Consider the following 120,850-nt stretch of genomic DNA (forward strand, 5'->3'; position numbering starts at 1 on the left):
GAAAAAAAGTGCAGAGCACACCAGGTCACATTCTCAGCCTGAACCCTCAGCAGAGCCCCATTCCTCCTTTTTCCAGGCCGCCTTCCTTGAAGAGGGAGCTAGGTCTGGTCTGATGGATGGATGCAGGGGCAGGAACCCATGCTATGAAGATCCACAAGAGTGCCAAAGGGATGGTACTGTCACTCTTTCCCTGGGTTGTCCTGGCTTTTGTGTGTTTCCTGGGGTCAGTGACTCCCCAACCCATCCAATTACCTAAACACACTGATCTGTCTCTACATTTTAGAATCTCCACTTCAGACAGTGGAGCTGGAAACAAGCTTGCACAGTTTGCCTCACTCCCTAGCCCTTCCAGCTCCTCCATTTGTTACCTCCACCTCCACCTACTCAGAACACCTGTTCTAGATGTAGAACAGGCCGTGGGTGGGGGGTGGTCCCCGCTGAGATGCTCTGGGGCTACGCCAAGGGGTACATGCGTCAGAGGTTCTGCCCTGGAATCTCACCCAACAACTCCTCCGAGGACATAAGATGCAGAGATTTTTGTCAGTGAGTCTCCGTGACAGAATTGCCTCTGAAAGATTTCTTGTTCTGTCCCCTGCAGATCCCAGGTGAGTGTCACCCCAGCTCCTGCCTCTTATTGCTCTCTCCCGTCTTGCCTGTCATTGTTCCCACCCGGAACAGGAGTTTGAAGCTCCTGAGACCCCACAAGTCATCATATGACTTTCATATGGGAAAAGGGAAGCTGATGATGTGAGGACTGGGATGGGGCTGCTGCATGGACCCGTGGGAATTTATGGTGAAGGAATTCATGGTCAGAGAAAAAAATCTCCTGTTTCTTCCAAGAAAAGAAACCACCACCTTCACCCTTAACAGGGTTAGTGTTTGTATAAGACTTGCTTGTTCCCCTGGCTTCATGACAGTTTCCAGGGCACCATCCTCCATCCTGGCCTTCTTCTTCCTCACCCTTTGGGAAATCCCTGTGGAAGGGTCCTGGTGGTCCCCCAGAAAGCAGGCAGAGGCTGCTTTCTGCAGGACCATCTTTTCCATTACTGCTGCTGATTGCCACCTGAGGGACAACTCCTTTCAGGACGGCAGTCAGTACCCTGCAGGTGGCAGTGACCACTAGAGACTGAATCTGTCCTCCTCTCCTTGTTTCCTGGCTGCTGGGATGGGCTCCAGGGGCATCTGTTTCGTTGTCAAAGCTGTGATAAACGTGGATGGTGGGGAGATGCCCAGGGCACTGACTGGAAGGGGAACACCTGTTAGAGCAACTTTGTGTGAGTCCTTCCAACTCCCATCCCAGCATCTGGGAAGTCTCACCATTGCCTGTGTGTTCCTTCTCATTGCCTCAGACAGCCACAGTGCTCTTATGAAGACCTTTCTGGTCCAGAGAGCCACTGTATCAGGAGAGACCTTATTCCCTTTTTTCATTCTCTTTCTAATCCTAGAGAAGCTGAGGGGACTTAGTCTTTCAGGAGGGACTTCTGAGCTGAGCCAGAGAGGAAACCTGGTCAGAGGCTCACCAGCTGCCAAGGTCACACAGCTAGTTGGAAGCAGAGCTGGGCTTTGAAGTCATGTGTGTCTTGATTCAAAGTGTATCTCATTATAAGAATCTTCATTAGAAAAAGCCTCCTGTAATGTAAAATAGCCTGGGGGACCCAGGTCACAGGCTTCAGTAAGAAAAAGGGAACAATTTGGTTGTGAATCATGAAATGCAAAACTGGGATGCAAAGTGTCTAATGTGTGTGTGGGTGTGAGGATTGAGAAGGGAGTGGTGGGCAGAGGGAAACAGGGAGGAGTCGAGGACCACGAAAGTGAGGCTGGGAAAAGAATTGTTGTCCTTAAGGTTTTGTGTTGGAAATGCAATGGCATCGATAAGAAGCGTGTTAAGAGTACCAAAAGGAAACACTGGGATCTTAGTCAGTAACACTCACTGATGAAGGAGAACAGGAAAATCTTGAGAAGTCCATGCCAGAGAGTCTGGAGCCTCCATACCAACGAACTTGGTGCATGTTCTTAATTCCTCCTGTCTGATCATTAAACAGACCCTATTCACCACAACCTGTGTGTTTCTGTCCCCTACAAAGCTATGTGGCTGTACCTGGCTGTCCTCGTGGGCCTGTACTACCTCCTGCGCTGGTACCGGGAGAGGCAGGTGGTGAGCCACCTCCAGGACAAGTTCGTCTTCATCACAGGCTGTGACTCGGGCTTCGGGAACCAGCTGGCCAGGCAACTGGACCTGCGAGGCTTGAGGGTCCTGGCTGCGTGTCTGACGGAGCAAGGGGCAGAGCAGCTGAGGAACCAGACATCAGACAGGCTGCAGACGGTGATCCTGGATGTCACCAAGACAGACAGCGTTGCTGCGGCCACCGAGTGGGTGAAGGAGCGTGTGGGGGACAGAGGTACCACCCAGATTTCTTGTTTGTTTACTTCTTCTCTCTGCGTGAGAGGAAACCCGTTGTCAGCACCCTGGGGAAGAGTCCAAGGTGTTTTCCTGGATGTGAAGTCCCACCTGCCTTCTTCACCTCACCCAGCTGACCAGAGGAGCCTCACCCTTACCTCCTGACCTTGAGAGTTTGCGGTGTGGGGGAGAGATTTCCCTGATGAGACTGTGTCCTTACAGACTCCCTGTCTGGTATTCCCTCCTATCTCAGCAGAAAGTCTGTGTTTCTTGCTGCTTAGTGAGCAGGGTGATCAGGGTGGACTTTCTGGAGGAGGGATGGAGGTAGGGGTTCTGGTTGAAAGGCTGCAAAGGTGTCTGAGGGCAGCACTTGAGCTGGGTTGTGTTCTCAGCACTTGATCATGTCCTTGTTGGTGACCCATAGTCATTCTACTTGGCTTTAAATGTCACTTATTTAATCTTCAAATAACAATACTGAGTTCTCAGGGCTTGTCTAGGGGAAGTCAAGTAACTACTATGGAGTCACTTTCTCTCTCTGCTTTCTACTTTTCTTCTTTTCTCTACTGTTTTTTTTCTTCTTTTTAATTCCTACAAATCTGCTTATGTTTTGCAGGGGAAGGAGAGGACTTTAGTTTCTTTCACTAAGTGATGAAAGAATGATCATTGTGAAACTGAGAGATATGCCAAGCACTCTAAAAATCTCACCACCCAGAGATAAGGGTTATTAGTGTTTTGACATACATGATCTTATATCTGCACATATTTATCCTTTTCTTTCTACTATATGAAAATACATAGATTTAGAACATGATAAAAAATTTTTAAAAACATCATAAATTATGACTGACAAAATGCTACACATTAAAATAGCATCACTTACTAAAAAGTATTCATGGTACGATACATAATTATTTCCTATCATTATTCACCATACTCCACAGAAATGATATCTCTGCAAACTTGCTTCTACCTAAGTCCCTACACTATAACCATGTATGGTGATTGTGTCTTTGATAACAGATGGTTGCTCAGTATTCATCCTACAATTCAGGCATGTTGCCGAGCAGGGCAAGATCTCAGCTCTATGTGTGGAAATTCTGGTTCCCTTACCCCAGCAACCTTGAATGTCTGCTGCTGCTGCCATGAGACCTATGGTTGCTAAAGGTTTACTTTAAAACCTTGGGATTGTGTCTTGGATTCTTGAGAGTGGTTTCCTTTAAGCTGGGTGAATTTGCACCAAGGAGATGAAGCCAGGGTGGCCTCCTGTGTGTGGGGGAGGAGAAGGTGGAGTTTTCTGGGGTAGGGGGTGAACCCTGTGCTCTGGGTGTCAAGGATAAGGAGAGGCATCCCTGCCCTCCCCCTCCCAAATAGCCCTTGGAATGCTCCAGATTCCTGGGACACATTGCTCAGTATTGGCATGCGGGTGCTTCAAGCCCAGGCCCTAGAGGTCGATACCAGGTCTGCCGCCAAGTTCCCGGCATCCTGAGGTCTCAGGTCTGTTTGACCCAGCCAGTCTGCACCCAGTGACAGCCATCTTTTTCTGTTTCGCCTTCATCTCTCGATTCCTTTTCTCCTCTCTTCTCTGCCCATCCTCATTGTCTCTGTTTCCTCTCTTTTCCTCGTACTAACTGTTGAGCACTCAGTCCTGAAGCCATCAGAACATCGTGAAAGCTGGGGAACATTTATTAGTGTGCAAAGACACCACTGATAGCTCAGTTGGGAAAGAATCTGCCTGCAATGCAGGAGACCCTGGTTCGATCCCTGGGTCAGGAAGACCCACTGGAGAACGGATAGGCTACTCACTCCAGTCTTCTTGAGCTTCCCTGTTGGCTCAGCTGGTAAAGAATCTGCCTGTAATGCAGGAGACCTGGGTTCGATCCCTGGGTTGGGAAGATGCCCTGTAGAAAGGAAAGGCTACCCACTCAGTATTCTGGATTGGAGAATTCCGTGGACTCTATAGTCCCTGGGGTCACAAAGAGTAGGACACAACTGAGTGACTTTCACTTTCAAAGACACCATGGACTGTGAAAACCCAAAACTTCACTCTTGAGTTCTAGACAATAGACCCACTAGATTTTCTCAAGCTCAATACTTGTCTTCATGAACTCTGGGGTTCCTGTTCCTTGGTACCAGGCAGTGGGTGGGGTGTGAAGAATGGGTTGGGTGGAAGGCACACCTTCTGTGTGTGCCTACTACTCCTCACAGGCTCTGGCCTCCTCAAATCCCTACGAGCATGTTTGTCTCTGCTCCAGCTCCTCCCCTGCAGCCTCTCTCCTAAAGTTCTTCCAGGTTGGAGGGTGAATGGCACCATGGCTCAGTCCTCTCTCCTGGGCCCAGCACATGCTGCCCTCTCGTCCTCACTCTTCCCAGGACTCTGGGGTCTGGTGAATAATGCCGGCATTTGCACACCCATGGCACCCAATGAGTGGCTGACCAAACAGGACTTCGTGAAGATTCTGGAGGTGAACCTGTTGGGAGTGATAGATGTGACCCTGAGTCTGCTGCCCCTGGTGCGGAAGGCGAGGGGCCGTGTGGTCAATGTCTCCAGCATCATGGGCCGGGTGGCTCTCTTTGGTGGAGGCTACAGCATGTCCAAGTATGGTGTGGAGGCCTTCTCGGACTCCCTCAGGTAATGGTCTGGGAGGGAGGCCCTTCTTCTCTTCTCCTTCTCATATGCACGGAGGCGGAAAGGGGGCAAGGGGGGTGTGATACAGGGATTTTCATATGTCACAGGCCTAATGCCTCTTCCTTCTAGGTCCTTCTCACTTACTGTGTAGGTCTTTTGATGTGAAGCATGTTCGTGTCTTTTGCATCCCCAGTTGGTCCCAGACCTATAGAGTTTGATTCAACTTATTCCTGCCTTGCAGGAGGGCCCATGGTCAGCAATTATTGGAGGCACAATAACGGATATTTTTCCTGTGCAGGCCTTTCGTGTGCTCAGCTGCTGTGGTATTTAGGCTCTGGGAGCCCTGGGGGGAAGTGTACCCCCTGAAGCAATTGATCAAGGGAGCCACATAGTCAAATCAGTGGTAGAGAGCACAGGCTGCAGAGGGCAGGTGGCTCTTATGTGTGGGAGCTCTGTCCACAGGCAGGGGGATGCCCCTTAGAGGACACAGGGGTTACTGGGGTGAGAGAGGGGAGACAGGGGATGTGGACTATGGAAAGACAGAATGTGCAAACATGGTGACTGATTGGAGTGAGAGGAACAGGAGCAGGCAGCATTTAGACGATGCTCTGCAGCACAGTTTGTCAGATGTAGAGCTGATAAGCACAGGGCGTGAAATAATTGGGAAAATGGTCAAACTCTGTAGAGAAGCAGTAACATCACCATGAGCTTCTCTCCCTGGCTTCTGTGTGCTCAACTTCTGAGACCTCCCAGCCCATCTCACCCAGCCCTGTACTGGTGTCTGACTGTTCTTTCATGTTCTGCTTGTACAGTCTCTCGAGTCTTGCCCCTCATCCTGTCTACATTACAGGAGAGAGCTCTGCTACTTCGGAGTGAAGGTGGCTATGATTGAGCCTGGTTACTTTATGACTAATATGACCCAAGATGATGTGTTTAATAAAAACCTCCAGGCATCATGGGATCATGCCAGGCCAGAGATCCAGGAACTCTATGGAAACAACTTTATTGCTAACTGTGAGTAAGCTGTGGGCTTTGGGAAAATATTCAGAAATGCATCATTAGTACCTCCTTCAGTCTCAGTCCCATCCTCCAGGCTCTGAGTTACCCACACAGTGCAGATATGAGCTCATCCCCAAGGTCTCTGATTGGTCAACTGGTGACAGAAGTGAAGGATCGAGGCTTGGTAGATCTAGAGAACAGTTTCTCTTCAGAAACCCTTTTAATTTGGAAAGGAGACTGATGCCACAGAGGGATACACCCCTGGAATCATGGCAGGCTGGTGTTAGGACCACCTTTTTTCAGGGGCCTCAATTTCTAGGGTGGGTAGAGACCTCCAGTATGTAGCATACCTATTCCATGGAAAGGTATTAGAGGGCACTAACTTAGTGTGGAAGTGTATTTTTTGCTAAGTGCTAGGACATATTGCAGTGAAATCTACTGAAATGTAATGGACCATGATTTTGGAAGAGAACAGAATTTTTAGGAAGTCAAGTTGATGTGGAAGTGGGTGGGCTGGAAAATGAGAATAACTAGGATGGTGTCTCCTTTGGACAGTCTTGAAGTCATCGGGTTCTCTGAAGGCACCGTGGGCCGGAAATCTGTCCTTGGTGACCAACTGCATGGAGCACGCCCTGACCGCCTGCCATCCCCGCAGCAGATACTCAGCTGGCTGGGACGCCAAGTTCCTCTATCTCCCCATGAGCTACCTGCCCAGCTTCCTGGTGGATCTCATGATGTACTGGCATTACCCTTTGCCTGCTAAGGCCCTGTAACCCGAGAGTGGGGTGCGTTGTAGGCGGGAGTTGGGTCGTGGGTGGGGAGAGGACACATGGAGGGAGGGAAATGGAGTGGAGAGGGGGAATCTCACAGAGCCAGAGCACACAGTCCACCTCACTCCCCGCCCGCTCCCCAGGCTTTGCTTGGGTCATTGCTTAGGACTTGAGGAAAGTAGGAAGAAAGAGACAAATTGTGCCTGAGGCATCGGGGTCGGATGCTCATGCCCCCATTCTGTCCCTTGTGCGTTATGACCCACATCAGCTGTGAAAAGCCATACTGTGAGAAGGACATGAGACACTGGGGGTTTCAGTGCCCTGTGCTTTGGCTCTGTCCTCCTCTTCAGATGAATCTTTCCCATGTTCTGTCTCCCTCTTCCCAGGATGGAAATGATGGGCAGGGGGATAAAAGCCCCTCTTCCCTGAAGGTGTCTAGTGACAGTAGAGGGTGTCCACCAGCCTGATCCAATAGCCTGGGTGCCTATTCGGTGGCCTTGGCAGGTTTGGGCACAGAAATCAGGTTTTGAACCATCTTGGAAACAAGAATCTCTGTTGATTATTTTTTTCTCTAAAATTTCATTTGCAAAGTTCACCTACTAGAAATCATGCTGGGGCTTCATGGTTAAACTGAAGGCACTTGATTTTCAAATTATTATTTATGATACACACAAATAGTACCATTCTCAGCAAACCAAATGAAATCAAATAAAGCATCATTGATTCACATTATGCCTTGGGGGTGTGTGTTCAGAAGGTTGGAATCATCTCCTGGAATCCTTTCCAGAATATCAAGAGGACTTGTGAGGTTATAAAGCCCTGACCCTTGTTGCTGGTCCCACAAGGGGTTGGGGGACGCAGGGCTGCACTGAGATGGGTTCCATGGCCACCTGTTTGATCTGTGACACAAGGGCTCTAACAAGGCTGAACAACAAATGCATTGAAAAAGAAGTGCAGTGCACACCAGCTGAGTCCTCAGGCTGGACCCTCAGAGGATTCCCAGTTCTCCTCCTTCCAGGCTGCCTTCCTTGGGGAGGAGCCAGGTCTGGTCGGAAGGAGCCAGGTTTGGTCTGATGGACGTGAGCAGAGGCTGGAACCCATGCCAGAGTCCACACTGTAGCCACAAGGCAGTCTCCCACCTCCTCCCCTTAGCTGTGCTGGTCGTTTTGGAGAACAGGTTCAGTGGCTCCCAACCCTAATACCATCTCCTCCCAGAATCAGACCCTTATGACGTGAAGACAGGATTTGTCTGTCCATTTGGAGAGCTCACTCCTGTAGGCGGACAGCAGACAGGTAGGGCTGGAAACAAGGTTTCACCATTAGCCCTCACTCGTGGCCCCTTTCAGACCCAGGTTGTTTTCTAAGCCTCTCTCCTCAGAGGACTCATCCTGGGAAGAGATGAGGGGATGGGTGTGGAATGTCCTGTCTTGACTGTAGTCCTTTTGAGACCAGGAGAGTGCCACCAGAGGGGTGACACCCTTCTCCCAAGCATATAGGCTTGATAGTTGCTGCCATAGAATGTGGGCCAGCTGCAACTCCCAGGATCAAAGATGCAGAGATTTTAGTCAGTGAGTCTCCCTGACAGGGTGGGCCCTGAAAGATGCCTTCTTGTGGGCTCTGCAGCTCCCAGGTGAGTGAGAGTAACCCCAGCCTCCTGTCTTGGGTCTTTCCTGAGCTTCCTGGGATCTTCCCCACTTGGAATGTAGTGTGGAGCTCCTGACAGGCCCCAAACCCACACTGTAACTTTCAGGATTCACAAAACAGAGGCAGATGCCCTGAGGGCTGGCACCAGTCTGCTTCATGGCCCTGTGAGAATTTATGGTTGATGCTTTCGAGGTCACTGAGGAAAAAAAAAAAAAGTCTTGTTACTTTGAGTAAAGAGACCACAACCTTCTCTCTTAGCAGGGTTAGTGTTTGTATAAGACTTGCATGTTCCCCCAGCTTCCTGACAGTTTCCAGGGCACCATCCTCCATCCTGGCGTTCTTCCTCCTCAACTTTTGGGGAGTCCCTGTCAGAGGTTTACCCAGGAAGCAGGTAGAGACTGCTTTCTTTAGAACCATCTTTTCCATTACTGCTGCCAACTCCCCTGTGAGGGACAACTCCTTTCAGGATGACAATCATCTTCCTGCAGGTGAAGTGACCACTAAAGGCTGAATCTGGCTTCCTTTCTGTGTTTGTTGGCTGCTGGGGTGAGTTCCAGGAGCATCTGAGCCTCTGTGTCCTTGGGGAAGCCTCTCCTTCCACCCAGGACCTGTAGTCTTTCCTGACTCGGCAGTCAGAGCTATGATAAATGTGGATGGTGAGGAAATGCCCAGGGCACTGACCCCAGCTCCTTCTGTCCCTGCCCCTCTCACCAGCTCTGTGCCCCTGGTGGTCCAGCCTCATTCCTGGATGGTATCCTCCCCCTCCCCATGACCCCCCTCTATGCCCAGCCATTCTGTGGTCCAGTCTCTGGACCTTTCTTCAGTCTCCTGAGCAGTCAGCTCTCTTCTCCTCTCCACCCCCTCATACAAATGAACTAATTCTGTTCTGATTACTGTGGTTTACCGACCTCCCTACTAATGGGAAGACATACTCCATACCATGCATCCATGGGCACTAAGTTGCTTCAGTGTTTGGACTCTGTGCGATCCCATGGACTGTAGCCCACCAGGCTTCCCTGTCCCTGAGTTTCACCAGGCAAGAATACTGGAGTGGCTTGCTATGCCCTCCTCCAGGGGATCTCTCAAAATCAGGGTACAAAACCACGGCTCCTATGTTTCTTGCTTTGGCAGGCAGGTTCTTTACCACTAGGGCCACCTGGAAAGTCCACCCCATCCCATAAAAAATTTAAAACGTTGCTCAGTTGTGTTCAACTCTTTGTGACCCCTGGACTATACACTCCATGGAATTCTCCAGGCCAAAATACTGGAGTGAGTAGCCTTTCCCTTCTCCAGAGGATCTTCCTATCCCAGGGATCGAACCCAGGTTTCCTGCATTGCAGGCAGATTCTTTCCAGCTGAACCACAAGGGAAGCCCAACCTGTCCCATGGGCCCTGTGAAACCAGGCTTTTCCATCAGTCTTTTCTCCATGTCAGAGTGGTCTGCTTTCTGGGTGTGGTGCTTGGCAGGGCAGAGTTTATGCCGAGAATGTGCAGAGGGTGATGGAGCTGGGCACCCAAGCCTGTGAGCAGGGAATCCTCATGGAGTGAAAGGGGAGCAATTGTTAGAGCAGCTTTGTGTGAGTCCTTCCAACACCCATCCCAGCTCTGGGAGAAGTCTCACCATTGCCTGTGTCCCCTCATTCCCTTTGTGTCCCCTCTCTTTGCCTCAGACACCCGCACTGCTCTTCTGAACACCTTTTGGCTCCAGAGAACCATTGTATCAGGAGAGCCTTATTCTCTTTTGCCTTCTCCTTCTAATTATAGAGAGGCTGAGGGGACTTAGTCTTTCAGGAGGGAATTCTGTGAGCTGAGCCAGAGGAGGCAACCAGGTCAGAGGCTGAGCCAGCTGCCCAAGATCACACAGCTAGTTGTCAGGAGAACTGGGCTTTGAAGCCACATGTGTCTTGATTCCAGGTGTATCCCCTTTGTAAGAAACTCCACTAGATCTGGGAGACCCAGGTCTGAGACTTAACCGGGAAAAAGGACAAAGATAATTGTGAACCATGAACCCTGGGATGCAAGGGTTCTAATGTGTGCATGTGTATGGGGGAGGGGGGAGTGAGAGGGGAGAGGTGGGCAGAGGGAAGCAGGGAGGCGTGGGAGGATCAGGAAAGTGAGTTTGGGAAAGTACTGTCATGCAATGGTATCGATGGGAAGTGGGTTAAATGTACCAAAAACAAGCAGTGGGATCAGAGTCAGTCATACTCATTGAAGAAGGTGAATAGGAAAATCTTGAGAACTCCATGCCAGAGAGTCTGGAGGTTGACTGGCCAACCATCTTGGTGCATGTTCTTAATTCCTCCTGTCTGGTCAATAGCCAGATTCTGTTTCACCCCAGCCTGTGTGTGTCTGTCCCCTGCAAAGCCATGTGGCTGTACCTGGTGGTCCTTATGGGCCTTTACTAACTCCTGCCATGGTACCAGGAGAGGCAGATGGTCAGCCACCTCCAGGAAAACTTCATCTTCAATATGGGGTATGACTCGGGCTTCAGGAACCTGCTGGCAGGGCAGCTGGATCTGTAAGGCTTGAGGGTCCTGACTGCGTGTCTGATGGAGCAGGGGGCTGAGCAGCTGAGGAACCAGACATTAGACAGGCTACAGATGGTGATCCTGGACGTCACCAAGACTGAAAGTGTCGCTGCGGCCCTCAAGTGGGTGAAGGAGTGTGTGGGGGACAGAGGTACCACCCACATTTCTTTTTTGCTTACTTCTTCTCTCTGCGCGAGAAGAGACCCGTTTTCAGCTCCCTGGGGAAGAGTCCAAGGTGTTTTCCTGAACGTGAAGTCCCATCTGCCCTCTTCATCTCACTCAGCTGACCAGATTAGCCTCTTCCGTTCCCCATCCCCACCTCCTGATCTTGAAGCTCTGCAGTTTAGGGGAGAAATTTTCCTGATAAAACTGTGTCCTTGCAGACTATCTGTCTGGTGTCCCTCTTCTCTCAACAGAAAGTCTGGATTTCTTGCTGCTGAGTGAGCAGGGTGATCAGGGTGGACTTTCTAGAGGAGGGGTAGAGGTGGGGGCTCTGGCTGAAAGTCTGCAAGCTGCAAGGTATCTGGGGGCAGCACAGGAGCTAGGCTGTGTTCTCAGCACTTGATTGGGTTCTTACTGGTTACCCATAGACATCCCTCTTGGGTATAAATGTCATTCACTTTCAGATGACGATATTGAGTTCTCAGGACTTATCTAAAGAAACTCAGTTAACTACCATGGAGTGATTTTCCTTCTCTCTTTGGTTTCTGTTTTTCTTCTATTCTCTGTGGTTAAAATATATATATATATATATAACATATATATATATATATTTTTTATTGAAGTATAGTTGACTTAAAATTTTTCAAATACACAAAATGTGATTCAGTTGTACACATACACATGTGTGATTTTTGAAATAATTTTTCATTATAGAGTATTACAAGATATTAACTATAGTTCCCTGTGCTATTCAGTAAACCTTTGGTTCTTATTGTATATCTCATTTTTAAAATTAGAAATTAGCATTCTATTCATACTAAGTCATACAAGTGGAATCAAAATGTCACAAATTTTTTAATTAGGCAAGATTCATGAGTTTTATGGCAGAAAGCAAAGAAGTAAAGAGTCTCTTGATGATAGTGAAAGAGGAGAGTGAAAAAGCTGGCTTAAAGCAAAACATTCAAAAAACGAAGGTCATGGCATCCGGTCCCATCACTTCATGGCAAATAGATGGGGAAACAATGGAAACAATGAGAGACTTTATTTTTTTGGCTCCAAAATCACTACAGATGGTGACTGCAGCCATGAAATTAAATTAAAGGAGCTTTGCTCCTTCAGAGAAAAACTATGACAAAACTAGACAGCATATTAAAAAGCAGAGACATTTCTTTACCCACAAAGGTCCATCTAGTCAAAGCTATGGTTTTTCCAGTAGTCATGTATGGACATGAGAGTTGGACTGTAAGGAAAGCTGAGCACTGAAGAATTGATGCTTTTGAACTGTGGTGTTGGAGAAGACTCTTGAGAGTCCCTTGGACTGCAAGGAGATCAAACCAGTCAATCCTAAAGGAAATCAGTCCTGAATATTCATTGGAAGGACTGAAGCTGAAGCTGAAACTCCAACACTTGAGGTGAAGAACTGACTCCTTGGAAAAGACCCTGATGCTGGAAAAGACTGAAGGCAGGAGGAGAAGGGGATGACAGAGGGTGAGATGGTTGGATGGCAACACCGACTCAATGCACTTGAGTGTGAAGAAGCTCCAGAAGCTGGTGGTGGACAGGGAAGCCTGATGTGCTGCAGTCCATGGGGTGGCAGAGTTGGGCACAACTGAGTGACTGAACTGAACCGAACTGACTGATATTTATGTACACAAAATGTTTTCTACTACTCTTGATAAAGGCTCTAGAAAGAACATCAAAAAAAGAAAGAAGAGATGGAAAAATTGAAAAACATAAACTAAATGAGATGGGAGCACTGAATATAAAATAGAAAAAATCAAACAAACTAGATAAAAGTTAAAGATCATCATCTAACCCAGTTGGTTTTAAACAGAGCTGTTGATCAGATATATATCTGGAGATTTGAAGGAAAAAAAAGCAATACCTGGGCATTTGTATTTTTCAAAAACTTCTAAAATAATTCTGATATGCATCTGGATTTTAAAGTGTTTACAGGTTTTTCTATTAAGTGGTAGTTTTGAGGATACAGAATCTATTATTTTTCTGTTGACCAATCATGATACAACCGTATTGAGTAATAGTTACATTATCAAAATAGTAAAAGATATTTATCACTTTTCACAATCAACAGCCAGATAAATAAAAGATAATTACAATTGCAAGGTATAATGGGAACATGATTAACCTAGCAATATAAAATAATTAAATACAATTTGGGGGGGGGTCAAGCAGAGTGATGTGATAAGTGAAAGTGTGTACATGCACATGTTTTCATCCACCCACCCAGTCTATGTCTTTTGGTTGGGGCATTTAACTCATTTACATTTAAGGTAATTATTGATATGCTGTGCTGTGCTTAGTCACTCAGTCATGTCTGACTCTTTGCGACAGCGTGAACTGTAGCCCACTAGGCTTCCCTGTCCATGGGTATTCCTCAGGCAAGAATACTGGAGTGGGTTGCCATGCCCTCCTCCAGGGGATCTTCCCAACCCAAGGATCGAACCCAGGTCTCCCACACTGCAGGCAGATTCTTTACTGTCTAAGCCCCCAGGGAAGCCCAATTATTGACATGTATGATCCCATTTTCTTAATTATTTGGGTTTATTTTCTGTTAGGTCTTTTCCTTCTCTTATGCTTCCTGCCTAGAGACGTTCCTTGCACTTGTCATACAGCTGGTTTGGTGGTGCAAAGTTCTGTTAACTTTTGCTTGTCTGGAAAGCTTTTGATTTCTCCATCAAATCTGAAGGAGAGTCTTTCTGGGTAGAGTATTCTTGGTTGTAGTTTCTTCCCTTTCATCATTTCAAATATATTGTGCCATTCCTTTCTGCCTTGAAGCATTTCTGTTGAGAAATTAGCTGATAACCTGATAGGAGTTCCCTTGTATGTTATTTGTCATTTTTCCCTTATTGCTTTTAATATTTCATCTTTGTCTTTAGTTCTTGTCAGTTTGATTACTATGTGTTTTGGTATGTTCCTCTTTGGATTTATCCTGATTCTCTGTGCTTCCTGGACTTGGTTGATATTTCTTTTCCCATGTGAGGGAAGCTTTCAGCTATTATCTCTTCAAATATTTTCTCAGGTCCTTTCTTTCTCTCTTCTCCTTCTGGGACCCCTGTAATGCAAATGTTAATGTGTTTAATGTTGTCCCAGAGGTCTCATAGGCTGTTTTTGTTTGTTTTTTTAATATTTTGTTCTGCAGCAATGATTTCCACCATTCGGTCCTTCAGGTCATTTATCTGTTCTTCTGCTTCAGTTATTCTGCTACGGATTCCTTCTAGAATATTATTATCTGTTTGTTTGCTTTTAGCTCTTCTAGATGCTTGGTAAACATTTCTTGCATCTTCTCCATTGTTTCCCCAAGATCCTGGATCATCTTCACTATCATTGTTCTGAATTCTTTTTCTGGAAGGTTGCCTATCTCCACTTATTTAATTGTTTTCCTGGGGTTTTATTTTGTCATCTCATCTGGAACATAACTTTCTGCTCTTTTCTTCCTGATTACTTTCTGTAATGTGGTTTTGCTCTACTTGCTGTGGGATTGTGGTTCTTCATGCTTCTTCTGTCTGCTCTCTGATGGAGGATGCTGAGAGACCTGTTGTGTAAGCTTCCTGATGGGAGAGACTGGGTCAGTTTTTCCTTTCTCAGTTCAGTTCAGTCACCCAGTCGTGTCTGATTCTTAGTGACCCCATGAATCACAGCATGCCAGGCCTCCCTGTCCATCACCAACTCCTGGAGTTCACTCAAACTCATGTCCATCGAGTCAGTGATGCCATCCAGCCATCTCATTCTCTGTCATCCCCTTCTCCTCCTGCCCCCAATCCCTCCCAGCATCAGAGTCTTTTCTCAGTAAAGCTTTAATCCAATTATCTGCTGATGGGTGATGGATGAGGTTGTGCTCCCTCCCAGTTTGTTGTTTGGCCTGAGGCCACCCAGCCCTGGGGCCTGCAGGCTCTATGGCAGGGTTAGTGGTGATCTCCAAGAGGGCTTATGCCAAGGGGGGCCTTCCAGGACTGCGGCTGCTGTGTCCCCATCCCTTTAGTGAGCCCCTGCAACCCAAGCCTCCACAGGAGACCCTCCAACATCATCAGATAGGTTTGGTTCAGTCTCCTGTGGGGTCACTTCTCCTTTCCTCTGGGTCTTGCTGCACGCAAGATTTTGTTTGTGCCCCCATGACTGGAGTCTATCTTTCCCCCAGTCCTGTGGAAGTCCTGTAATCAAATCCCGATGGTCTTCAAGGTCAGGTTCCCTGGGCATTCCCAGTCCCTTTGTCCCAGATCTCCAGGCTGGGAAGCCTGACGTGGGGCTCAGAACCTTCACAACACTGGGAGAACTTCTTTGGTATTTTTGTTCTCCTGTTTGTGGGTCATCCACCAGGTGGTTATGGGATTTGTTGTGACTGCATCCCTCCTCCGGTCTCACTGCGGCTTCTTCTTCGTCTTTGGACCTGGGGTATCTTTTTTTGGTTGGTTCCAGCATCCTCCTGTGGATGGTTGTTGTGATTTTGGTGTTCTCATTGGAGGACATGAGCACAAATCCTTGTACTCTGCCATCTTGAACTGGAAGCCTCTACTGCTTTTTATTTTTATTTATTTTTTTACTACAAATCCGCTGTTGTTTAGCAGGGAATAGAGAGAACTTTAGTTTTTTTCTTTTTCTTTTTAATAACTGATTATTGATTTATTAAAAAGGTTGATTTAGGCATCGGCAATGGTGAATTCCACCTCAACTCCTGGCTCAATACTGATGGAAGTGATCTGCTTGACAATCGCAGAAGGGCTGTGCAGGTCAATGAGTTGCTTGTGGATCCTCATTTGGAATCGATCCCAAGTCTTAGAACCTTCACCACAAGGAGTTTTCCTTGTAGTTATTCTCAGAGTCTTGGTAGGCATCCGAACTGGTCCTTTCACTTTGAGATTCTTTTCCTTCGTGCTTCTGATCAGGTCAGCACACACCTTATCCAGAGACTTCACGTTGCGGCTGGTGAGGGTGATCCTAATCCGGTGAATGGCCACCTGTGGCTCCACGGGAGTCTTACCGGTGTCTTTGAAGGCCATGGCTGCGGTGCGGCTTCCTGACCGACTTGTTCCTCGGCGAAAGCGAACAGCGGTGAGTCAGGAGCAGGAATGGGCGGCACGGAGCTCCGCAACAGCGGCGACCGCGTCTTCCTCAAAGAGCTAGTTTTTTTTCTTCCAAGTATAAATGTAAAGCATAATCATTGTGGAAACTGAGAGACATGCAGGGATTAAAACCAAACACTCTCAAAATCTCACCACCCAGATAAGTGTTGTTAATATTTTGGTGTATATGGTCTTATATTTTGCAGATATTTATCTTTTTTTCTACTATATTAAAATATATAGATTTAGAACATAATAAAAATTTCTTCAAAAGCCTCATAAATTACGATTGAGAAAATGCTACATGTTAAAATAGCATTACTTATTAAAAAGTGCTTCATGGTTTGAGACATAATACTTCCGACCTTTTAATCAACATATTGAACATAAATGATATCTAGTAAACTTCTTTCTACCCAAGTCCTTACACTATAACCATGTATGTTTGATTGTATCTTTTTGTAAAAGAAGATATGTTGTTTGTTTGTTTTTTTATTTATTTTTGGCTGTGCTGGGTCTTTCTTTACTTGTGGAGAGCAGAGGCTATTCTCTATTTGAGGTGTGCGGCCTTCTCTTGTTTCAGATCACTGGTTTTATGATGCTCGGGCTTCAGTAGCTAGAGCTTGTGGGCTCTAGAGCACAGGCTTGGTAATTGTGGCACACGGGTTTATTTGCCCAATGGCATCTGTGATCTTCCCAGAGGAGGGGTCTAACTGGTGTCCCCTGCACTGCAAGGCAGATTCTAACCACTGAAACAGCAGGGAAGCCCTTGATCGTTTCCTTATAACAAATGGTTGGACTGTATTCATCCTACAAGTCAGGCATGTTGCCAAGCAGGGGAGGGACTCAGCTCTCCCTGTGGAACTTCTGGTTCCCTTATTACAGCAACCTTGAGTGAATGCCTGCTGCCGCTGCCCTGAAGCCTAGGGTTGCTAAAGGTTTACTTTAAAACCTTGGGATTGTGTCTTGGATTCTTACAGAAGTTTTCTTTAAGCTGGGTGAATTTGCACCAAGGAGATGAAGCCAGGGTGGCCTTCAGTGTGAGTGGGAGGAGAAGGTGGAGTTTTCTGGGTTAGGGGGTGGACTATCTGCCCTGGGTGTCAAGGGTAAGGAGAGGCATCCTTGCCCATCCCCCAAAAAATACCCCTTGAAATTTTCCAGATAGCTGCAGATACATTGTTTAGTATTGAAGCACTAGGGTTTCAAGCCAAGCCCATGCCTGAACTACCAAGTCTGTCAACAAGTTCTGCCAAACCTGGGATTTCAGGTCTGTTTCACCCAACCAATCTGCATCCAGATATAGTCATCTTTATATTTTGTCTTTAATCTACTGATTCCTTTTTCCCTCTCTTCCCCTCCCTTCCTCATTGTCTTTTTATGTTTCCCATTCTTCTCCTCATGCTAGCTGTTGAGATCTAGATCCTAAAGGTATCAGAAAATCTGAAAATGTAGGGGAATGATTATCATGTCTGCAAAGACAACGTGAACTATGAAAACCCAAAACTTCACCCTTCGATGCCCAGATTATGGACCCGCTCAATTTCTTTGTCATCATTCCCCACTTCCACCCTATTTGGGGTTCTTGCTCTTTGTCACCAGGCAGTGGGCTGGGCCGTAAAGACAAGAGTCAGGAGGGAGGCACACCTCCTGTCCTCCCACTGCCCACAGGGTCCGCTCTCCCCAAATCCTCAGGAGCATGGCGGTCTCTGCTCCATCCTCTCCCCCTGCAGCCTCTCTCCTAAAGTCCTCCCCGTGTTGGAAGGTGACCTGGCACCACGGCTGAGTCCTCACTCCTGTGCCCAGCACAGTGTTGCCCTCTACCCCTGATGCTTCCCAAGACTCTGAAGTCTGCTGAATAACACTGACATCTCCATGCCCGTCTCAACAACTGAGTGGCTGATACCTCATGAAGATGCTGGACGAGACCTGTTGGGGGTGATGGAGGTGACCCTGATTCTACTGCCCCTGGTGCAGAAGGTGAGGGGCCCTGTGGTCCGTGTCTCCAGTGTCATGGGTTGGGTGTCCTTTGGAAGCTGCTGCATGTCCAAGAATGGCATGGTGACCTTCTCAGACTCTCTCAGGTTACAGCCTGAATGGTTTTCCTCTCTCTTCCTGCTTCTGTGCTTGCAGGCAGTGTTTTTCAGGGGTTTCCTCTTTCTCAAGTTTTAGAGACCGTTCCTTCCAAGTCCCTCTCTCTTGCTCTGTGTAAGTCTTTCACTGGGAAGAATCTTTTTATCTATTTGGTGTCCAGCTGGGTCTGAGGACTAAAGTGTTTGATTGAACATATTACTGCCTGCATGAGGGCTCACAGTCACCCAGTTTTGGAGGCAGAATTGGAACTGAAATGATTTGACTGTGCCGTCCTTCCATGTGCTTAACTGCTACATATATAGGTTTCAGGAGCCCTGTGGGGAGGGTACCCATGAAGTAAGTAATCAAGGGAGCTACTGCACCTCAACTGTGGGTGTGACTCCAGGGTCTGCAGGGAGAGGGCGCTTCTAAATGTGTGGGAGCTGTGTCCACAGTCAGGGACATGTTCCTAGAGGAGAGATGGCCATGGCATTACCAGGGGAGGAGAGCAGAGAAAGGATAGGGTTGAAGTGTCACTGCAACTCCAATCTGTTCTGAGTGCTTGGTGTCAGATAGGGGACTGCTGTGGAGTCAGCATGACCAGGAGGATCCTCAAGAGTCTTTGAGTCCTTCAAGGCTGTAGTATCAGGGCCTCAGGTCACTCCATGTCCCCTACTCAGAGAAGACCTAGAATTTAACGCTTGATCTGAAAACTCCAGATTTTCGTATTAGTATTTACAAACACACACACACCGAGTCAGACATACCAAACCAACTGAAATCAAATAAAGCATCATTGATTCACTTTTTTGCCTCAATGGTATGTGTTCAGGACCACCTTGGGACTCACCCTCAGGAATCTTCTTCAGATTGTAGAAAGCTTGTGATGTTAAACCCCATGACCCTCGTTGTTGATCCTACACTGAGGCTGGGGTGGGTGGTGAAAGCTGCACTGAGATGGATGTCTTGGTGGACAGTGTGGACCGTGCCACAAGGGCCCCAGTTCAGACAATGCAGAGCAACAGATGCACTAATAGAAAGTGCAGTGAACACCAGCGCACGTTCTCAGCCTGGACCCTCCACTGAGCTCCTTTCCTCTTCCTTCCAGGCCGCCTTCCTTGGGGAGGGAAGCAGGTCTGGTCTGATGGACGTGTGCAAGGGCAGGAACCCATGCTATGAAGATCCATGATAGGGCCATAAGGAAACTGTTGTACCTCTTACCCTAGGCTGTCCTCAGGTATGACCTAAATCAAATCCCTTACGATTATACAGTGGAAGAGACAAATCGATTCAAGGGATTAGATCTGATAGAGTGCCTGAAGAACTATGGATGGAGGTTTGTGATATTGTGCAAGAGGTGGTGATCAAAACCATCCCCAATATAAAGAAATTCCAAAAGGCTAAATGGTTGCCTTACAAACACCTGAGTAAAGAAGAGAAGCAAAAGGCAAAGGAGAAACGGAAAGATATACCCATCTGAATGCAGAGTTCCAGAGAAGAGCAAGGAGAGATAAGAAAGGCTTTTTAAGTGAACATTGCAAAGAAATGGACGGAAACAATAGAAAGGGAAAAACTGGAGATCTCTTCAAGGAAATCAGAGATACCAAGGGAATATTTCATCCAAAGATAGGCACACTAAAGGACAGAAAGACCTAACAGAAGCAGAAGATATTAAGAAGAGGTGGCAAGAATACAGAGAAGAACTATACAAAAAAGATCTTAATGATCTGGACAACCACGATGGTGTGATCACTCACCTAGAGCCAGACATCTTGGAGTGTGAAATCAAGTGGGTCTTAGGAAGCATCACTATGAACAAAACTAGTGGAGGTGATGGAATTCCAGTTGAGCTCTTTCAAATCTTAAAAGATGATGCTGTGAAAGTACTGCACTCAGTCTGCCAGAAAATTTGAAAATTCAGCAGTGGCCACAGGACTAGAAAAGTTTAGTTTTCATTCCATCCCCAAAAAAGGCAATGCCAAAAAATGTTCAATCTACTGCACAGTTGCACTCATTTCATATGCTAGCATAAAAATGCTCAAAATCCTTCAAGCTAGGCTTCAACAGTATACAAACTGTGAAATTCCAGATGCACAAGCTGGATTTAGAAAAGGCAAAGGAACCAGAGATCAAATTGCCAACATTGGCTGGATCATAGAAAAGGTCTGAGAATTCCAGAAAATCATCTACTTCTGCTTCATTGGCTATGCTTTAACTTTTGACTGTTTAGATCAGAACAAACTATGGAAAATTCTTAGAGAGATGGGAATACCAGACCACCTTACCTGTCTCCTGCAAAACCTGTATGCAGTTTAAGAAGCAACAGTTAGAACTGGACATGGAACAACAGACTGGTTCCAAATTGAGAAAGGAGAACATCAAGGCTGTATATTGTCACCTTGCTTATTTAACTTCTATGAAGAGTGCATCATGTGAAATGCCGGGCTGGATGAAACACAAGCTGGAATCAAGACTGCTGGAGAAATATCAGTAACTTCAGACACTCAGATGACACAGCCCTTATGGCAGAACGCAAAGAGAAATTAAAGGGCCTCCTGATGAAGGTGAAAGAGGAGAGCGAAAAAGCTGACTTAAAAGTCAACATTCAAAAATCTAAGACCATGGCATCCAGTCCCATCACTTCATGACAAATAGATGGGGAAACAATGGAAACAGTGACAGAAACTTTATTTTCTTGGGCTCCAAAATCACTGTGGATGGTGACTGCAGCCATGAAATTAAAAGATGCTTGCTCTTTGGAAGAAAAGCTATGACAAACCTAGACAGTGTATTAAAAAGCAGAAGCATTGCTTTGCCAACAAAGTCCATCTGGTCAATGCTATGGTTTTCCAGTAGCTATGTACAGATGTGAGAACTGGACAATAAAAAAGCTGAGCACCGAAGAATTGATGCCTTCAAACTATGGTGCTGGGGAAGATACTTGAGAGTCCTTTGGACAGAGAGGAGATCAAACCAGTCAATCCTAAAGGAAATCAGTCCTGAATATACACTGGAAGGACTGATGCTGAAGCTGAAGCACCAGTATTTTGGCCACCTGATGGGAAGAACTGGCTCATTAGAAAAGACCCCAGTGCTGGGAAAGATTGAAGGCAGGAGGAGAAGGGGACAGCAGAGGATGAGATGGTTGGATGTCATCAATGACTCAATGGACATGAATTTGAACAAGCTCCGGGAAATGGTGAAGGACAGGGAAGCCTGGCTTGCTGCAGTCCATGGGCTTGCAAAGAGTTGGACATGACTGAGCCACTAAATGACAACTCCTTCCCACCCAGTGCCTATTGTTTCCCTGACTTGGCAGTCAGAGCTGTGATAAACGTGGATGGTGAGGAAATTCCCAGGGCACTGACCCCAGCTCCTTCTCTCCCTGCCCCTCTTGCCAGCTCCGCACCCCTGGTGGTCCAGCCCCGTTCCTGGCTGGTATCCTCCCCCTCCTATGAACCCCCCTCTATGCACAGCTGTTCTGGAGTCCAGTCTCAGGTCCTTTCTTCAGTCTCCTGAAGGGTCAGTTCCCTCCTCCTGTCCACCATCACCCTCATACAAACTGAACTAATTCCTTTCCATCATTGTGGTTTACATCTCCCTGCTCATGGGTGGTCTGCACACCCCATTCCATGGTCCCTGTTCAAGCCAGCATTTTCCATCAGTCTCTTCTCAGTGTCTGAGCAGTCTGGATTCTGGCTGTGGTGCTGGGCAGGGCGGGGTGTGAGCACAGGAAGAGCAGAGGGCAATGGGCCCGAACACCGAGGACTGTGAGCAGGGCATCTTCATGGAATAAAAGGGGAACAGCTGTTGGAGCAGCTTTGTGTGAGTCCTCCCAACACCCGTCCCAGCATCTGGGAGAAGTCTCACCATTGCCTGTGTCCCCTCATTCCCTTCACGTCCCCTCTCTTTGCCTCAGACACTCCCCACTGCTCTTCTGAACCCCTTTTGGGTCCAGAGAACCGTTTTATCAGGAGAGAATGATAAATTATTTGCCTTCTCCTTCTGACCCTAGAGAGGCTGAGGGGACTTAGATTTTCAGGATGGAATTCTGAAGCTGAGCCAGAGAAGGGAACCAGTTCAGAGGCTAAGCCGGCTTCCCAGGGTCACACAGCTAGTTGGCAGCAGAACTGGGTTTGAAGTCACGGTGTGTGTTGATTCTAAGTGTATTCCCTTGTAAGAATCTCCAATGGGTTAAGAAGACGCAGGCCTCAAGCTTGAATTGTCAAAAGGAAAGAAGGTAGTTGTGAACCATGAAACCAGGAATGTAAGGGTTCTAATGTGTGGGGTGTGAGGGCAGGGGTTGCAAGTTGGGCAGAGGGCAACAGGGAGGAGTGGGAGGATCAGACAGGTGGTTGGGAAAACTGTTGTCATCCTTAAGAGGCTGTGTTGTAAATGCAATGACATCTGTTAGAAATGGGTTAAGTGTACCAAAGAGTATCAGGGTCAGAGTCAGTCACAGTCACTGAAGAGGGTGAACAGGAAAATCCATGGGAACTCCATCCAGAGAGCCAGAGAGCCTGGAGGCTGACCGGCCAACTATCATTGTGCATGTTCTTAATTTCTCCTGCCTGACCACTAGCCAGCCTCTGTTTCACACCAACCCGTGTGTGTCTGTCCCCTGGGAGCCATGTGGCTGGACCTGGCGGTCCTTGTGGCCCTGTACTGGTACCAGGAGAGGCAGTGGGTGAAGGAGTGTGTGGGGGACAGAGGTGCCACCCACATTTATTTTGTGTTTCTTTATTTCTTCTCTCTCTGTAAAGGTTGAGACCCCTTTTCAACTGACTGGGAATTCCCAAGGTGTTTCCCAGGACTTGAAGTTCCACCTGGCTTATTCACCTCACCCAGCTGGCAGAGGAGACTCCTTCATCCCCCACTCCACCTTGAAGCTCTGCAGTGTGGGCGAGCAAGGGGCAGTTTTTCTTGATAAAATGTTTCTTTGCAGACTCCCTGTCGGGTGGCCCCTCTTCTCTTGCAAAAATACTTGGTTTCTTGCTGCTGAGTGAGCAGGGTGATCAGGTCTCAGTTTCTGGAGATGGAGTGGAAATGGCGACTCTGCCTGGAAGTCTGCTCAGCTGCCTGGGTTGCGGGCAGCCGTGGAGCTGGGCTGTGTTGTCAGCACTTGATCACGTTCTTGCTGCTGAAACATATTAGACTGACTTGGGTTTAAACGTTACCTATTTTGGAGGATGACACTGCACTCTGAAGACTTGTCAAAGGAAGTCAGAAAACTACTATAGGGTCACTTCCTCTCTCTCTTTTTTCAGTTTTCTTCTTCTGCTTTTTTTTTTATTACTACAATTGTTCCGAGTTTTGCAAAGGAAAGCAAGAATTTTATTTCTCTTATCTTACTAGAAATCTAAAACATGGTCATTGTAGAAACTCACAAATGTGAAGGGATTAAGAACAAACATGAATATCTCACCTTCCAAGGTAATATTAACATTTTGACATACATGGTTTTCTGTTTTCACGTTAGTATCCTTTTCTTTACACTAAATGAATATCTGTAGATTCAGAACATTTCAAAAATTTCTACAAAAGCATCATAGATTATGATTGAGAAGATACTATACTTTTAAATAGCATTATTTACTAAAAAGTATTTTATGGTATGATACGTAATTATTTCCTACCTTCAATTCACCATATTCAACACAAATGATATCTCAGTAAAGTTGAGATACTTTTACCCAAGTTCCTACACTATAACTGTATGTGTTTACTGTAAATTGTTGGAGAATATTTTTGCTACAAGGCAGGCATGCTTCTGAGCAGAGGAGGAACTCAGCTCTCTGTGTGGATATTTCTGGCACTCCTGCCCCCGCAACCCTGAATGCCTGCTCCTGCTGCCCTGAGGCCTACGGTTACTAAGTGTTTCCTTTCAGACCTTAAGATTCTCTCAGTTCTTCCCACCCTCTCCTTCCCCACTGTGTCTGTTTGCTCTGTCCAGGTCTCCATTGCTGCCCTGCAAGAAGGTTTATCAGTATCAATATAAATTACCATATGTCAGATGGGTAGCCAAGGAAATTTGCTGTATGACCCAAGGAGCTCAAATCAGGTGCTTTGTGACCACCCAGAGAGGTGGTATAGAGTGAGGTTCAAGAGGGATGGGACACATGTACACCCATGGTTGATTCATGTTGATGTATGACAGAAACCAGCACAGTATAGTAAAGCAATTATCTTCCAGTTAAAACACCTCTTCTGAAAGGCTCCAGGCTTGGTAGATATGGGGACCACTATCTTCATGAACCCCTTATTATTATTGGGAGGAAACTGAAGCCAGAGAGGGAAGACTCTGTGTAATCATGGCAAGCTGGCATTGGGACAGCTGGTTTTCATGTTGTGACATTTATTGTTTGTAGACACCTGCAGTTTCTGTAGTCCAGATATTCTCAGAATGGTGTTAAACGTGCCTTTGTGTGGAACCATTGCTCCTGATGTAAGAGTTGGGGCACTCATTTGACAGTGTAGGTTGATTCAAGTTAGGTAGTCTAGGGATTCTTAAGAACATTGCTCCATAAGTTGATCCCTAAGTCAGAATGGATGGAGGTGGAAATATATCTGGATTCTTTCTCATTCTGGACAGTCATGAAATCAGTCAACTTGTTGAAGACAAGCTGCTGCCAGGATCTGTCCTTGGTGACCAGTTGACTGCATGGAGCACTCCCTGACTGCCTGCCACCCCCGCACCTGATACTCACCTGGCTGGGATGCCAAGTTCATCTACCTCCCCATGAGCTACCTGCCCAGCTTCCTGGTGGATCTCATGGTGTAGTGGCATAACACCTAGCCTGCTAAGGCCCTGTTACCCAAGTCTGGGGTGCATTATAGGGGGGAGTTGTGTACTAAGTGGGGAAAGGATGCTTTGGGGGAGGGAAATAGAGTGGAGGGTGGAGTTCTCATGTCACCAGGACACTCATCTGACCTCACTCCCACCTCCTCCCCAGTCTCCTCTTGGGACATTACTTAGCTCTCGGGGACAGTATGAAGAAACATGCTCTGTGGTGAGAAACTGAGATCAGCGGCTCTCATCCGCGTTCTGTTCCGTGATCAGCCTCTCAGGGCTCTGAGCCTCGTGGCCTCCTGCCACCCCGAGGAACCCACACTCAGGGGAGGGCTGAGCAGCTGGGAGGGTCCCGGCACCCACCCTCTGCCCCTGTCCCTCTCTCCCAGCAGTGCCTCGGCCCTGGCCAGCCTCCCCTCCCATCATAATGCACATGGGAGAGAAAAGCCCTTCTTCCCTAAAGATACTTAGTCAGGGCTGTGTGTGGAGGGTGACCACCAGCCTGACACACCAGCCCAGGTGCCAACTCAGCCAATCTTGGCTGGAAAGTGGTATCTTCAGTGGAGGTCATGACAGAGAACACAGAACCCAATTCTTGTTTTGTCTTGAAATCATGAATTTCCATTAATTATATTCCCTTAAAATAAAAACTGAGATGTTTACCCAGGCCCAGTGACTGTGACCATGGCCTTGGGAGGTGATGGATGTGTGTCTATGAGAGGAAGAGTCAGGTGACCTTGTGGAGGTGTAGGGGTGAGTGGGGTGACCTGAGGAGGATTTGAAGAAGGAAGTGAGGTCATCCCTTTGTCTGCAGAAGAGAGGGGCTAATGTGTCTTTCTGGGACTTATCGTGTGACCTGGGGTCCCAGGATTAACACAAGGATGGACAAACAAGGAGAGGTCTGTAAGGGAGAGGCAGGGCCTGAACCCTTTCCTGGGAACATGTAGCCTCTCTCACCAGAACCCTCCCTGCCGTCCTCCCTGGGTCCCCTCCTATAGAGTCACTACCCTCCCTCCTTTGCCACCTGCCAGGTCCCCCAGCCCAGATCCCCTTCCCCCACCCTCCAATGGAGGAGAGTGGGAGTCACTTTTGGAGCCCAGTCTTATGTTTTCTGCTAATGATTACTGAACACCTACTGTGATCAGGGCAGGAATTCCCCTGATGTCCTAGTGCTTGCAGAGACTCTGAATCTCTGTGTGTCCTCTGCTGTCATGAAGGTCTGTGTATGGACTCAGTGGAGAAGACATTTGTATAAAGTCATACAGATTTCTGGACTGAGGGCAAATTGGAGTGGGAGGGACTTCTCCAAGAGTCAACTAAAAAATTGAATTTTTATCTCTTTTTGTTAAAAATTGAGATGATAGCATGTTTGCTGCTAAGTCGCTTCAGTCATGTCTGACTCTGTGCGACCCCATAGATGGCAGCCCACTAGGCTCACCCGTCCATGGGATTCTCCAGGCAAGAACACTGGAGTGGGTTGCCATTTCCTTCTCCAATGTGTGAAAGTGAAAAGTGAAGTCACTCAGTCGTGCCTGACTCTTAGTGACCACATGGACTGCAGCCTACCAGGCTCCTCCATCCATGGGATTTTCTAGGCAAGAGTACTGGAGTGGCTTGCCATTGCCTTCTCCGATAGCATGTTTACGGGAACTTTATGTTATAGAACAATCTCACCATTTTCGAGTAAACAGAGAGCGAGGTCAGATGCTGCAGGACCCCTGAAACTCAAACCTGTTTTAATGGCTTGGTGTCAGAGAGGGTACTGCTGAAGAGATGATCATGACCAGAAGGATTCTCAAGGATCTCTGAATCCTTCAGGCTGTGGTGTGTCAGTCCCTCAAGGTCGATCCACATCCTCTTAAATGCAAACCTAGAGCTTCTTGCTTGATCTGAAGACCCCACATTTTCATATTTTTGTTTACACACATATACACCTAAACCAACTGAAATCAAGTAAAGCATCACTAATTCACTTTATGCCCTGAGGGTTTGTGTTCAGGAGGTCTGGACTTATCTCCAGCAATCCTCTACAGAATGTCAGAGGACTTGTGAGGTTACAAACCCTGACCCTCCTTGCTGGTCCTACAACGGGTTGGGGGATGCAGGGCTGCACTGAGATAAGTTCCATGGTCAACTCTGGGGACTGTGACTCGCGGGCCCCAACTCAGACAAGGCAGAGTAACAAACACACTGGAAAAAAGGTGCAGGACACACCAGGTCACATTCTCAGCCTGGACCCTCAGCAGAGCCCCATTTCTCCTTTTTCCAGGCCACCTTCCTTGAGGAGGGAACCAGATCTGCTCTGATGGATGTTTTCAGGGGCAGGAACCCATGCTATGAAGATCCACAGGAGTGCCAAAGGGAAGGTGTTTTCACTCTTTCCCTGTTCTGTCCTGGCCTTTGTGAGTTACCTGGGGTCGGTGACTCCCCAACCCCTCCAATCAACAACACACTGCCTGTCTGCACTTTTTAGAGTCTCCACTTCAGATTGGAATTGGAAACAAGCTTGCACAGTTTGCCTCACTCCCTAGCCCTTCCAGCTCCTCCATTTGTTACTTACACCTCCACTTGCTCAGAGGACCTGTCCTGGGTATAGAACAAGCAGTGGGTTTGGGGTGGCCTTATGCAGGACAGTGGTCCCCGCTGAGATGCTCTGGGGCTACAACAAGGGGTATGTGTGTCAGCTCTGGATCACATGTGGGTCAGAGGTTTTGCCCTGGAATGTGGCCCAGCTACCCCTCCAAGAACATAAGATGTAGAGATTTTTGTCAGTGAGTCTCCCTGACAGTAACTCCTCTGAAAGTTTTCTTGCTCTGGTTCCTGCAGATCCCAGGTGAGTGTCACCCCAGCTCCTGCCTCTTACTGCTCTCTCCCGACCTGCCTGTCATTGTTCCCACCTGGAACAGGAGTTTGAAGCTCCTGAGACCCCGCAAGTCATCATATGACTTTCAAGACTCACAGAAGGCAAGCTGATGGTGTGAGGGCTGGGATGGGGCTGCTGCATGGACCCGTGGGAATTTATGGTGAAGGAATTCATGGTCAGAGAAAAAAATCTCCTGTTTCTTCCAAGTAAAGAAACCACAACCTTCTCCCTTTACAGAGTTAGTGTTTGTATAAGACTTGCATCTTCCCCTGACTAACTGACAGTTTCCAAGGCATCATCCTCCATCCTGGCCTTCTTCCTCACCCTTTGGGAAACCCCTGTGGAAGAGTCCTGCTGGTCCCCCAGAAAGCAGGCAGAAGCTGCTTTCTGCAGGACCATCCTTTCCATTACTGCTGCTGATTGCCACCTGAGGGACAATTCCTTTCAGGACGGCAGTCAGTACCCTGCAGGTGGTAGTGACCACAAGAGGCTGAATCTGTCCTCGTCTCTGTGTTTCCTGGCTGCTGGGATGGGCTCCAGGGGCATCTGAACCTCTGGGTCATGAGGAATCCTCTCCTTCTACTCAGTGCCGATTTTTTTTCCTGACTTAGAGTCATAGCTGTGATAAACGTGGACGGTGAGGAGATGCCCAGGGCACTGACCCCGTCTCCTCCTGCCCCTGCCTCTCTCACCAGCTCTGTGCCCCTGGTGGTCCAGCTCTGTTTCTGAATGGTATCCTCCCCATCCCTGTGAACCCCCTGCATGCACAGCTGTTCTGCTGTCCAGTCTCCCGTCCTTTCTTCGGTCTCCTGAGCAGGCAGCTTGCTGCTCCTCTCCATCATAACTCTCATACAAACTGAACTAATTCATTTCCAGTTATTGAACTCCCTGCTTGGGGGAGTTAGCATTCCAATTAATGATAATATATCAAGGTTCAAATCAGTCTTTTCTCCACATCTGGGTGGTCTGGACTCTGTGTATGGTGCTGGGCAGGGCAGGGTCTGAGCACAGAAGAGGAGAGGGCAATGGAACCCAGCGCTTAGGTATGTAGACAGAACATCTTCTTGGAGACAAAGGGGAACATCTGTTAGAGCAGCTTTGTGAGAGTCCTGCCAACACCCATCCCAGCTTTGGGAGAAGTCTCACCATTGCTTGTGTCCCCTCATTCCCCTCGTGTTCCCTCTCTGTGCCTCAGACACCTCCACTGCTCTTCTGAACATCTTTTTAATCCAGAGAGCCACTGTATCAGGAGAGACCTTATTCCCTTTTGCCTTCTCCTTCTAATCCTAGAGAGGCTGAGGGGACTTAGCCTTTCAGGAGTGAATTCTGTGAGCTGAGGGAGAGGAGGCAACCAGATCAGAGGCTAAGCCAGCTGCCCAGGGTCACACAGCTAGTTGGCAGCAAAGCTGGGTTTTGATTCCAAGTGTATCCCCTTATAAGAATGTTCCTAGTCTAGGAGACCCAGGTCACAGCCTTCAGTAAGAAAAAGGGAACAATTTGGTTTTGAACCATGAAATCTGGGATCCAAAATGTCTAATGTGTGTGTGGGTGTGTGAGGATTGAGAGGGCAGAGGTGGGCAGGGGGAAACAGGCAGGAGTGCAAGGACCAAGAAAATGAGGTGGGAAAAGTATTGTCCTCCTTAAGGGTTTGTGTTGGAAATGCAGTAGTATCAATGAGAAGTGCATTAATTGTGCCAAAAAGCCAAAAGCAAGTACTGGGATCAGAGTCGGTCATAATCACTGAAGAAGGTGAACAGGAAATCTTCAGAACTCCATGCCAGAGAATCTGGAGGCTGACTGGCCAATCACCTTCGTGCATGTTCTTAATTTCTTCTGTCTGATCACTAAACAGACACTATTCACCCCAACCTGTGTGTGCCCGTCCCCTAAAAACCCATGTGGCTGAAACTGGTGGTCCTCATGGGCTTGTACTACCCCCTGCACTGTTACTGGGAAGACAAGTTTGTCTTTATCACGGGCTGTGATTCGAGCTTCGGGTACCTGCTGGCCAGGCAGCTGGACCTGCAAGGCATGTGGGTCCTGGCTGCGTGTCTGACAGAGCAGGGAGCTGAGCAACTGAGGTAGCAGACATCAACAGGCTGCAGACGGTGATCCTGGACGTCACCAAGACAGAGAGTGTCGCTGCGGCCACCGAGTGGGTGAAGGAGTGTGTGGGGGACAGAGGTACCGCCCAGATTTCTTGTTTGTTTACTTCTTCTCTCTGCGTGAGAGGAGACCCATTGTCAGCACCCTGGGGAAGAGTCCAAGGTGTTTTCCTGGATGTGAAGACCCACTTGCCTTCTTCACCTCACCCAGCCTCTTCCATCCCTCACCCCTACCTCCTGACCTTGAGGGTTTGCGGTGTGGGGGAGAGATTTCCCTGATGAGACAGTGTCCTTGTAAACTATCTGTCTGGTATCTCCTCCTGTCTTAGTATAAAGCCTGGCTTTCTTGCTGCTGTGTGAGCAGGGTGATCAAGGTGGACTTTCTGGAGGAGGGGTGGAGGTGGGGACTCTGGTTGATAGGCTGCTGAGGGCAGCACTGAAGCTGGGCTGTGTTCTCAGCACTTGATCATGTTCTTGTTGGTGACCCATAGGCATCCCACTTGGCTTTTAATGTCATTTACTTTCAAATAATGATACTGAGTTCTCAGGACTTGTCTAGGGGAAGTCAAGTAACTACTATGGGGTCTCTTTCTCTCTCTGCTTTTCTTCTTTTCTTTACTGATTTTTTTTTTAAATTATTAGAAATTGCCTATGTTTTGCAGTGGAAGGAGAGAACTTTAGTTTCTTTCATCTAAGTGATGAAAGAATGATCATTGTGGAAATGGAGATATATGCCAAACACTGAAAATCTCACCACCCAGAGATAAGGGCTCTTAGTATTTTGACATACATGGTCTTATATTTGCTTATATTTATCCTTTTCTTTCTACTATGTGAAAATATATAGATTTAGAACATGATAAAAGTCTCTTCAAAAACATCATAAATTATAACAGAAAATACTACACATTAAAACAGCATCACTTCCTGAAAAGTACTTCAGGGTATGATACATAACCATTTCCTATATTTTATTCACCATATTCCACAGAAATGATATCTTTGCACTATAACTGTGTACGTTGATTGTGTCTTTGATAACAAATGATTGGACTGTATTCATCCTACAATTCAGGCATGTTGCCGAGCAGGGCAGGGTCTCAGCTCTCTGTGTGGAACTTCTGGTTCCCTTACCCCAGCAACCTTAAATGTCTGCTGCTGCCGCCATGAAACCTATGGTTGCTAAAGGTTTACTTTAAAACCTTGGGATTGTGTCTTGGATTCTTGAGAGTGGTTTCCTTTAAGCTGGGTGAATTTGCACCAAGGAGATGAAGCCAGGGTGGCCTCCTGTGTGTGGGGGAGGAGAAGGTGGAGTTTTCTGGGGTAGGGGGTGATGCTCTGGGTGTCAAGGATAAGGAGAGGCATCCCTGCCCTCCCCCTCCCAAATAGCCCTTGGAATGCTCCAGATTCCTGGGACACATTGCTCAGTATTGGCATGCGGGTGCTTCAAGCCCAGGCCCTAGAGGTCGATACCAGGTCTGCCGCCAAGTTCCCGGCATCCTGAGGTCTCAGGTCTGTTTGACCCAGCCAGTCTGCACCCAGTGACAGCCATCTTTTTCTGTTTCGCCTTCATCTCTCGATTCCTTTTCTCCTCTCTTCTCTGCCCATCCTCATTGTCTCTGTTTCCTCTCTTTTCCTCGTACTAACTGTTGAGCACTCAGTCCTGAAGCCGTCAGAACATCGTGAAAGCTGGGGAACATTTATTAGTGTGCAAAGACACCACTGATAGCTCAGTTGGGAAAGAATCTGCCTGCAATGCAGGAGACCCTGGTTCGATCCCTGGGTCAGGAAGACCCACTGGAGAACGGATAGGCTACCCACTCCAGTCTTCTTGAGCTTCCCTGTTGGCTCAGCTGGTAAAGAATCTGCCTGTAATGCAGGAGACCTGGGTTCGATCCCTGGGTTGGGAAGATGCCCTGTAGAAAGGAAAGGCTATCCACCCAGTATTCTGGATTGGAGAATTCCGTGGACTCTATAGTCCCTGGGGTCACAAAGAGTAGGACACAACTGAGTGACTTTCACTTTCAAAGACACCATGGACTGTGAAAACCCAAAACTTCACTCTTGAGTTCTAGACAATAGACCCACTAGATTTCCTCAGCTCAATACCTGCCTTCATCAATACTGGGGTTCTTCTTCCTTGTCACCAGTCAGCGGGTGGGGTGTGAAGACTGAGTCGGGGGGAAGGCACACCTTCTGTCCTCCCACTGCTCACAGAGTCTGGCCTCCTCAATCCCCCAGGAGCATGTTTGTCTCTACTCCAGCCCCTCCCCTGCAGCCTCTCTCCTAAAATCCTTCCGGGTTGGAGGGTGACTTGCTTCAGTCCTCACTCCTGGGGCCACACAGTGTTGCCCTCTTGTCCTCACTCTTCCCGGGACTCTAGGGTCTGGTGAATAAAGCCGGCATTTGCACAATGATGGCAACCAATCAGTGGCTGATCAAACAGGACTTCGTGAAGATTCTGGATTTAACCTCTTGGTGGTGATTGACATGACTCTGAGTATGGTGACCCTGGGGTGAAAAAGGAGGGGCTGTGTGGCCAACATCTCCAGCATCACGGGCCAGCTGGCTCTCTTTGGTGGAGGCTACTGCATGTCCAAGTACAGTGTGGAGGCCTTCTCGGACTCCCTCAGGTAATGGTCTGCGAGGGAGTCCCTTCTTCTCTTCTCCTCCTTCTGAGCACTGAGGCAGGGAAGGGGTTAAGGCGGAGGTCCTACCAGGGTTTTCATACATCACAGACCTATTAACTCTTCCTTCTAGGTCCCTCTCACTGTGTAGGTCTTCTTGATGAGAAGTATGTTCGTATATTTTCCATCCCCAGTTGGTCCCAGGCCTATAGGGTTTGATTCAACTTATTCCTGCCTTGTAGGAGGGCCCATGGTCAGCAATTATTGGAGGCACAATAACGGATAGGATTTGGCTGTGCAGGCCTTTCCTGTGCTCAACTGCTGTGGTATTTATGTTCTGGAAGCCCTGGGGGGATGTGTACCCCTTGAACCAATTGGTCAAGGGAGTTACCCTGTCAAATCAGTGGTAGAGACCACTGGCTGCAGAGAGAAGTATCGGAGCTCTGTCCACAGACTGGTGAATGCTCCTTAGAGGACAGAGGGGATACTGGGGTCGGTGAGGGGAGACAGGAGGTGTGCACTATGGAAAGACACAATGTGCAAATGTGGTGATTGATTGGCGTGAGAGGAACAGGAGGAGGCAGCATTTAGTGATGCTCTGCAGCACAGTTGGTAGGATGTAGAACTGGTAGGCATGGGGTGTTAAATACTTGGGAAAATGGTCAAACTCTATAGAGAAGCAGTAACATCAACATGAGCTTCTCTCCCTGGCTTCTCATCTCACAACTCCTGAGAGCTCCCAGCCCATCTCACCCAGCCCTGTACTGCTGTCTGACTGTTCTTTCATGTTCTGCTTGTACGACCTCTCAAGTTCTTGTCCCTTGTCCTGTCTACATTACAGGAGGGAGCTCTCTTACTTTGGAGTGAAACTGGCTATGGTTAAACCCAGTTACTTCCCTACCAATATGACCCAAGATGAAGTGTTTAATGGAAACCTCCAGGCATCATGGGATCATGCCAGGCCAGAGATCCAGGAACTCTATGGAGACAATTTCCTTACTGACTGTGAGTAAGCTGTGGGCTTTGGGAAAATATTCAGAAATGCATCATTAGTACCTCCTCCAGTCTCAGTCCCATCCTCCAGGCTCTGAGTTACCCACACAGTGCGGATACGAGCTCATCCCCAAGGTCTCTGATTGGTCAACTGGTGACAGAAGTGAAGGATCGAGGCTTGGTAGATCTAGAGAACAGTTTCTCTTCAGAAACCCTTTTAATTTGGAAAGGAGACTGATGCCACAAGGGATACACTCCTGGAATCATGGCAAAGTGGTGTTGTGAAAGTAAGTCACTTAGTCGTGTCCAACTCTTTGTGACCCAATGGACTATAGAGTCCATGGAATTCTCCAGGCCAGAATACTGGAGTGGGTAGTCTCTCCCTTCTTCAGGGGATCTTCCCAACCCAGGGATCGATCCCAGGTCTCCCGCACTGCAGGCAAATTCTTTACCAGCTGAGTCACACTGGTGTTAGGACCACCTTTTTCCAGGTGCCTCTATATCTAGTGTGGGTACAGACCTCCAGTATGTAGTATACATATTCCCTGAAAAGGTACTAGACGACACTAACTTAGTGTGGAAGTGCATTTTTTGCTATGTGCTAGGACATATTGCAGAGATATCTATTGATTTCGTATGGACCATGATTTTGGAAGAGAACAGAATTTTTGGGAAGTCAAGTTGATCTGGAAGTGGGAGGGCTGGAAAATGAGAATAACTAGGATGGTGTCTCCTTCTGGACAGTCATGAAGGCATCGGATTTTCTGAAGGCACCGAGGGCTAGAAATCTGTCCTTGGTGACTGACTGCATGGAGGATGCTCTGACCACCTGCCACCCCCACACCAGACACTCAGCTGGCTGGGACGACAAGTTCTTCTATCTCCCCATGAGCTACCTGCCCAGCTTCCTGGTGGATCTCATGGTGTACTGGGGTTACTCTGGTCCTGCTAAGGCCCTGTAATGCAAGAGTGGGGTTCATGGTAGGAGGGAGTTAGGTCCTGGGTGGGGAGAGGACACATGGAGGGAGGGAAATAGAGTGGAGAGGGGGAATCTCACAGAGCCAGAGAACACAGTCCGCCTCACTCCCCACCCGCTCCCCAGCCTTTGCTTGGGTCATTGCTTAGGACTTGGGGAAATTAGAAAGAGACAAGATTGTGCCTGAGGAACTGGGGTCAGATGCTCACGTCTTCATTCTGTCCCTTGTGCATTATGACCCACATCAGCTGTGAAAAACCGTACTTTGGGGAGGACATGAGACACTGGGAGTTTCAGTGCCCTGTGCTTTGGCTCTGTCAACCTCTTCAGATGAATCTTTCCCATGTCCTGCCTCCCTCTTCCCCAGGATAGAAATGATGAACAAGCGGATATAAGCCCCTTTTCCCTGAAGGTGTCTGTTGGTCATGAAGAGTGACTATCAGACTGATCCAACAGTCTGGGTGCCAATTCAGTGGCCTTGGCAAGTTTGGATATAGAAACCAGGTTTTCATCCATTTTGGAAACAAGAATTTCCATGGATTATTTTTTCCCTAAAATTTCATTTGAAAAGGTCACCTACTAGAATGCATGCCAGGGCTTCATGATTAAACTGAAGGCACTTGATTTTCAAATTATTATTTATGACACACACAAACAGTACCAGTCTCACCAAACCAACTGAAATAAAGTAAATCATCATTGATTCACTTTATGCCTTGGGGGCGATGTGTTCAGGAGGTTTGGAATCACTCCCATGAATCCTCTCCAGAATGTCAGAGGGCTTCCGAGGTTATAAGCCCTGACCCTTGTTACTGGTCCCACAAGGTGTTGGGGGACGCAGGGCTGCACTGAGATGGGTTCCATGGCCACCTGTTTGATCTGTGACACAAGGGCTCTAACTCAGACAAGGCTGAACAACAAATGCATTGAAAAAGAAGTGCAGTGCACACCAGGCGAGTCTTCAGGCTGGACCCTCAGCAGATTCCCAGTCCTCCTCCTTCCAGCTGCCTTCCCTGGGCGAGGAGCCAGGTCTGGTCTGATGGACGTGAGTAGAGGCTGGAACCCATGCCAGAGTTCACACAGCAGCCACAAGGCAGTCTCCCACCTCCTCCCCTTGGCTGTGCTGGTGGTTTTGGTGAACAGGTTCATTGGCTCCCCAACCCTAATGCCATCTCCTCCCAGAGTCTGATACTTAGGACGTGAGGGGAGTGTTTGTCTGTCCATTTTGAGAGCTCACTCCAGTAGGCGGACAGTAGACAGGGCTGGAAACAAGATTGCACAATTAACCCTCACTCTTGGCCCCTTCCGGCCCCCTGTTTTCTAAGCCTCTCTCTCTTCAGAGGACTTGTTCTGGGAGGAGATGAGGGGATGGATGTGGAATGATCTGTGTCTTGACTGTGGTCCTCCTGAGACTGGGAGATCGCCACCAGGGTGCGACTCCCTGATCCCAAGCATATAGTCTTGACAGTTGTTGCCTTGGTATGTGGCCCAGCTGAACCTCCCAGGATTTTAGTCAGTGAGTCTCCCTGACAGGGTGGCCCCTGAAAGACGTCTTGCTGTTGGCTCTGCAGCTCCCAGATGAGTGAGAGTCACTCTAGCCTCCTGTCTCAGGTTTCTCCTAATCTTCCTGTGGTCTTCCCCACTTGGAATGTAGTGTGGAGCTCCTGACAGGTCCCAAACCCACACTGTAACTTTCAGGATTCACAGAACAGAGGCAGATGCCCTGAGGGCTGGCACCAATCTGCTGCATGGCCCTGTGGGAATTTACAGTTGATGATTTCATGGTCCCTGAGGAAAAAAAAAAAATCTCCAAGTAAGAAACCACAACCTTCTCCCTTAGCAGGGTTAGTGTCTATATGCTGACATGTGCCCCAGGTTTCCTGACAGTTTTCAGGGCACCATCCTCCATCCTGGCCTTCTTCAGCCTCACCCTTTGGGGAGCCCCTGTAGGAGGGTTCCTGCTGGTCACTTAGGAAGCAGGCAATGGCTGGTTTCTGTAGGACCATCCTTTTCATTATTGCTGCTGACTGCCATCTGAAGGGCAACCCCTTTCAGGATGACAGTCAGCTCCCTGCAGGAGACAGTGACCACTAAAGGCTGTATCTGTCTTCCTCTGTGTTTGTTGGCTACTGGGGTGGGTTCCAGGGTCATCTGAGCCTCCGTGTCCTTGGGGAAGCCTTTCCTTCCACCCAGGAACTGTAGCCTTTCCTGACTTGGAACTGTGATAAACGTGGACACTGAAGAGATGCCCAAGGCACTGACCCCAGTTCCTTCTGTCCCTGCCCCTCTCACCAGCTCTGCACCCCTTGTCGTTCACCCCCATTCCTGGATGGTATCCTCCCCCTCCCAGTGAACCCCTCCATGTTCAGCTGTTTGGGGATCCAATCTTGGGACCTTCCTTCAGTCTCCTGAGTGGTCAGCTCCCTCGTCCTCTCCACCCTCACCCTCATACAAACTGAACTAATTTCTTTCCATCATTGTGGTTTACAGGTTTCATTGCTTGGAAGAGTTAGAATTCCAGTTAATGTTTTTCAGGTTTCCAATCTGCTTTTTCTCAGTGTCTGGTTAGGATTCTGGGTGTGGTGCTGGGATGGGTAGGGTCTGAGCACAGAAGGGGAGAGAGGGCATTTTGTCCAGGCACCCATGTCTGTGAGCAGGACATCTTCACGGGTTAAAAGGGGAACAATCTGAAAGGTGTTGCTGAACCACGAAAGACACCAGGATTCTTGGCCTCCGGAGGAGAAGAATTCAATCCCGGGCCAGAGACGAGGCTTGATCGCTCAGAGTTTTTGTGTAATAAAGTTTTATTAAAGTATAAAAGAGATACAGAAAGCTTCTCACATAGACACCAGAAGGCAGCAGAATGGGTGCCCCACTGCTAGTCTTTAGCTGGATGTTATATAGCTACTAGCAGTCTGCTAATTAAAGAAAGGAAATGTCTCAAAACTCAGAGAATGGCAACAGGTGAGTCATCCGGGGGCAAAAAATGATTGACATATATCTTGAAGAAAAGCAGATTTCCATACAAATATACTGCTTTATTAACATCGATTAGGAGAACAATGTATGAGTATAACATACTGGTTTGTCAAGTTGGTTCTGAGCCTTTAGGGGGAACCAACTTGAAGACAGAGTCGAGGGTATACATAGTACATTAGCATAGCTTAAGACAAACATTTCCATAAGAAAAATGCTCAAGGTTTGAGAAAAGTTATGTTCAGGTGGAACCAGGTGTCATGGCAACACAGAATTTTAAGAGAATCCTCTTTTTAAATTTCTATAGAAGAGGGGAAAAATATAACCCTTTGTTATACTTTTGTTATATAAGTTTGTTTATATATATTTTGTATATATTTTATATATACTTTGTTATATTTTTGTTATATAAGTTTGTTTCCTCTTGCCATTTAAGAGAGAAATAAAAAATGTCTGACACTTGCAGCCTATTTCCTCCTTTTGGAGACACCTGGCCTTCTGGCCTGTTACCCTCTCAAACTGTTGGAGCGGCTTTCTTTGAGTCCTGCAAACACCCATCCCAGCTTTGGGAGAAGTCTCACCATTGTCTGTGTCCCCTCATTCCCTTTGTGTCCCCTCTCTTTGCCTCAGACACCCCCACTGCTCTTCTGAACACCTTTCTGGTCCAGAGAACCACTGTTAACAGGAGAGACCTTATTCTCTTTTGCCCTTTCCTTCCAATCCTAGAGAGGCTGAGGGGACTTAGACTTTCAGGAGGGAATTCTATGAGCTGAGACAGAGGAGGAAACCACGTCAGAGGCTAAGCCAGCTGCCCAAGGTCCCACAGCTAGTTGGCAGCAGAGCTGGGTTTGAAGTCAGGTGACTTGATTTCACTGTGATTTCACTTGATTTATAAGAACTAGGAGATCCAGGTCTCAGAGGTAAATAAAATAAATATAAGAAGATGGTTGTGATCCATGAAATCTTGAATGTAAGGGTTCTATATGTGTGGGAGTAGGGGTGGGAAGGGGAGTTATGGCTGGAACGAAATAAAGAGGAGTAGGAAAACCGGGAAAATGAGGTTGGATAAACTACTGTTATCCTTAAAGACTTGTTTTGCAAGTGCAAAATCATCTGGTAGAAATGGGTCAAGTGTATTAAAAAAATAAAAACCATGTATTGGGGTCAGAATTTATATTAATAATAGTCACCAAAGAGAATGAACATGATAAGCCTGAGGACTCCATGCCAGATGGCCTGGAGCCTGACTGGCCAACAAATATCATATGTGTTCTTAATTCCTCATGTCTGAACACTAGCCAGATTCTAGTTTCATCCCAGCCTCTGTGTGTCTCTCCCCTGCAAAGCCATGTGGCTGAAGCTGGTGGTGTTGATGGCCTGTGCTACCTGCCCTGGAGAGGCAGATGGTGAGCCAACTCCAGGACAAGTTTGTCTTCATCATGGGCTGTGGCTCAGGCTTTGGGAACCTGCTGGCCAGGCATTGGACCTGCGAGGCTTGAGGGTCCTGGCTGTGTGTCTGCTGGAGCCTGGGAATGAGCAGCTGTGCAACCAGACATCAGACAGGCCAGAGAAGGGGATGTGCCACATCACAGCGACAGAGAGCAATGCTGCAGCAGCCGCGTGGGTGGAGGAGAGTGTGTGGGACAGATGGTTTCTGTCTCTGTGAAGGGGAGACCCCTTGACAGTTCCCGGGAGAATATTCCAAGGTGTTTCTCAGGACATGCAGTCCTACCTGCCGTCTTCACCTCACTCAGCTGACCAGATGAGCCTCTTCCATCCCCCACTCCCACTTCCTGCCCTGGAGGCTCTGTAGTTTGGGGGAGAGTTTTCCCTGATGGGAATGTGCCTTGTAGACTTCCTGTCTGGTGTCCCCTCCTCTCAGAAGAAGGTCTGAGTTTCTTGAAGCTGAGTGATCAGGGTGGAATTCCTGGAGGAGATTCTGGTTGGAAGGTGCATGGCTGGCTGGGGGCAGGGCTGGAGCCAGGCTGTGTTCTCAGCACTTGATCATGATCTTGCTGGTGACCCATAGTCATCCTGCTTGGGGCTCAGTGTCACCCAATTTCAGTGATGACACTGAGCCCTCTGGCCTTCATTAAAGGAGGTAAGAAAACTACTATGGGGTCACTTTCTCTCTCTTTTTTGTTTTTCTCTTTGTTTGTGTATGTTTGTGTTTTACCACAGTGTTTATGTATCATAAGAGAGTAAGAGAGAACTATAATTCCTTTCATTCTAGAATACATGTAAAACATGATTCTTGTGGAAAATGGGAAGGGTGCACAGATTAAAAACTACAGTCAGCGGGCGGCAGGCAGCGCAGAGTGCGAGGCTCTTTTGTTCGTCTGAGGGGAGGGCCGTTGGCCGGGGCCTGCAGTACGCCGCTTCAGTGAAGGGGCTCGACAGCGGTCACCCGGCTTGTTGCTTTGCTGGTCGCCACTCCCCCGGCCGGCCGGACAAGACCAGCCAGTAGCGCGGCACCGATTCCTCTCGGGCTTGTGGGCGCTGCTCTGAGCAGCGTCATCCTTTATACCAGAAAGCTGGCGGGCACTATGGGGAAAAAACAAAACAAGAAGAAAGTGGAGGAGGTGCTAGAAGAATAGGAAGAAGAATATGTGGTGGAAAAAGTTCTAGACTGTCGAGTGGTAAAGGGCAAAGTGGAGTATCTCCTAAAGTGGAAGGGGTTCTCAGATGAGGATAACACATGGGAACCAGAGGAGAACCTGGATTGCCCTGACCTCATTGCTGAGTTTCTGCAGTCACAGAAAACAGCACACGAGACAGATAAATCAGAGGGAGGCAAGCGCAAAGCTGATTCTGATTCGGAAGATAAGGGGGAGGAGAGCAAGCCAAAGAAGAAGAAAGAAGAGTCAGAAAAGCCACGAGGCTTTGCCCGGGGTTTGGAACCAGAGAGGATTATTGGAGCTACGGACTCCAGTGGAGAACTCATGTTCCTAATGAAATGGAAGAACTCTGATGAGGCTGACCTGGTCCCTGCGAAGGAAGCCAATGTCAAGTGCCCGCAGGTTGTCATATCCTTCTATGAGGAAAGGCCGACGTGGCATTCTTACCCCTCAGAGGATGATGACAAAAAAGATGATAAGAATTAACTTTCTTGAATACCAGCCCCTGTCACATCTGACTGTGGGTTTCAAGTGGGGAAAGAAGGAGTTCTACTTGTCTTGACACCATAAAGGTGGCTTGAGAAGATGTCCTTTGAAGAGCCAGTATAGTTTCTGTGCCCTACAGCAGCCCAAGTGCTTTAAAGCCGTTCCATGCTGTATAGTTTGCACACCCGTCCCGGTGGAGGGAAAGGAGGGTCAGTGTTTCAAGGCGGTCCGTTCTGAACTTTGCTTAAAAAAAAAGCAAAGGGCCTTCTATGAAGGACAAAATGCAGAATGGGATGTGGGAGAGCAAGAGATACTGTAGATCTTCAAAGAGCATCTCCACAACCCACACAGCCTTCTTCCTGATAGTGTTAACTCTGCATTTTTACAGCGTAGCATGTGTGTAGTTTTTGGCTATTACTGGTGTATTATGGGGTGGGTGGGGTGGGGTGGGGTGGGAAAGAAGGGAGATGGGTTAGGTTCATTTTTGTTAAAATTTGGGGAAACGAAACGAAAGAACAACTAATGATGATTGGGTTTTGTGTCCAGAATATTGTATCCTTTCAAAAAATGTCATTGGCAACCTAAATGAGGACTGTGAGAGACTGTTTAAAAGCTGTGAATGCCTGAAACTTAGAAGCCAAGGTATTCCCTGCCTGAGCTTAATGCTGTTCCCAACAAAGGACTAAGAAGCTACCAAAGCTGTCATTTGGGGGATGGAAACTGGTTGGGGAGGAAAAGTCTTATTGGAGTGTATACACAGGCAGATCTTTCTGTCTTAGAGGTGCTACTTCATGAAACTGACAAGACGACCCTTTCTTTTCCTATTGTGAAGTTATAAATAGCAGATTCTCCATCCAAGCCACTGGTAAAGTATTTAGGGAAGGGCAGAGAGTGGTATAGGAGGTAAGTGAGTAGGGAAAGACAAGGGCTGGTGCTCATAGGGTGGAAAACTCTTGGAGCCTCTGTTTTTTGAACTTTGAAACCATTGGTGGCAGGGTTCAGTCACTGACAGCACAAGTTCAAGAGTTGAATGATTTCAAAAGCCCTGGTCTCAGGAGAAGATTTAATTTTCATACTGGGGCAGTGGTTCACTTTAAAACAAATTTTTTAGTCCTAAGAATTAACTAAAATCCAAAATGCTGTCTTGAGTCATGAGATCTATCAGTTGTTGACATCGTCTTGATCTGCATCTAGAACTCCATTGTAATTTTTAGTCGTGTGTTAGTTTTTTGTGAAAACTTTTGTTTAAATGTAAACTTCATATCAACACTGTCAGTTTTTTATCTTAATAAAACTATATAGATTTATAAAAAAATAAAAAATAAAAACTACAGTCACACCAATCACACCACCCAGATATGAACTGATAACGTTTTACACATCCATGTTACATTTTGCCTATAATGTGTAGTCTAATTTTCCACCGAGAAAGTAAACAATTTTACACATAACAAAATTTTTTTCAGAGCAAAATAAATAATGATTAAGAATATTATTGGAGAAGAAAATGGCAGCCCACTCCAGTTCTTGCCTGGAGAATCCCAGGGATGGCGGAGCCTGGTGGGCTGCTGTCTATGGGGTCGCACAGAGTCGGACACAACTGAAGTGACTTAGCGGTAGCAAGAATATTATATACTTTAGAATAGCACTGCTTAGTCACAAGTACATCATGGCATGAATGTAATTGGTTCCCACATGTTATTTACTGTATTCAACATAAATGATGTCTTGGTAAACGTCTTTCTACCCACTTCCCTATACTTTAATCACATGTATTAATTTGATCATTGGTCAAATATGGTAGGAGGATATACAATCCTCCAAGTGCAGGCTTGGAACTGAGCAGCAGATGAATTAAGTCTGTGTGCTAATAATTCCAACAGCCTGTACTCAACTCCCATGACTCTGCTCTTGGCTCTGAATTCTGTTAGTTGGTTAGTCATTAAGCTCTTGGTATCTGTCTTTGTGTTTAGCAAACAGTTTACATGAATCTGGGTGACCTGTGAACTGCAGGTAAAGGGGCAGAGTGGCCTCCTGTGAGTGGGAGGAGAGGGTGAATATTTCTAGGGCAAAGTGTAAATCGATTTAGGGGAAGGCAGATTAATAGAGGCAGGTGTGTCCTCCTGACAGACTACGCTTGAATCCCCAGATTCCTATAGGAGTAACTCAGTTTCGATGTGGTTGTTTCAAGGCCAAGACTAGAGGTCAATACCAGTCCTGTCAATAAGTTCTCCAAACCTGAGATGTCGGATCTGCTCTACCAAGCCAATCTGCACTCAGACTTTACTCATCTTTTTGTTTTTGTCATTTATCCACGATTTCTTTTCTTCCTCTCCCTTCTTCATTGTCTCTGTCTGTTTTCCTCTCTTTCCTTCATATTAGGTTTTGTGTACTCAGTCCTGAAGATTGTCAGATAATCTAAAATGCAGGGGGATATTTATCAAGACTGCAAAGACAACATGAGCTGTGAAAAGCCAGAATGTCAACCTCTGAGTGCCAGATTATGGACTCACTAGATTTCCTCATCTTCATCCCCCACTTTCATCCTATTTGGGGTTCTTTCCCCTTGTCACCAGGCAGTGGGCTGGGCCTTGAAGACAGAGTCAGGAGGGAGGCACATCTTCTGTCTTCCCACTGTTCTCAGGGTCTGGTCTCCCCAAACCCTCAGGAGCATGGGAGTCTCTGCTACAGCTGCTCCCTCTGCAGCCTCTCTCCTAAAGTCCTCCCTGGGTTCCAAGGTGACTTGGCACCAAGACGGGTCCTCTATCCTGGCCCAGCACTGTGTTGCCCTCTCACCCTCACTCTTCCCAGGACTCTGGGGTCTGGTGAATAATGTCGGCATCTCCACACCAACTGCACCCAACCAGTGGCTGAGCAAACAGGACTTTGTGAAGATTCAGTACATGAACCTGTTGGGGATGATTGACCTGACTCTGAGTCTTCTGCCCCTGGTGCATAAGGTGAGGGGCCATGTAGTTGATGTCTTTAGTAAGAGAGTTCATTCTTAGGTAGGTTGATAAGGAGTCCAGGGCTCTCAGGAAGGAAAAGAGGACAAAATTTTTTTCTACAATGTTTTGTCTTACTCCCATGAAACTTATTTTCTTTAAGCCCAGAGCTAAGGATTACATAGTGCCACCAGAACATACACAGGACTGGGGAAACAGACTCTTGGAGGGCACAAACAAAATCTTGTGTGCACCAGGACCTAGGAAAGAGGTTAGTGACCCCACAAGAAACTGACCCAGACTTGTCTGTGCGTGTCCAGGAGTCTCTGGCAGAGGCGTGGGTCGGTGGTAGCCTGCTGCAGTATCAGGGGCACTGAGCATGGCAGTGCATGCATGGGACCTATTTAAGGAGGTTACCATTAAAACTTCATTACCTCCACCATACTTTGGTCTCAGGTCAAACGAGAGAAAGGGAGCAGAGTCCCGCCCATCAAGAGAAGTGGATGAAAGATTTACTGGGCATAGCCCCACCCATCAGAACAAGACCCAGGTTCCGCCTCAGTCAGTTTCTCCCAGCAGGAAACTTCCATAAGCCTCTTATCCTCATCCCTCAGAGGGCAGACAGAATGACAACCACAATCACAGAAAACTAATCAAACTGATCACATGGACCACAACCTTCTCTAACTCAATGAAACTATGAGCCAGGCCTTGTAGGGTCATGCAAGATGGATGAGTCATGGTGGAGAGTTCTGACAAAACGTGGTCCACTGGAGAATTGAATGACAAACCACTTCAGTATTCTCACCTTTAGTACCCCATGAACAGTATGAAAAGGCAAAAAGATAGGACACTGAAAGATGAACTCCCCAGGTCAGTAGGTGCCCAATATGCTACTGGAGGAGAGTGGAGAAATAACTCCAGAAAGAATGAAGAGATGGAGCCAGAGCAAAAACAACACCCAGTTTCAGACGTGACTTGTGATGTAAGTAAAGTCCAATGCTGTAAAGAACAATATTGCATAGGAACCTGGAATGTTAGGTCCATGAATCAAGGTAAATTGGAAGTGGTCAAACAGGAGATGGCAAGAGTGAACATCCACATTTTAGGAATCAGTGAACTAAAATAGACTGGAATGGGAGAATTTAACTCAGATGACGATTATATATAGGACTGTGGGCAAGAATCCCTTAGAAGAAATGGAGTAGCCCTCATAGTCAACAAAAGAGTCTGAAATGTTCTTGGGTGCAATCTCAAAAACGACAGAATGAACTCTGTTCGTTTCCAAGGCAAACCATTCGATATCTCAGTAATCCAAGTCTATGCCCCAACCAGTAATGCTCAAGAAGGTGAAGTTGAACAGTTCTATGAAGACCTACAAGACCTTTTAGAACTAACACCCAAAAAAGATATCCTTTTCATCACAGGGGACTGGAATGCAAAAGTAGGAATTCAAGAAATACCTGGAATAACAGGCAAATTTGGACTTGGAGTACAAAATGAAGCAAGGCAATGGCTAACAGAGTTTTGCCAAGAGAATGCACTGGTCATAGCAAACACACTCTTCCAAAAACACAAGAGAAGACTCTACACATGGCTATCACCAAATGGTAAATACTGAAATCAAATTGATTATATTCTTTGCAGCCAAAGATGGAGAAGCTCTATACAATTAGCAAAAACAAGACTGGGAGCAAACTGTGGCTCAGATCATGAACTCCTTATTGCCAAATTCAGACTTAAATTGAAGAAAGTTGGGAAAACCACTAGATCAGTCAGGTAGGACTTAAATCAACTCCTTTAAAATTATACAGTGGAAGTGACAAATAGAGTCAAGGGACTAGATCTGATAGAGTCCCTGAAGAACTCTGGTTGGAGGTTCATGACATTGTACAAGAGGCAGTGATCAAGACCATCCCTAAGAGAAAAATGCAAAAAGGCAAAATGGTTGTCTGAGGAGGCCTTACAAATAGCTGAGAAAAGAAGACAAGCTAAAGGCAAAGAGGAAAGGAAAGATATACCCATTTGAATGTAGAGTTCCAAAGGATAGCAAGGAGAAATAAGAAAGTCTTCCTCAGTGATCAGTGCAAAGAAGTAGAGGAAAACAATGGAATGGGAAAGACTAGAGATCTCTTCAAGAAAATTAGAGATACCAAGGGAACATTACATGCACAGGTGGACGCAATAAAGGACAGAAATGGTATGTACCTAACAGAAGCAGAAGATATTAAGAAGAGGTGGCAAGAATACATAGAAGAAGTATACAAAAAAGATCTTCACGACCCAGATAATCATGATGGTGTGATCACTCACCTAGGGCCAGACATCCTGGAATGCGAAGTCAAGTGGGCCTCAGGAAGCATCACTATGAACAAAGCTAGTGGAGGTGCTGGAATTCCAGTTGAGATATTTCAAATCCTGAAAGATGATTTTGTGAAAGTTCTGTACTCAGTATGACAGCAAATATGGAAAACTCAGCAGTGGCCACAGGACTGGGAAAGGTCAGTCTTCATTCCAATCCCAAAGAAAGGCAATGCCAAAAAATGTTCAAAGTACTGCACCATTGCACTCATCTCACACACTAGCAAGTAATGCTCAAAATTCTCCAAGCCAAGCTTCAACAATACGTGAACCGTGAACTTCCAGATGTACAAACTGGATTTTGAAAAGGCAGAAGAACCAGAGATCAAATTGCCAACATCCGCTGGGTCATTGAAAAAGCAAGAGAGTTCTAGAAGAATATCTACTTCTGCTTTACTGACTATACCAAAGCCTTTGACTGTGTGGATCACAACAAACTGTGGAAATTCTTAAAGAGATGGGAATACCAGACAACCTTATCTGCTTCCTGAGAAATCTGTATGCAGTTCAAGAAACAGCAGTTAGAAATGGACGTGAAACAACAGACTGGTTTCAAATCGGGAAAGGAGTATGTCAAGGCCATAAATTGTCACCCTGATTATTTAACTTATATGCAGAGTACATCATGAAAAATGGTGCTGGGTGAAGCACGAGCTGAAATCAAGTTGGCTGGGAGAAGTATCAGTAATCTCAAATATGTAGATGACACCACCCTTGTGGCAGAAAGCAAAGAACCAAAGAACCTCATGATGAAAGGAAAAGAGAAGAGTGAAAAGTTGGCTTAAAACTCAACATACGGAAAACTAAGATAATGGCATCCTGTCCCATCTCTTCATGACAAATAGATGGGGAAACAATGGAAACAGTGAGAGACTTTATTTTCTTGGGCTCCAAAATCACTGCAGATGGTGACTGCAGCCATGAAATTAAAACATACTTGCTCCTTGGAAGAAAAGCTATGACCAACCTAGATAGCATATTAAAAAGCAGAGGCATTACTTTGCCCACAAATGTCCATCTAGTCAAAGCTATGGGTTTTCTAGTAGTCATGTATGGATGTGAGAGTTGGACTGTGAAGAAAGCTGAGCGCTGAAGAATTGATGCTTTTGAACTGTGGTGTTGAAGAAGACTCTTGAGAGTTCCCTGGACTGCAAGGAGATCCAATCAGTCCATTCTAAAGGAGATCAGTCCTGGGTGTTCATTGGAAGGAATGATGCTAAAGCTGAAACTCCAATACTTTTGGCCACCTCATGCGATGAGTTGACTCACTGGAAAAGACTCTGATGCTGGGAGGGATTGGGGGGCGGGAGGAGAAGGGGCCGACAGAGAATGAGATGGCTGGATGGCATCACTGGCTTGATGGACATGAGTTTGAGTGAACTCCGGGAATTGGTGATGGACAGGGAGGCCTGGCGTGCTGTGATTCATGGGGTCGCAAAGAGTCAGACACGACTGAGCGACTGAACTGAACTGAACTGAACTGAATTGATCTTGCTCGAGGACATGGTTCACCTTCTTAACAAGAACCTTCTGACTAATCTTTTTATCTTAATATCTATGTTGTGGGAGTGGGTCTGATAAAAGTATATAAGGTGTTGATAAGACTAGGGAGGGGGGCACTCTCCATCACCCTTCTGATATTTATGTCAGAAGCTTTCTCTGCCCTTCTTCACTGTAGTAAATCTTGTGACACACAAAAGCTCTGAGTATTCAAGCCTGAAACCTGGTCCTGAAGCTAAATCTTCTTTGGAGATATGAATTTGAACATTGTTCACCATAAACTATCAATGAGTTGGGTGTCCTTCGGAAGCTACTGTATGTCCAAATACATGGAGACCTTTTCAGACTCCCTCATGTAGTGGCCTGAGTGGATCCCTTCCTCTGTCCACCTGCTTCTGTGCTTCCAGGGTGTGTTTTTCAGGGATTTCCTTTCTCTAGAAATTCAGGGACCCTTACTTACAAGTCCCTTTCTCTTGTGCTGTGTAGGTCTTTCACTGGGAAGAAACTTTTTATCTATTTGGTGTCCAGTTGGGTCTGAGGACCAAAGGGTTTGATTCAACATACTCCTGCCTGCATGAGAGCCCACAGTCACACAGTTTTGGAGGCAGGATTGGAACTGAAATGATTTGACTGTGCAGCCCTTCCATGTGCTTAACTGCTATATATATGGGTTCCAGAAGCCCTGTGGGGAGGGTCCCCATGAAGTAACTAATCAAGGGAGCTACTGCATCACAGCTGTGGGTGAGACTCCAGGGTCTTCAGGGAGAGGGCACTTCTAAATGTGTGGTAGCTATGTCCACAGGTAGGGGGATATTCCTAGAGGAGAGTTGGCCATGGCATTACTAGGGGAGGAGAGCAGAGACAGGATAGGGTTTAAGTGTCTCTGCAACTTCAACCTGTTCTGAATGCTTAGTGTCAGACAGGGGACTGCTGGGGAGTCTACATGACCAGGAGGATCCTCAAGAGTCTCTGAGTCCTTCAAGTCTGTGGTGTCAGGCCCTCAGGTCACTTCATGTCCCCTACTCAGATGCAGACCTAGAACTTCATGCTTGATCTGAAGACTCCAGATTTTCATAATATTTACACACACACACACTGAGCTAGATATACCAAACCAACTGAAATCAAATAAAGCATCATTGATTCACCTTATGCTTTGAGGGTATGTGTTCAGGACGTTGGGACTCAGCTCCAGGAATCCCTCTCAGATTGTAGAAAGCTTGTGATGTTAAATCCCATGACTCTCCTTGCTGATCCTACAGAGGGCTGGGGTGCGGGGCGAAGACTGCACTGAGATGGATGTCATGGCGGACAGTGTGGACTGAGACTCAAGGTCCCCAGTTCATACAATGCAGAACAACAGATGCATTAAAAGGAAGTTCAGTGAACTCCAGCACACATCCTCAGCCTAGACCCTTGGAAGAGCCCTGTTCCTCCTCTTGCCAGGACACCTTCCTTGGGGAGTGAAGCAAGTCTGGTCTGATGGATGTGTGCAAGGGCAGGAACCCATGCTATGATCATCCACAGTAGGGCCACAAGGAAGCTGTTGTACCTCTTACCCTAGGCTGTCCTAACCTTTTGTGACTCACATAGGGTCAACCCTCAACCCTTCCAAGGGCCTGAACTTCAGCACTGGAAGGCAGTGTTATGTCTCCAAGTAGTGGGACTGCATCCACACAGGGCTGGAAACAAACTGTACAATTAACTCTCACTCCCGGCCCTTCCACCTTCCTTGTTACAGATGCCTTCCCCTCTTCACAGGACCCATCCTGGGAGGAAATAGGGCTGAATGTGTGTGGCTCTGACTCTTGACAATGGTGTCCCCTGACACTCTGCAGGGAGTCACCAGGGGGCGACCTTCAGCTCTCCAATTCACAGGAAGCTCAGGGGTGCTGACTGGAACCTGGTGCAGCCATCCCTTGTAGGACTTCTGTGCAGAGATTTATGTCAGTGAGTCTCCCAAGAGGGCTCACATCTCAGAGATTTCTTGTTCTGGCCCCTGCAGCTCTCAGGTGAGTGAGTGTCACCCAGGCTCCTTCTCTCCTCTTTCCCAACTGTCCTGTGGCTGTTTCCACCCAGAATGTAGTCCGAAGCTCCTGAGACCCCACAAGTCATGTTACTTTCAGATTCACCAAAGGGAAGCAGATGGGGTAAAGGTTGGGACGTGTCTGCTGAATGGCCCCTTGGGAAGTTATGGTGAAGGAATTCATGGTCACTGAGAAAAAAATCTATTTCTTCCAAGTAAAGAAGCCATGACCTTCTCCCTTAGCAGGATTAGTATTTGTATAAGACTTGCACGTCCCCTCAACCTCCTGACAGTTTCCAGGGCACCATCCTCCATCCTGGCCTTCTTTCTGCTCACCCCTTGGGGAACCCCTGTAGGAGGGTCCTGCTGGTCACCCAAGAAGCAGGCACAGGCTGGTTTCTGCAGGACCAGCCTTTCCATTACAGTTGCCAACTTCTTCCTGAGGTACAAACCCCTTCCGGACGACAGTCAGCTCCCTGCAGGTGACAGTGATCACTAAAGGCTGAATCTGTCTTTCTTGCTGTGTTTGTAGGTTGCTGGGGTGAGTTCCAGGGCTATCTGAGCCTCTGTGTCCTTGGGAAAGCCTCTTCTTCCACCCAATGCCCGTCATCTTTCCTTACTTGAAGTCAGAGTTGTGATAAATGTGGACAGTGAGGAGATGCCCAGAGCACTGGCCCCGGCTCCTTCTGTCCCTGCCCTCCTCACCAGCTCCACACCCTTCGTGGTCCACCCCCATTACTGGATGGTATCCTCCACCTCCCTGTGAACCCCTCCTTGCACAGCAGCTCTGTGGTCCAATCTTGGGTCATTTCTTCATTCTCCTGAGGGGGTCAGCTCCCTCCTTCTCTCCACCATCACCCTCATACAAATTGAACTAATTCCTTTCCATCAATGTGGTTTGCAGATCTCCCTGCTTGGAGGGAGGTCTGTACACCCCATTTCATTGTCCCTGTTTAATTCAGTCTTTCCTGTCAGTCTTTTCTCCATGTCTGCGTGGTCTGGATTCTGGGTGTGGTGCCAGGCAGGCCAGAGTCTGAGCACAGAAGGGCAAAGGGCTATGAAACCAGGCACCCAGGGCTGTGGGCAGGGCATCTTCATGGAGTGAAAGGGGAACAACTATTAGAGAAGCTTTGTGTGAGTCCTTCCAACACCCATCCCAGAATCTGGGAGAAGTCTCACCATTGCCTGTGTCTCCTCATTCCCTTTGTGTCCCCTCTCTTTGCCTCAGACACCCCCACTGCTCTTCTGCACAACTTTCTGATCCAGAGAGCCACTGTATAAGAGAGATCTTATTCTCTTTTGCCTTCTCCTTCTAATCCTAGAAAGGCTGAGGGGACTTAGTCTTTCAGGAAGGAATTCTGTGAGATGAGCCAGAGGAGTAAACCAGGTTAGAGGCTTAGACAGCTGTACAAGGTCACACAGCTAGTTGGCAGGAGAAATTGGTTTTGAACCCACATGTGTGTTGATTCTAACTGTATTCCCTTGTAAGAATCTCCAATAGATCAGGAAGACGCAGGTCTCAGACTTGAATATGAAAAAGGGAAATAGATAGGTGTGAACCATGAAACCAGGGATGTAATGGTTCTGATATATGGAGAAGGAGATGGAAAGGGAAAATTGGGCAGAGGGAATCATGGAGGAGTGGGAGGACCAGCCATAGGTGGTTGGGAAAACTATTGTCAGCCTTAAGAGTTTGTGTTGAAAATATAATGGCATCGATCAGAAATGGGGTAAGTGAGTGAGAACAAGATGGTGTAGGAGTAGGTGGATGTGGAGTACATGTCTCTTCATGGATACATCAGGAATATACCTTCAGACACAGAACTGCATGCAGAACACCAGCTGAGAGTGGACAGGAGTACCTGACCAGTGGAAAAGAATATGTAGGACTGTGCAAAACTCAGTAGAAAGAAGGAACTAGGGGAAAAAACAGGAGTGTTAGTAGGTCTGGACTTGCCTTCACTGGGCAGGGGAACTGTAGCAGGGGTCCAATCCCCATATCAGGGCGACTGTCTGACTCAGAGGAGAACCATTTAAGGCTGAGAGTGAAACAGCTGATCTGTGGCAGTCTAAATGGAATGAGAATAAGATAGTCCTTGCCGCGCCCATACATACCCGGACAGGAATGCTGGTTCCCTGGAAGGCGCAGTGGCTAGGAGCCAGAGTTTAGGGATTATAGAGCAATCCCAGAGTGAGGGCTGCTGTTGACTGTGGAGAGACAGTCAGCAGCCTGTCTGCAGAGATTAAGGGGATGTGAGGGAGGAAATCATGAATGGAAATGCTGGTGGAGGAAAGCCAGGCAGCCATGGAAGCAAGGCAATACTGCTGAGTCATGCATAGCGGGTGGAGCCATCACCATAGCCTCTCTCTCCCCACAGGTCAGCATCTGTAGCTGAACAATAAAGAGGCTGACCCATGAAATGCCTGAAGCACTGAACTACAGAGTAGGACCCCAGTCAGGGGGGCCCCTCTCTGTGCCTGACTACCAGAACAACAGAAAAGGATCCCAGGCAATGGAGCCCTCTAAGTGCTTGAATGAGTGGAGCTACAGAGAAAGACTGACCAAAGAGACCTTCTGATTGCAAGCTACAAGAGACTCGAAAAAAAGATTCTGATAGGGCCATAACTCCTGTGGCCGAGGGAGTCAGTGTCCTTGCACACTCGGTGCTGCCAGGGTCCTTGCAAGCCAAGCTGTTGCGCCACCTTCACGTTCAACTCTCACCGGGGCAGAGCTGCCACAGGCAAAAAAAGTCTTGTGTCTATGCACACAGGGTCACTTCGGTCCTGTCTGACGCTTTGTGACCCTGTAGACTGTGGCCTTCCAGGCTTCTGGGTCAGAGAGGGGGTTTTCTAGGCAAGAATATTGGAGTGAAGTGGCCAATACTGGTTACCATACCCTTCTAGAGCATCGTATTTCCTGTTGCCCTAGGGTCCAACCCCTCTGAGTACCTGGTGCTGCCAGAACCCTGCAACACAAGCAGCTGCAACACCTCTACACTGGCCCTCCAGGGCAGCCTCAGGAGCAAAACCCCCGTGGATGACCCACATGTAGAGGTGAAAATAAAACCACAATTGAAACCCAGGGGCAGTGTGGCTAAGGAATAAGACCCAATACCTTCCCACCAGTTGTACAAGCTGCAGATTAAATCCACATGATCAACTAGGCAGACCTGTGGCTATGGAGTATATAAAAGATCATCGAGAGCTCCCACAAAAGAAAACGTGCTAGTTCTGATAGCTGTGGACATTGGAGGCAAGAACTCACAGGAGTAGGACCAGATTAGAATCTGAGCTGCTCCCACAGGTCCAGAGATCAGCAAATGTTGGAGGGCATCCTAGGGAGGTAAGGTGGACTGTGACTCCCAGAGAGGGAAAGAACTCTGACAGCAGTGACTTGCCGGGAGCCAGCGAGGGAAATCCTACCCGTGGCAAAGGTCAACTGGGGAAGAGGCCTGACGGGCAAAGGCTAATCAGGACTCGAGGAGCCCCCTGGACTTACCTGAGCATCTACCCCAAAGAAAACTGGAGTCTGACTGCTTTACTATCTTACGCCTCTTACCAAGTCCTCTAATACTTACAGGGGTTTCCCCCCAACCACCTTTCTCTGAAAACATTAATTCAGAGCTGTAGTTTAAAAGTTCTCCTCGGCTTAATAGGAGTGTTCCAATCCAAGCCCCTCTGATAGCTTTCTAACTTGCATGACAAGTTTGTCCGGGCTCCTACAACTATGAGTGTGACTGTTTATAGCCTCCCAGCCATGCAAGGACAGAAAGTCTAATATTCTAAAATACAGGAATCTGTTGAAGAAGTTAAAATCATTAGAATAGTACTAGAAAAGATTTCATTGTTGAATCAATGCTTGCTGCAGTTTCCTCTATTGTATCCTTGGAAATATATTAATCCTTTGACTTAACCACATCAGATCTTAAGTTAATAAGTTCCTTTCTTGCAGCTCACTACACCGGTGCCTTATAGGAATGTAACTTTGTTATGTGTCTACCACCTAACTTTAGGAAAGTCACCTTAAAAGAAAAGTCTTTTACTTGCTAACTAACCTATTGTCAGGAGAGAGGGCCATAAAACTGTTAGCAGGCCCCCTGGCCAGAAGATGATGTAAATCACCTAAAACTTTTATCACACAAAAATAAGCCCTGATCCTGATAAGGGTCAAGACTGCTGACCCCACGTGATTTTGGTGTGAATCTATACCTCCCTTTCTCTGTTTCTTATGTGCATAACTTAGGGTATAAAAGCAGCACTGGAAAATAAAGTTTTGGGCCTTGCTCACTGAAGCTTGGTCTCCCCGTGTCGTTCTTTCTCTTTTTCCATCCTTTTCTCTATTCTCCTTTTTCTGGTTGAGATCCTTGGAGCACTGGGCCCTCTGAGTTTACTTATCTGCCTGGGCTTCTAAGACCCACTCGAGGGGGTGCCCTGGTGGGGTGCCTCAAGTGATTCGAGAGGGCGCCTGCGGCCTACGTAAACAGAGCAAGCCCCCTGCTGGGGTTTTATTGGTTTCCAGCGTAAACCAAGGAATCATCAGCCCCTGTCTCTCTCTCTCTTTCTCTCTCTCTGACGCCGACGCCGTTCATCCCGAGGATACCCTGGGTCATATCGGGGCTGGACCCCGATAGTGACTCAAGAAAAATGTTTATTATTCTTATTTTTTGACTTGTTCTGTAGATTCTTTTGGACTTTTTTCTTTTTTTCTCCCTCCCACTCTCCGTTGCAGTTGTTGATTTTATTGGCACTAAGAAATCCAATTAAGCTTTTGAGCTTTTCTCCCCTCAGTCACATTTTTTATAGTTGTCATAAACCTCTGCCTCTAGGTTGGGCTTTTGCAGTTCTCTGGAGTTTTCCTCTTTTTTTTTTCTCTCTTTTTCTAATTTTAATTTTTTAAACCTATTATTATTTTTTCTACATTTATTGCTTTGTTTGCTTTTCCTATTGTTCTTTTCCCCTTGCAGTTAATCTTTAATGAATATAAATCTTCTTTATCTGCCTCTATCTAACTTTGCATATCTATTCCTTCTTTCTTTTCTCATCCTCCTTTCCTCTCAACATATTTGTTAGTTTTATTTTCATTGTTTTATTCCCTACTTGGCACCTTGCTTTAGTTTTGTTTTCCAGTTTGTGCTTTAGTTAGTTTTGTTCTTAATTGGTAAATATGCTTTTTTATTTCCTTTGTTTTCTGAGTCAATCTACTGTACTTTGTTTTTGTTGGACTGGTTTCACTTTCCTCATGGGTGTATATGTATGTATTTCATTATTTTAATTATTATATGCCTGATTTTGTAACTGCCATTTGTGGGGTTCACCTTTGGTTTCTCATTTTTGGATATTTGTTTTAATCTCATTTAATGCCATGACCAACCACTTGTGGAATCTTCGTTCCTGACCAGAGATCAAGCCCTGAGCCTTTGGAGTGGGAGCACTGACTCCACGACCCTGGACTACCAGAGAATTAACCCTAGGGAGTATCAAATAGTGAGAACTCACACAAAGGAAACCACTTGAATCCAAGACCCAGCGTTACCCAACCACCAGTAGTACCCTGTACAGGATGCCTCATCTAAACAACAAACAAAACAAAAATGCAAACCCAATTATTAAGAGACAGCATTACCACCTCACTCAGCCTTGCCCATCAGAGGAAAAACAAACAAACAAAACTCAGCACAAATCTCACCCTGTATGAAGCTCACACAAACCACTGCACAAACCTTAGGAAGGAAGAAAGAATTCAACCTTCTTCAAGGAAAGCATTCAACTTTCCTTAAAGTCTGGGAAAAGGAGACCTCAAACACAATAAGTTAAAAAAAATATGAAAATGCAGAGAAATACTGCACAAATTAAGGAACAAACTAGAAACACAAAAGTCCAAATAAATGAAGAGGAAATAGGCAAACTACCTGAAAAAGAATTCAGAATAATGATAGTAAAGATGATAAAAAAACCTTGAAAACAAAATGGAGAAAATGCAAGAATCAATTAACAAAGACCTAGAAGAATGAAAGAATAAGCATACAGAGACAAACAACACAATTACTGATATTAAAAATAGTCTAGAAGGAATCAATAGCAGTATATCTGAAGCAGAGGAATGAATAAGTGAGCTGGAAGATAAAATGGTGGAAATAACTTCTGAAGAGCAGAATAAGGTAAAAAGGTGCAAAGAACTGAGGACAGTCTCAGAGACCTCTGTGACCATATCCAATGCACCAACATACAAATTATAGGGGTCCCAGAAGAAGAAGAGAAAAAGAAAGGGTATGAGAAAAGTTTTGAAGAGATTATAGTTGAAAATTTCCCCAAAATGGAAAAGGAAATAGTCAATCAAGTCCAAGAGGCACAAAGAGTCCCATACAGGATAAACCCAAGAAGAAACATGCCACAACTTATACTAATCAAACGAACAAAGACTAAACACAAAGAATATTAAAAACAGCAAGGGAGAAACAAGAAGTAACATACAAGGGAAACCCCATATGTTTAACAGCTGATCTTTCAGCAGAAACTCTGCAGGCCCGAAGGGAATGGCAGGATATATTTAAAGTACTGAAAGGGAAAAATCTACAACCAAGATTACTGTACCCAGCAAGGATCTCATTCAAAATTGATGGAGAAATAAAAAGCTTTTCAGACAAGCAAAGATTAAGAGAATTCACTACTACTAAACCAGCTTTACAACAAATGTTAGAGGGACTTATATAGTCAAGAAATACAAGAGAAGGAAAAAGATCTACAAAATCAACCCCAAACAATTAAGAAAATGGTAATAGGAACATACATATCAATAATTAAATAAAAATGGATTAAATGTCCCAACCAAAAGACACAGACTGGTCAAATGGATACAAAAACAAGACCCATATTATGCTGTCTACAAGAAACACACTTCAGACCTCAAGACACATAAGACTGAAAGTGAGAGGATGGAAAAATATATTCCATGCCAATGGGAAGCAAGAGAAAACTTGAGTAGCAATCCTCATATCAGACAAAATAGACCTTAACATAAAGAAGATTACAAGAGATAAGGAAGGACACTACATAATGATCAAAGGATCAATCCAAGAGGAAGACATAACAATTGTAAATATCTATGCACCCAACATAGGAGCACCTCAATACATAAGACAAAGACTAACAGACATAAAAGGAGAAATTGACAGTAGCACAATAATAGGAGACTTGAACACCCCACTGTCACCAATGGACAGATCATCAAAACAGAAACTTAATAAGGAAACACAAGTCTTAAATTAAACATTAGATGAAATGGATCTCATTGATATCTTCGGGACATTCCATCCAAATGTAGAATACACCTTCTTCTCAAGTGCACATGGAACATTCTCCAGGATGGACCACATCTTGGGTCACAAATACAACCTCAGTAAATTTAAGAAAATTGAAATCATATCAAGTGTCTTCTCCAACCACAATACTATGAGACTAGATATCAATTACAAGGAAAAAAGTGTAAGAAACACAAACACATGGAGATTAAGCAACACATTTCTAAATAACCAATGGATTACTGAAGAAACCAAAAGGGAAATCAAAAAATTTCTATAAAGAAATGACAATGAAAATAGGACAATTCAAAACCTATGGGATGCAGCAAAAACAGTTTTAAGAGGGAAGGTTATAGCAATACAATCCTACCTCAAGAAACAAGAAAATGTTGAATAGACAACCTAACTTTACACCTAGAACAACTGGAGAAAGAAGAACCCAAACCTCCAAAATTAGTAGAAGGAAAGAAATCGTAAAGATCCAAGCAGAAACAAATGAAAAAGAAATGAAAGAAACAATAGTAAAGATGAATAAAACTGAAAGCTGGGTCTTTGAGAAGATAAACAAAATTGACAAACCGTTAGCCAGACTCATCCAAAAAAAAAAGAGAAGAATCAAATCAACAAAATTAGAAATGAAAAAGGAGAGGTTACAACAGACAATGTAGAAATACAAAGGATTGTAAGAGACTCTTATGAACAACTATATGGCAATAAAATGGTTAACCTGGAAGAAATGGACAGATTGTTAGAAACTAAGTTCAATCTTCTGAGACTGAACCAGGAAGAAATAAAAATTATGAACAACCCAATTACAAGCACTGAAATTGAAGCTGTGATCAAAAACCTGCCAAAAAACAAAAGCCCAGGACCAGATGGTTTCAGAGGAGAATTCTATCAAACACTGAGAGAAGAGCTGTGGTGTTGGAGAAGACTCTTGAGAGTCCCTTGGACTGCAAGGAGATCCAACCAGTCCATTCTAAAGGTCAATCCTGGGTGTTCATTGGAAGGATTGATGCTAAAGCTGAAACTGCAATGCTTTGGCCACCTCATGCGACGAGTTGACTCACTGGAAAAGACTGATGCTGGGAAAGGTTGGGGGCGGGAGGAGAAGGGGACGTCAGAGAATGAGATGGCTGGATGGCATCACCGACTCTGTGGACATGAGTTTGAGTGAACTCCAGGAGTTTGTGATGGACAGGGAGGCCTGGCGTGCTGTGATTCATGGGGTCGCGGAGAGTCGGACACGACTGAGCAACTGAACTGAACTGAACTGAATGCCTATCCTTCTAAAACTGTTTTAAAAAAATTGCAGAGGAAGGAACACTTCCAAACTCATTCTGCGAGGCCACCATCACCCTGATACCAAAACCAAAGACAACACAAAAAAAGAAAACTACAGGCCAATATCACTGATGAACAGATACAAAAATCCTCAACAAAATTTTAGCAAACAGAACTCAGCAACATATCAAAAAGCTCATACACCATGATCAAGTTGAGTTCACTCCCAGGATTATAAGAATTCTTCAATATATGAAAATCAATCAATGTGATACATCATATTAACAAATTGAAAGATAAAAACCATACGATAATCTCAATAGATGCAGAAAAACCTTTTGACAAATTCAGCATCCATTTATGATTGAAACTCTTCAAAAAATGGGCATAGAAAGAACCTACCTCAACATAGTAAAGGCCATATATGATAAACCTTCTCAAACATCATTCTCAATGGTGAATAACTGAAAGCATTCCTTCTAAGATCAGGAACAAGACAAGGGTGTCCACTTTCTCCACTATTATTCAGCATAGTTCTGGAAGTCCTAGCTACAGCAGTCAGAGAAGAAAAAGAAATAAAAGGAACCCAGATGGGAAAAGAAGCGAAGCTCTCACTGTGTGCAGATGACATGATACTGTACATAGAATACGCTAAGATAGAATTAGAAAATTACTAAAGCTTATCAGTGAATTTAGCAAAGTTTCAGGATACAAAATCAATACACAGAAACCACTTGCATTTCTATATACTAACAATGAAAAATCAGAAAGAGAAATTAAGGAATCAATTCCATTCACCACTGCAACAAAAAGAATTAAATATCTAGGAATAAACATATCCAAGGAGAAAAAAGAACTCTACACAGAAAATGATAAGACACTAATGAAAGAAATCAAAGACTACATAAACAGATGGAGAGATATTCCATATTCCTGGGTAGGAAAAATCAATATTGTGAAAATGACTATGCTACCAAATGCAATCTACAGATTCAACACAATCCCTATCAAATTACTAATGACATTTTCCACAGAACTAGAACAGAAAATTTCACAATTCATATGGAAACACAAAAGATTCCAAATAGCCAAAGCAGTCTTGAAAAAGAGGAATGGAGCTGGAGGAATCAAACTTCCTGACTTCAGATTATACTACAAAGTTACAGTCATCAAGACAGTATGGTACTGGCACAAAAACAGAAATATAGACAAATGGAACAAGACAGAAAGCCCAGAAATAAACCCATCCACCTATGGGTACCTTATTTTTGACAAAGGAGGCAAGAATATACAATGCGGCAAAGATAACCTCTTCAATAAATGGTGCTGGGAAAACTGGAGAGCTACAAAGAATGAAATTTGAACACCTCCTAACACCACATACAAAGATAAGCTCAAAATGGATTAAAGACTTAAATTTAAGACCAGAATCTATAAAACTCTTAGAGGAAAACATAGGCAGAACACTCGATGACATAAATCAAAACAAGATCCTCTATGCCCCACCTCTTAGACTAATGTAAACAAAAGCAAAAGTAAACAAGTGGAACCTGATTAAACTTAAAAGCTTTTGCATAGCAAAGGAAACTATAAGCAAGGTGAAAGACAACTCTCTGAATGGGAGAAAATAACAGCAAATGAAACAACTGACAGAAGATTAATTTCTAAAATATACAAGCAGCTTATACAACTCAACGCCAGAAAAACAAACAACCCAATCAAAAACTGGGAAAAAGAATTAAACTGACATTTCTCCAAAGAAGACATACAGAAATCCATGAAAAGATGCTCAGCATTGTTCATTATTAGAGAAATGCAAATCAAAATTACAATGAGATGTCACTTCACATCAGTCAGAATGGCCATCATCAAAAAGTCTACAAACAATAAATGCTAGAGGTGATGTGGAGAAAAGGGAATGCTCTTGCACTGTTGGTGGGAATGTAAATTGGCACAACTACTATGGAAGACGGTATGGAGATTCCTTAAAAAACTAGGGCTAAAACCAGCATATGACCCAGCAATCCCACACCTAGGCACGTACTCTGAGGAAACCACAATTGAAAGAGACACATGTATCCCATCGTTCTTTGCAGCACTATTTACAATAGTTAGAACATGGAAGCAACCTAGACGTCCATCGATGGATGAATGGATAAAGAAGTAGTGGCAGATATACACAATGGAATATTCAGTTCAGTTCAGTTCAGTCACTCAGTCGTGTCTGACTCTCCGCGACCCCATGAATCACAGCATGCCAGGCCTCCCTGTCCATCACCAACTCCCGGAGTACACTCAAACCCGTGTCCACAGAGTCGGTGATACCATCCAGCCATCTCATTCTCCGTCGTCCCCTTCTCCTCCCGCCCCCAACCTTTCCCAGCATCAGAGTCTTTTCCAGTGAGTCAACTCGTCGCATGAGGTGGCCAAAGTATTGCAGTTTCAGCTTTAGCATCAGTCCCTCCAATGAACATCCAGGATTGATCTCCTTCAGAATGGACTGGCTGGATCTCCTTGCAGTATAAGGGACTCTCAAGAGTCTTCTCCAACACCACAGTTCAAAAGCATCGATTCTTCGGCGATCAGCCTTCTTCACAGTCCAACTCTCACATCCATACATGACCACGGGAAAAACCATTGCCTTGACTAGACGGACCTTGGTTGGCAAAGTAATGTCTCTGCTTTTTAATATACTATCAAGGTTGGTCATAACTTTCCTTCCAAGGAGCAAGCGTCTTTTAATTTCATGGCTGCAATCAGCATCTGCAGTGATTTTGGAGCCCAAAAAAATAAAGTCTGACACAGTTTCCACTGTTTTTCCATCTATTTCCCATGAAGTGATGGGACCAGATGCCATGATCTTTGTTTTCTGAATATTGAGCTTCAAGCCAACCTTTTCACTCTCCTCTTTCACTTTCATCAAGAGGCTTTTGAGTTCCCCTTCACTTTCTGCCATAAGGGTAGTGTCATCTGCATATCTGAGGTTATTGATATTTCTCCCAGCAATCTTGATTCCAGCTTGTGCTTCTTCCAGCCCAGCGTTCCTCATGATGGAATATTACTCAGCCATAAAAAGGGATGCCTTTGAGTCAGTTCTGATGAGGTGGATGAACCTAGAACCTATTATACAGAATAAAGTGAGTCAGAAAGAGAAAGATAAATATTGTATTCTAACACATACATCAGAGAAGGCAATGGCAAGCCACTCCAGTACTCTTGCCTAGAAAATCCCATGGATGGAGGAGCCTGGTAGGCTGCAGTCCGTGGGGTTGCTAAGGGTCAGACATGACTGAGCGACTTCACTTTCACTTTTCACTTTCACACATTGGAGAAGGAAATGGCAACCCACTCCAGTGTTCTTGCCTGGAGAATCCCAGGGATGGGGGAGCCTGGTGGGCTTCCGTCTATGGGGTCACACAGAGTCAGACACGACTGAAGTGACTTAGCAGCAGTAGCAGCAGCAACACATACATACAGAATCTAGAAAAATGGTACTGAAAAATTTTTTTACAGGGCAGCAATGGAGAAACAGACATAGAGAACCTATGGACAAGGGGAGAGGGGAGGAGAGGGTGAGATGTATGGAAAGAATAACATGGAAACTTCCATTACCATTTGTAAAATAGACAGCCAAAGGGAATTTGCTGTATGGCTCAGGAAACTCAAACAGGGGCTCTGTATCAACCTAGAGGGGTGGGATTGGAAGGGAGGTGGGAGGGAGGTTCAAAAGGGAGGAGATATATGTATACCTATGGCTGATTCACATTGAGGTTTGACAGAATACAGCAAAATTCTGTAAAGCAATTATCCTTCAATTAAAAATAAATTATTTTTTTATAATAGCCAGGACATGGAAGCAATCTAGATGTCCATCTGCAGACGAATGGATAAGAAAGCTGTGGTACATATACACAATGGAGTATTGCTGCTGCTGCTGCTGCTGCTAAGTCGCTTCAGTCGTGTCCGACTCTGTGCGACCCCATAGACTGCAGCCCACCAGGCTCCTCCATCCATGGGATTCTCCAGGCAAGAGTACTGGAGTGGGGTGCCATTGTATCACACAGCCATTAAAAAGAATACATTTGAACCAGTTCTAATGAGGTGGATGAAACTGGAGCCTATTATACAGAGTGAAGTAAGCCAGAAAGAAAAACACCAATACAGTATCAGTTCAGTTCAGTTCAGTTCAGTCGCTCAGTCGTGTCCGACTCTCTGTGACCCCATGAATTACAGCACGACAGGCCTCCCTGTCCATCACCAACTCCCGGAGTACACTCAAACTCATGTCCACAGAGTCGGTGATGCCATCCAGCCATCTCATTCTCCGTCGTCCCCTTCTCCTCCCGCCCCCAACCTTTCCCAGCATCAGACTCTTTTCCAGTGAGTCAACTCGTTGCATGAGGTGGCCAGAGTATTGCAGTTTCAGCTTTAGCATCAGTCCTTCCAATGAACATCCAGGATTGACCTCCTTTAGAATGGACTGGTTGGATCTCCTTGCAGTATAAGGGACTCTCAAGAGTCTTCTCCAACACCACAGTTCAAAAGCATCGATTCTTCGGCGATCAGCTTTCTTCACAGTCCAACTCTCACATCCATACATGACCATGGGAAAAACCATTGCCTTGACTAGACGGACCTTTGTTGGCAAAGTAATGTCTCTGCTTTTTAATATACTATCTAGGTTGGTCATAACTTTCCTTCCAAGGAGCAAGCGTCTTTTAATTTCATGGCTGCAATCAGCATCTGCAGTGATTTTGGAGCCCAAAAAAATAAAGTCTGACACAGTTTCCACTGTTTTTCCATCTATTTCCCATGAAGTGATGGGACCAGATGCCATGATCTTTGTTTTCTGAATATTGAGCTTCAAGCCAACCTTTTCACTCTCCTCTTTCACTTTCATCAAGAGGCTTTTGAGTTCCCCTTCACTTTCTGCCATAAGGGTAGTGTCATCTGCATATCTGAGGTTATTGATATTTCTCCCAGCAATCTTGATTCCAGCTTGTGCTTCTTCCAGCCCAGCGTTCCTCATGATGGAATATTACTCAGCCATAAAAAGGGATGCCTTTGAGTCAGTTCTGATGAGGTGGATGAACCTAGAACCTATTATACAGAATAAAGTGAGTCAGAAAGAGAAAGATAAATATTGTATTCTAACACATACATCGGAGAAGGCAATGGCAAGCCACTCCAGTACTCTTGCCTAGAAAATCCCATGGATGGAGGAGCCTGGTAGGCTGCAGTCCGTGGGGTTGCTAAGGGTCAGACATGACTGAGCGACTTCACTTTCACTTTTCACTTTCACACATTGGAGAAGGAAATGGCAACCCACTCCAGTGTTCTTGCCTGGAGAATCCCAGGGATGGGGGAGCCTGGTGGGCTTCCGTCTATGGGGTCACACAGAGTCAGACACGACTGAAGTGACTTAGCAGCAGTAGCAGCAGCAACACATACATACAGAATCTAGAAAAATGGTACTGAAAAATTTTTTTACAGGGCAGCAATGGAGAAACAGACATAGAGAACCTATGGACAAGGGGAGAGGGGAGGAGAGGGTGAGATGTATGGAAAGAATAACATGGAAACTTCCATTACCATTTGTAAAATAGACAGCCAAAGGGAATTTGCTGTATGGCTCAGGAAACTCAAACAGGGGCTCTGTATCAACCTAGAGGGGTGGGATTGGAAGGGAGGTGGGAGGGAGGTTCAAAAGGGAGGAGATATATGTATACCTATGGCTGATTCACATTGAGGTTTGACAGAATACAGCAAAATTCTGTAAAGCAATTATCCGTCAATTAAAAATAAATTATTTTTTTATAATAGCCAGGACATGGAAGCAATCTAGATGTCCATCTGCAGACGAATGGATAAGAAAGCTGTGGTACATATACACAATGGAGTATTGCTGCTGCTGCTGCTGCTGCTAAGTCGCTTCAGTCGTGTCCGACTCTGTGCGACCCCATAGACTGCAGCCCACCAGGCTCCTCCATCCATGGGATTCTCCAGGCAAGAGTACTGGAGTGGGGTGCCATTGTATCACACAGCCATTAAAAAGAATACATTTGAACCAGTTCTAATGAGGTGGATGAAACTGGAGCCTATTATACAGAGTGAAGTAAGCCAGAAAGAAAAACACCAATACAGTATCAGTTCAGTTCAGTTCAGTTCAGTCGCTCAGTCGTGTCCGACTCTCTGTGACCCCATGAATTACAGCACGACAGGCCTCCCTGTCCATCACCAACTCCCGGAGTACACTCAAACTCATGTCCACAGAGTCGGTGATGCCATCCAGCCATCTCATTCTCCGTCGTCCCCTTCTCCTCCCGCCCCCAACCTTTCCCAGCATCAGACTCTTTTCCAGTGAGTCAACTCGTTGCATGAGGTGGCCAGAGTATTGCAGTTTCAGCTTTAGCATCAGTCCTTCCAATGAACATCCAGGATTGACCTCCTTTAGAATGGACTGGTTGGATCTCCTTGCAGTATAAGGGACTCTCAAGAGTCTTCTCCAACACCACAGTTCAAAAGCATCGATTCTTCGGCGATCAGCTTTCTTCACAGTCCAACTCTCACATCCATACATGACCATGGGAAAAACCATTGCCTTGACTAGACGGACCTTTGTTGGCAAAGTAATGTCTCTGCTTTTTAATATACTATCTAGGTTGGTCATAACTTTCCTTCCAAGGAGCAAGCGTCTTTTAATTTCATGGCTGCAATCAGCATCTGCAGTGACCTTGGAGCCCAAAAAAATAAAGTCTGACACAGTTTCCACTGTTTTTCCATCTATTTCCCATGAAGTGATGGGACCAGATGCCATGATCTTTGTTTTCTGAATATTGAGCTTCAAGCCAACCTTTTCACTCTCCTCTTTCACTTTCATCAAGAGGCTTTTGAGTTCCTCTTCACTTTCTGCCATAAGGGTAGTGTCATCTGCATATCTGAGGTTATTGATATTTCTCCCAGCAATCTTGATTCCAGCTTGTGCTTCTTCCAGCCCAGCGTTCCTCATGATGTACTCTGCATATAAGTTAAATAAGCAAGGTGACAATATACAGCCTTGACGTACACCTTTTCCTCTTTGGAACCAGTCAGTTGTTCCATGTCCAGTTCTAACTGTTGCTTCCTGACCTGCATACAGGTTTCTCAAGAGGCAGGTCAGGTGGTCTGGTATTCCCATCTCTTTCAGAATGTTCCACAGTTTATTGTGATCCACACAGTCAAAGGCTTTGGCATAGTCAATGAAACAGAAATAGATGTTTTTCTGGAACTCTCTTGCTTTCTCCATGATCCAGCGGATGTTGGCAATTTGATCTCTGGTGCCTCTGCCTTTTCTAAAACCTGCTTGAACATCTGGGAGTTCATGGTTTACATACTGCTGAAGCCTGGCTTGGAGAATTTTGAGCATGACTTTGCTAGTGTGTGAGATGAGTGCAATTGTGCGGTAGACTGAGCATTCTTTGGCATTGCCTTTCTTTGGGATTGGAATGAAGACTGACCTCTTCCAGTCCTGTGGCCAGTGCTGAGTTTTCCAAATCTGCTGGCATATTGAGTGCAGCACTTTCACAGCATCGTCTTTCAAGATTTGAAATAGCTCAACTGGAATTCCATCACCTCCACTAGCTTTGTTCGTAGTGATGCTTTCTAAGGCCCACTTGACTTCACATTCCAAGAGGTCTGGCTCTAGGTCAGTGATCACGTTATCGTGACTATCTTGGTCGTGAAGATCTTTTTTGTACAGTTCTTCTGTGTATTCCTGCCACCTCTTCTTAATATCTTCTGCTTCTGTTAGGTCCATACCATTTCTGTCCTTTATCGAACCCATCTTTGCATGAAATGTTCCCTTGGAATCTCTCATTTTCTTGAAGAGGTCTCTTGTTTTTCCTATTCTGTTGTTTTCCTCTATTTCTTTGCATTGATCACTGAGGAAGTCTTTCTTATCTCTCCTTGCTATTCTTTGGAACTCTGCATTCAGATGCTTATATCTTTCCTTTTCTCCTTTGCTTTTCGCCTCTCTTCTTTTCACAGCTAATACAGTATACTAATGCATATATATGGAATTTAGAAAGGTGGTAACAGTAACCCTGTATATGAGACAGCAAAAGAGACACAGATGTATAGAACAGTCTTTTGGACTCTGTGGGAGAGGGTGAGGGTGGGATGATTTGGGAGCATGGCATTGAAACATGTATATTATCATATGTGAAATGAATAACCAGTCCAGGTTAGATGCATGATACAGGATGCTCAGGGCTGGTGCACTGGGATGACCCAGAGCGATGATATGGGGAGGGAGGTGGGAGAGGGGTTCAAGAAGGGGAACACATGTACACCCAGGGTGGATTCATGTCAATGTATGGCAAAACCAATACAATATTGTAAAGTAATTAGCCTCCAATTAAAATTTTTAAAAAAATCTAAAAAAATAAAAAAGAAAGGATTGTGGTAAATGTACCAAAGAGTGTAGTAGTGAGAAGGAAAAAAGAGGAATGAGTTTTTCTCTTTTCTGTTCCTGAGAACAAGGCCTCAACATTCCTAGCTTTCTTTTCACTGTAATTTTTTCTAAGATTTATGTCTGTAACTAAGTTTGCCTTTCTGCCACCTGACTCATTAGAAGCTACAATTTACGTTTTCTCCTTTGACTCTAAATATATCCCCTACCAGGTGTTTACCCTTACAACATCCTTCCCCTTGTAGTTCCATATCAGAAAGGAGACACAGAGCCACTGAATTGCCATACTCAATTACTGGGTTACTGACACTGGTGGTGGTGGTTTAGTTGCTAAGTCGTGTCCAACTCTTGTGACCCAGTGAACTGTAGCCCACCAGGCTGCTCTGTCCATGGGATTTTCCAGGCAAGAGTACTGGAGTGGATTGCCATTTCCTTCTCCAGGAGATCTTCCCGACCCAGGAATCGAACCTGGGTCTCCTGCATTGCAGGCAGATTCTTACCGACTGAGCTATGAGGGAAGCCTGTTACTGACACTAGTTTATGACTATCTTTGAAATAATGCAAGAGGAAGAAATCAAGATCCAGTCACCTTTGTTCCTCACCACTGACTCCTGACTGTGAGCCCTTGCCTTATAAGCCCCCACACTCCTCATAGAGTGGGGGTGGGGAGGGCACAGTTCTTGAGGCATGAGCCTACTGTGTTCCCCCCTCCACTGGCTGAGAATAAAAGCCACCTTTCTATTTCCTCCAAACTCTGTCCATATTTTTCACTGAGCTTCTGTGGACAGAGAAGGCCAAGGTTTTGGCTGGCCATAAGAGGACGCTTTGGGGTTAGAGTCAGTAATACTCACTGAAGAGGGTGAACGGGAAAATCTAGAAAACTCCCTGCCGGAGAGTGTGGAAGCTGGTTGGTCAACCATAATCCTGTGTGTTCTTAATTCCTCCTGTCTGATCACTAGTAAGTCAATTTCACCACAGCCTGTGTGTGTCTGTCCCCTGGAAAGCCATATGGCTGGACCTAGTGGTCTTTGTGGCCCTGTACTACCTCCTGTGCTGGTATTGGGAGAGGCAGGTGGTGAGCCACCTCCAGGACAAGTTCGTCTTCATCACAGGCTGTGACTCGGGCTTTGGGAAACTGCTGGCTGGGCAGCTTGATATATCACAGAAACCAGGACAATATTACCCTTCAGTTAAAGGAATTATCCTTCAATTAAAAAATAAAGGAACAAAATAGGGCAAAAGAGAAACCCTTAGGATTGTATCATTGATTATGGCAGGGTAGTTTCCTTCAAGCTGATGAATCTTTTCTGAAGATGGGCTAGAGTGATCTCTTATATGAGTGGGAGGACAGCGTGGGGTTTTCTGGGGTAGAAGGTGAACTCTGTGTCCTTTGGTTGATGGATATAGAGAGGGAGCCCAGCCTCCCCTCCAAATACCCCATGTAACCCCCTAGATTCCTGCAGGGACATGACTCAGTATTGATGGGGGTGTTTCAAGCCCAGGCTCTAGAGGTCAATATCAGGCCTGTCCACAATTTCCCCCGAACCCAGGATTTCAAGTCTGATTTATCCACACAGTCTGCATCCATACGATACTCGTACTTCTTTCTGTCTTTTATCCAGTGTCTCTTCTTTGTCTCTCTTGCCCTCACTCTCTCACCGTCTCACTCTGTTTCCCTCTCTTCCCCTCATAGTAGCTGCTAACCACTCAGTCCTGAAGGTGGCAGAAAATCTGAGCAGCTAGGGAATATTTATCATGTCTGCAAAGACAACAGGGACTGTGAAAGACACAACTTCACCCTCTGAGTTAGAGACTGTAGACACACAAGAGTACCTGCCTTTGTCCGCTCTGGGGTGCTTGTTCCCTGTCACCAGGCAGTAGGCGGGGTGTGAACACTGAGTCAGGAGGGAGCACACCTTCTGTCCTCCCACTGCTCACAGGGTCCAGACTCCCCAAACCCCGGGAGCGCGTTGGTCTTTGTTCCAGTCTCTCCCGCTGCAGCCTCTCTCTTAAAGTCCTTCTGGGTTGGGAGGTGACTTGGCACCATGGCTCAGTCCTCTCTCCTGGGCCCAGCACATGTTCATCCTCACTCTTCCCAGGACTCTGGGGTCTTGTGAATAATGCCGGCATTTGCACACCCACGGCACCCAACAAGTGGCTGACCAAACAGGACTTCGTGAAGATTCTGGACGTGAACCTATTGGGGGTAATTGATGTGACCCTGAGTCTGCTGCCCCTGGTGCAGAAGGCGAGAGGCCATGTGATCAACGTCTCCAGCATAATGAGCTGGGTGTCCCTCAAAGGGGGAGGATATAGTAAGTCCAAGTACAGTGTGGAGGCCTTCTCAGACTCCCTCAGGTAATGGTCTGGGATGGAGGTCCTTCTTCTTTTCGGCTTCTGAGCTCTGAGCAGGGGGTTGTAGTGGGGCGGCAGTTTCTCCAGGGATTTTCATACATCACAGACCTAACGGCTCTTCCTTCTAGGTCCCTCTCCCTTACTCTGTGTAGGTCCTTCACTGGGAAGCTGGGAAGCACCTTCATATGTTTCCCATGCTCAGTTGGTCCCAGACTTATAGAGTTTGATTCAACTTATTCCTGCCTTGCAGGAGGGCCCATGGTCAGAAATTATTGGAGGCACAATGACGGATAGTTTTGCCTGTGCAGGCCTTTCGTGTGCTCAGCTGTTGTGTTATTTAGGCTCTGGGAACCCTTGGGGGGGAGGGTGGAAGTGTACCCCTTGAAGCAATTAGTTAAGGGAGCCACATAGTCAAATCAGTGGTAGAGACCACTGGCTGCAGAGAACAGGTGTCTCTGATGTGTGGGAGCTCTGTCCACAGGCAGGGGGATGCTCCTTAGAGGACACAGGGGTTACGGAGGTGGGAGAGGGGAGACAGAGGATGTGGACTGTGGAAAGACAGAATGTGCAAACGTGGTGACTGATTGGAGTGAGAGGAACAGGAGCAGGCAGCGTTTCAGTGATGCTCCGCAGCACAGTTGGTAGGGTGTAGCACAGATAGGCACAGGGTGTAAAATAATTAGGAAAATGGTCAAACTCTATAGAGAAGCAGTAACATCACCATGAGCTTCTTTCCCTGGCTTCTGGGTCTCACAACTTCTGAGAGCTCCCAGTCCATCTCACCCAGCCCTGTACTGGTGTCTAACTGTTCATTCATGTTCTGCTTGCACGACCTCTCAAGTCCTTGCCCCTCATCCTGTCTACAGGAGGGAGTTCTCCTGCTTCAGAGTGAAGGTTGGTATGATTGAGCCTGGTTACTTCCTGATCAATATGACCCAAGATGAGGTGTTTAATGGAAATCTCCAGGCATCATGGGATCATGCCAGCCCAGTGATCCAGGAACTCTATGGAGACAACTTCCTTGCTGACTGTGAGTAAGCTGTGGGCTTTGGGAAAATATTCAGAAATGCATCATTAGTACCTCCTCCAGTCTCAGTCCCATCCTCCAGGCTCTGAGTTACCCACACAGTGGGGATATGAACTCATCCCCAAGGTCTCTGTTTAGTCAACTGGAGACAGAAGGGAAGGATTGAGACTTGGTAGATCTAGAGAACAGTTTCTCTTCAGAAACCCTTTTAATTTGGAAAGGAGACTGATGCCACAGAGGGATACACCCCTGGAATCATGGCAGGCTGGTGTTAGGACCACCTTTTTTCAGGTGCCTCAATTTCTAGGGTGAGTAGAGACCTCCCATGAAGTGATGGGACCAGATGCCATGATCTTCGTTTTCTGAATGTTGAGCTTCAAGCCAACATTTTCACTCTCCTCTTTCACTTTCATCAAGAGGCCTTTGAGTTCCTCTTCAATTTCTGCCATAAGGGTGGTGTCATCTGCATATCTGAGGTTATTGATATTTCTCCCAGCAATCTTGATTCCAGCTTGTGCTTCTTCCAGCCCAGCGTTCCTCATGATGTACTCTTCATATAAGTTAAATAAGCAGGGTGACAATATACAACCTTGACGTACTCCTTTTCCTATTTGGAACCAGTCTGTTGTTCCATGTCCAGTTCTAACTGTTGCTTCCTGACATGCATACAGGTTTCTCAAGAGGCAGGTCAGGTGGTCTGGTATTCCCATCTCTTTCAGAATTTTCCACAGTTTATTGTGATCCATACAGTCAAAGTCTTTGGCCTCCAGTATGTAGTATACATATTCCCTGGAAAGGTACTCGAAGGTACTTAGTGTGGAAGTGTATTTTTTTCTAGGTGCTAGGACACATTATGATGTGTCCTACGATGTGTCCAGATAATCACGATAGTGTGATCAATCACCCAGAGCCAGACATACTGGAATGTGAAGGCAAGTGGGTCTTAGGAAGTATCATTATGAACAAAGCTAGTGGAGGTGATGGAATTCCAGTTGAGCTATTTCAAATCCTGAAAGATGATGCTGGGAAAGTGCTGCACTCAATATGCCAGCAAATTTGGAAAACTTAAGAATCAAGATTGCTGGGAGAAATATCAATAACCTCAGATAGGCAGATGACACTGCCCTTATGGCAGTAATTGAAGAGGAACTCAAAAGCCTCTTTATGAAAGTGAAAGAGGAGAGTGAAAAGGTTGGCTTGAAGCTCAACATTCAGAAAACAAAGATCATTGCATCTGGTCCCATCACTTCATGGGAAATAGATGGAAAAACAGTGGAAGCGGTGTCAGACTTTGTTTTTTGGGGCTCCAAAATCACTGGGGATGCTGATTGCAGCCATGATATTAAAAGACGTTTACTCCTTGGAAGGAAAGTTATGACCAACCTTGATAGTATATTAAAAAGCAGAGACATTACTTTGCCAACCAAGGTCTGTCTAGTCAAGGCTATGGTTTTTCCCGTGGTCATGTATGGATGTGAGAGTTGGACTGTGAAGAAAGCTGATCGCCGAAGAATTAATGCTTTTGAACTGTGGTGTTGGAGGAGACTGTTGAGAGTCCCTTGGACTGCAAGGAGATCCAGCCAGTCCATTCTGGAGGAGATCAATCCTGGGTGTTAATTGGAAGGACTGATGCCAAAGTTGAAACTGCAATACTTTGGCCACCTCATGCGACGAGTTGACTCACTGGAAAAGACTCTGATGCTGGGAAAGGTTGGGGGCGGGAGGAGAAGGGGACGACAGAGAATGAGATGGCTGGATGGCATCACCGACTCTGTGGACATGAGTTTGAGTGTACTCCGGGAGTTTGTGATGGACAGGGAGGCCTGGTGTGCTGTGATTCATGGGGTCACGGAGAGTCGGACACGACTGAGTGACTAAACTGAACTGAACTGAACAATGGCCACAGGACTGGAAAAAGTCAGTTTTCATTCCAATCCCTAAGAAAGGCAATACCAAAGAATGCTCAAACTACTGCACAATTACACTCACCTCACACAATAGTAAAGTCATGCTCAAAATTCTCCAAGCCAGGCTTCAACAATACGTGAACCATGAACTTAGAGATGTTCAAGTTGGTTTTAGAAAAGGCAGAGGAACCAGAGATCAAACTGCCAACATTCATTGGATCATCGAAAAAGCAAGAGAGTTCCAGAAAAACATCTATTTCTTTATTGACTATGCCAAAGGCTTTGACCCTGTGGACCATAACAAACTGTGGAAAATTCTGAAAGAGATGGGAATACCAGACCACCTGACCTGCCTCTTGAGAAACCTGTATGCAGGTCAGGAAGCAACAGTCAGAACTGGACATGGAACAACAGACTGGTTCCAAATAGGAAAAGGAGTACATCAAGGCTGCTTATTTGACTTATATGTCACCCTGCTTATTTATCTTATATGCAGAGTACATCATGAGAAACGCTGCGCTGGAGGAAGCACAAGCTGGAATCAAGATTGCCGGGAGACATATCAATAACTTCAGATAAGCAGATGACACCACCCTTATGGCAGAAAGTGAAGAAGAACTAAAGAGCCTCTTGAAGAAAGTGAAAGAGGAGAGTGAAAAAGTTGTCTTAAAGCTCAACATTCAGAAAACTTCGATCATAGCATCTGGTCCCATCACTTTATGGCAAATAGATGGGGAAATAGTGGAAACAGTGGCTGACTTTATTTTGGGGGGCTCCAAAATCACTGCAGATGATGATTGCAGCCATGAAATTAAAAGATGGTTATTCCTTGGAAGGAAAGTTATGACCAACCTAGACAGCATATTAAAAAGCAGAGACATTACTTTGCAACAAAGGTCTGTCTAGTCAAGGCTATGGTTTTTCCAGTGGTCATGTATGGATGTAAAAATTGGACTATTAAAGAGGGTTGAACGCTAAAGAGTTGATGCTTTTGAACTGTGGTGTTGGAGAAGACTCTTAAGAGTCCCTTGGGCTGCAAGGAGATCCTACCAGTCTATCCTAAAGGACATCTGTCCTGAATGTTCATTGGAAGGGCTGATGTTGACGGTGAAACTCCAGTATTTTGGCCACCTGATGCGAAGAGCTGACTCATTTGAAAAGACATTGATGTTGGGAAAGATTGAAGGCAGGAGGAAAAGGGGACAACAGAGGATGAGACAGTTGGATGTCATCACCGACTCAATGGATATGAGTTTGGGTGAACTCCAGGAGTTGGTGATGGACAGGGAGGCCTGGTGTGCTGAGGTTCATGGGGTTGCAAAGAGTCGGACACGACTGAGCGACTGAACTGAACTGAACTGAGGACACATTGCAGTGAAATCTATTGATATGGTATGGACCATGATGTGGGAAGAGAACAAAATTTTTGGAAAGTTGATCTGGAAGTGGGAGGGCTTAAATGAGAAGAACTAGGATGGTGTCTCCTTCTGGAAAGTCATGAAGACATCCTATTTACTGAAGCCACTGTAGGCTGGCAATCTGTCCTTGGTGACTGACTGCATGGAGCACGCGCTGCTGCCTGCCACCTCCGCACCAGATACTCAGCTGGCTGGGACTCCAATTTCTTCTATCTTCCCATGAGCTACCTGCCCTGCTTCCTTGTGGATCTAATGATGTATTGGTGTTACACTGGCCCTGCTAAGGCTCTGTAATCCAAGAGTGGGGTGCCTGGTAGGCTGGAGTTGGGTCGTGGGTGGGGAGAGGACACATGGAAGGAGGGAAATAGAGTGGAGAGGGGGAATCTAAGGGCTCCATAACACACATTCCACATTTCCCACTTACTCCCCAGGCTTTGCTTGGGTCATTGCTTAGGACTCTAAGAATTTAGGAAGAAAGAGATACGATTGGGCCTGAAGAACTGGGGTCAGATGCTCATCTCTCCATTTTGTTCCTTGTGCGTTATGACCCACATCAGTTGTGAAAAGCCATACTGTGGGGAGGACATGAGACATTGGGGGTTTCAGTGCCCTGTGCTTTGGCTCTGTCCTCCTCTTCAGATGAATCTTTCCCATGTCCTGTCTCCCTCTTCCCCAGAATAGAAATGATGGGCAGGGGGATAAAAGCCCCTCTTCCCTCTTCTGTTGATAGTAAATGGTGTCCAGCAGCCTGATCCAACAGCCTAAGTGCCAATTCAGTGGCCTTGGCAGGTTTGGTACAGAAACCAGGTTTTGATCCATCTTGGAAACAAGAAGTTCCATTGATTTTTTTTCCTTAAAATTTCATTTTAAAAGTTCCCTTACTAGAATACAAGCTAGGGCTTCATGGATAAACTGAAAGCACTTGATTTTCAAATTATTATTTATGACACACACAAACAGTACCAGTCTCACCAACTGAAATCAAATAAATCATCATTGATTCACTTTATGACTTGGGGGTGTGTATTCAGGATGTATGGAATCATCTCCAGGAATCCTGTCCAGAATGTCAGAGTGCTTGTGAACTTACCAATTCCTGACCCTCCTTGCTGGTCCCACAAAGGATTGAGGGACGGAGGGCAGCACAGGATGGATTCCATGGCCATCTCTTTGATCGGTGACTCATGGGCTGTAACTCAGACAAGGCTGAACAATAAATGCATTGAAAAAGAAGTGCAGTGCCCACCAGCCAAGTCTTCAGGTTGGACCCTCAGCGGATTCCCAGTCCTCCTCCTTCCAGGCTGCCTTCTTTGGGGGTGGAGCCAGGTCTGGTCTGATGGTTGTGAGCAGGAGCTGGAACCCATGCCAGAGTCCATGCAGCAGCCACAAGGCAGTCTCCTTCCTCCTCCCCTTGGCTGTGTTGGTGGTTTTGGAGAACAGGTTTGGTGTTTCCCCAACCCTAATATCATCTCCTCCCAGAATCAGACACTTAGGACCCAAAGGCATGATTTTTCTGTCCATTTTGACAGCTCACTCCAGTAGAGGGACAGCAGACAGGTAGGGCTGAAAAGAAGGTTGCAAAATTAGCCCTCACTCGTGGCCCTTTCCAGCCCCATGTTATTTCCTAAGTTTCTCTCTCTTCAGAGGACTCGTCCTGGGAGGAGATGAGGGGATGGGTGTGGAATGCTCTGTCTTGACTGTGGTCTTCCTGAGACTGGGAAAGTGCCACCAGAGGGGCACCACAGAGGGGCGACACCCTGCTTCCAAGCATATAGTCTTGACAGTTGCTGCCTTGGAACGTGGCCCAGCTGCACCTCCCAGGATCAAAGATGCAGAGATTTTAGTCAGTGAGTCTCCCTGACAGGGTGGTCCCTGCAAGTTGTCTTGTTGTGGGCTCTGCAGCTCCCAGGTGAGTGAGAGTCACCCAGCCTCCTGTCTCAGGTCTCTCCTCACCTTCCTGTGGTCTTCCCCATTTGGAATGTAGTGTGGAGGTCCTGAGAAGCCCCAAACCCACACCATAACTTTCAGGATTCACAGAACAGAGGCAGATGCCCTGAGGGCTGGCACCAATCTGCCGCATGGCCCCCTGGGAATTTATGGTTGATGCTTTCGTGGTCACTGAGAAAACAAATGTCTCGTTACTTTGAGTAAAGAAACCACAACCTTCTCTTACCAGGTTTAGTGTTTTTATAATAATTGCATGTCCCCCCAGCTTCCGGACAGTTTCCAGGGCACCATCCTCCATCCTGGCCTTCTTCATCCTCACCACTTGGGGAGCCCCTGTAGGAGGATCCTGCTGGTCACCCAGGAAGTAGGCAGAGACTGCTTTCTGCAGAACCATCCTTTCCATTACTGCTGCCGACTCTCACTTGAAGGGCAACTAAATTCAGGATGACAGTCAGCTCCCTTCAGGTGACCGTGACCAGTCTCCCTCTCTGTGTTTGTTGGCTGCTGGCATGAGTTTCAGGGGTATCTGAGCCTCTGTGTCCTTGGGGAAGCCTCTGTTTCCACCCAGTACCTGTAGTCTTTCCTGACTTGCAGTCGGAACTGTGATTAAAGTGGACGGTGAGGAGATGCCCAGGGCAACCACCCCAGCTCCTTCTGTCCCTGCTTCTCTCACCAGCTCCGTGCCCCTGGTGGTCCAGCCCCATTCTTGGATGGTCTCCCCCCATATCCCGTGAACCCCATCTATGCCCAGCTAGTCTGTGATCCAGTCTCAGGACCTCTCTTCAGTCTCCTGAGTGTGCAGCTCTCTCCTCCTCTCCACCATCACCCTCATACAAACTGAACTAATTCCTTTCCAGTTACTGTGGTGTACTGACCTCCCTGCTAATGGGAGGTTGCCTACCCCATCACATGCATCCATGGGTGCTAAGTCGCTTCAGTCTTTCTGACTCTGTAACCCCATGGACTGTAGCTCACCAGGCTCCTCTGTCCATGAGATTCGCCAGTCAAGAATACTGGAGTGGCTTGCCATGCACTCCTCCAGGGGATCTCTCCAAATCAGGGATCAAAACCACGACTCATGTTTCCTGCATTGGCAGGCAGGTTCTTTACCACTAGGGCCACCTGGGAAGTCCAAACCATTCCATAAAAATAAAAGAAGTTGCTCAGTCGTGTCTGACTCTTGTGACCCCATTGACTGTACAGTCCATGGAATTCTCCAGGCCAGAATACTGGAGTGGATAGCCGTTTCCTTCTCCAAGGGATCTTCCCATCCCAGGGATCAAACCCAGGTCTCCAGCATCACAGGCAGATTCTTGACAGGCCAAGCCAAAAGGGAAGCCCCCCATCCCATGGTCCCTGTGAAACCAGGCTTTTCCATCAGTCTTTTCTCCATGTCAGAGTGGTCTGTTTTCTGGGTATGGTGCTTGGCCGGGCAGAGTCTATGCAGAGAGTATGGAGAGGGTGATGGAGTCGAGCACACAAGGCTGTGAGCAGGGAATCGTCATGGAGTGAAAAGGGAGCAATTGTTAGAGCAGCTTTGTGTGAGTCCTTCCAACACCCATCCCAGCTTTGGGAGAAGTCTCACCATTGCCTGTGTCTCCTCATTCCCTTTGTGTTCCCTCTCTTTGCCTCAGAGACCCCCACTGCTCTTCTGAACACCTTTTGGGTCTAGAGAACCATTGTATCAAGAGAGACCTTATTCTCTTTTGCCTTCTCCTTCTAATCCTAGAGAGGCTGAGGGGACTTAGTCATTCAGGAGGGAATTCTGTGAGCTGAGCCAGAGGAGGCAACCAGGTCAGAGGCTAAGCCAGGTACCCAGGATCACACAGCTAGTTGGCAGGAGAACTGGGCTTTGAAGCCACATGTGTCTTGATTCCAGGTGTATTCCCTTTGTAAGAAACTCCACTAGATCTGGGAGACCCAGGCCTGAGACTTAACCAGGAAAAAGGACAAAGATAATTGTGAACCATGAAACCTGGGATCTGTTCAGTTCAGTTGGTCTGTCATGTCAGACTTTTTGCGACCCTTGGAACTGCGACATGCCAGACCTCCCTGTCCATCACCAACTCATGTCCATTGAGTTGATGATGCCATCCAATCATACCATCCTTTGTCATCCCCTTCTCCTCCTACCTTCAATCTTTCCCAGCATCAGGGTCTTTTCAAATGAGTCAGTTCTTCGCATCAGGTGGCCAAAGTATTGGAGTTACAACTTCAACATCAGTCCTTCCAATGAATATTCAGTACTGATCTCCTTTAGGATTGACTGGTTGGATCTCCTTGCAGTTCAAGAGACTCTCAAGAGCCTTCTCCAACACCTCAGTTCAAAAGCATCAATTCTTCGGCGCTCAGCTTTCTTTATGGTCCAACTCTCACATCCATACATGACCTGGGATGGAGGGGTTCTAATGTGTGCGTGTGTATTCAAGGGGAGTTTAGAGGGGAGAGGTGGGCAGAGGGAAATAGGGAAAGTAGTAGGAGCAGGAAATGAGGTTGGAAAAGTACTGTCATCCTTAAAAGTTTATGTTGGAAATGCAATGCTATGGATGAGAAGAGGGTAAAATGTACCAAAAATGTACCAAAACCCAAAAATGTAACAACAAAAAAATATACCAGAAAACAAGCACTGGGATCAGAGTCAGAGCTTGTGGGCTCTAGAGCACAGGCTTGGTAATTGTGGCACATGGGCTTATTTGCCCAGTGTCATGTGGGATCTTCCCAGGGGAGAGGTTGGACTGGTGTCCCCTGCACTGCAAGGCAGATTCTTAACCACTGAACCAGCAGTGAAGCCCTTGTTCGTTTCTTTATAACAAATGGTCAGACAGTGGCATGTGGCTGAGCAGGGCAGGGACTCAGCTCTCTGTGTGGAACTTCTGGTTCCCTTACCCCAGCAATCTTGAATGAATGCCTGCTGCCGCCGCCATGAGGCCTATGGTTGCTAAAGGTTTACTTTAAAACCTTGGGATTGTGTCTTGGATTCTTACAGAGGTTTCCTTTAAGCTGGGTGAATTTGCACCAAGGAGATGAGGCCAGGGTGGCCTCCAGTGTGAGTAGGAGGAGAAGGTGGAGTTTTCTGGGGTAGGGGATGGACTATCTGCCCTAGATGTCAAGGGGTAAATAGAGGCATCCTTGCCCCATCCCCCTAAAAATACCCCTTGAAATTCTCCAGATTGCTGCAGATACATTGTTTAGTATTGAAGCACTAGGGTTTCAAGCCAAGCCCATGACTGGACTATCAGGTCTGTCAACAAGTTCTGCCAAACCTGGGATTTCAGGTCTGTTTCACCCAATCAATCTGCACCCAGATATAGTCATCTTTATATTTTGTCTTTAATGTACTGATTTCTTTTTCCCTTTCTTCCTCTCCCTTCCTCATTGTCTTTTTAAGTTTCCCATTCTTCTCCTCATGCTAGCTGTTGAGATCTAGATCCTAAAGGTATCAGAAAATCTGAAAATGTAGGGGAATGATTATCATGTCTGCAAAGACAACGTGAACTATGAAAACCCAAAACTTCACCCTCTGATGCCCAGATTATGGACCCGCTCAATTTCTTTGTCTTTATTCCCTACTTTCATCCTATTTGGGGTTCTTGCTCTTTGTCACCAGGCAGTGGGCTGGGCCGTAAAGACAGAGTCAGAAGGGAGGCACACCTCCTGTCCTCCCACTGCCCACAGGGTCCGCTCTCCCCAAATCCTCAGGAGCATGGCGGTCTCTGCTCCATCCTCTCCCCCTGCAGCCTCTCTCCTAAAGTGCTCCCCGTGTTGGAAGGTGACCTGGCACCACAGCTGAGTCCTCACTCCTGCACCCAGCATAGTGTTGCCCTCTACCCCTGATGCTTCCCAAGACTCTGAAGTCTGCTGAATAACACTGACATCTCCACGCCCATCACAACTGAGTGGCCGATACTTCATGAAGATGCTGGACAAGACCTGTTGGGAGTGATGGAGGAGACCCTGAATTCTACTGCCCCTGGTGCAGAAGGCAAGGGGCTGTGCAGTCAGTGTCTCCAGTGTCATGGGTTGGGTGTCCTTTGGAAGCTGCTGCATGTCCAAGAATGGTGACCTTCTCAGACTCCCTCAGGTTACAGCCTGAATGGTCCTCTCTCTTCCTGCTTCTGTGCTTGCAGGCAGTGTTTTTCAGGGGTTTCCTCTTTCTGGAGATTTAGAGACTGTTTCTTCCAAGTCCCTCTCTCTTGCTCTGTGTAGGTCTTTCACTGGGAAGAATCTTTTTATCTATTTGGTGTCCAGTTGGGTCTGAGGACTAAGGAGTTTGATTGAACATATTACTGCCTGCATGAGGGCTCACAGTCACCCAGGTTTCTAGGCAAAATCGGAACTGAAATGATTTGACTGTACAATCCTTCCATGTGCTTAACTGCTATGTATATAGGTTCTAGGGAGCTTCCCTGGTGGCTCAGATGGTAAAGCATCTGCCTGCAATGCGGGAGACCTGGGTTCGATCCCTGGGTTGGGAAGATCTCCTGGAGAAGGAAATGGCAACCCACTCCAGTATTGTTGCCTGGAGAATCCCACGGACGGAGGAGCCTGGTAGGCTACAGTCCATGGGGTCGCAAAGATTTGGACTCGACTGAGTGATTTCTCTTTCACTTTCATAGGTTCTAGGAGCCTTGCTGGGAGGCTACCCATGAAGTAAGTAATCAAGGAAGCTACTGCATCACAGCTGTGGGTGAGACTCCAGGGGCTGCAGGGAGAGGGCGCTTCTAAATGTGTGGGAGCTGTGTCCACAGGCAGGGAGATGTTATAGAGGAGAGATGGCCAGGGCATTACTAGGCAGGGAGAGCTGCAAGAGACTGGGTTGCAGTGTGATTGCAACTCCAACCTGTTCTGAGTGCTTGGTGTCAGACAGGGGACTGCTGTGGAGTCAGCATGACCAGGAGGATCCTCAAGAGTCTTTGAGTCCTTCAAGGCTGTAGTATCAGGGCCTCAGGTCACTCCATGTCCACTCAGATGCAGACCTAGAACTTCATGCTTGATCTGAAGACTGCAGATTTTCGTATTATTACTTACACACACAGACACAGAGCCAGACACACCAAACCAACAGAAATCAAATAAAGTATCAGAGATTCACTCGATACCTTGAAGGTATGTATTCAGGACTTTGGGACTAACCCTCAGGAATCCTCTTCAGGTTGTAGAGAGCTTGTGGTGTTAAACCCTATGACCCTCCTTGCTTATAATACACAGGGGCCGGGGTCAGGGGGCAAAGGCTGCAGTGAGATGGATGTCATAGTGGACAGTGTGGACCGTGACTCAAGGGCCCCAGTTCAGACGAGGCAGAACAACAGATGCTTTAAAAGGAAGTGCAGTGAACTCCAGTGCACCTCCTCAGCCTGGACCCTCAGCAGAGCCCCTTTCCTCCTCTTTCCAGGCCTCCATCCTTGGAGAGGGAAGCAGGTCTGGTGTGATGGACGTGTGCAGGGCAGACACCCATGCTATGAACATCCACAGTAGTACCATAGGAAGCTGTGGTTACTTTTTCCTTAGGCTGTCCTGGCCCATTGTGAGCTGAATGTGGTCAGTGACTCCCCACTCCCAATCCTCAACCCTTCCAAGGGCCAGAAATTCAGCATAGAAAGGCAGTGTTATGTCTCCAGGTAGTGGGACTGCATCCATGGGCGGGAAATAAATTGCACAATTAACTCCTCCTAGCCCTACCACCTTTCATTGTTACTGACGCCTTCCCCTCTTCACAGGACCCTTCCTGGGTGGATGGAGGAATTGTGTGTGGCCCTGACTCTTGAGAACTGCATCTCATGACACTCTGAAGGGCGTCACCAGGGGGCGCCGCTCGTCTCTCCAATGAACAGGAAGCTTAGACTTGCGCAGCCTTAGTACAAAGGGCAGCTCTCTCCTGTAGGACTTCCTATCAGAGATTTATGTCAGTAAGTCTCCCAGCCAGATTCACGTCTCAGAGATTTCTTGTTCTACCCCTTGCAGCTCTCAGGTAAGTGAATGTCACCCAGATTCCTTCTGTCCTCTCTCTTGACTTTCCTGTGGCTGTTTCCACCCAGAATATAGTCTGAAGCTCCTGAGATCACAGCGAGTCATCACATTACACTCAGATTCACAAAAGGGAAGCAGATGGGGTGAAAGCTTGGATATGTCTGCTGAATGGCCCCTTAGGAAGTTATGGTGGTGGGACTCATGGTTATTGAGGGGGAAAAAAATCTCATTTCTTTCAAAAAGAAACCACAACCTTCTCTCTTAGCAGGGTTAATGTTTGTAAAAGACTTGCATGTGCCCCCAACTTCCTGACAGTTTCCAGGGCACCATCCTACATCCTGGCTTTCTTCCTCCTCCCTCTTTGGGGAGCCCTGTAGGAGGGTCCTGCTGGTGACCCAGGAAGCACGCACAGACTGGTTTCTGCAGGACTATCCTTTCCATTACTGCTGCCGACTCCCACCTGAGGGACAACCCCTTTCAGGATGAGTCAGCTCCCTGCAAGTGGCAATGGCCAGTAAAGGCTGATCTGTCATCTCCTCTGTGTTTGTTGGCTGCTGGGGTGGGTTCCAGGAGCATCTGAGCCTGTGTGCTTGGGGAAGCCTCTCCTTCTTCCCAGTGTCTGTTTTCTTTCCTTACATGGAGTCGGAGCTGTGATAAACGTGGTTGGTGAGATGCCTAGGGCACTGACCCCGGCTCCTTCTGTCCCTGCCCCTCTCTCCAGCCCCACAACCCTGGTGGTCCACGCCTGTTACTGGATGGTATCCTCCACCTCTCCATGAACTCCTCCATGCACAGCTGTTCTGGGGTCCAGTCTCAGATTCTTTCTTTAGTCTCCTGAGGGGTCAGCTCCCTCCTCTTCTCCACTGTCACACTAATACAAACTGCAATTATTCCATTCAATCATTGTGATTTATAGATCTCCCTGCTTGGGAGAGTTAGAACTCCAGTTAATGCTTGCCACGGTTCAAATCAGTCTCTTTTCAGTGTCTGATTGGTCAGGATTCTGGGTGTGGTGCTGGGCTGGGCTGAGCCCAGAAGGGAGAGGCCAATGGAGCTGGGCACCCAGGGCTGTGGGCAGGGCATCTTCATGGAGTAAAAGGGGAACGACTATTAGAGCAGCTTTGTGTGAGTTCTTCTAAGAACCATCCCAGCATCTGGGAGAAGTCTCACCATTGCCTGTGTGTTCTTTCTCATTGCCTCAGACACCCCCACTGCTCTTCTGAACACCTTTCTGGTCCAGGGAACCAGGTGAGACCTTATTCTCCTTTGCCTTCTCCTTCTAATCCTAGAGAACCTGAGGGTACTTAATATTTTAGGAGGGAGTTCTGTGAGCTGAGCCAGAGGAGGAAACCAGGTCAGAGTCTAAGCCATACAGCTAGTTGGCAGACGAACTGGGTTTTCAAGCCATGTGTTTCATGAATCTAAGTATATTCCCCTCCGAAGAATATTCTTTAGATCTGGGAGACTCAGGTCCCAGACTTGAAAGGGACAAAGGGAAAAAGACAGTTGTGAGCCATGGAACCATGCCATGTGTGGGTTCCGATGTGTGGGGTGGGGGTGGAGGGGAGAGGTGGGCAGAAGCAAACAGGGAGGAGTGAGAGGACCAGATGGAGGTGGTTGGGAAACCTGTTGTCATCCCTAAGAGTCTGTGTCGTAATTACATTGACATCTATTAGAAATGGGTGAAATGTACCAAAAAGCACACATTGAGTGTGTGCTTAGAGTCAGTCATACTCACTGAAGAAGGTGAGCAGGACAATCTTTTTTTTTTTTTTGAAAGAAAATGAAAGTGTGAAAGTAAAGTTGCTCTGTCATATCCAACTCTTTGAGATCCCATGAACAATACAGTCCATGGAATTCTCCAGGCCAGAATACTGGAATGGGTAGCCTTTCCCTTCTCCAGGGGATCTTCCCAACCCAAGGATCAAAGCTGGGTCTCCCACATTGCAGGCAAATTCTTTACTAGCTGAGCCACAAGGGAAGCCCGAGCAGGACAATCTTGAGAACTCCATGCCAGAGGGCCTGGACCCTGGTTTGCAAATAGTAATCCTGTGTGTGCTTAATTTGTCCTGTCTGATCACAAGCCACTCTATTTCACCCCACCCTGTATGTGTCTTGTCCCTGGGAAGCCATGTGGTTGTACCTGGCGGTCCTTGTGGGCCTGTACTACCTCCTGCGCTGGTACCGGGAGAGGAAGGTGGTGAGCCACCTCCAGGACAAGTTCGTCTTCATCACGGGCTGTGACTCGGGCTTCGGGAACCTGTTGGCTAGGCAGCTGGATCTGAGAGGCTTGAGGGTCCTTGCTGGATGTCTGACGGAGCAGGGGGCTGAGCAGCTGAGGAACAAGACATCAGGCAGACTGCAGACAGTGATCCTGGACGTCACCAAGACAGAGAGCATCGCTGCGGCCACCGAGTGGGTGAAGAAGTGTGTGGGGGACAGAGGTACCACCCAGATTTCTTGTTTGTTTACTTCTTCTCTCTGTGTGAGGGGACACTGGTTGTCAGCTCCTTGGGGAACATTCTAAGGTGTTTCCATGACTTGAAGTCCCACCTGCCTTCTTCACCTCACCCAGCTGACCAGCCGAACCTCTATCACCCCCCACACCTACCTCCTGACCTTGAGACTCTGCAGTTTGGGGGAGAGATTTCCCTGATGAGACTGTGTCTTTGCAAATTACCTGTCTGGTGTCCCCTCCTGTCTCAGCAGAAAGTCTGGGTTTCTTGCTGTTGTGTGAGCAGGGTAATCAGGGTGGACTTTCTGGAGGAGGGGTGGAGAGGGGGACTCTGGCTGGAAGGCTGCATGGGTGACTGGGGGCAGGGCTGCAGCTGGGCTGTGTTTTCAGCACCTGAACATGGTCTTGCTGGTAATCCATAGCCAGGCTACTTGAGGTTAAATATCACCCATTTTTGGTGCTGCCGCTGAACTCTCATGAGTTGTCTAAGGAAGGCCTGAAAACTATTGTGGGTTCACATTCTCTTTTTTATTTTTTATTTTTCTCTATGTGTGATGTGTCTGTGGTACTATAGTTATGTGTGTGTTTTATGCAGAAGGAAAGAACTTTAATTTATCTAAATATAGATTTAAAACATGAGACCTTGGACAATGGGAAAAGTATGTGGATGAAAACCAAATCACCCCAAATCCCACCACCCACAAGTGCTGATAACATTTTGACATACATGATATTACAATTTGGACATAGTCTGTCTGCTAATTTTTCAATGAAAGAAGGTGAACAATTTTCTAGGTAACAAAAATGTGTTCAAAAACATAATAAATAATGATTGAGAATATTGTATTCTTTAGAATAGCTCTACTTCGTTAAAAGTACCTCATTGAATGAATGTAATTGGTTCCCATATTTTATTCATTGCATTGAGCATAAATGATGTCTAGGTAAATTTCTTTCTACCCAATTCCCTAGGCTCTAATCACATATATTAATTTGATCATTGGTCAAATAATGAGGAATATACATTTCTACAAGTCAGGCTTGGTGCTAAGTAGTAGAGGGACTAATTCTGTATGTTCATTCTGACACCCTGTTCCCAACTGCCCTGATCCCACTCTTCTGTCCTGAGTTCTGTTAGTTGATAAGTCTTTAAGTTCTTGATGTGTCTTTGTGTCTCACAGAAAGGTTTCCATGAAGCTGGGCAACCTGTGTTCCGAGGGTACTGGGGCCAGAGTGGCCTCTCGTGTGAAGGAGAAGGTAGATTTTTCTAGGAAGAGGTGAAATTCCTATTTGGGGAATCATGGCTTCTCCTGAAAGCCTACCCACTGAATTCCCAAATTTTTGTGGGAATATAGCTCAATATTGATGCAGGTGCTTCAAGGCCAGGCCCTACAGGTCAATACCATGCCTCTCGACCAGTTCCCTCAAACCTGAAATCTCAGATCTCTTTTACTCAACCAGTTTGCCCCTAACCTTCATTCTGGCTTCCCTCATAGCTCAGTTGGTAAAGAATCTGCCTGCAATGCAGGACACCCCAGTTTGATTCCTGGGTCTGGAAGATCCGCTGGAGAAGGGATCATGAACTCCTTATTGCCAAATTCAGATTTAAATTGAAAGAAGTAGGGAAAACCACTAGACCATTCAGATATGACCCAAATCAAATTCCTTACGATTACACAGTAGAAGTGACAAATAGATTTAAGGGACTAGATCTGATAGACAGAGTGTCTGACGAACTATGGACAGAGGTTTGTGACATTGTACAGGAGACAGGGATCAAGACCATGCCCAAGCAAAAGAAATGCAAAAAAGCAAAATGGTTGTCTGAGGAGGCCTTACAAATAGCTGTGAAAAGAAGAGAGGCGAAAAGGAAAGATATACACATTTGAATGCAGAGTTCCAAAGAACAGCAAGGAGAGATAAGAAAGCCTTCCTCAGCTATCAGTGCAAAGAATTAGGAAAACAATAGTATGGGAAAGAATAGAGATCTCTTCAAGAAAGTTAGATACACCAAGGGAAAATTTCATGCAGAGGTGGGCTCAATAAAGGACAGAAATGGTATGGACCTAACAGAAGCAGAAGATATTAAGAAGAAGTGGCAAGAATACACAGAGGAACTGTACAAAAGGGATCCTCACGACCCAGATGATCACAATGGTGTGATCACTCACCTAGAGCCAGACATCCTGGAATGTGAAGTCAAGTGGGCCTTAGAAAGAATCACTGCGAACAAAGCTAGTGGAGGTGATAGAATTCCAGTTGAGTATTTCAAATCCTAAAAGAGGATGCTGTGAAAGTGCTGCACTCAATATGCCAGCAAATTTGGAAAACTCAGCAGTGGTCACAGGACTGGAAAAGGTCAGTTTTCATTCCAATCCCAAAGAAAGGCAATGCTAAAGAATTCTCAAGCTACTGCACAGTTGCACTCATCTCACACACTAATAAAGTCATGCTGAAAATTCTCCAAGCCAGGCTTCAACAATACGTGAACCATGAACTTCCAGATGTTCAAGCTGGTTTTAGAAAAGGCAGAGGAACCAGAGATCAAATTGCCAGCATCAGCTGGATCATTGAAATAGCAAGAGAATTCCAGGAAAACATCTATTTACATAAGTTTGAGTGAACTCCGGGAGTTGGTGATGGACAGGGAGGCCTGGTGTGCTGTGATTCATGGGGTTGCAGAGAGTCGGACACGACTGAGCAACTGAACTGAACTGAACTGCTTTATTGACTATGGCAAAGCCTCTGACTATGTGGACCACAATAAACTGTGGAAAATTCTGAAAGAGATGGGAATACCAGACCACCTGACCTGCCTCTTGAGAAATCTGTGTGCAGGTCAAGAAACAAATTAGAACTGGACGTGGAACAACAGACTGGTACCAAATTGGGAAAGGTTCCAAAAGGTCAGAGCTGTATATTATCACCCTGCTTATTTAACTTATATGCAGAGTACATCATGAGGAACACTGGGCTGGAAGAAACACAAGCTGGAATCAAGATTGCCAGGAGAAATATCAATAACCTCAGATATGCAGGTGACACCACCCTTATAGAAGAAAGTGAAGAAGAACTAAAGAGCCTCTTGATGAAAGTGAAAGAGGAGACTGAAAAAGTTGGCTTAAAGCTCCACATTCAGAAAACTAAGATCATGTAATCAGGTCCCTTCACTTCATGGCAAATAGATGGGGAAACAATGGAAACAGTGACTGACTTTATTTTGAGGGGCTCCAAAATCACTGCAGATGGTGACTTCAGCCATGAAATTAAAAGACTCTTACTCCTTGGCAGGAAAGTTATGACCAGCCTAGACACCATATTAAAAAGCAGAGACATTACTTTGCCAACAAAGATCCATCTAGTTAAGGTTATGGTTTATCCAGCAGTTATGTATGGATGTGAGAGTTGGACCATAAAGAAAGCTGAGTGCTGAAGAACTGACGCTTTTGAACTGTGGTGTTGGAGAAGACCCTTGAGAGTCCCTTGGACAGCAAGGAGATCCAACCAGTCCGTCCTAAAGGAGATCCGTCCTGAATGTTTATTGGAAGGACTGATGTTGAAGTTGAAACTCCAGTACTTTGGCCACCTGACTTGAAGAATTGACTGACTCATTTGAAAAGACCCTGATGCTGGTAAAGATTGAAGGTGGGAGAAGAAGGGTACAACAGAGGATGAGATGGTTGGATGGCATCACAGACTCAATGAACATGAGTTTGAGTAAACTCCGGGAGTTGGTGATGGACAGGGAGGCTTGGCGTGCTCTAGTCCATGGGGTTGCAATGAGTCAGACATGACTGAGAGACTGAACTGAACTGAACCCACTCCCGTATTCTTGGGCTTCCCTTGTGGCTCAGCTCGTAAAGAATCTGCCTGCAATGTGGGAGACCTGGGTTCGATCCCTGGATTCTAAAGATCCCCTGAAGAAGGGAAAGGCTACTCACTCCAGTATTCTGGCCATGGAGAATTCCATGGACTGTATAGACCATGGGGTCACAGAGAGTCGGACACGACTGAGCCACATTCACTTTCACTGTCAACCTTCATTCATCTTTTTATTTTTGTCTTTTATCTGTTTTCTCCTTCCTCTATTCTTTCCCACTCTTCTTCATTGTTTCTCTCTGTTTACCTCTCTTTCCCTCATACTAGATGTTGAGAAATCAGTCAGAAAATATGAAAAGTTAGGGGAATATTTATAAGGTCTGCAAAGACAACATGGGTTGTGAACACTCAAAATTTCATTCTCAAATTCCAGACTATAGATATATTAGATTTCCTGAAGCTCAGTACCTGCCTTCATCAACTCTGGTTCCTTGTCACCGGGTTCCTTGTCACCAGGCAGTGGGTGAGGTGTGAAGACTGAGTCAGGAGGGAGGCTTGCCTTCTGTCCTCCCACTGTTCACAGGGTTTGGTCTCCCCATACCCCCAGGAGCATGGTAGTCTCTGCTCCAGCCACTCCCACTGTGGCCTCTCTTCTAAAGTCCTCCCAGGTTGGAAGGAGACTTGGCACCATGACAGGGTCCTCACTGCTGGGCCCAGCACAGTGTTGCCCTCTTGCCTTCACTGTTCCCAGGGCTCTGGGGTCTGGTGAATAATGCTGGCATCTCCACGCCCACTGCACCCAACGAGTGGCTGACCAAACAGGACTTCGTGAAGATTCTGGACGTGAACCTGTTGGGGGTGATTGAGGTGACCCTGAGTCTGCTGCCCCTGGTGCGGAAGGCGAGGGGCCGTGTGGTCAATGTCTCCAGCATCATGGGCCGGGTGGCCCTCATTGGTGGAGGCTACTCCATATCCAAGTATGGCGTGGAGGCCTTCTCAGACTCCCTCAGGTAATGGCCTGGGACAGACTGCCCTCCTTGGTCCTCCTGCTTCTATGCTTCTGGGGGAGCCTTTCACAGTGTTCCTTTCATCATTGACTGGAGCTCTTTTTTCTGTAATTTTCTCTCTTACTTTACCAGGCATTCCTTGGGAAGCTCCTTCCTAAGTTCTTGATGTCAGGATGGGCTCCCTGACTGTAGTGTGAATGAACTTACTTTGCTCTGGATGATGTCCCACTGTCTGAAAGTGAGGCAGAATTGTCACTAATATAATTGGCTACAGCATGTTCCACATATATTGCTGCTATAATATTAGATATGGGAACCTTGTAGGCGTGTAACCTCACCGAAGCAATTAATCAAGGGAAAGAGGTAATCATATCAGCAGTAGAGACTCTACCTTCTGCAGGGCTTCAGTTCAGTTCAGTTCAGTTCAGTCGCTCAGTGGTGTCCGACTCTCCGCGACCCCATGAGTCACAGCACGCCAGGCCTCCCTGTCCATCACCAACTCCCGGAGTTCACTCAAACTCATGTCCACAGGGTCGGTGATGCCATCCAGCCATCTCGTTCTCTGTCGTCCCCTTCTCCTCCCGCCGCCAACCTTTCCTAGCATCAGAGTCTTTTCCAGTGAGTCAACTCGTCCCATGAGGTGGCCAAAGGATTGCAGTTTCAGCTTTAGCATCAGTCCTTCCAATGAACACCCAGGATTGATCTCCTCCAGAATGGACTGGTTGGATCTCCTTGCAGTCCAAGGGACTCTCAAGAGTCTTCTCCAGAACCACATTTCAAAAGCATCAATTCTTCGGCGATCAGCTTTCTTCACAGTCCAACTCTCACATCCATACATGACCACGGGAAAAACCATAGCCTTGACTAGACGGACCTTTGTTGGCAAAGTAATGTCTCTGCTTTTTAATATACTATCTAGGTTGGTCATAACTTTCCTTCCAAAGAGTAAGCGTCTTTTAATTTCATGGCTGCAATCAGCATCTGCAGTGATTTTGGAGCCCCAAAAAATAAAGTCTGACACTGTTTCCACTGTTTTTCCATTTCCCATGAAGTGATGGGACCAGATGCCATGATCTTTGTTTTCTGAATGTGGAGCTTTAAGCCAACCTTTTCACTCTCCTCTTTCACTTTCATCAAGAGGCTTTTGAGTTCCTCTTCACTTTCTGCCATAAGGGTAGTGTCATCTGCATATCTGAGGTTATTGATATTTCTCCCAGCAATCTTGATTCCAGCTTGTGCTTCTTCCAGCCCAGCGTTCCTCATGATGTACTCTGCATAGAAGTTAAATAAGCAAGGTGACAATATACAGCCTTGACGTACTCCTTTTCCTATTTGGAACCAGTCTGTTGTTCCATGTACAGTTCTGACTCTTGCTTCCTGACCTGCATACAGGTTTCTCAAGAGGCAGGTCAGGTGGTCTGGGATTCCCATCTCTTTCAGAATGTTCCACAGTTTATTGTGATCCACACAGTCAAAGGCTTTGGCATAGTCAATGAAGCAGAAATAGATGTTTTTCTGGAACTTTCTTGCTTTCTCCATGATCCAGCGGATGTTGGCAATTTGATCTCTGGTGCCTCTGCCTTTTCTAAAACCTGCTTGAACATCTGGGAGTTCACGGTTCACATTTTGTTGAAGCCTGCAGGGCTTAGAAAGCTCCAAATGTTGGGGAAGGATGTACTCAGGTAAGGAGATGATATTTAGGAGACAGTTAGAACAGTCCAGCTGATAGATGGCCAGGAAATAGACCAGTTAGGAGAGGAAGAGAGGAAATTGAGGAGTATGGAGCAGATTAAACAGAAAAAAGTTGGTGATCAATTGGATGTGAGGGGAATATGAGGAGATGGTACTTAAGCGGTACTTTGGAACACAACTGGTAGGATTTAGAGGTGTAGGCACATGTGTACAAAATATTTGGAAAATATTCAAACTCTGTTCAGAATAACAGCATCATTAGATTTCTCCCTTTGGCTTTCTGTAATTCACAACCTCCCAGCATTTCCTGTTTATCCCACTGCATTCTTTCTTGGTATCATACTAATTTTGGGTGTGTTTTTGTGTTTATGTTGGAAGACCTCTGAAGTCCTTGCCCTTCTGCCTGTTTGCCTTGCAGGAGGGAGCTCTCCTACTTTGGGGTGAAGGTGGTTATGATCGAGCCTGGTTATTTCAAGACCACTGTGACCAGCCCTAAGGCACTTTCTCAGGGCCTCAAGGCATCATGGAATCAGGCCAGCCCAGAGATCAAAGAAGTCTATGGAGAGAAGTTCATGACTAACCGTGAGTGAGCTGTGGACCTTGGGGAGAGAGGTAAACCCTTGTCTGCAAGACTGGGTCGGTCATTAGCACTTCCTTCAGTATCATGTCCATCCTCCAGGCTCTGAGTCACCTACACAGTGGGAACATGAGCTCTGTCCCCAGGGTTCCCTGGTGATCTACAGAAAGTCTCCAAGCTTGGTAGACATGGGGACCACTGTCTCCCTGAACCCCTTATTATTTTGGGAGGACACTGAAGCCAGAGAGGGAAAAACCTGTGTAGTCATAGTAAGCTGGCATTAGAATATCTGGTTTTCATGTCCTCAGATTTGTTGTTTGTAGACACCTACAGTTTCTGTAGTCCTGATTTTCTCAGAAATGGATTTAGAGGTGTCTTCGTGTGGAACCATTGCTCCTGATATAAGAGTTGGGGCACTCATTTGAGAATGTAGGTTCATTCAAGTTAGGTGGTCTAGGGATTCTTAAAAACATTGCTCCATAAGTTGATCCCTAAGTCAGAATGGATGGAGGTCGAAATATATCTGGATTCTTTCTCATTCTGGACAGTCATGAAATCATTTGACTTGTTGGAGACAAGCTGCTGCCAAGATCTGTCCTTGGTGACTGACTGCATGGAGCACGCCCTGACCGCCTGCCACCCCCGCACCCGATACTCACCTGGCTGGGATGCCAAGTTCATCTACCTCCCCATGAGCTACCTGCCTAGCTTCCTGGTGGATCTCATGCTGTACTGGAGTAACCCCCAGCCTGCTAAAGCCCTGTAACCCAAGACTGGGGTGCATTGTAGGGGGGAGTTGCATACAGAGTGGGGAGAAGATGCATCGGGGGAGAGAAATAAGAGTGCAGAGCAGAGTTCTCATATCACCAGGATGCCCATTGTGCCCCACACCCACCTCCTCCCCAGGCTTTTATTAGGACATTACTTAGGACTCAGAGGTAGTAGGAAGAAACATGTTTTGTAGTGAGATCAATAGCTCTAATCTGTGTTCTCTTCCTTCATCAGCCTCTCAAGGCTCTGAGCCTTATGGCCCTCCTGCCACCCCGAGGAATCTGCATTGTCTAGAGGGTGTGAGCAGCTGGGAGGGTCCTGGCCCCCCATCTTCTGGCCCTGTCCACCTCTTCCAGGTGTGCCTTGGCCCTGGCCAGACTCCCTGTCCCACTGAATGGAAATGGACAAGGGAGGTAAAGGCCTCTGTCTCTTAAAGATACTTGTGGTCAGGAGCTGAGGTGCACATCCAGTCAACTTTGGCTGGAAAGTGGTGTCTTCAGTGGAGGTCCTGACAGAGAACACAGAAATTAATTCTTGTTTTTCTTGAAATCATGAATTTCCATTATTTTTCCTTAAAATAAAAATTGAGACGTTTACTCAGACCCAGTGATTGTGTCCATGGCCTTGTGCATCAATACCAAGTGATTGTGACCACAGCCTTGTGCATCAATGGGTGTGTGTCTATGAGACGAAGAGTCAGGTGACCTTGCAGAGGTGTAGTGGTCAATGGGGCCACCTGAGGAGGATTTGAAGAAGGAATTGAAGGCATCCCTTTGTCTGTAGAAGTGACGGGCTAATGTGTCTTTCTGGGGCTTATCGTGTGACCTGGGATCCCAGGATTAGCACAAGGATGGACAAACAAGGAGAGGCCTGTAAGGGAGAGGAAGGGCCCAAACACTTCCCTGGGGACATGTAACCTCTCTCTCACCAGACCCCTCCCTGCAGTCCTCCCTGTGTCCCCTCCTATAGAGTCATTACCCTCCATCCTTTGCCACCTCCCAGGTCCTCCGCCCAGATCCTCTTCCCCCGTCCTCCAATGGAGGAGAGTGGGAGTCACTTCTGGAGCCCGGTCTTATGTTTTCTGCTAACGCTTACTGAGCACCTACTGTGTGCAGGGCAGGAATTCCCCTGATGTCCCAGTGCTTCCAGAGACCCTGGCTCTCTGTGTGTCCTCTGCTGCCATGATAGTCTGAATATGGACTCAGTGGAGAAGGCACTTGTATAAAGTCATACAGATTTCTGGGCTGAGGGCAAATTGGAGTGGGAGGGTCTTCTCCAAGAGTCAACTAAAAAACTGAATTTTTATCTCTTTTTGTTCAAAATTGAGATTATGGAGTGCTTACAGGAATCTTATGTTATTGTTGTAGCCACGTGTTCCTGGAAACAAACTCACTCAGAAGGACAATGAAGATAGTGGAGTGCAGCCTATTATACCAGCGGGCCCAAGGCAGAGTCTCCTCTTAGCCAAGGACCCTGACCAGTTTTTGTGAAAACCTTATATACCCTAAGTGTATGTGCAGAAACCCACCTCCCCAAATTCCCTGACAATCAAGGTTAACCCGTGATTCATATGCCTTCAGTTCAGTTCAGTCACTCAGTCGTGTCCGACTCTTTACAACACCATGAATCACAGCACGCCAGGCCTCCTTCTCTATCACCAATTCCCGGAGTTCACTCAAACTCATGTCCATTGAGTCGGTGATGCCATCCAGCCATCTCGTTCTCTGTCGTCCCTGTCTCCTCCCACCCCAATCCCTCCTAGCATCAGACTCTTTCCCAGTGAGTCAACTCGTCGCATGAGGTGGCCAAAGTATTGGAGTTTCAGCCTCAGCATCAGTCCTTCCAATGAACACCCAGGATTGATCTCCTTTAGAGTGGACTGGTTGGATCTCCTTGCAGTCCAAGGGACTCTCAAGAGTCTTCTCCAACACCACAGTTCAAAAGCACCAATTCTTTGGCGATCAGCTTTCTTCACAGTCCAACTCTCACATCCATACATGACCACGGGAAAAACCATAGCCTTGACTAGATGGACCTTGGTTGGCAAAGTAATGTCTCTGCTTTTTGATATACTATCTAGATTGGTCATAACTTTCCTTCCAAGGAGTAAGCGTCTTTTAATTTCATGGCTGCAATCAGCATCCTTAAGCCTAGGTAATTAACCATGGACAATTATCAATAGGCCTGTGGTCATACCCAATAAGCATAATAGAATGTATGATTCTATTCGGTTACACAAATAATTAGGGTATTCTTTTAGGCGATGGAGAGCTCTGGGACCCTTCCTTCCAAGGGCCTGGTTTTCCAGTTGGTATGTCGTTTCCATAGATACTGGGCATATAGCTCAATGTCCACAGTCTGACCCAAGATGGAGTCCTGCTTTCAAGATAGAGCCTGTTCTGTTTCCTCTTTCATTCCCCCCGTTGATGCTCTTAACTCATAGTATGAGCATCATTCATAAGGATATATTGCACCCTGGCTCTCCGACCGCCAATTTGGGAGAATGACACCAACCTTTTGGTTACAAAGTTCATAATACATTGTAAAATGCAGGGTCCACAAAGCAGACTTATCAAGGCAACTATGGTAGGGTACAGCGGCTGCACTTTGCTGGAGCAGCTGTGAAGAGATACCCCACGACCAAGGTAAGTGAAACCCAAATAGGAGGGTAGGTGTTGGGAGGGGGCATTAGAGGGCAGACACATTGAAATCATAATCACAAAAAACTAGTTTATCTGATCATATGGACCACAGCCCTGTCTAACTCAATGAAGCTAAGCCATGCCGTGTGGGGCCACCCAAGATGGACGGGTCATGGAGGAGAGGTCTGATAGTATGTGGTCCACTGGAGAAGGGAATGGCAAACCACTTCAGTATACTTGCCTTGAGAACCCCATGAACAGTATCAAAAGGCAAAATGATAGGATAGTGAATGAGGAATTCCCTAGGTCGGTAGGTGCCCAGTATCTACTGGAGATCAATGGAGAAATAACTCCAGAAAGAATGAAGGGATGGAGCCAAAGCAAAACAAATACCCAACTGTGGATGTGACTGATGCTAGAAGCAAGGTCCAATGCTGTAAAGAGCAATATTGCATAGGAACCTGGAATGTTAGGTCCATGAATCAAGGCAAATTGGAAATGGTCAAACAGGAGATGGCAAGAGTGAACATAGACATTCTAGGAATCAGTGAACTAAAATGGACTGGAATGGGTGAATTTAACTCAGATGACCATTATATCTACTACTGTGGGCAGGAATCCCTTAGAAGAAATGGAGTAGCCATCATGGTCAACAAAAGAGTCAGAAATGCAGTACTTGGATGCAATCTTAAAAACAACAGAATGATTTCTGTTCATTTCCAAGGCAAGCCATTCAATACCACAGTGGTCCAAGTCTATGCCTCAACCAGTAATTCTGAAGAAGCCGAAGTTGAACAGTTCTATGAAGACCTACAGGATCTTTTAGAACTAACACCCAAAAAAGATGTCCTTTTCATTATAGGGGACTGGAATGCAAAAGTAGGAAGTCAAGAAACCCCTGGAGTAACAGCAAATTTGGCCTTGGAGCACGAAATGAAGCAGGGCAAAGGCTAATAGAGTTTTGCCAAGAGAACGCACTGGTCATAGCAAACACCCTCTTCCAACAACACAAGAGAAGACTCTACACATGGACATCACCAGATGGTCAACACCGAAATCAGATTGATTATATTCTTTGCAGCCAAAGATGGAGAAGCTCTATACAGTTAGCAAAAACAAGATCAGGAGCTGACTGTGGCTCAGATCATGAACTCCTTATTGCCAAATTCAGACTTGAACTGAAGAAAGTAGGGAAAACCACTAGACCATTCAGATAGGACCTAAATCAAATCCCTTATGATTATACAGTGGAAGTGAGAAATAGATTTAAGGGACTAGATCTGATAGATAGAGTGCCTGATGAACTCTGGACGGAGGTTCTTGACATTGTACAGGAGACAGGGACCAAGACCATCCCCATGGAAAAGAAATGCAAAAAAGCAAAATGGCTGTCTGAGGAGGCCTTACAAATAGCTGTGAAAAGAAGAGAAGTGAAAAGCAAAGGAGAAAAGGAAAGATATAAGCATCTGAATGCAGAGTTCCAAAGAATAGCAAGGAGAGATAAGAAAGCCTTCCTCAGCGATCAATGCAAAGAAATAGAGGAAACCAACAGAATAGGAAAAACAAGAGATCTTTTCAAGAAAATTAGAGATATCAAGGGAATATTTCATGCAAAGAAGGGCTCAATAAAGGACAGAAATGGTATGGACCTAACAGAAGCAGAAGATATTAAGAAGAGGTGGCAAGAATACACAGAACTGTACAAAAGAGATCTTCATGACCAAGATAATCACGATGGCATGACCACTCACCTGGAGCCAGACATCTTGGAATGTGAAATCAAGTGGGCCTTAGCATCACTACGAACAAAGCTAGTGGAGGTGATGGAATTCCAATTGAGCTATTTCAAATCCTGCAAGATGATGCTGTGAAAGTGCTGCACTCAATATGCCAGCAAATTTGGAAAACTCAACAATGGCCACAGGATTGGAAAAGGTCAGTCTTCATTCCAAACCCAAAGAAAGGGAATGCCAAAGAATGCTCAAGCTACCACACAATTGCACTCATCTCATACGCTAGTAAAGTCATGCTCAAAATTATCCAAGCTAGGCTTCAGCAATATGTGAATTGTGAACTTCCAGATGTTCAAGCAGGTTTTAGAAAAGGCAGAGGAACCAGAGATTAAATTGCCAACATCTGCTGGATCATGGAGAAAGCAAGAGAATTCCAGAAAAACATCTATTTCTGCTTCATTGACTATACCAAGGCCTTTGACTGTGTGGATCACAATAAACTGTGGAACATTCTGAAAGAGATGGGAATACCAGACCACCTGAACTGCTTCTTGAGAAACCTGTATGCAGGTCAGGAAGCAACAGTTAGAACTGTACATGGAACAACAGACTGGTTCCAAAGAGGAAAAGGAGTACGTCAAGGTTGTATATTGTCACCCTGCTTATTTAACTTATATGCAGTGTACATCATGAGGAACGCTGGGCTGGAAGAAGCACAAGCTGGAATTAAGATTGCCGGGAGAAATATCAATAACCTCAGATATGCAGATGACACCACCCTTATGGCAGAAAGTGAAGAGGAACTCAAAGGCCTCTTAATGAAAGTGAAAGAGGAGAGTGAAAAGGTTGGCTTGAAGCTCAACATTCAGAAAACTAAGATCATGGCATCTGGTCCCATCACTTCTTGGGAAATAGATGGGAAAACAGTGGAAACAGTGTCAGACTTTATTTTTTTGGGCTCCAAAATCACTGCAGATGCTGATTGCAGCCATGAAATTAAAAGACGCTTACTCTTTGGAAGGAAAGTTATGACCAGCCTAGATAGCATATTAAAAAGCAGAGACATTACTTTGCCAACAAAGGTCCGTCTAATCAAGGCTATGGTTTTTCCCGTGGTCATGTATGGATGTGAGAGTTGGACTGTGAAGAAAGCTGATCGCCGAAGAATTGATGCTTTTGAACTGTGGTGTTGGAGAAGACTCTTGAGAGTCCCTTATACTGCAAGGAGATCCAACTAGTCCATTCTGGAGGAGATCAATCTTGGGTGTTCATTGGAAGGACTGATGCTAAAGCTGAAACTACAATCCTTTGGCCACCTCATGGGACGAGTTGACTCACTGGAAAATACTCTGATGCTGGGAGCGATTGGGGGTAGGAGGTGATGGGGATGACAGAGAATGAGGTGGCTGGATGGCATCACCGACTCAATGGACATGGGTTTGAGTGAACTCCGGGAGTTGGTGATGGACAGGGAGGCCTTTCGTGTTGTGGTTCATGGGGTCGCTAAGAGTCGGACACGACTGAGCGACCGAACTGAACTGAACTGATAACAATGTTCTACCAATCACCCTTCACCCAAGATAACACCTAAGTCCAGAAAGGAATGTTTCCATTTGACATTGTTTTAGCTGTTTTTTCATGACATCTAAAGCAGCTGATACATTGCCAGATAAATTTGGAATATATACATAACTTTCAACCTTAATCATAGCACAGGTCCCTCCTTGAGCAGCTGTGAGCATGTCCAAAACCATTCTATTTTGAATTACCGCTTTTGTTACTTCTATGAAACTGGTATTTACATCAAATATAACCCCATGACCCAAGTCTATTGACTATAGGTCTGGCTTACACCAAGAGAGCAGGGAGAGATTATGATTGACAAGAGAAAGGAAAAGTCTCTTTTTGTTGTCCCAGAAAAGAACAGAGTGGTTTAAAATCCCCTTGGCGGAGCGGTGACACCCGCCAGGAAAGTCCATCCATCACAGACAGGCACAGCCCCACATATCCACCAGCTGGAAGTGTTGTGGAAGTCGGAGTAGGAATGTGCATGTTGATGAGGTAAAACAACAGGAGTTGATTATGCGGCTTCATCCCGAAGGGGCTCGTCTGGGATCTTCTTTTCCTTCTTCTTCTTCAGTTCTCAGTTCAGTCACTCAATTGTGTCTGACTCTTTGCGACCCCATGAATCACAGCACGCCAGGCCTCCCTGTCCATCACCAACACCCGGAGTTCACTCAAACTCACGTCCATCGAGTCGGTGATGCCATCCAGCCATCTCATTCTCTGTCGTCCCCTTTTCCTCCTGCCCCCAATTCCTCCCAGCATCAGAGTCTTTTCCAGTGAGTCAACTCGTCGCATGAGGTGGCCAAAGTACTGGAGTTTCAGCTTTAGCATAAATCCTTCCAATGAACACCCGGGATTGATCTCCTTTAGAATGGACTGGTTGTATCTCCTTGCAGTCCAAGGGACTCTCAAGAGTCTTCTCCAGCACCACAGTTCAAAAGCATCAATTCTTCGGTGATCAGCTTTCTTCACAGTCCAACTCTCACATCCATACATGACCACTGGAAAAACCATAGCCTTAACCAGATGGACCTTTGTTGGTAATGTCTCTGCTTTTTAATATGCTATCTAGGTTGGTCATAACTTTCCTTCCGAGGAGTAAGCGTCTTTTAATTTCATGGCTGCAATCAGCATCTGCAGTGATTTTGGAGCCCCAAAAAATAAAGTCTGACACTGTTTCCCCATCTATTTGCCATGAAGCGATGGGACCATATGCCATGATCTTAGTTGTCTGAATGTTGAGCTTTAAGCCAACTTTTTCACTCACTTCTTTCACTTTCCTCAAGAGGCTTTTTAGTTCCTCTTCACTTTCTGCCATAAGGGTAGTGTCATCTGCATATCTGAGGTTATTGATATTTCTCCTGGCAATCTTGATTCCAGCTTGTGCTTCTTCCAGCCCAGCGTTCCTCATGATGTACTCTGCATATAAGTTAAATAAGCAGGGTGACAATATACAACCTTGACGTACTCCTTTTCCTATTTGGAGGATGATCTTAGTCCCTCTGTGCAGTCCACTCAGCGTTTTCTGGGTCTGCATGGTATGCTCCCTTCACCCTCTTATGATGGATCCAAGGGGCAATATGTGCAACTTTAACTGCAGTAGGGGTAGTTAGAACAGTATAAGGGCCCTTCCACCGAGGGGCTAATAAATCATGTTTCCAATCTTTGACCCATACTTGGTCACCAATCCTAAACTCTTGAATCTGTTCCCCAAGGGGGAACGGCACCCTTTCTTGTACAAACTTAGTTACCTGATTTATTACCTTACCCAGTTCCATCTGCTGTGAAATCCTATCCCCCTTTACCTGAGACAAATTTGTTGACACTTGTTTTATTATGGGAAGGGGCCTCCCATACACAATTTCGTATGGAGAATAGCCTTGGGACCATGGCGTCATCCTGAGTCTGAGCAGAGTCATCGGAAGCAAGTCCATCCAGGAGCAGTCAGTCTCTATGATCTACTTGGAGAGTGTCTCTTTAAGTGTCCAGTTGGTTTGTTCCACCATCCCAGAACTCTAGGGCCTATATACAGTGTGCAGTTTCCATTTGATATTTAAAGTTTTGCTTACTTGTACTAAATAGCTATGAAAGCCGGGCCATTGTCTGATCCAATGCTGGTAGGAAATCCAAATCTGGGAATTATTTCCCTAAGCAGGCACCTGGCTACTTCTGATGCTCTTTCAGTCTGGGTAGGATAAGCTTCTACCCATCCTGAGAAAGTACATACCATGACAAACAGGTAATGGTAGTGTCGGTGAGGTTTCATTTCAGTGAAGTCCACTCCCAGGTGTTCAAAGGGTAGCGTGCCTTTCAGCTGAATTCCCGGAGGCGTTTGTCTGTGCCGAGAGGCAGCATTAACCTGTGAGCAGGCAGTGCAGTTCTGAGATTCTGTCCTGCCTAGGGAAGAGAGGTGGGGAACCAAGAAATATTTTCGAATTAGCTCTTCCAGTTTATCATGGCCTAGGTGGGATGCTTGGTGTGTTTAGCTTACCAGAGTGGGTGCCAGCTCCTCCGGTACCAGTAATTTGCCATTTGGCAATTTCCACCATCCCTTTTCAGTCTTGATGGCCCTTTCCACTTTGGCTAGTTGGTTTTGGGCTTCAGTGTATTTTAGAGAGTCCAGCATTAGCTCAGGTAGCTCTGCCAATATGAGAGCTTTAATAAGGGCTTCACTTGTCACCCCTAAGCCCTCAGCTGCTTGTTTAGTGGTCTTTGTTTCCCTGAGCCTAGGGGGTATCTTCTTTTTGATGTCCTCGGCAGTATATGACTGCAACCTTTTCTGGTTCCCAGACAGCACCTAATAGGGTCAGAATTTCTTCTTTTTTTTTGGTTTTATTTATTTGTTTACTTTACAATAATGTATTGGTTTTGCTATACATTGACATGAATCCGCCATGGGTGTACATGTGTTCCCTATCCTGAACCCCCCTCCCACCTCCCTCCCCATCCCATCCCTCTAGATCATCCCAGTGCACCAGCCCCAAGCACCCTGTATCATGCATTGAACCTGGACTGGCGATTGGTTTCACATGTGATAATTTACATGTTTCAATTCCATTCTCCCATATCATCCCGCCCTCACCCTCTCCCACAGAGTCCAAAAGACTGTTCTATACATCTGTGTCTCTTTTGCTGTCTCACATACAGGGTTATCTTTGCCATCTTTCTAAGTCCCATATATATGCGTTAGTATACTGTATTGGTGTTTTTCTTTCTGGCTCTGTATAATAGGCTCCAGTTTCATCCACCTCATTAGAACTGATTCAAATGTATTCTTTTAAATGGCTGAGTAATATTCCATTGTGTATACGTACCACAACTTTCTTATTCATTCATCTGCTGATGGACATGTAGGTTGCTTCCATGTCCTGGCTATTATAAACAGTACTGCAATGAACATTAGGGTGCACGTGTCTCTTTCAATGCTGGTTTCCTCAGTGTGTATGCCCAGCAGTAGGATTGCTGGGTCATATGGCAGTTCTATTTCCAGCTTTTTAAGGAATCTCCACACTGTTCTCCATAGTGGCTGTACTAGTTTGCATTCCCACCAACAGTGTAAGAGGGTTCTCTTTTCTCCACACCCTTTCCAGCATTTAGTGCATGTAGACTTTTGGATAGCAGCCATTCTGACTGGCGTGAAATTGTACCTCATTGTGGTTTTGATTTGCATTGCTCTGGTAATGAGTGATGTTGAGCATCTTTTCATGTGTTTGTTAGCCATCTGTATGTCTTCTTTGGAGAAATGTCTGTTCAGTTCTTTGGCCCACTTTTTGATTGGATCGTATATTTTTCTGAAATTGAGCTGCAAGTGTTGCTTGTATATTTTTGAGATTAATTCTTTGTCCTTTGCCTTGTTTGCTATTATTTTCTCCCATTCTGAAGGTTGTCTTTTCACCTTGCTTATAGTTTCCTTTGTTGTGCAGAAGGTTTTAATTTTAATTAGACCCCTTTGTTTATTTTTGCTTTTATTTCCAATATTCTGGGAGGTGGGTCATAGAGGATCTTGCTGTGGTTTATATTGGTGAGTGTTTTGCCTATGTTTTCCTCTAGGAGTTTTATGGTTTCTGGTCTTACGTTTAGATCTTTAATCCATTTTGAGTTTATTTTTGTGTATGGTGTTAAGGAGTGTTCTAGTTTCATTCTTTTACAAGTGGTCAACCAGTTTTCCCAGCACCACTTGTTAAGAGATTGTCTTTTCTCCGTTGCATATTCTTGCCTCCTTTGTGAAAGCTATGGTGTCCATAGGTGCGTGGATTTATCTCTGGGCTTTCTATTTTGTTCCATTGATCTGTATTCCTGTCTTTGTGCCAGTACCATACTGTCTTGTTGACTGTGGCTTTGTAGTAGAGCCTGAAGTCAGGTAGGTTGATTCCTCCAGTTCCACTCTTCTTTCTCAACATTGCTTTAGCTATTCGAGGTTTTTTGTATTTCCATACATATTGGGAAATTATTTGTTCTAATTCTCTGAAAAATACCCTTGGTAGCTTGATAGGGATTGCATTGAATCTATAGATTGCTTTGGGTAGTATACTCATTTTTACTATATTGAATCTTCCAATCCACGAACATGGTGTATTTCTCCATCTATTAGTGTCTTCTTTGATTTCTTTCACTAGTGTTTTATAGCCTTCTATATATAGGTCTTTTGTTTCTTTAGGTAGATATATTCCTAAGTATTTTATTCTTTTTGTTGCAATGGTGAATGGAATTGTTTCCTTAATTTCCCTTTTTGTTTTCTCATTGTTAGTGTATAGGAATGCAAGGGATTTCTGTGTGTTAATTTTATATCCTGCAACTTTACTATATTCATTGATTAGCTCTAGTAATTTTCTGGTGGAGTCTTTCGGGTTTTCTATGTAGAGGATCATGTCACCTGCAAACAGAGTTTTACTTCTTCTTTTCCAATCTGGATTCCTTTTATTTCTTTTTCTACTCTGATTGCTGTGGCCAAAACTTCCAAAACTCTGTTGAATAATAGTGGTGAGAGTGGGCACCCTTGTCTTGTTCCTGACTTTAGGGGAAATGCTTTCAATTTTTCACCATTGAGGATAATGTTTGCTGTGTGTTTGTTATATATAGCTTTTATTATGTTGAGGTATGTTCCTTCTATTACTGCTTTCTGGAGGATTTTTTTTTTATCATAAACGAATGTTGAATTTTGTCAAAGGCTTTCTTTGCATCTATTGAGATAATCATATGTATTTTTTTTCAATTTGTTAATGTGGTGTATTACATTGATTTGTGGATATTGAAGAATCCTTGCATCCCTGGGATAAAGGCCACTTGGTCATGATGTATGATCTTTTTAATATGTTGTTGGATTCTGTTTGCTAGAGTTTTGTTAAGGACTTTTGCATCTATGTTCATCAGTGATATTGGCCTGTAGTTTTCTTTTTTTGTGGCATCTTTGTCAGGTTTTGGTATTAGGGTGATGGTGGCCTCATAGAATGAGTTTGGAAGTTTACCTTCCTCTGCAATTTTCTGGAAGGAAAATTGAGTAGGATGGGTGTTAGTTCTCCTCTAAATTTTTGGTAGAATTCAGCTGTGAAGTCTTCTAGTTCTGGGCTTTTGTTTGTTGGAAGATTTCTGATTACAGTTCCTATTTTTGTGCTTGTGATGGGTCCATTAAGTTTTTCTATTTCTTCCTGGTTCAGTTTTGGAAAGTTGTACTTTCCTAAGAATTTGTCCATTTCTTCCAAGTTGTCCATTTTATTGGAATATAGTTGCTGATAATAGTCTCTTATGATCCTTTGTATTTCTGTGTTGTCTGTTGTGATCTCTCCATTTTCATTTCTATTTTTGTTGACTTGATTTTTCTCCCTTTGTTTCTTGATGAGTCTGGCTAATGGTTTGTCAATTTTATTTATCTTCTCAAAGAATCAGCTTTTGGCTTTGTTGATTTTTGCTATGGTCTCTTTTGTTTCTTTTGCATTTATTTCTGCCCTAATTTTTGCGATTTCTTTCCTTCTACTAACCCTGGGGTTCTTCATTTCTTCCTTTTCTAGTTGCTTTAGGTGTTCAGTTCAGTCACTCAGTCGTGTCCGACTCTCCGTGACCCCATGAATCACAGCATGCCAGGCCTCCCTGTCCATCACCAACACCCGGAGTTCACTCAAACTCATGTCCACAGAGTCGGTGATGCCATCCAGCCATCTCATTCTCCGTCGTCCCCTTCTCCTCCTGCCCCCAACCTTTCCCAGCATCAGAGTCTTTTCCAGTGAGTCAATTCGTCGCATGAGGTGGCCAGAGTATTGCAGTTTCAGCTTTAGCATCAGTCCCTCCAATGAACATCCAAGATTGATCTCCTTTAGAATGGACTGGTTGGATCTCCTTGCAGTATAAGGGACTCTCAAGAGTCTTCTCCAACACCACAGATCAAAAGCATCGATTCTTCGGCGATCAGCTTTCTTCACAGTTCATTAGGTTATTTATTTGACTTTTTTCTTGTTTCTTGAGGTAAGCCTGTATTGCTATGAATCTTCCCCTTAGCACTGCTTTTACAGTGTCTCATAGGTTTTGGGTTGTTGTGTTTTCATTTTCATTTGTTTCCATGCATATTTTGATTTCTTTTTTGATTTCTTCTATGATTTGTTGGTTATTCAGCAGCATTTTGTTCAGCCTCCATATGTTGGAATTTTTAATAGTTTTTCTCCCGTAATTGAGATCCAATCTTACTGCATTGTGGTCAGAAAAGATGCTTGGAATGATTTCAATTTTTTTGAATTTACCAAGGCTAGATTTATGGCCCAGGATGTGATCTATCCTGTAGAAGGTTTTGTGTGCACTTGAGAAAAAGGTGAAATTCATTGTTTTGTGGTGAAATGTCTTATAGATATCAATTAAGTCTAACTGGTCTGTTGTATCATTTAAAGTTTGTGTTTTCTTGTTGATTTTCTGTTTAGTTGATCTATCCATAGGTGTGAGTGGGGTATTAAAGTCTCCCACTATTACTGTGTTATTGTTAATTTCCCCTTTCATACTTGTTAGCGTTTGTCTTACATATTGCGGTGCCCCTATGTTGGGTGCATATATATTTATAATTGTTATATCTTCTTCTTGGATTGATCTTTTGATCATTATGTAGTGTCCATCTTTGTCTCTTTTCACAGCCTTTGTTTTAAAGTCTATTTTATCTGATATGAGTATGGCTACTCCTGCTTTCTTTTGGTCTCTATTTGCATGGAATATCTTTTTCCAGCCCTTCACTTTCAGCCTGTATGTGTCCCTCGTTTTGAGGGTCTCTTGTAGACAACATATATGGGGGTCTTGTTTTTGTATCCATTCAGCCAGCCTTTGTCTTTTGCTTGGGGCATTCAACCCATTTACATTTAAGGTAAGTATTGAAAGTATGATCCTGTTGCCATTTACTTTATTGCTTTGGTTTCGAGTTTATACACCCTTTCTGTGTTTCCTGTCTAGAGAAGATCCTTTAGCATTTGTTGTAGAGCTGGTTTGGTGGTGCTGAATTCTCTCAGCTTTTGCTTGTCTGTAAAGCTTTTGATTTCTCCTTCATATTTGAATGAGATCCTTGCTGGGTACAGTAATCTGGGATGTAGGTTATTTTCTTTCATCATTTTAAGTATGTCCTGCCATTCCCTTCTGGCCTGAAGAGTTTCTATTGAAAGATAAGCTGTTATCCTTATGGGAATCCCCTTGTGCATTATTTGTTGTTTTTCCCTTTGTACTTTTAATATTTGTTCTTTGTGCTTGATTTTTGTTAATTTGATTAATATGTGTCTTGGGGTGTTTCGCCTTGGGTTTATCCTGTTTGGGACTCTCTGGGTTTCTTTGACTTGGGTGATTATTTCCTTCCCCATTTTAGGGAATTTTTCAACTACCATCTCCTCAAGTATTTTCTCATGGTCTTTCTTTTTGTCTTCTTCTTCTGGGACTCCTATGATTCGAAGGTTGGGGCGTTTAACATTGTCCCAGAGGTCTCTGAGATTGTCCTCATTTCTTTTAATTCTTTTTTCCTCTCTGTTTCATTTATTTCTACCATTCTATCTTCTACCTCACTTATCCTATCTTCTGCCTCCATTATTCTACAGTTGATTCCCTCCAGAGTGTTTTTTTATCTCATTTATTGCATTATTCATTATATATTGACTCTTTTTTATTTCTTCTAGGTCCATGTTAAACCTTTCTTGCATCTCTCATTCCTTGTCTCCAGGCTATTTATCTGTAACGCCAATTTGTTTTCAAGATTTTGGATCATTTTCACTATCATTATTTGGAATTCTTTTTCAGTTAGACTCCCTATCTCTTCCTCTTTTGTTTGGTCTGGTGGGCATTTATCCTGTTCCTTTACCTGCTGGGTATTTTTCTGCCTTTTCATCTTGTTAATATTGCTGTGTTTGGGGTGGCTTTTCTGTGTTCTGGAAGTTTGTGGTTCCTCTTTATTGTGGAGGTTCCTCGCTGTGATGGGGTTGGATGGGTGGCTTGTCAAGATTTCCTGGTTAGGGAAGCTTATGTCGGTGTTCTGGTGGGTGGAGCTGGATTTCTTCTCTCTGGAGTGCAATGAAGTGTCCAATCATGAGTTTTGAGATGTCTGTGGGTTTGGTGTGACTTTGGGCAGTCTGTATATTGAAGCTCAGGGCTATGTTCCTCTGTTGCTGGAGAATTTGCATGGTATGTCTTTCTCTGGAGCTTGTTGGCCCTTGGGTGGTACTTGGTTTCAGTGTAGATATGGAGGCGTTTGATGAGCTCCTATTGGTTAGTGTTCCCTGGATTCAGGAGTTCTCAGCTGTTCTCAGGATTTGAACTTAAGCCTCCTGCCTCTGGCTTTTGGTCTTATTCTTACAGTAGACTCAAGACTTCTCCATCTATACAGCACCAATGATAAAACATCTAGGTTAATGATGAAAAGTTTCCCCTCAGTGAGGGACACCTGGAGAGGTACACAGATTTACATGGAGGAGAGAAGAGGGAGGAGGAAGATAGAGGTGACCAGGAGGAGAAGAGGGGGAATCAAAAGGGGAGAGAGCAAGCTAGCCAGTAATCACTTCCCTATGTGCTCTCCACAGTCTGGATCCCTCAGAGATGTTCATGGAGTTATACAGAGAAGAGAAGAGGGAGGGAGGAATGAGGCAGAGGTGGCCAGGAGGATAAAAGGGTGAATCAACAGGAGAGAGACAGATCCAGCCAGTAATCAGTTCCCTAAGTGTTCTCCACAGCCTGGAACACATAAAGAGATTCACAGAGTTGGATAGAAAAGAGAAGGGGGAGGGAGGAGATAGAGGCGACCTGGTGAAGAAAAAGGAGAGTCAAAAGGAGGAGAGAACAATCAAGCCAGTAATCACACTCCCAAGTAAAATTGGGTACTGAAGATTGGGTTCTTAAAAGTACAAAGTTGATAACAATACCAAAAAGCAAAGATTAAAAATCGAGAGTAGAGGTTAGACTTTCAAACATATAATATTAGGGGAAAAAAGTCACAAAAATTATAAAATATATATATATGAAGTTTGCTTTAAAAATAGGGTCTTTTTTTTCAAGGTAATAGTAGGTTATAAAGATTAAAATTAAAGGAGTAATAGGGGACTTAAAATTTTTTAATTTAAAAAATGATAATAGTAAAAATATATCTAGGACTTTCTCTGGAGCTGTTGTGGACAGTGTGGGGTCAGTTCATTTTCAGATAGTTCCTTGGTCCAGCTTGTACTTCTCAAGGCCTATAGGCCCCTTCCTATGTAGTTGGTGCTAACTACAGGGTTTTAATCTATTGCACCTGTCACTCCAAAGCGGTTCCCTCTGTTTATTTTAGTTTCTTTAGTTTGCTTGTCTCTTCAGTATCTAATTTCCGCCCTGACACAAGGGGGTCACTGGTGGTCACATTTTTTAGGCTCACTTGTTCAGTCGTGTTGTGGGGAGGGAGGAACACTGCAAACAAATATCACTGGCGTGTGTGGGGAGTGCTTGCAATTCTCCACCACACTGGGTTTGCCCCCGCTCATGGTGTGTGTGCTTTCCCTGTTTATGCTGCTCAGGCTCTAGGTTGCTCTGCCGGGAACTATCTGAGGTGGGCCCTGGGTTGCGTGCACTTCCCAGGTCTGAGCCACTCAGGTTCAGGTTCTTGGGTACTCCACAAAGGCACAGACTTGGTTGGGCCTGCGTTTTGTGCCCATCCCAGGTCTGAGCAGCTCAGGTGACCAGGTGCTTGGTGAGCACAGTTGCCTGCAGTTGAAGGCTGCGACTTATCACCTCCCCTGTCCCAGCCACTCAGTTTTCTGGGTGTACAACAGGTGCACCTTCTCAGGTGTGCAGTGTGTCTCTTCTGGGGAGCTGATCTCTGCCTGCAACACTCCCGGCAGATGTTGACTGTCCAGAATCGCAAGAAGTCTTGGTTAGCAATGAAGTCTGCTTGCAGTTTGGTATAGAATGCCTCTCTGGGGCCACAATTGCCCCCTTTCGGCTCTGACTGCCCTTGCCTGCCTGTCTCTGGCAGGGGATGGGCCAGTCTGCAGCCAGCTAGCTCTGCTCAGTCCTTTGTTCTGTGAGTGGGCCTGGCAGTGTCTTAGGTTAGGGCTTTTCACGGGATAGCTATCTCACAGTCTGGGTTGCTATCTCAAGCTAGTTCCCTCAGATTGTCCTCGGGGCATTCAGGCCCAGCCCTTACCCTAAGCAATGCAGCCTGCGCCCCCCCTGTCCAGGCCCTGCTTGCTAGTGGGGGATGCGAGCATCTGGGCTGCTGTTCCGCTGGGAGTTGCTGTTAGGCATGTAATCTGTGGGGCTTAATTATTTATTTATTTTTCCTCCCAGTTATTTTGCCCTCTGAGATTTCAAGACTCACCACAGACCCACCGGAGTGTTTCCTGGTGTTTGGAAACTTCTCTCTTTTGTAAGACTCCCTTCCCAGGACAGATCTCCATTTCTACCTCTTTTGTCTCTCTTTTTATCTTTTATATTTTGTCCTACCTCCTTTCGAAAACAATGGGTTGCCTTTCTGGGTGCCTGATGTCCTCTGGCAGCATTCAGAAGTTGTTTTGTGGAATTTGCTTGGCGTTCAAATGTTCTTTCGATGAATTTGTGGGGGAGAAAGTGGTCTCCCCATCCTATTCCTCTGCCATCTTAGTGAAAGTTAGTTGCTGAACCACGAAAAGATGCCAGGATTCTTGGCCTCCAGAGGAGAAGTATTCAATCTGGGGACAGAGACAAGGCTTGACTGCTCAGAGCTTTTGTGTAATAAAGTTTTATTAAAGTATAAAGGAGATAGAGAAAGCTTCTGACATAGGCATCGGAAGGGGGCAGAAAGAGTACCCCCTTGCTAGTGTTAACCATGGAGTTATATACTCTCTAATTAGTAATTACAGTGAATCAAAAGAATGTCGGAGGTTGTAAAAACCTAACTAGACCTACTCCCATAATTTACATCTTAAGATAACAGGATTAGCCAGTAGACTTCTTATCAACCTGCCTAGGAAATGACTTTCTCATTAGGACCGCCCGCCCCCTTCATCTTTAATATCCTTTCTGTTGGCTGTCAGAAGACCTCTCTCTTTCTCTAAAGCCCCATTTACATGTAAAGTAGCAAAAGCATACCTGGGGTCTGTGTAAATGTTTGTCTTCTTACCTTTTGACAGCTGGAGGGCTCAGATTAGAGCATATAGCTGACCCGTTGAGTAGACCAGTGTGATGGCAGAGAGCTAGCCTCAACGATGGTTTCTGTCATGACTACTGTATACCCCAACAGTTGTCCTTGTTTCACCAGGCTGGTGCCATTGGTGTACAGGACCAAATCTGGGTCTGGGATTGGCTGGTCTCTCAAGTCAGGTCTGCTGGCATAAAATTCTAGGATTTCCTTGTAATCATGTGAGGGCCCACCTTCTCCCACAGGAAGGATAGTGGCCAGATTCAGGGCCTGACAAGGCTCAATAGTAACATGGGGGTTCTCACATAACAGTCCCTGTTATTAAGTAATCTGGGATGTCAACAGCCATTTATGGGGGTCCCCTTGCAGGAGATTGTTGACCTTATGTAGGACTTTTACAATCAAAGTCAGCTTGGTTGCCTCCTGGACCAGTAAGGCAACCACAGTAACTACTTGTAAGCATCTCAGCCACCCAGTGGCAACATTGTCCAGCCGTTTCGGGAGATAAGCCATGGGTCTGTCCCATGTCCCCATAGTCTGGGACAACACTCTCATAGCCACCTTGTCTTTTTCAGTCACATAAAGAGTAAACAGCTTAGCAAGGTCTGGCAGGCCTAAGACGGGTGCTGACATAATTGTACCAGGTTTGAGTTCTATTACCACTGGGACTTGTTTTGCAAGCCTGGGAGGGTTTTCTGCTGTCCAAACCTCAAGGAATATGTTGAGCCCATCCGGTTTTCCTTCCAGGAGATTGTGTAACCTCCATTCATCTTGAGGGTTTACCAAGAGGAAGAGTACATAGGTGGTTTAGCCCACTCGAAGAGTGGGTCTTTGGTGGGGGGAAAGGTCACTTGTGTCCCCAATTTAGACAGCAAGTCTCTTTCCAACAAAGATACTGGGCATTCAGGGGTGTATAAAAATTAATGAGTCACTTGGTGTCTCCCCATCTGACATTTTCAGGGTGGGCTTGAGACACAAAGGCTGCATTTATCACCATCTGAGACCCAGTAACCTCTGGATCTATTGGTGTATAAAGTCTATAGGCCTCGCACAGCCTTTTGTAGAACTCAGAGGGTGATTTGCTTTCCCTTTGAGTTACTACGGAGGGTTTTGCAATACTCATAGGTTTTTGGGCCCCCTTCTTGAGACTTTGTAAAATGGCCGCCTGATATCTCTCCAGGTGGCCCCTCCTTTCCCCTGTGTTACAGTCCCAACTGGGGCTCTCATCGGGGGTGGCTAGTTCTGCCCACTGCTGCAGGTTTGCAGTACCCTCAGGTGCCATTTCTCTTAGCCATTTTCTGGCCTCAGTTAGGATCCTGTGTCTTTCCTCAGTGCTGAAGAGGGAGACTAGTAGTTGGATTATGTCATCCCATGTAGGGCAGTGGGTTTGAAAAATAGTCTCCATTAGCCTAATTTGGTAATTATAGGCTACAGGAGGCTAACGCTAGTGGCCGTCTGTCCCATGAACTGGAGGTTGCTGTAACTCTCTGAGGGGCATTTGTAGTGGGGACCTTTCTTCGGGTTCCTTAGCAGAGCACAGCCTCTGTTTGATTCTGGTGTCTCCTTTCCCCTTCTTGTTAGTACTCACAGGGAGAAGCAGGTATAGCTTGGGTGATTTAGCTGGAGCCAGATCCTGAAAGTGTTGGCCAGAGGCATCTGCCACCAGTATTGGAGCCTGCCAAGGTGTCAGCTCTACGACCTCCAGGAGAGCTGGCGGAGGGGCAGCAGCTGCTGCAGGAACTTCAACTGGCCCTGGATCATGCATTAAGGTGGCCTCTGGTCTTGGTGGAGCACTGGGCAGGGGGGCGCATCATCATCCAGTATGGGTGAGAGGCAGGTCATCCTCATCCAAATCCTTCCGGATCCCAGAGGGAGAGGGGGATTGGCGTGTTTTCACCTGCCAGTCAGCATGGCCAAAACAGAACACCACGTGGTCTAAGATTGTTTCTTCCTTAAAGTCCGTTCTGCCTTGGTGGGCTTGATCAGGTGCGAATGAAAACAGATTAAATATCCCACGTCCCAGGCCGTCTCCGGAAAAGCCAATTCATACTCACATATGTATCCCGCTCCTTCTAGCCTGACAATTTCAAGGGGGTCAAAAATTTCACAGCAGATGGGACACCTACTGGGGGAGGGTAGAATATGAGCACACAAGAACCAAGTTTCTTCTCTTAAAAAATCTGGTGATTGATTGGTAATAATTTTCCCCAAGAGCGCATGGACACCACCTCCTAAATGACCTTCAAAAATTCCCTTCCTAAGCCCTAGCACGCTCGTCGACCTGTGTACCAAGCAATCGCTGTCACCTGCCTATTCCAGGCTCCTGTGGGTCCGTGCCCCTTCTAGTCTCTCCAAGGGGGTTATCAGGCCCCCTCTTCCACCCTGCCAGGTGGGTTCCTTGTCACCTGAGCACTCAGTTTCCCTGTTGCTGTCCACTACCTGCTAACGTGAAAGGTCTGGGCGTTGAGAAGCAGAATCCTTTCAGAAGGGCGAGGCTCCTTGCCCCCTCTGGAAGATTCAAGCCGCAAGGTCTTGGAGTAGTCCCAAATGGGACTTGTTTCCTCAAAGTGGGGAGTTTCCTGGCCAATGCACCAAATGTTGTAGCCATGCATTCCGGGAAACAAACTCGCTCAGAAGGACAATGCAGATAGTGGGGTGCAGTTTATTACAGTGGCAGGCCCAAGGCAGAGTCTCCTCTTAGCCAAGAACCCCGACCAGTTTTTGTGAAAACCTTAAAAACTCTAAGTGTATAAGGTTCCCTGAAACTAGTCTGAATAAAGGAAAAGAAAGATACAATCAAAGTTAACCCTTGATTCATATGCCTTAAGCCTAGGTAGTTAACTGTGGACAATTATCAATAGGCCTGTGGTCCATACCCCAATAAGCATAATAGAATGTATGATTCTCTTCAGTTACACAGATAATTAGGGTATTCTTTTAGGCAAAGGAGAGCCCTGAGGCTCTTCCTTCCAGGGGCCTGGTTTTCCAGTTTGTATGTCGTTTCCATAGATACTGGGCATATAGCTCAAAGTCCAGAGTCTGGCCCAAGAAGGAGTCCTTTCAAGATAGAGCCTGTTCTGGTTCCTCCTTCAGCCCCAAAGCCATGCTGCAACCTTCAGGATTCACAGAACAGAGGCAAATGCCCTGAGGACTGGCACCAGTCTGCCTCATGGCTCAATGGGAATTTGAGGTTGATGATTTCATGGTCACTGAGATAAAAAAAAAAATCTCCTCTTCCAAGTAAGAAACCACAACATTATCCCTTAGCAGGATTAGTGTTTGTATAAGACTTGCATGTCCCCCTGGCTCTTGACAGTTTCCAGGGGACCATCCTCCATCCTGGCCTTCTTCAGCTTCACCCTTTAGGGAACCCCTGTAGAAGGGTTCCCTTTGGTTACCTGGAAGCAGGCAGAGGCTGTTTTCTGCAGGACCATCCTTTCCATTATTGCTGCCGACTGCCACCTGAAGGGCAACCCCTTTCAGGATGACAATCAGCTCCCTGCAGGAGACAATGACCACTAAAGGCTGAATTTGTCTTCCTCTGTGTTTGTTGGCTTCTGAGGTGAGTTCCAGGGGCATCTGAGCCTCTGTGTCCTTGGGGAACCCTCTCCTTCCACCCAGGACCTGTAATCTTTCCCACCTCAGGAGTCAGAGCTGTAGTAAACGTGAACAGTGAGGAGACGGCCAGGGCACTGACCCCAGTTCCTTCTGTCCCCGCCCCTCTCATCAGCTCTGCACTCTTCGTGGTCCACCCCCATTCCTGAATGGCATCTTCCCCCTCCCAGTGAACCCCTCATGCGCAGCTGTTCTGGGATCCAATCTTGGGACCTTCCTTCAGTCTTCTGAGTGGTCAGCTTCCTCGTCCTCTCCACCCTCACCCTCATACAAACTGAACTAATTTCTTTCCATCATTATGGTTTACAGATATCACTGCTTGGAAGAGTTAGCATTCCAATTAATGTTTTTCAGGGTTCCAATCCGCTTTTTCTCGGTGTCTGGTTAGGATTCTGGGTGTGTTGCTGGGCTGGGTGGGGTCTGAGCACAGAAGGGAAGAGGGCAATGGGTCCAGGCACCCATGTCTGTGAGCAGGATATCTTCATGGGTTAAAAGGGGAAAATGGGTTGAAAAGTTGTTGCTGAACCACGAAAGACACCAGAATTCTTGGCCTCCAAAGGAGAAGAATTCAATCTGGGGCCAAAGACAAGGCTTGATCTCTCAGAGCTATTGTGTAATAAAGGTTAATTAAAGTATAAAAGAGATAGAGAAAGCTTCTGACATAGACATAAGAAGGGGGCAGAAAGAGTGCCTCACTGCTAGTCTTTAGCTAGATGTTATATAGATACTGCTGCTACTGCTAAGTCGCTTCAGTCGTGTCCGACTCTGTGTGACCCCATAGACAGCAGCCCACCAGGCTCCCCCATCCCTGGGATTCTCCAGGCAAGAACATTGGAGTGAGTTGCCATTTCCATCTCCAACGCATAAAAGTGAAAAGTGAAAGTGAAGTCACTCAGTCATGTCAGACTCTTAGCGACCTCATGAACTGCAGCCTACCAGGCTCCTCCATCCATGGGATTTTCCAGGCAAGAGTACTGGAGTAGGGTGCCAGTGCCTTCTCTGTATGTAGGTACTTTAATTAACAGTCTGCTAATTAAAGAAGGAAATATCTCAAAACTCAGAGAATGGCACAAGGTGAGTCATCCAGGGGCAAAAAAATGGTTGACAATATTCTTGAAGAAAGGCAGGTTTCCATATAAATATATAGTTTCATTAACATAGATTAGGAGAACAAGGTATCAGTATAACATACGGGTTTGTCAAGTTGGTTCTGAGCCTTTAGGGGGAACCGACTTGAAGACAGAGTCAAGGGTAAATACACAGTACGTTAACATGGCTTAAGACAAACATTTCCATAAGAAAAATGCATTGGTTAGCTCAAGGTTTAAGAAAAGTTAAGTTCAGATGGAACCAGGTGTCATTATGGCAACAGAATTTTAAGAGAAACTTCTTTTTAAATTTCTATAGAGAAGGGGAAAAAATATAACACTAGTTTGTTTCCTCTTGGCATTTATGAGAGAGATAAAAAAATGTCTGACACTTGCAGCCTATTTACTCCGTTTGGCGACCCCTTGCCCTCCAGACTGTTACCCTCTCAAACTGTTGGAGCAGTTATGTGTGAGTCCTGCCAATACCCATCCCAGCATCTGAGAAATCTCACCATTGCCTGTGTCCCTTAATTCTCTTTGAGTCCCCGCTTTGCCTCAGACACCTCAACTGCTCTTCTGAACACCTTTCTGGTCGAAAGAACCACTGTTATCAGGAGAGACCTTATTCTCTTTTGCCTTCTTCTAATCCTAGAGAGGCTGAGGGGACTTAGACTTTCAGGAGGGAATTCTGTGAGCTGAGTCAGAGGAGGAAAACAGGTCAGAGCCTAAGCCAGCTGCCCAAGGTCCCACAGCTAGTTGGCAGCAGAGCTGGGTTTGAAGTCAGGTGACTTGATTTCACTGTGTTCCTTTTATAAGAACGAGGAGATCCAGGTCTCAGAGGTAAATAAAATAAATGTAAGAAGATGGCGGTGATCCATGAAATCTGGTATATAAAGGTTCTACATGTGTGAGAGTGTTACAGCCACGCTATATGGGAAACAAAGTCACTCAGAAGGACAATGCAGATAGTGGAGTGCAGTTTATTACGCCAGCGGGCCCAAGGCAGAGTCTTCTCTTAGCCAAGGATCCCGACCACCATTTGTGAAAATCTTTTGTACCCTATGTATATGTCAGGCCCACCACCCCAATTTCCTTGAGACTTACACAAAACAAAGGAAGGGTAAGTACAATCACAATAACCCCATCATTCATGTGTTACAGTTAATAATCAATAAGCCTGTGATTACATTCCAATAGACACGGAAAGAATTTATGACCTGTCCGGAGGCAGGGGTGATTAGAGTATGTTTTCCCTTAGGCGATGAGTAACCTGGATGTGATCTTTAAGATTCCCCTGTCTAGAGCGGGTCTTCAGAGAAGGCAGTGGCACCCCACTCCAGTACTTTTGCCTGGAAAATCCCATGGAAGGAGCCTGGTAAGCTGAAGTCCATGGTGTCGCTGAGGGTCGGATATGACTGAGTGACTTCACTTTCACTTTTCACTTTCATGCATTGGAGAAGGAAATGGCAACCCACTCCAGTATTCTTGCCTGGAGAATCCCAGGGACAGGGGAGCCTGGTGGGCTGCCGTCTATGGGGTTGCACAGAGTCGGACATGACTGAACTGACTTAGCAGCAGCAGCAGCAGAGGGGGTCTTATCTTTCTATTGCAGTTTCCAAAGGCACTAAGCACAGAGTTCAGAGTCCATTGGAGAGGTGGCCGAGCATGATCAGCATGAAGAGGCCTAAGATGGAGTCCAGGTCCTATGAATTCCCTCTTCATTCCCCGCTCTTGATGCTCTTAGTTTCCGTAAGAAGCATCATTTATTGAGATATACTGCACCTTAGTCCTCTGGCCACCCACATGAGAGAACGCTATCAACCTCTGGGTTACAAAATTCACAAGGCATTGTAAGAAGCAGGGCCCACAAAGCAGTATGATTAAGATTTCTATAACAACAATTACAATAATTTTCCACCAGTCTCCCTTTACCCAGGACAGGACCGAAGTCCAAAAGGGAATATTTTCATTAGACAAGGATTTCACTTGATTTTGCATATCCTCCAAGGCAGTAGATACATTTCCAGACAGGTCAGGGATGTATACACAACATTCAACTTTAATTATGGCACAAATTCCCCCTTGGGCTGCTGTATGTCTAACGCCATCCTATTCTGAATTACTGCCTTCTTCATCTGAATTTGTTCTTCATTTAAAGCTTGAATGGCTTTTGTACTGTCTCAGGGGGCCTGTTTTGTGAAATTAGTCAAAGCCTCTACTTTAATCATATCTGTTGTCCCTATAGAAGATACGAATAAGGCAGCAATATACTCATACTTTGAAACACAGATCTTGTCCACCTAGCATGTAAATAAGGTAGATTTACTGGGGCTTGTTGTACGTTAGGGTTTTGTTACACTGGCATTTATATCAAATGTAACCCCATGACCCAAGTCTATTGACTGTAGGTCTGGCTTACAGCCAGAGAGCAAGGAGAGATTATGATTGTGTCCCAGAAAAGAGCAGAGTGGTTTAAAATCTCCTTGGTGGAGCAGTGACAGCCACCAGGGAAGAGACAGACAGAGGCATAGCCCCACATACCCAACAGTTGGAGGTATTGTGAAGTCCACATAGGAATGTGCACGTTGATGAGACCAAGCAGCAGGAGTTGATTATGTGGCTTCATCCTCAAGGGGCTCATCCAGGATCTTTTTTTCCTTCTTCATAAGGATGGTCTTAGTCTTTTGAGGGTCAGCGGGGTCCCTCTGTGCAACCCACTCAACGTTTTATGGATCTGCGTTGTATGCTCTCTTCACCCTCGTATGATGGATCCAAGGGGCAATACCTGCAACTTTAACTGCAGTAGGGGTAGTTAGAATAACAGTATAAGGGCCCTTCCACCGAGGGGCTAGTAAATCAAGTTTCCAATCTTTGATCCATACTTGGTCACCAAGCTTAAACTCATGAATCTGTTCCCCAAGGGGGAACGGCACCCTTTCTTGTACAAACTTAGTTACCTGATTTATTACCTTACCCAGTTCCATCTGCTGTGAAATCCTATACCCCCTTACCTGAGGCAAATTTGTTGACACCTGTTTTACTATGGGAGGGAGCCTCCCATACACAATTTTGTATGGAGAATAGCCTTGGGACTGTGGGGTCATCCTGAGTCTGAGCAGAGTCGTCGGAAGCAAGTCCACCCAGGAGCAGTCAGTCTCTATGATCCACTTGGATAGTCTCTTTAAGTGTCCGGTTGGTTCATCTCACCATCTCAGAACTCTGAGCCTATATGCAGTGTGCAGTTTCCATTTGATGTTTAAAGTTTTGCTTACTTGTTATACTAAATCAGCTACAAAAGCCGGGCCATTGTCTGATCCAATGCTGGTAGGAAATCCAAATCTGGGAACTATTTCCCTAAGCAGGCACCCGGCTACTTCTGATGCTCTTCCAGTCCAGGTAGGAAAATCTTCTACCCATCCCGAGAACGTACATACCATGACCAGCAGGTAACAGTAGTGTGGTGAGGTTTTATTTCAATGAAGTCCACTCCCAGGTGTTTAAAGGGCAGCGTGCCTTTCAGCTGAATACCCAGAGGATTTTGTCTGTACCTAGAGGCAGCATTAACCTGTGAGCAGGCAGCAAGTCCTAGGTGGGTCGCTTAGTGTGTTTGGCTTACCAGAGTGTGTGTCAGCTCTTCCAGTACCAATAATTTGCCACTTGGCAATTCCCACCATCCCTTTTTGGTCTTGATGACCCCTTCTCCTTTGGCTAACCTGACAGCCGTTGTCCTTGTTTTATCAGGCTAGTGCCATCAGTATATAGGACCCAAATAGGGTCTGGAACCTTGTGCCCTTCTTTAAAACAAACCCCGATACCTTACCTCCTCCTTTCAGATCTGTGCCTTCTTCTTTGACACCCAGTAACCTGCTTCCATCAGCAGCTGGAGCAGTGCTTTTGTCCCTTTCCAGAATTTTTCTTTGGTCTCGGCAGCCAGCAGCAGGTCATCCTCGTATTGTAGGAGCCAACATCCATATTCTTCTGGATGGAATGAGTTCAGGTCATAAGCCAAGGCTTCCCCAAAGATGGCTGGGGAGTTCTTTAACCCTTGTGGGGGAGTCCAGATGAGCTGTTGTTTGGTGCCCCTGACTGGATCTTCCCATTCAAAGGCAAAGATGGACTGTGACGCTGGGGTGAGGCATATGCAGAAGAAGGCACCCTTGAGATCTAGGTGAGTATAAATTTTACTCCTCGGTGGGAGGAGGCTAAGTAAGGTATAGGGGTCTGGAACAGTGGGGTGTAAAGTCACAGTAGCCTGGTTGACTACCCTGAGATCTTGTACAGGCCTGTAGTACTGTCCTCTTTCCTTTTTGACTGACAGGATCGGTGTATTCCAAGCCAACTGGCACTCTACTAGAATGCACACTTGTTTCAATCTATTGATATGGGGCAGTATGCCAGCCCAGGCCTCTATTGGTAGTGGGTACTGGCGCTTTCCAGATGGTGCCTGGTTTGAATTTTATTATCAATGGGGCTTGATGTTTAGCCAGCCTGGGGGGTGGGGGGGTTTGTCTTTCGCCCAGACCTCTAGGGGGCTTCCCTTGTGGCTCAGCTGGTAAAGAATCCGCCTGCAATGCGGGAGACCTGGGTTTGATCCCTGGGTCGGGAAGATCCCCTGGAGAAGGGAAAGGCTACCCACTCCAGTATTCCAGACTGGAGAATACCATGGACTGCGTGTATAGTCCATGGGGTCGCAAAGAGTTGGACACGACTGAGCGACCTTCACTTCACTTCTCTTCAGGGAATAATTGACTTAGCTCTCTCTCATGCTCTTCAAGCCCACCCGGTTCTTCCTTCGGAGGCTCATGCAACCTCCACTCATCTTAGGGTGGTATTGAGAGAGAGAGCAAATAAGTCATAGTGTCCATCCAGAAGGTGGGCCTCTCCCCCGGGGAGAAATTCACTTGTGCTCCTAGTTTGGAGAGCAAGTCTCTTCCCAACAGGGGGACTAGGCACTCAGGAATGTAGAGGAATTCATGAATCATTTGGTGCCCCCCATCTGACATTTTCTAGGCTGGCAAAATGATTTAATCATCTCTTTTCCTGATACCCCAGTTACAGCGGTAGTCTTTTTGGACAGTGGTGCCACAGGGTTTGTTACTATTGACAGTTCTGCTCCTGTATCCACCATGAAATCAATGTTTTGGTCCACCACTTTTAAGATTACCATGGGCTCTCAGAGGCCTGATATCTCTGAGCCCCAGCAGCCCTATTTAATTTCCAAGTATTCAAGCCCCACAACTGTGGGAGCTTCCTCTTCCTTCCTTTCCTTAGGGCATTTATTCTTCCAGGGGCCAAAAGCTCAGCACTGGGCACACTGGTTTGGCTGTAATGGGGCCCAGGGCCTCTGTTGGGACAGGCTAAAGGACTGTTCTGTCCCTGGGGCAGATGAGGTTTTCTGGAGGGCACGAGATAGACTTTGCCAGAGCAGCAGCTAGCACTGTAAATCTCTTGTCTGTTCTCTTTCGTGCCCTCTGGCTCTCTGGCAGAGCGCATTCTCTGCTTAATTCCAACGTCTCCCTCCCCTTCTTGTCAGTACTCACTGGGAGAGGTGGGTATAGCTTGGGTGGTTCGGCTGGATCCGAATCCTGGAAGTGTTGGCCAGAGGCTTGTCACTGGGATTGGAGCCTGCCAAAACGGCAGCTCTACAAACTCTGGGAGAGCTGATGGAAGAGCAGTGTCTGCTGCAAAAACTTCACCTAGCCCTGGATCGGGCATTAAGGCGGCCTCCGGTCCTGGTGGAGCACTGGGAGGCAGGCACATCATTGTCCAGTGTGGGGGAGGGGTCAGGTCATCCCCGTCCAAATCCTGTAGAATTTCCTTTTTTATCATCAGTCAATTTTTGAGCCATTAATATTTTCCCCTTTCCCTTCTGGATACAGAACCTTGTCCAAGCAGGAGGGTCTTGAGCTAACCATGCTGCTGCTGCTAAGTCGCTTCAGTCGTGTCTGACTCTGTGCGACCCCATAGATGGCAGCCCACCAGGCTCCCCTGTCCATGGGATTCTCCAGGCAAGAACACTGGAGTGGGTTGCCATTTCCTTCTCAAATGCATGAAAGTGAAAAGTAAAATGAAGTCGCTTAGTCGTGTCCAACTCTTAGCGATCCCATGGACTGCAGCCTTCCAGGCTCCTCTGTCCATGGGATTTTCCAGGCAAGAGTACTGGAGTGGGGTGCCATCGCCTTCTCCATGAGCTAATCCTAGCCATGAGTTAATATATATGGATTTTGATCCAGGTGTCCTGTCTCTCCTGTGACTACTGAATAGGCTGCTTCCACTATTTTTAAGTTCATGGTGTTCTCTGGTGGCCATCCTACTCCCACAGGGGGCCATTCGACTTCACAGAGTATTATGTGGAGGCGGTTAGGCGTCATCTTCACCCCATAGTCTCCTCCAAATCTCTTCTTTAAATTTTTAATCATGCATTCCAATACAGTTGTCTTAGATTTACTTCCCCCGATCTGGCTTACCTTCTTGGACCTTCTTCTACTTTTCCTTTTCGTTCTGCCTACGAAGTTCTCAGTATCCTATGTACTTCTGATATTTAAACTCAATGACACTTAAATTGCCATTCTGCCTCCTTCCTAATTGGGGTGAGAAGAGCCTTACCTGCCAGATCCCAGAGGGAGAAGGAGGATCAGCGTGTCTTCACCTGCCAGTCAGCACAGCCAAACCAGAACACCACGTGGTCCAAGACTGTATCTCCCTTAACTTTCAAAGTCCATTCTGCCTTGGTGGGCTTGATCAGATGAGATGAAAACACAGATGGGTTAAATATCCCATATCCCAGGCCATCTCTGGAAAAGCCAATTCATACTCACTTATGTATTCCCCTTCTTCTTGCCTGATAATTCTGAGGGGGCAAAGAATTTCACAGCAGATGGGACACCTCCCGGGGGAGGGCAGAATACAAGCATACAAGGACCAGTTTCCTATCCTAAAAATCCCCTGGCGATTGCTGGTAATAATTTTCCCTGAGATGGCGTGGACACACCTTCTAAATGACCTTCAAAAATTCCCTTCCTAAGCCCAAAGATGGGCTCGATAAAGGACAGAAATGGTATGGTCCTAAGAGAAGCAGAAGATATTAAGAAGACGTGGCAAGAAT

General features: G+C 46.0%; 2 protein-coding genes and 5 pseudogenes across 2 annotated transcripts; 6 read left to right on the top strand and 1 right to left on the bottom strand.

The window, feature by feature from the left end:
• The first annotated feature begins 461 nt into the window (after nucleotides 1-461).
• On the top strand, nucleotides 462-7,525 carry LOC129537044 (retinol dehydrogenase 16-like). The gene is made up of 5 exons (XM_055396327.1): nucleotides 462-605; nucleotides 2,085-2,399; nucleotides 4,769-5,027; nucleotides 5,875-6,038; nucleotides 6,579-7,525. Exons 2-5 carry the CDS (start codon nucleotides 2,087-2,089, stop codon nucleotides 6,794-6,796), a joined length of 954 nt encoding a protein of 317 aa, XP_055252302.1. The 5' UTR covers nucleotides 462-605; nucleotides 2,085-2,086; the 3' UTR covers nucleotides 6,797-7,525.
• A 3,278-nt stretch (nucleotides 7,526-10,803) lies between these two features.
• On the top strand, nucleotides 10,804-19,420 carry LOC129536048 (retinol dehydrogenase 16-like; annotated as a pseudogene).
• LOC129536414 (small ribosomal subunit protein uS10 pseudogene) lies at nucleotides 15,778-16,167 on the bottom strand (annotated as a pseudogene).
• A 10,404-nt stretch (nucleotides 19,421-29,824) lies between the features above and the next one.
• LOC129536548 (retinol dehydrogenase 16-like) lies at nucleotides 29,825-34,615 on the top strand (annotated as a pseudogene).
• A 4,338-nt stretch (nucleotides 34,616-38,953) lies between these two features.
• On the top strand, nucleotides 38,954-73,573 carry LOC129536276 (retinol dehydrogenase 16-like; annotated as a pseudogene).
• On the top strand, nucleotides 39,919-40,941 carry LOC148777626 (chromobox protein homolog 1 pseudogene; annotated as a pseudogene).
• Nucleotides 73,574-82,277: 8,704 nt separating the features above from the next.
• On the top strand, nucleotides 82,278-92,116 carry LOC129536805 (retinol dehydrogenase 16-like). The gene is made up of 5 exons (XM_055395919.2): nucleotides 82,278-82,441; nucleotides 83,323-83,637; nucleotides 88,219-88,477; nucleotides 90,585-90,748; nucleotides 91,292-92,116. Exons 2-5 carry the CDS (start codon nucleotides 83,325-83,327, stop codon nucleotides 91,507-91,509), a joined length of 954 nt encoding a protein of 317 aa, XP_055251894.2. The 5' UTR covers nucleotides 82,278-82,441; nucleotides 83,323-83,324; the 3' UTR covers nucleotides 91,510-92,116.
• Nucleotides 92,117-120,850: the final 28,734 nt, after the last annotated feature.

This window comes from Moschus berezovskii, chromosome 6 (assembly GCF_049115385.1).
Source record: "Moschus berezovskii isolate FMDL1 chromosome 6, NW_MosBer_1.0, whole genome shotgun sequence".
In the NCBI taxonomy this organism is placed as follows: domain Eukaryota; kingdom Metazoa; phylum Chordata; class Mammalia; order Artiodactyla; family Moschidae; genus Moschus; species Moschus berezovskii.

Bases quoted from the DNA above. Each gene is read 5' to 3' on its own strand.
- LOC129536805 (XM_055395919.2), top strand. From the start codon at position 83,325: ATGTGGTTGTACCTGGCGGTCCTTGTGGGCCTGTACTACCTCCTGCGC. The intron at 83,638-88,218 runs GTACCACCCAGA...CACTGTTCCCAG, and splicing joins GAAGTGTGTGGGGGACAGAG to GGCTCTGGGGTCTGGTGAAT. The intron at 90,749-91,291 runs GTGAGTGAGCTG...CATTCTGGACAG, and splicing joins AGAGAAGTTCATGACTAACC to TCATGAAATCATTTGACTTG.
- LOC129537044 (XM_055396327.1), top strand. From the start codon at position 2,087: ATGTGGCTGTACCTGGCTGTCCTCGTGGGCCTGTACTACCTCCTGCGC. The intron at 2,400-4,768 runs GTACCACCCAGA...CACTCTTCCCAG, and splicing joins GGAGCGTGTGGGGGACAGAG to GACTCTGGGGTCTGGTGAAT. The intron at 5,028-5,874 runs GTAATGGTCTGG...TCTACATTACAG, and splicing joins GCCTTCTCGGACTCCCTCAG to GAGAGAGCTCTGCTACTTCG.